The sequence below is a fragment of the Rhinopithecus roxellana genome, chromosome 3 (assembly GCF_007565055.1).
Source record: "Rhinopithecus roxellana isolate Shanxi Qingling chromosome 3, ASM756505v1, whole genome shotgun sequence".
Lineage (NCBI taxonomy): Eukaryota > Metazoa > Chordata > Mammalia > Primates > Cercopithecidae > Rhinopithecus > Rhinopithecus roxellana.
In genome coordinates, this window is record NC_044551.1 from 16,889,276 (window position 1) to 17,006,583 (window position 117,308).

Consider the following 117,308-nt stretch of genomic DNA (forward strand, 5'->3'; position numbering starts at 1 on the left):
TCTCCCAGAATTCCCATGTGTTGTGGGATTGACCCAGGGTTGATAATTGAATCATAGGGGTTAGTCTTTCCTGTGCTATTCTTGTGATAGTGAATAAGTCTCACAAGATCTGATGGTTTTATCAGGGGTTTCTGCTTTTGCTTTTTCCTCATTTTCTCTTGTTGCAGCTATGGAAGAAGTGCCTTTTATCTCCTGCCATGTGGAACTGTAAGTCCAGTTGAACCTCATTTTCTTCCCAGTCTTTGGTATGTCTTTATCAGCAGCATGAAAACAGACTAATACAACAAGTGACTTAAAAAATGGTATAAGCATGCTGGTAATAATAATTTATATTATAAGAGCATTGTGATGTGTTTTAAATATTGGTCTGAAACTGTGAAATATTATACAAAATAAGTACCATTTTTATATTTCTTACTAGCGATATTTATGCAGTAAAAACTGCATTTTGGTTTCTGCTGCTAGAAGAGAGATGCACTCAGATTTTTAAAAATGGAACATGAAGGCAGTAAAATATAATCTTAGCTTTATAATCTATGATACAATAAATAAGATAAAAATAACTTGAGTATAAGTTGTACTGTGTAGTTTCCACTTAATAAAAATGTGAACTAACAAAAAGAAAAATTTAGTGCTCTGTGAAATGCATGCCACGAGTCTGAATCTACTGTACAATATCTTTTTACTTATATTAATTACTTTATGAATAAAATTTTAAATAGTTATGATGATGACTGATCTAATTTATTGAGTATTTTCTACATGCCAAGTGTTGTCATAAGTGCTTAACAGGTAATGTCACTTGATCCTCTCTATGATTCATGGAAAGACTTGTAAAGGTAATATTCCTATGTGATAAAATTGAAAGTAAGGGAGGTTAAGTGAGTTGCTAAAGATCACACAGCCTGAGTGGTCAACTCAGGACTTAAGCCCAAATATTCTGAATTTATATGAAATGGTTTTTCGATTATACCAGAATTGGTCAAAAGGGAAAAAAATAGTGCAAATGCCTATATTAGAATGTCTGGTAATGTATATGAAGTACTTAACTCACTGTCTGGCACACAGTAAGTACTGAGTAAATGTTGATTCTTCTTCCTTCTTCCTTTCTCCCATTATCCTTCTCCTTCTCCTTTTTCTCCTTCTCCTTCTCCTTCTCCTTCTCCTTCTCCTTCTCCTTCTCCTTCTTCTTCTCCTTCTCCTTCTTCTTTTTGAGACAGAGTCTTGCTCTGTTGCTCAGGCTGGAATGCTGTGGCATGATCTCGGCTCACTGGAACCTCTGCCTCCTGGATTCAAGCAATTATCTTGCCTCAGCCTCCCTAGTAGCTCAGACGACAGGTGCCCACCACCGCACCTGGCTAATTTTTGTATTTTTAGTAGAGACAGAGTTTGACCATGTTAGCCAGGCTTGTCTCAAACTCATGACCTCAGGAGATCCACCCACCTTGGCCTCCTGAAGTTCTGGGATTACAGACGTGAGCCACTATGCCTGGCCCTCTTCTTCTTATTATGTTGAAAGAGAATAAGAGTAGGTCTTTTTCTTTCTTTCTTTCTTTTTTTTTTTTATTATACTTTAAGTTCTAGGGTACATGTGCATAACGTGCAGGTTTGTTACATATGTATACTTGTGCCATGTTGGTGTGCTGCACCCATCAACTCGTCAGCACCCATCAACTCATCATTTACATCAGGTATAACTCCCAATGCAATCCCTCCCCCCTCCCCCCTCCCCATGATAGGCCCCGGTGTGTGATGTTCCCCTTCCTGAGTCCAAGTGATCTCATTGTTCAGTTCCCACCTATGAGTGAGAACATGCGGTGTTTGGTTTTCTGTTCTTGTGATAGTTTGCTGAGAATGATGGTTTCCAGCTGCATCCATGTCCCTACAAAGGACTCAAACTCATCCTTTTTTATGGCTGCATAGTATTCCATGGTGTATATGTGCCACATTTTCTTAATCCAGTCTGTCACTGATGGACATTTGGGTTGATTCCAAGTCTTTGCTATTGTGAATAGTGCCGCAATAAACATACGTGTGCATGTGTCTTTTTCTAGTGATGTTGACAAGAATCTTTTCCACTCAGCCCTTTCACTGAAAATCCTGAAGGGCATTTTCGTGTTTTCACACGAATATGCAGTGTAAGTCCCAGTGTCTGTTCTGTTCACTGCTATATTCCTGAGGACTGGACAAGAGCCTTGCCCACATTAGGTGCTCAGTAAACATTTAACAACTAGATTGAGAAACCATAACATTTTCCTGTTTCTTTTTTCATCTTTTTGACTGTGACATTATTGACCTATTCTGGGTCTGCTATTCTGCAAACTTTGTGTGCTTTAGAGTAGTACTTTTCAAGTTGTAGTGGTGGATGAAACCTCCTCGGCACTTGGATGGAGTACACAATGCATTATGCCTCTGTTTTAGTTATTTCTTTATTACTAAAAAAAATTTTTGGCCTGGTGTGGTGGCTCACTCCTGTAATTCCAGCACTCTGGGATGCTGAGGTGGGTGGATCACTTGAGGTCAGGAGTTCAAGACCAGCCTGGTCAACATGGTGAAACCCCATTTTTACTAACAATACAAAGATTAGCTCAGTGTGGTGGTGGGTGCCTGTAATCCCAACTACTTGGGAGGCTGAGGTGGGAGGATCACTTGGACCCAGGAGATGGAGGCTGCAGTGACCCGACATTGTACCATTGCACTCCAACCTGGGTGACAGAGCAAGGCTCCATCAAAAAATTTTTTGGGGGGGTTGTTGTTCTATCAAGTTCTTTTTTACTTTTATTTTTTGAGATGGAGTTTCACTATTGTTGGCCAGGCTGGAGTGCAGTGGCATGATCTTGGCTCACTGCAACCTCTGCCTCCTGGGTTCAAGTGCTTCTCCTGCCTCAGCCTCCTGAGTAGCTGGGATTGCAGACGTGTGCCACCATGCCCAGCTAATTCTGTATTTTTAGCAGATGGGGTTTTACCTTGTTGCTGATCTCGAACTCCTGACCTCAGGTCATCCACCCACCTTGGCCTCTCAAAGTGCTGGGATTACAGGTGTGAGCTACCATGCCCAGCCAAGTTTTTAAGGTTTTTTTTTTTTTTTTTTTTTTTTTTTTTGAGACAAAGTCTCGCTCTTGTTGCCCAGGATGGGGTGCAATGGCATGATCTTGACTCACTGCAGCCTCCACCTCCCTGGTTCAAGCAATTCTCCTGCCTCAGCCTACCGAGTAGCTGGGATTACAGGCACCTGCCACCATACCTGGCTAATTTTTGTATTTTAAGTAGAGACAGGGTTTTACCATGTTGGCCAGGCTGTTCTTGAACTCCTGACTTCAGTTGATCTGCCCGCCTCGGCCTCCCAAAGTGCTGAGATTACAGGCGTGAGCCACCGCGCCTGGCCTTCTGGCTTGTTTTTTTTTTTTTTTTGTTTGTTTGTTTTTTTTTTTTTAGACAAGATCTCACTCTGTTGCTCAGGCTGGAGTGCAGTGGCACGATGATCAGGGATCACTGCAGCCTCAAACTTCCAGGCTCAAGTCATCCTCTTGCCTAAGCCTTCTAAGACTTGGGACCACAGGCACATACCACCATGCCTGGCTAATTTTTAAAATTCTTTTGCAGAGGTGGGTTCTCCCTATGTTGCCCAGGCTGGTCTCTAACTCCTGGGCTCAACCAATCCTCCTGCTTCTGCCTCTTAAAGTTTTGGGATTACAAGCGTGAGCCACCATACCTGGCCTTGCCTTGTGCCTTTGGACAGGAGTCAGCAGCAATCTGTTTGCTTGTTGCAATCGATTGCATCTGACAGAGCAGCTTAACCCAGTTAATTGAACCACTGGAGTCTTGGAGACAGCAGTGGTGGTGATGTTGCAGCCTAGAAACCCTTTGCAAAGTAGATGACCAGTTCAGTCATGGCAGCAGAGCGGACTGTAGGAGAAGGTGAGGTCAGAGTGGAAATTTTGAGAGCCAGAGGTGTTGGCATTACTTGCTTGGCCTTGCCACAGCTGAGACTGAAAGACGAATACACTGCTTAATTGCTTTCCTGTCTTTCCCTTATTCCCTGATATAATTTGGATGTTTGTCCCTTTCAAATCTCAGGTTGAAATGTGATCACCAATGTTGGAGGTGGGGGGCCTAGTAGTGGGTATTTTGGTCATGGGGGCTGATCCCTCATGAATGGCTTGGTGCCCTTCCTGTAGTAATAAGTGAGTTTTCACACTGTCAGTTCACACGAGAGCTGGCTGTTAAACAAAAGAGCATGGCACCTCACCTCTCTCTCTTGCTCCCTCTCTTGCCATGTGACATACTGGCTCCCCTTGACTTCCCCCATGAGTAAAAGTTTTCTAAGCCTTCACCAGAAGAAGAGCAGATGCTGGCACCATGCTTCTTGTACAGCTTGCAAAAGCATGAGCCAAATAAACCTCTTTTCTTAAATAAATTACTCAGCCTCAGGTATTCCCTTATAGCAATGCAAAACAGATGAACACACCCCTCTTTTCTCTTTTCTTCCACATGATTAGTACTCTTTTCTAGTATAATACTTTTACGTTGCCCAGACTGGAGATGAATTGTTTGAAGCAAAGAATAAATTGTTGAGGCTATAATGCCAGACCTCATGAGAGAGAATAGTTAGGTCAGGGGTATCTGGAAAATACGCCTGAAAGTGCATGAAAATTTACATGGAAGAATTTTTTGGTTGAAAGAGAAGTAAAAAAAGGGAGGGCAGAGGACAGAGCCTGGGTCACAGGTAAGTCTTTTCAATGAAATTGTGTTACCAATAACTCATGAGGAAACACTGCTTTAATGTATCCCAGAATAATCAGGCTCAATTGCACCTTTCATTGCTTAGGAGCTTAATTCATCAGTGGCATTCCTCTCATGATTATTTGAAGGTTGCTCTCAGATGAAATATAAAATGCTTAAGAAACCCAACTTTAGTTATAGGCAGTGTCATATTTTTTGTATTCTTGCTGAAGGGACTTAGGGTGAATAGAGGGTCAATTTTATCTTTTTGCACTGATAAGTACCCCAGGAATTCTGAAGATGGAAAAGATGCAGTTTGAGTCCAGACTCATCTTCCTTCCATTCAGGGCCTCTCAAGGAGACATATGAGACAGAATTTCTAGCTACTGAGTTAGGAACATAGAGAAGTAATTCACTGTAACAGGAAGAAAGGCAGGGTGCATTGATTCAGTGGGAGCAGGTGCAAGTTTTTTCAGTTTGTTTTGCTTAATGAAGTAGGCAAAAAGATTATTACCAGAAAGTGAGCTTATGGGAACAGGTTTAGAGAAGAAAGTGTGAAATAATCATAGTGAATGGCTCGGTGGACTAGGCAAAGTGGTGTGATTGCCACTTGAAGGTCCACTTAAAGTTCATAATCACGAATTTAGAGTAAGACCAATCACAGAGTCAGCAAACAGGTGGACTGTATTTAAATAGGGTTGTGATTTAGACATACTGCATTTTGACATGTTAGTTAGCATGGTAGAGATAAATGAGGGGGTGGAATGAGGATAATTAACAGGAGTAGGTTAGACTGAAAGAATCTAAGGATGCTTAGACTGAAAAACTTATGGCTGTTTCATGCTTTTCTTCTCTTCTCATAACTTCAAACTCTCTCTCTCTCTCACACACACACACACACACACACACAAACACAAAGACATACATACAGGGAGTTTGCATATACAAATTATGTGTAAGAGGAGAAATAAAAGCATATATTTGTATTTTTTTCTTTTCTTTTTTTTTTTAGACGGAGTTTTGCTCTTGTTGCACACGCTGGAGTGCAATGGTGCAATCTCGTCTCACTGCAACCTCTGTCTCCCAGGTTCAAGTGATTCTCCTGCCTCGGCCTCCTGAGTAACTGAGATTATAGGCATGCGCCACCATGCCCAACTAATTTTGTATTTTTAATAGAGACAGGGTTTCACCATGTTGGTTGAGTTGGTTGCGAACTCCTGACCTCATGATCTGCCCGCCTCGGCGTCCCGAAGTGCTGGTATTACAGGCATGAGCTACTGCGCCTGGCCTTGTATTTTCTTATATTTGTACGAAAGGAACACTGAAAGCGTGCTCCAAAATGAACACAAATGTTTACTAATGAGAAGATAGGGAGAAGGATAGAGATGGGCAGAAATGGAGTCCTCCTTTGCAAACCCTTCCAAAAAACAGAAGAGGAAAGAACATATTCCAACTCATTCTACGAAGCCCATATTACCTTGAAACCAAAAGCAGAAGAATATATCGGAAGAAAAGAGAACTACAGACCAATATTCCATATTAGTATAGACATAACATTCCTCAAAATACTAGCAAATGGAATGAAACAGTGTATAAAAAGGATTATACACCATGGCCAAATGAGGATTTATTTTAGGAATGTCATATTGTTTCAACATGAACACCAATCAATGTAATGCACCATATTGAGAATAAGGGACAAAAAGCACATGATATCTGAATAGATGCATACAAAATTTTGACAAAATCCAACAGCCTTTCATGACACAAACATTCAACAAAATAGAAATAGAAGGGAACTTTCTCAACATTATAAAGCATGTCTATGAATAACTCATATCTAAAATTATACTTAATGGTGAAGAACTTAAAGCTTTCCTTCTAAGATGATGAACAAGACAAAGATGTCCTTTTTCAATTTTTATCGATATAATATTGTACTGTAGTTTCTAAACAAGGTTATTAGGGCAGAGAGAAAGAGAGAGACAGAGAGAGAGAGAGAGAGAGAGACAGAGAGAGAGAGAGAGAGAGATCCAGATTGGAGAGGAAGAAGTAAAATTATTTCTACTTGCAGATAACATGGTTTTAAATATAAAATTATAAGGAATTCACACACAAAATACTACTACATCTAACAAACCAGTTCATCTAGGTTGTGGGATACAATGTCCACATACAAAAATCAGCTTTATTTCTGTACACTATTAATTAACAATCTGATGAAGTTTCCCTCTGTTGCCCAGGCTGGAATGCAGTGTTGCAATCTCGGCTTACTGCAACTTCCACCTCCTGGGCTCAAGCAATTCTCGTGCCTCAGTCTCCTGAGTAGCTGGGATTACAGGCATCTGCCACCACATCTGGCTAATTTTTGTTTTTTTAGTGGAGATGGGGTTTCACCATGTTGGCCAGGCTGGTCTCAAACTCCTGACCTCAAGTGATTTGCCTGTCTCGGCCTCTCAAAGTGCTGGGATTACAGGCATGAGCCACTGTGCCTGGCCAGAAAAAAATTTAAATTCCATCTATAATAGCATACAACAGAATAGAATAAAATGTTTGGGAATAAATTTAACCAAACATCTCAAAATTTATACATTACAAATTTTAAAACGTTGCTGAAAGAAATTAAAGAAGTCTTAAATAAATAAAAAGACATGTCATGTTAATGGATTGAAAGACTTAATATTGTTAGAATGGTAATACTACCCAATGCAACCTAAAGATTCAATGCAATTCCTATCAAAATCAAAATGGTGTTTGTTGCAGAAATGAAATTACTGATCCTAAAATTTACATGGAATTGTAAGCAACCCTAAATAGCCAGAACAAACTTTAAAAAGAAGCATGAGTTAGATGATTCATACTTCTTGATTTCAAACTTTATTACATAATTGAAGTAATTGAAATAGTGTGGTACTAGCATAAGGATAGACATTTAGATAAATGGAATAAAATTAAGGGTCTAGGAATAAACCCATATTCATTTATTTATTTATTTATTTATTTATTTATTTATTTATTTATTTATTATGCTTTAAGTTCTAGGGTACATGTGCATAACGTGTAGGTTTGTTACATATGTATACTTGTGCCATGTTGGTGTGCTGCACCCATCAACTTGTCAGCACCCATCAATTCGTCATTTATATCAGGTATAACTCCCAATGCAATCCCTCCCCCCTCCTCCCTCCCCATGATAGGCCCCGATGTGTGATGTTCCCCTTCCCGAGTCCAAGTGATTTCATTGTTCAGTTCCCACCTATGAGTGAGAACATGCAGTGTTTGTAAACCCATATTCTTATAGTCAATCGATTTTTGATAAAGGTGCCAAGAATATTGAATGGGTAAATAAAAGTCTTTTCAATAGATGGTGCTGGGATAACTGGAGATCCACATGCAAAAGAAAGAAGTTGGACCCCCTATCTCACAACTTATGCAAAATGAACTCAAAATGGATGAAAGACCGGAAAAGAGCTATAAAACTCTCTGGAAGAAAAAGGATTAAATCTTCATGAACTTTGATTTGTCAATACATTCTTAGATACGACAACAAAAGCATAAGCACCCACAGACAAATTAGATAAATTGAACTTTATCAAAATTAAAAACTTCAGTCCGTCAAAAGTGTATTAAAACTTTTCTCTTTAGAAAGTGAAAAAAGAGCCCCCAGAATGAGAGAAAATGCAAGCGTATTTCATTTTATTGTGCTTTGCTTTATTGTGCTTTGCAGATATTGCATTTAAAAAAAATAAATTGAAGGTTTGTGCTAAACTCTGTGTTAAGCAAATCTATCAGTACCGATTTTCCAATGGCACATATTCACTTCAGTAGCATTTTTTAGCAGTAAATTACTATTATTATTATTGAGATGGGATCTCACGCTGTCACCCAGTGCAGTGGTATGATCTTGACTCAGTGCAACATCCACCTCCTGGGTTCAATAAATTCTCATATCTCAGCCTCCCAAGTAGCTGGGATTACAGGCATATGCCAGCATGCCCAGCTAATTTTTGTATTTTTAGTAGAGATGGGGTTTCACCATGTTTCTCAGGGTGGTTTTGAACCCCTGGCCTCAAGTGATCTGCCCACCTTGGCCTCCCAAAGTGCTGGGATTATAGTCATGAGCCACTGTATGTGGCTGAGAGTTTGATTGTTACATGCCTTGGGATAGTCTTGTTTGAGCTGAATCTGTTTGATGTTCTCAGATCTTCTTGTGCCTGGATATTTCTATCTTCCTCACGTTTTGGAAAGTTTTCTGTTATTATTTCTTTGAATGAGATTTCTATCCCTCACTCTTGTTGAGCTCTGAATTTGTTCATTTAAGGTAATTACCTGTGTCTTGTAGGTGGTCTTTTTTCCTTTTTGTACTTTTTTCTTTTTCTTCTCTGACTGTGTATTTTCAAACATCTGGTCTTTGAGCTCATTAGTTTTTTTTTTTTCCTCTGCTTAATCCATTCAGCTCTTGAAAGTCTTTAATGAGTTCTTCAGTTCAACAAATGTATTTCTCAGTTCCAAGATTTCTGTTGGATTTTTTTCATTACTTCGGTATCTTGGTTAAATTTCTCTGATAAATTTCTGAATTGCTTTTCTGTATTATTTTGGAGATCACTGAGTTTCCTTAAAAGTGTTGTTGAATTCTTGGTCAGGGAGCTCACAAATCGCCATTTCATTAGGGTCAATCACTGAATTTTTGCTTTGTCCTTTCGGGGATGGTTGTCGTTCCCTGTTTACTGTTGTTTCTCATGGGTATACATTTATGTCTTTGCATTGAATAATTTATTTATTCCAGTGTGCTCTCTCTGGCTGGTTTTGGTTTTTATTGGATGTATTTCTTAGTAGCAAAGTTACTACTAGGTCATTGCCTTTTTTCAGCTTTAGGTGGCACCTTAAGGCCAGGTTCTCCTTGGCTCTAGAAAATGACTGAAGTGTTACCTATCCCAAAGGAACTGTCTTGGCCATGTGGGTAAGCTTACTAGGGGTGTGCCCAAGGGGACCTATGAAGCATACTTCCTACAGTGTGGTGCTGCTGAATACCCACTCTAATTTGGCATTTCCTTTGGCCAAGTCATAGAGCAGAGTTTCCAGGGCTGGGGATGCTAGTCTTGCCTCTACTTTTTGTTGCTGCCCATCCTTCGGTATATTTCTCCCTTTGGAGAGCTACAATGCTTCTCATGGGTTAAGGCAAGGACAAGTCTCCTCCCAGAAAATCCAAGATGTTGGAAAAGCTGGTTGCCCACTTCAATCTCAGATTTTCTAGTGTAGAAACCATGCTTTGGGGGAAGATGTTTTTATGCACTTGTTGTTGGGCAGAATGGGGTGGGCCTTGCAGATGAGAAAGAATCATCTCCTACGACCTGCTCAGATTTTCTTTTTTTTTCATTTCTCTGTAGCCCCAGGATCTGTCTCATTCTCATATTTAAGTTCTGGGTTGTTGCTGGTGAAAATCTTAGTGCTGTACATTTGTTTTAGGTTTTCTGTGGGGAGTAGTGAAGCCAGTTTACTTCTACACCACTATTTTAAAACCTTCTTCCTGACTTATTCACAAATGAGGTAGCCTCTTCTTCATCCTGTATTGGGCTACATGTTTTGAGAGACTTTTTTTTTTTTTTTTTTTTGATAATAAAGCATTTATTAACATAATTTGTTTCATCTTTTGCTTAATCAAAGTTATAGTATATGCAAGTGTTAACTGGACCTTCTGATTAATGTGAGCCATACTATCACTATCACAATGCTAGTTGATGTAACCTTCAATCCAAAGAAAAGAGTTTTGATACTTTAACAGGCTGCTGCACTCTCATTTTGGATCATGTAAATTTAAAAATAGCCCTAAGTACACAATGACTATCTTCACAAACTCATATGAATCTAATTTCATGTAGTTGGCAATTACCCTGGTAATAATTACAGTTGAGTTCTTTCTGGACTCCTGGACTAAGCGTTTGTTAGTTGATTTAAATGTGTATTATTGAAGGCATATCTTTGCATAAACCGTTTTTTTTTGTTTGTTTGTTTGTTTGTTTTTCAGAGACAAAAGTCTTGCTCTGTCACCCAGGCTAGAGTACAGTGGCATGATCATAGTTCACTGCAGCCTCAAACTCCTGGGCTCAAGCTATCCTCCCACCACAGCTCCCAAGTAAGTAGGACTATAGGCATGCACCACCACTATATCTGACTTTTTATTTTTTTTTACTTTTTGTAGAGATGAGGTCTCACTATGCTGTGCAGGCTGGTCTCAAACTCCTGGCCTTAACCTATCCTCCTGTCTGGGTTTCCCAAAATGCTGGCATTATAAGCATAAGCCACTATGTTTGACTAATAAACTGTTTTGAGACGGAAGGAGCGAAGATGGCTGAAGAGGAGCAGCTCTGGTCTGCAGCTCCCAGCATGATCAATGCAGAAGATGGGTGATTTCTGCATTTCCAACTGAGGTACCTGGTTCATATCATTGGGACTGTTTTGACAGTAAGTGCAGCATATGGAGGGTGAGCTGAAGTGGGGCGGGGCATTGTCTCACCTGGGAAGTGCAAGGGGTCGGGGGATTTCCCTTTCCTAGCCAAGGGAAACCATGACAGACTACCTGGAAAAATGGGACACTCCCGCCCAAATACTGTGCTTTTCCCAAGGTCTTAGCAACTGGCAGACAAGGAGATTCTCTCCCGTGCCTGGCTCAGCCAGTCCCATGCCCATGGAGCCTTGCTCACTGCTAGTGCAGCAGTCTGAGATCAAACTGTAAGGTGGCAGCCTGGCTGGGGGAGGGGCATCTGTCATTGCTGAGGCTTGGGTAGGTAAACAAAGGGGCCAGGAAGCTTGAACAGGGTGGAGCCCACCACAGTTCAACAAGGCTTACTGCTTCTAGACTCTACCTCTGTGGGCAGGGCATAACTGAACAAAAGGCAGCAGACAACTTCTGCAGACAAATGTCCCTGTCTGACAGTTCTGAAGAGAGCAGTGGATCTCCCAGCACAGCATTTGAGCTCTGAGAACGGACAGACTGCCTCCTCAAGTGAGTCCCTGACCCCCATGTAGCCTAACTGGGAGACACCTCCCAGTAGGAGCTGACAGACACCTCATATCGGCGGCTGCCCCTCTAGGACGAAGCTACCAGAGGAAGGACCTGGCAGCAGTATTTGCTGTTCTGCAATATTTGCTGTTTTGCAGCCTCCACTGGTGCTACCCAGGCAAACAGAATCTGGAGTGGACCTCCAGCAAACTCCAACAGACCTGCAGCTGAGGGACCTGAATGTTAGAAGGAAAACTAACAAACAGGAAGGAATAGCATCAAAATCAACAAAAAGGTCATCTACACCAAAATCCCATCTGTAGGTCACCAACATCAAAGACCAAAGGTAGATAAAACCACAAAGATGGGGAGAAAAGCTGAAAAATTCTAAAAATCAGAACACCTCTTCTCCTCCAGAGGATCACAGCTCCTCACCAGCAATGAAACAAAGCTGGATGGAGAATGACTTTGATGAGTTGACAGAAGTAGGCTTCAGAAGGTTGGTAATAACAAACTTCTCCGAGCTAAAGGATGATGTTCGAACCCATCGCAAGGAAAATAAAAACCTTGAAAAAAGGTTAGACAAATGGCTAACTAGATTAAATAGTGTAGAGAAGACCTTAAATAAAGTGATGGAGCTGAAAACCATGGCATGAGAACTTTGTGACACATGCATAAGCTTCAATAGCCAATTCGATCAAGTGGAAGAAAGGGTATCAGTGATTGAAGACCAAATTAATGAAATAAAGTGAGAAGACAAGGTTAGAGAAGAAAGAGTAAAAATAAGTGAACTAAGCCTCCAAGAAATATGGGACTATGTGAAAAGACCAAATCTACATTTAATTGGTGTACCTGAAAGTGATGGGGAGAATGGAACCAAGTTGGAAAACACTCTTCAGGATATCATCCAGGAGAACTTCCCCAACCTAGCAAGGCAGGCCAACATTCAAATTCAGGAAATATAGAGAACACCACAAATATACTCCTTGAGAACAGGAACCCCAAGACACATCATTGTCAGATTCACCAAGGTTGAAATGAAGTAAAAAGTATTAAGGGCAGCCAGAGAGAAAGGTCAAATTACCCACAAAGGGAAGCCTATCAGAATAACAGCGGATTTCTCAGCAGAAACCCAACAAACCAGAAGAGAGTGGGGGCCAATATTCAACATTCTTAAAGAAAAGAATTTTCAACCCAGAATTTCATGTCCAGCCAAACTAAGCTTCATAAGTGAAGGAGAAATAAAATCCTTTACAGATAAGCAAATGCTGAGACATTTTGTCACCACTAGGCCTACCTTACAAGAGGTCCTGAAGAAAGCACTAAACATGGAAAGGAACAGCCGGTATCAGCCACTGTGAAAACATGCCAAATTGTAAAGACCATTGATGCTAAGAAGAAACTGCATCAATTAACGGGCAAAATAACCAGCTAACATCATAATGACAGGATCAAATTCACATATAACAATATTAATCTTAAATGTAATGGGCTAAATGCCCCAATTAAAAGACACACACTGGCAAATTGGATAAAGAGTCAAGACCCATCAGTGTGCTGTATTCAGGAGACCCATCTCACATGTAAAGATGCACATAGGCTCAAAATAAAGGGATGGAGGAAGATCTACCAAGCAAATGGAAAGCAAAAAAAAGCAGGGGTTGCAATCCTAGTCTCTGATAAAACAGACTTTAAAGGAACAAAGATCAAAAGAGACAAAGAAGGCCATTACATAATGGTAAAGGGATCAATTCAACAAGAAGAGCTAACTATCCTAAATATATATGCACCCAATACAAGAGCACCCAGATTCATAAAGCAAGTCCTTAGAGACCTTCAAAGAGACTTAGACTCCCACACAATAATAATGGGAGACTTTAACGCCTCACTGTCAATGTTAGACAGATCAATGAGACACAATGTCAGCAAGATTATCTAGGACTTGAACTCAGCTCTGCACCAAGCAGACCTAATAGACATCTACAGAACTCTCCACCACAAATCAACAGAATATACATTCTTCTCAGCACCACATCGCACTTACTCTAAAATTGACCACATAATTGGAAGTAAAACACTCCTCAGTGAATGTAAAAGAACAGAAATCACAACAAACTGTCTTTCAGACCGCAGTGCAATCAAATTAGAACTCCGGATTAAGAAACTCACTCAAATGCAAAAACTGGAAGCATTCCCTTTGAAAACAGGCACAAGACAAGGATGCCCTCTCTCACCACTCCTATTCAACACAGTGTTGGAAGTTCTGGCCAGGGTAATCAGGCAAGGGAAAGAAATAAAGAGTATTCAATTAGGAAATGAGGAAGTCAAATTGTCCCTGTTTGCAGATGACACAATTGTATATTTAGAAAACCCCATCATCTCAGCCCAAAATCTCCTTAAGCTGATAAGCAACTTCAGCAAAGTCTCAGGATACAAAATCAATGTGCAAAAACCACAAGCATTCCTATACACCATTAATAGACAAACAGCCAAATAATGAATGAACTTCCATTCACAATTGCTTCAAAGAGAATAAAATACCTAGGAATCCAACTTACAAGGGATGTGGAGGATCTCTTCAAGGAGAACTACAAACCACTGCTCAACAAATTAAAAGAGGACACAAACAATTGGAAGAATATACCATGCTCATGAATAGGAAGAGTCAATATCGTGAAAATGGCCATACTGCCCAAACTAATTTATAGTTCCAATGCCATCCCCATTAAGCTACCAATGACTTCCTTCACAAAATTGGAAAAAAATACTTTAAAGTTCATATGGAACCAAAAAAGAGCCCACATTGCCAAGACAATCCCAAGCAAAAAGAACAAAGCTGGAGGCATCATGCTACCTGACTTCAAACTATACTACAAGGCTACAGCAACCAAAACAGCGTGTTACTGGTACCAAAACAGGTATATAGACCAATGACCAACGGAACAGAACAGAGGCCTCAGAAATAACACTACACATCTACAACCATCTGATCTTTGACAAACTTGACAAAAACAAGAAATGGGGAAAGGATTCTCTATTTAATAAATGGAACTGTGAAAACTGGCTAGCTGTATGTAGAAATCCAAAACTGGATCCCTTCCTTACACTTTATACAAAAATTAATTCAAGATGGATTAAAGACTTAAATATTAGACCTAAAACCATAAAAACCCTAGAAGAAAACCTAGGCAATACCATTCAGGACATAGGCATAGGCAAGGACCTCATGACTAAAACACCAAAAGCAATGGCAACAAATACAAAATAGACAAATGGGATCTAATTAAACTAAAGAACTTCTGCACAGCAAAAGAAAACTACCATCAGAGTGAACAGACAACCTACAGAATGGGAGAAAATTTTTGCAATCTACCCAGCTGATAAAGGGCTAATATCCAGAACCTAGAAAGAACTCAAACAAATTTAAGAGAAAAAAACAAACAACCCCATCAAAAAGTGGGCAAAGGATTTGAACAGACACTTCTCAAAAAAAGACATTTATGCAGCCAACAGACACATGAAAAAATGCTCATTATCACTGGCCATCAGAGAAATGCAAATCAAAACCACGATGAGATACCATCTCACCCCAGTTAGAATGGCAATCATTAAAGTCAGGAAACAACAGAAGTTGGAGAGGATGTGGAGAAATAGGAACACTTTTACACTATTGGTAGGGGTGTATATTAGTTCAACCATTGTGGAAGACAGTGTGGCAATTCCTCAAGGATCTAGAACTAGAATTATCATTTGGCCCAGCAATCCCATTACTAGGCATATACCCAAAGGATTATAAATCATGCTACCGTAAAGACACATGCACATGTATGTTTATTGCAGCACTATTCTTAACAGAAAAAACTTGGAAGCAACCCAAATGTTCATCAATGATAGACTGGATTAAGAAAATGTAGCACATATACACCATGGAATGCTATGCAGTCATAAAAATGGATGAGTTCTTGTCCTTTGCAGGGACATGGATGAAGCTAGAAACCATCATTCTCAGCAAACTATCACAAGGACAGAAAACCAAACACCATATGTTCTCACTAATAGGTGGGAATTGAACAAGGAGATCACTTGGACACAGGGCAGGGAACATCACACACCAGGGCCTGTTGGGGGGTAGGGGCTGGAGAAGGGATAGCATTAGGAGAAATACCTAATGTAAATGATGAGTTGATGGGTGCAGCAAACCAACATGGAACATGTATACCTATGTATCAAACTTGAACGTTGTGCACGTGTACCCTAGAACTTAATGTATAATAAAAAAAAACTGTTTTGATAAAATTTTGTCTTTGGCTCACATTTACTTGTGCATATTTAAAAGAAACTCATTTGTTGTTCATGAATGTGGAGCCTATATGTGCTCAGGATGATGTAGTATGTTTTTTATATATCTTGAATCTCATCAATCCTATAAAAAGTTTCATTATCCTTTTTTATGCAAGAAAATTGAGGCTTATAAGGATAATACAGATAGCAGATTGTGAACTCTAAATTTGAGACAAGATTTGTTTGATGCCTTTTTTGGCAAGCCATAGTTTCTTTCCAGAAACAGGCCCACATCAGTAGAAGATGAAAAGGAGCAAGAAGAGAATGGAACCAATTTCTTTGTGAGTCTGGGTAATTTATTAAATTTCATGTATATTTAATTACATAGGAGCAGTGATGTTTACTCATATGCTCACTTTGAGAGCTTGCATTTGGAAGCTTGGTCACATAAATATCAAAGAAATAGACTGGTGGTGCACTAAAGTAAAGATATATAAATCACTACATCTACCTTCCAGACCATCCTTTTGGTCCCAGTGACCATGAAGCATTTTAGTAAGATTGCTGTTTCTTTTAGTGCTATGTGTATCCCTACAGTATCCCATGATTCATTCAAATAAACAAATGAACAAACAAGTAAACAAACAATCAAAGGACAAAGAATATATTAGGATGCTTACTCTTTTTTTTTTTTTTGAGGTGGAGTCTCACTCTGTCGCTCAGGGTGGAGTGCAGTGATGTGATCTCGTCTCACTGCAACCTCCACCTCCTGGGTTTAAGCGATTCTCCTGCCTCAGCTTCCCAAGTAGCTGGGACTAAAGGTGTGCACCACCATGCCTGGCTAATTTTTTTTTTTTTTTGTACTTTTAGTGGAAATGGGGTTTCACCATGTTGGCCGGGCTAGTCTCAAACTCCTGACCTCAAATGATCCACTTGCCTTGGCCTCCCAAAGTGCTGGGATTACAGGCGTGAGCTACCACATCCAGCCATGATGCTTATTCTTTTATACTTTGAATTATAAAATAATAAAAGCTAACAAAATAAAATTAAATAATTCTATTTTTAAAAAATCAGAAATACATTCATTAATGTATTAGAACTATAAAATAGTGTAAAGTAGAAGTCTTAGTCCCATCTCTTTTTCTATTCATTCTGTTTTCATCTCTTCACCTAGTTTCCTTCCCACATTAATCCTCAGATAAGAATTTTTATTAGTTTCTTTGTGTATCCTATGAGAGTTTTTCCATGCAAATACAAATAGAATATATACGCTTATTCTCCTCCCTTCTTTTAACCCCAAAATACCATACTGTTCTGTACCTTTTTTTTCACCTCTATATTTTGTAGATCTTTTCATGTCAGTGCATAGAGTGTTTCTTCCATTTTTTTAGCTGAAAAATATTCCATTTAATACTTGTACATGCTGTGGTTGGGCGCACTGGCTCACGCTTGTAATCCTAGCAGTTTGGGAGGCCAAGGCAGGTGGATTGCCTGAGCTCAGGAGTACAAGACCAGCCTGGGCGACATGGTGAAACCTTGTCTCTACTAAAAATACAAAAAAAATTAGCCGGGCATGGTGGCACACGCCTATAGTCCCAACTACTCAGGAGGCTGAGGCATAAGAATAGCATGAACCTGGAGTGGAGGTTACAGTGAGCCAAGATGGTGCCACTGCACTCCGATCTCGGCAACAAAGCAAGTCTCACTAAAAAAAAAAAAAAAAAAAAAGACAGTGTGTACATGCTATACATTATTTAACCAATGCATCATTGATGACTATTTGGATTGTTTCACTTTTTAAAAATTTTTTATTTTTTTGAGGTGGAGTCTCACTCTGTCACCCAGGCTGAAGTGCAGTGGTGCAATCTCAGCTCACTGCAACCTCCACCTCCCAGGTTCAAGCGATTCTACTGCCTCAGCCTCTCAAGTAGCTGGGACTACGATGCACGCCACCATGCCCAACTTATATTTGTATTTTTAGTAGAGACAGGGTTTTACTATGTTGGTTAGGCTGGTCTCGAGCTCCTGACCTCAGGTGATCCACCCACCTTGGCCTCGCAAAGTGGTGAGAGTTTTACAGGTGTGGGCCACTGCGCCCAGCCCATTTTTTTTTTTTTTTTGAGACGGAGTATTGCTCTATCGCCCAGGCTGGAGTGCAGTGGTCAGATCCCAGCTCACTGCAAGCTCCGCCTCCTGGGTTCACGCCATTCTCCTGCCTCAGCCTCCCGAGTAGCTGGGACTACAGGCGCCCGCCACCTCGCCTGGCTAGTTTTTTTGTATTTTTTAGTAGAGATGGGGTTTCACCGGGTTAGCCAGGATGGTCTCGATCTCCTGACCTCGTGATCCACCCGTCTCGGCCTCCCAAAGTGCTGGGATTACAGGCTTGAGCCACCGCGCCCGGCCGCATTTTTTTTTTTTTTTTTTTTTTGGGCCATGTTCTCACTTTGTTGCCTAGGCTGGAATGCAGTGGTACGATCGTGGCTTACTGATGCCTCAACCTCTTGGGCTCATGTGACCCTCCCACCTCAGCCTCCTGAGTAGCTGGGACCAGAGGCATGCAACCACCATGCATGGATAATTTTTAAAATTTTCTTGTAGATGTGGGGTCTTGCCATGTTGCTCAGGGTGGTCTTGAATTCCTGGCCTCAAGCAATCCTGCTGCCTTGGCCTCCTAAAATGCTGGGATTATAGGAGCAAGCCACTGTGCCCAGCTGGATTGTTTATAATAATTTGCATACTAGTTCATATTTATTGGACTAAGCTTACTATATTCTGGGCATGATGCTAATTGTTGTATTTGGACTATCTCATTTAATATAATAACCCTAGGGGTTAGATAATATGATTTCCACCTTTCAGACAAGAAAACAGAACGTCAGAGAGATTAACAAACCTGCCCAAGATTTGAAACCGGATTATCTGTTTTCAAAGCACGTATTTGTATAAGTGAAACACAAATTAGAGGCCCACAGTACTTTGGAAGGCCAAGGCAAGAGGTTCACTTCAATTCAGCAGTGTGAGACCAACCTGGGCAACATGATGAAACCCTAGCTCTACAAAACATACAAAAATTAGCTGAACATGGTAGCATGTGCCTGTGGTCCCTGCTACTCAAGAGGCGGCTAAGGTGGGAGGATCACCTGAACTCAGCAGGTTGAGGCTGCAGTGAGCTGTGGTCACACCACTGCACTCCAGCCTGGGTGACAGAGTGAGACCCTGTCTCAAAAAAATAAAAATAATAATAATAAAAAACAAACAAAGGAAATATAAATTAGTACTCTTTGCTTTTAGAAAAATTTTCCTCCTAAGAAGTTTCTAGTTAGATATTCATGACTATTCTTCTCTGGTTACTAAGATTTTTTCACAAACATTTTAAGAGGTTGCACAATTCAGGATTTTACTTTTTTTTTTGAGACGGAGTCCCTCTCTGTCACCCAGGCTGGAGTGCAGTGGTACGATTTTGACTCACTGCAACCTCCATCTCCAGGGTTCAAGTGGTTCTCCTGCCTCAGCCTCCTGAGTATCTGGGATTACAGGCATGTGCCACCACACTTGGCTAATTTTTGTATTTTTAGTAGAGATGGGGTTTCGCCATGTTGGCCAGGATGGTCTCGAACTCCTGACCTTGTGATCCACCCGCCTAGGATTTTACTTTTTTAAACCACATTATTTATTCTTTCTTGGCCTGTGGAATATTTAGTGATGAATCTGATATTAAAACATATCTGTTTAAAGATCATTTAAAGAGTTAAAGCTTAAAACTATGGGGTGGCCTGACATTTTCTGAGTAATTGATTTTTATTTTACGTCTATTGTATGCTGAGCTCTTGGTCTGAAAACAAAAACAACTTTCTATTTAGGCACCACAAGTTTGAAGTGTAGATCAAATAAATGACCTTGTCTTTTTTCACCCTTCCTCCACAGGACTTTACTTAAGCCAGTTACAGAACCACTGAAATCTTTGTATTTTATGTCTTCCTTCTCAGAGCTCTTTGACTTAATTCAAATTTAAGCCAAATGAAATGTATCTTGTACTTGCAGGCTACTGCTACAATGTGCATTGCAATAACTGAAAAACCCAGATGCCATTCAGAAACTCAAACAAATCCGGGCTTTCTTCTAAATTTAGCAAATGCCTGTCGCTATTAAAAACCATAATGACAAAACTTCTTATCTCCTCGTGATTGTAATTTGATTCTTGCCATCTGCAGCCATCAGGGTCACCAGGGCAAAGGCTTGCCCAGTGTGGAAAAGCACAATGGCACCTGTCCGGAAGTCTGTCCAGAAGGGAAGTGTGAAACCTTGTATTTCCTAATCTATTTAAACGTTAAACAACTTTCTTAGGAAGAACTGGATACCAACAGAGTACTAACCTAGTAGCCTCACTTTAAATTAATGCACAAATCACAGCATTTAATGCAGTGCTTCCAGCAGAGACAGACAGCAACTTATTATGTGTAATGATAAAGCATTTAATAATCATCATTTTACTGAAATCTTCCTTTGAATAAGGCATTGCTTGGCAGCCATTTTTCATTCTCAAACTGTTCACAGTGTGACACTTTAAATGGAGAAAGCAATACCACCTGGAGTACTTATTAGCTTAACAAGCACTTGCCTGGGAGCCTCGGAAGATTCACTGTGCTTCACTCCCTCCTGAGTGGTTTAACTCCAGAGCTTAATTGTGCTCCCTGACTCTAGGGCCTGGAGCAGTCTGCCACTAGGGGATGCTCTTGCTTCTTCACTCCAGCTCCCCGCAGGTTCAATTCTGACCTTATCAGCCTCATCACAAGAGAGGAGGAAAAAGGAGGCTTTTACTTTTCCCCAGTGAGTTTGTTCCTCTGAAACCCCTAGAGTCAGCTAAATCTATTGGAACAATTCAGAGCAAAATGAAATGACCAGTAAACGAAATAGCTTTGTTAAAATGTTTTCAAATATCTCCCTGTGGTGGACCAGAATCGCTTCCTGATATAATCGGTGGCCTAATAGTTTCATTAGGGTTTGGGGATGTTAACAGTGTTTGAGGAGCTGCCAAGGGAGGTGAGGGCAAATGGGGAAGAGCTGCTATCACAGGAGGTGAGGAGAGAGCTGTGCCCTTACTGACCCTTACCCAGTCTGGCAGAAATCTGCTTTACCCCTCTACTGACTTAGCTTTGGCTTAGACACCATTTATTTGCCGAAGCATGCCCATATACCAGTTTTGGGGTTTGTTAGAAATAAAAGTCCAGGGGTTCACATGAACTTGAGAAATTCTGGGTTGAAAAAGTTAAAAAAGTTTTACTTGTTACAGAACTTTCAGGACATTTAATATACAATGCACTGTGCTTTGCAAATCCAAGGCTGGGCATTTACTGGGAGTAACTGTTGACTGGGCTCTTCATCTTGAAATTCTCCTGACTTGGCTTGATGTTGCATTGTTTTGGTTTTTCTTCTTTCTCTGTAACCTCTCCTTTTTGGCATTTTTTTTTCTTTCTACTCCCTGAACAGAGGCATTTCTTGTGATTTTATGGTTCATTATGTTCAATCTCTAGAAGATTCGCCAAAGTCCATGATTTTAGTTATGTACCTCCATGCTAGCGGCTCCACCCATGTACCCCTCCAAGAGACATATGTGAAGCCTATCTCTTCCCAAAGAGACCTACATTTTCAGTTATATGTTGGATGCTTTCCCCAAAGTAAAAATGTCCCCTCTCCAAACCATCTCTTCCTTTTTGACTTCCAATTTTCTTCCTCCTTTACATTTTTCTTAAATTCTTTCAATTCTCTGAATCAATCAGACTTGAAACCATATTTAATCACTAAACCCTGTGAATTCTTCTGGCTCTTTTGTCTATCCTCCTTTTTTTTTTTTTCTGAGACAGAGTGTTGCTGTGTTGCCCAGGCTGGAGTGCAGTGCAATCTTTGCCTCCCAGGTCCAAGTGATTCTCCTGCCTCAGCCTCCTAAGTAGCTGGAATTGTAGTTGCCCGCCACCACGTTTGGCTAATTTTTGTATTTTTAGTAGAGACGGGGTTTCACCATATTGACCAGACTGGTCTTGAACTCCTGACGTCCAGTGATTCACCTTCTTCAGCCACCCAAAGTGCTGAGATTACAGGTGTGAGCCACCGTGCCCAGCCCCTTCTTTTTTTGTTGTTTCTGTTTTTGTTTTTGAGACAAGGCCTTGCTCTGTCACCAAGGCTGGAGTGCAGTGACCTGAACACAGCTCGCTGCAGCCTCAACCTTCTGGGCTACAGTGATCCTTCCACCTCAACTTTCTGAGTAGTTGAGAGTACAGGCATGTGCCATCATGCCCAGCTAATTTTTGTATTGTTTGTAGACACAGCTGTGTCTATCCCTTCTTAAATGAGGCCTTGATCCCCTTGTCTAAACTACTGAAATAAATTCCAAGTCACGCTTCCTGCTTCCTTTCCTTACCTATTCTATGTAGGCTGCACACAGCTACTGTTTCAATCAATCTAAAGCACTGCTTTGATTCTTTCTTAAAAACTTCCAGTGGGTGAGTTCTCAGTGACTCATTGTGTGAATAAAGTCCATACAACTTATGCCAGCAGTGAAACTTCCCACAGTATTGCTCCCACGTGCATTTAAAGCCTTTGTGCTAATGGTTCCTCCATTAAAATTGCAGACAGAAGAAATGCTCTTGTGACATTACAGATGTGAAGGTAGGAGTGTGCAAGGCATTTGGGGAAAGGAAGTTTCTGTAACCCTTTCAGAATTGAATAATCTATGGAATACCTGAGCCGAACAATTCAAGTTCTAAATTACTATAAATAAAGCCACATCATCCTCTAGATTAAGGATATTCTGTAAATGGGCTAATATGGTCCTTTATAGCATGTAAAGAATAAAAATAAGGAAGGATATAGCTTAAGGCTTCTACCTGTCAAAGCTGATAGCCTATCATATTACACATTTTAGAAAATATTGATCAAATTCAGAATGAAAAAATTCATACATGCATGTGTACATAAATAAAAAGCTACTGTAGAAGATGCTGTTGGTACCCTACCCATATTCTCTCATTGCTCGCCTCTAAATGACAAAGGTAAACACCTGCAGATATTGCAAATGCTGCAATTCCCTGCTTCAAAACCTTTATTTATGGCTGTAGGTGTGTGCTTAGCTTGCCCCCAGGGCAAGCTGGTAGTGCCAGAGAGCCAATGGGTTCAGAAGCTACCTTCATCAACGATGGGTTTCCTTATCCCTTAATTGGACTAACTCTTTTTTTTTTGACAGGCTCGTACTCTGTCGCCCAGGCTGAAGTGCATTGGTGTAATCTCACTTCACTGCAGCCTCTGCCTGCTGGGTTCTGGTGATTCCCGAGTAGTTGGGATTACAGGCATGAACCACGATGACTGGCTTTTTTTTTTTTTTTTTTTTTTTTTTTTTTTTTTTTTTGAGATGGAGTCTCGCTCTGTCGCCCAGGCTGGAGTGCAGTGGCCGGATCTCAGCTCACTGCAAGCTCCGCTTCCCGGGCTCACGCCATTCTCCTGCCTCAGCCTCCCGAGTAGCTGGGACTACAGGCGCCTGCCACCTCGCCCGGCTAGTTTTTTGTAGTTTTCAGTAGAGATGGGGTTTCACCGTGTTAGCCAGGATGGTCTTGATCTCCTGACCTTGTGATCCGCCCGTCTCGGCCTCCCAAAGTGCTGGGATTACAGGCTTGAGCCACGGCACCCGACCTTTTTTTTTTTTTTTTTTTTGGTATTTTTAGTAGAGATGGGGTTTCACCATCATGGCTAGGCTGGTCTTGAACTCCTGACCTCAAGTGATCCACCCACCTCAGCCTCTCAAAGTGCTGAGATCACAGGTATGAACCACCACACCCGGCTGGACTAACTCTTAATTGCAGAGTTGGTCTGCAATGTCTTTCAGAGTTCCTCATCAGAACTGAACTCAAATTGCCCACTGGAGTCTCTTGCTTGATAAAACACCCTTTATTGACTTTCTTTTCTCCCTGTCTCACTTTCCCACCTCTAGCAGTACTGTCTAGGATTGTCTCTTAAAACAAAAACAAAAACAAAAACAAATTACTTGCAATTGAATTTTTGTCTCTATATCTACTTCTGGGGGAACCCAAACTAAGACAACCAATGAACATGAAATTGCATATTGAGAATTTAAGATGAGTCTATGGCATCTGGAGTTTATGCAGTTGGAGCTGAATAAAAAATATTTTTTCCAGGAGTCAGGATCTTTGTCTCTGTGACGAAATTTCTTCCACACAAATCACTAAAGGTTTGAACAAAAGATGAGGAAGCTTTGTCTCTGGAAACCACCATTAATTTATGAGGGGAAGATAGGGGTTGTCTCTATTATTCCAGCGCTTTGGATATAGGAAGAAAAAAATCATTAAAACTAGAAAATCTTCACTAATGGAATGTTTATTTATAAAAATTATTCTTAACTCAAATTTTCTTTCCCACTTAACACTTATTCTACCTCACTCATAATGCACTAGCAGCTAGTGTTAGAATATTTGGTCCAACAATACAAATACAACTGTAGCTCATTTTTCTTTTTTTCTTTTTTTTGAGATGGAATCTCACTCTGTCACCCAGGCTGGAGTGCAATGGCATGATCTCGACTCACTGCAACCTCCACCTCCTGGGTTCAAGCAATTCTTCTGTCTCAGCCTCCTGAATAGCTGGGACTACAGGTGCGTGCTACCAAGCCTGGCTAATTTTTTTGTGTTTTTAGTAGAGATGGAGTTTCACCATATTGACCAGGCTGGTCTTGAACTCCTGACCTTACGATCTGCCTACCTTGGCCTCCTAAAGTGCTGGGATTACAGGCATGAGCCACTGCACTCAGTACCTCAATTTCAATAGGAAATCTGAAATCTTGCAAAATATGCAGCATTGTATCAAACGTGTGAAGGTGATGTTGGGGACCTTCTAGAATCAATGCAAAGCTATGGACAAATGAAGACTTGGTAGACTAAGACAACATAAAAAGCGAAGGAGAGAAAATGGATGTGGATGATGACCCTGAGAAGAACTTTCCAACACAGTGATCTGATTAGCAAAGGATTAAGTGAAGTTCTTGAGAAAATTAGTGATGTACTCGAATATGTTTGCAAAAATTGATGTTCTTTGTGGTTATTCTGTGAAAGTTAAGCATGAAGGGATGACTATTAGGTTGTGTTAGGCTGTACTTTGGGGAAAAATTCTACTCCAGAATATTCCATTTACATTTTGAGTGACAGAACTGCATTTAGATATTTTCGCTCACAAAATACTTAATCTCGAAGTCTGGCATATAATACCCTTTAAGAGAATCATGAAAACATCCACATAGTTTGGTAGATTGAAACAAGAAGGAGGCTCATCCCTTGCCTTACACAGAGTCTCCTTTGGTTGAAAATCACTTAAACATTGAACTGAGAACATTTGCTGTGTTTCCTGATTTATAGATATGTTTCTAAGAAACATATCTATCACTTCCAAACAGTCCCAGCTGGCGTAGCTAAGGCTGTGTAATTGATAAGATGCATCTGGCTTCAAGGCACAGATTAAGTACAAGAGCAGGCTCTTGCTGTCGCTGGAGAATCCGGTTGGGGTAGGAGCTACATCTCAGGACCACTTGCTCTATATATGAGTGCCAAGATAAATCTAGAGCAGGGAGAGGCAGAGAGGCAGGCAGCCTGCTGGGTTCTTCCTGCTGTTGAAAACTTACCCGGCCCTTACAGAGGAAATTTTCCTCCTCTCTTCTGCCCTGAATGTTTTCCCAAACATGAAGGTAAGAGAATAATTTCATTACTTTTGTAAGTGAAGCTATCTTTTCAAATGAACAGGGGTAATAGAAATGTAATTTAAGTGAAGAGGGGTAATACTTAACTGAAAGACATCAAGTAAGTAGAAGGCCAGAGAAAAATACAGAAGAAAAAGATCTGGGGGTGGTTTTTAGAAATCCTTATTTAAACATATTTAACAGTTCAGCCAAAGTAAATTCCTTTTTCTTATCTTGTGGTTAAATTACAGGCCCAGAGGTCTGGGAATCAGGAATTGGAGGCAACGTTTCTGAAAGTCCCGATAAAATCATAAAGAAATACAATAGTACTATTGTTATTTCTTGGGAAAAACTTTCCTCTGGTGTATTTTTTATTTTTATTTTTGCTTGTTCGGATTTGGAGCCATGCAATAGGGTCCTGCAATTTATCTAAGAGCTAATAGAAAAGTAAATTTGCAGACTTGGAACTTGAGAATTTGAAATATTGGATGAAAGAGTCAGCATTGTGAGAATAGAAGATACGAGTAGATGGAATAAAACTAAAGGTCTACCAACTATACCTGTTGGCCCAATGCAAAAAGGCCAAATATTAAAAAACAAAACAAAACAAAACACAACCAAAAAAACTATTCAACTAAAGACAAGACCAAAGACAGAAATCACTATCATAGGCTAAATCTCTGGAATGCAAAAATAAGTTGAGATTGCTATTAAAATTTTATTATTGTAAATTTTGGTATTTAAACTTTAAAAATGTTGCATTGTAAGGAATAATTTCACAGCTTTGTCAGTGGCTAGATTGCTTCCATAGTCACTGTATTGTCCATTGTGGCACCGAATCCAAGCTCGCTCATTATTGGGGTTAGAGGAGGAGCAAGATATGGGTCTTGATTAACCCATGCCTTCTGTGAAATTAAATAATTAAAAATTAAACACAAATCACAAAGTTAGTATGTTTAAAGTTATGATGGGCAGTCATAAAAAAGAATGAAATCATGTCCTTTGCAGCAATACGGATGCAGTTGGAGGTCATTATCCCAAGAAAATTAACACAGGAACAGACAACCAAATACCACATGTTCTTAATTTTAAGTGGGAGCTAAATATTGGGTACTCATGGACATAAAGATGGCAACACTAGACACTGCACTCCAGCCTGGGCAATAGGGTGAGACTCTGTCTTGAAAAACAAACAAACAAACAAACAAAAAAAGAATATGACGTTCTTCTGAAAGTCATCTAGCCAAAATGTTTTTTCCCAATATTTGTGTTAACTGTTAATCTTTTACTTTATTTTACAATGAGAAATCTTAATAATTGATTTGTGCTTAAAAACATGTTCACAGTTATTGATTATTATAATATTTTACTGCTGTAATAATAAATATACTTTATCCTTTAATTGGTTGACAAAATATCAACAAATAAAGCAATCAATTTTTTAAAAATTTTACATATAGGGGCTTTCCAGCAAAAATTGGGAAGCCTGCTAGACAAATTCTAAAAGAGCTGTAACACTAAAGCGATTATTTCACTCCAAGTTGCATGCAGAATTCTTACCTGTACTTGAAAGTGGACATTCATATTCTACAGTAAACCTGAAGGACATGCTTTGGGGATATGTGACAAAGAAGGACACTTGTGAAAGCCTTGGGCTATCAAGAAGCTAGAAATGGTTTTTATGTCAGACCTTTTAAAAGGAGGCAATATTTTGGCTCCACAGTCCCTATGTGAACTAAATTCAGAGAGACAGTGACAGGATTCCCTTTGGTTCTCTCTGTGTTCTTGGATAGGAAATAACTTGTGTCTGAGGCATTTGAGAAGGACGTCAGGGCCAAGGGACTTCCCTCGGAGCTGATTGTGGGCCAGCCATTTGTTCTGTCCGTCCAGGACTGAGCTGAGCGTGGGACCTGTGAACCTAGGGAAGGGTCATCACAGTGCCTAAGCACAGTGATGTGGTCAAGCCCAGTAATGTCTCAAATCAGGATTGTAGCTGGGACATATTCGAAGAAGGAGATAGAGCTAATGCTCATTCAGTGATGAAAAAGAGGAGAATATAGTTCAGGGGAATATAGTTCCAGCTTAGCTACATTGACACAGAACAAAAATACCATACACCTTTTCTTTTTCTTTTTCTTTTTTTCTTTTTTTTGAGACAAAGTCTCACTCTCTTACCCAGGCTGGAGTGCAGTGGCATAATCTCAGCTCACTGCAACCTCTGCCTCCTGGGTTCAGGTGATTCTCCTGCCTCAGCCTCCCGAGTAGCTGGGACTACAGGTGTGCATCACCATGCCTGGCTAATTTTTGTATCTTTTTTTTTTAGTAAAGATGGGGTTTCACCATATTGGCCAGACTGGTCTCGAACTCCTGACCTTGTGATCCACCCGCCTCAGTCTTCCAAAGTGCTGGGATTACAGGCGTGAGCCACCCACCACACTTGGCCCCATAAACCTTTTCAACCAAGCAATTCTTTTATGGAGTCAGTTCAGATGTATGTCTATTACTGTCATTCATGTGATTTATTTGTGTCTGTTCTATCTCTCTTGTTCATTTATAAGGTATTCTTTCCAAAGGTAAGGAAGCATAACTGCTTCCTTTCAGAGTCCAGGCTAGCAAAATTTCAAGAAATGCTTTTGGCTAATAGATTCACTTTGTATAACTCATGAACAGAACTGGTCTTGTAATAAGCAGACCTTGACGGGTTATAATGAGTATGTATATGAAGAATGTGATGGCAAAGGCATCCATGATGATAAAAAGCATATTTCCTAAAATTTCATTGAAATTCTTTATTTTAAAAAGTACTTTTAAATTTGAGACAAGATCTTGCTCTATTGCCCTGGCTGGAGTGTAGTGGTGCAATTATGGCTCACTGCAGCCACTACATCCTGGGCTCAAGTGATCCTTCCACCTTAGTCTTCCGAGTAGCTGGGACTACAGGTGCCTGCCACCACGCCTGGCTAATTTTTGTAATTTTTGTATTTTTTGTAGAGATGAGGTCTCACTATGTTGCACAGGCTGGCCTCAAACTCCTGGGCTCAAGTGATCCTCCCACCTTGTCCTCTCCAAATGCCAGGATTATGGGCATGAGCCACCACACCTGGCTGAAATTATTTTAAAACACCTGTGACAGAATGTTAGAAATAATTATTTTTGATATCCACATTTTGGCTGAGAGTCAAAGGCCAAGAACAAGTACTCAGTATTTTTTGAAATTTTATTTTATTTTTTGAAATTTTATTCATTTAGTTATTTTATTTGTATACATTTAAGGGGTACAAGTGCAATTTCATTGCATGGATATATTGGGTAGCATTGAAGTCTGGGCTTTCACTGTATCTATCTCCCAAATAATGTACATTGTACCCATTAAGTAATTTCTCATCACTCTTCCCTTTCTATCCCCAACTCTTCTGGGTCTCCAATTCTATTATTCCATGCTTTTTGTCCATGTATACACATTATTTAGCTCCTACTTGTAAGTGAGAATATGAGGTACTTGATTTTATGTTTCTGAGTTGTTCCACTTAATATAATGGCTCCAGTTCCATCCATGCTGCTGCAAAAGACATGGTTTCATTCTTTTTTAAAAAACTGAACAGTATTTCATTGTGTATATACTGCATGTTCTTTATCCAATCATCTGTTGATGGACACTTAGGTTGCTTCCATATCTTTGCTATTGTCAATAGTAGTGAGATAAACATGTGAGTACAGGTATCTTTCTGATATAATGATTTCTTTTCCTTTGGGTAGATACCCAGTAGTGGGATTGATGGATGCGATGGTAGTTCAATGTTTAGTTTTTTGAGAAATCTCCATAATGTTTTTTATGGAAGTTGTACTAATTTACATTACCACCAATAGTATATATTGGTGGGAATATATACTATTTCCTATTCCCACTTATCTCTGCATTCCTACCAACATCTGTTATTTTTTGACATTTTTAAAGAGAGATAGGGTCTTGCTCTGTTATCCAGGCTGAAGAGTAATGGTGCAATCATAGCTCACTGCACCCTGGAATTCCTGGGCTCAAGTGATCCTCCTGACTCAGCCTCCTGAGTGGCTGGCTGGCACTATTTGGTCATGTGCCACCATGCCCAAATAATTTTTTTTTTGAGATGGAGTCTTGCTCTGTCTCCCAGGCTGGAGTGCAGTGGCATAATCTCAACTCACTGTAACCTCCGCCTCCTGGGTTCAAGCGATTCTCCTGCCTCAGCCTCCCACATACCTGAGACTACAGGTGCGTGCCACCATGCCTGGTTAATTTTTTGTATTTTTAATGGAGACGGGGTTTTACTGTGTTAGTCAGGATGGTCTCGATCTCCTGACCTCATGATCTGCCCACCTCGGCCTACCAAAGTGCTGGGATTACCAGTGTGAGCCACCACACCCAACTGCCCAAATAATTTTTTAAGAATTATTTTATGTAGAGACAGAGTCTTACTATGTTGCCTAGGTTGGTCTCAAACTTCTGGCTTCAAGCAATCCTCCTGCCTTGGCCTCCCAAAGTGTTGGGATTACAGGTGTGAGCCATCACATTCAGCCAATTTTTTTCACTTTTTAATAGGAGCCATTCTGACTGTGTAAGATGATATCTCCTTGTGGTTTTAATTTAAGTCTCTGATGATTAGTGATGTTGAGCACATTTTCATATGCTTGTGAGCCATTTGTATGTCTTTCTTTGAAAAATGTCTGTTCATGTCTTTTGCCCACTTTTTAATGTTTTCGTTGTTGTTGTTGCTATCATTGTTTGAGTTTCTTGTAGATTCTGGATATTAGTCCTCTGTCAGATGCATAATTTACAGATATTTTCTCCCATTCTGTAGGTTGTCTGTTCACTCTGTTGATTATTTCTTTTGTTGTAGACAAGCTTTTAATTTTAATTAAGTTCCATTTGTCTAATCTTGTTTTTGTTGCTTGTGCTTTTGAGGTCTTAGTTATGAATTCCTGGCCTATACTAATGTCCAGAAGAGTTTTCCCTAGGTTTTCTTCTAGTGTTTTTATAGTTTCAGGTCTTACATTTAAGTTTTCAATCCATGTTGAGTCGATTTTTGTATAAGGTGAGAGAAAGGAGGATCTTCCCTTTTTTTTTTTTTTGAGACGGAGTCTCACTCTGTCGCCCAGGCTGGAGTGCAGTGGCCGGATCTCAGCTCACTGCAAGCTCCGCCTCCCGGGTTCACGCCATTCTCCTGCCTCAGCCTCCCGAGTAGCTGGGACTACAGGCGCCCGCCACCTCACCCGGCTAGTTTTTTGGATATTTTAGTAGAGACGGGGTTTCACAGTGTTAGCCAGGATGGTCTCGATCTCCTGACCTCGTGATCCGCCTGTCTCGGCCTCCCAAAGTGCTGGGATTACAGGCTTGAGCCACCGAGCCCGGCGGATCTTCACATTTTAAAGTGAGATGCTAGACATTCTATGCAATATTACAAAGAGAGTATTCCCAAATCTGTTTGGTGACCCTTAGGCCATCCCTATTCTCAAGAGAATACAACATAGTGTATAGGAGATACAGGAAATGCTACCCTGTGCAAATTTGAGAAAATGTAAAGGCACAGACCTCCTTTAGCCGAGTAAATAAACCCAACAGTATCAGCTACAGCGTGGACATTCAGAGTTTGGCAGGACACGGATGTGTGCAGTGATCCCATGGCCCGCATATGGATGGTTAAAAGAGAGCCAGATTTGGGTTGTCAGAGACACTGCCTGTGAGAGTGCTTGTCTGCAGGATGAAGCAACCCCAAGAAACAGCATTAGTTTGGAAAGGACCCCCAGGAAGCAGGCATGGGTGAGAATCGAAAGTGATTAACAAAGGGATGAATCATTTGTGCCAGAGTACAGTGGCTACAGAGTAGTAGGAAGACATCCAAAGAATCACAAAAACACTGCGAGAGATAAAGAATCAGCAGTCAAATGTCTAACATTGATTTACCATCACCAGACTCCAGCTGGGTCAGTCAAGCAAGACTCTGTTTTGCTCTTGTCTCTCTCATTCCTGTTGGTCTGATTTTGGAGAGGACAGAGGCAGCCTGGGGAGGTGGGGAAGAGGAGTAAGGTGGTGCAATTTTGAAGTGGACTCCACTACTCCCTCATCACAAGCATCCAGAAACTGAAAGTAAGAGAGAGATTTGAAAGTGGAGGATAAATTGAAGTTTGAATATTATAATAGATTGTTTTCTGAAAACGTGATTAGTGGTTAATACCTAATAATGACTAGTAAAGCTGTGAGATAGGCTTTCCCAGGGACAAGAAAAAAAATGAGCTGACACAGCACAGAGGAAAGACGCACTGTAGAAAAAGAAAAAAAAAAAAAAAAACCACATAGCTTATAATTTAAAACAAAAAAATCTTAAAAGTTATATGCTCTACATGTTTGTTGAAGTCAGAAAAGTATTCATAATCTCACCCAAATAACCTCCCCCAGCATTGTTCACAGTTTCCCAACTCCTTGGCAGCTTTTCACCCTTTCAGATATGCTAATCAGCACAATAAGCTTAAACATTTTTAGAACTATAACAGCCAGAAACAGGCAGGTAGAATTTTACAAGTGAAAAGAAGATACCTAATAAGAGAATGGGTTATCTAAGAAGATAGTGGAAATATCCAGAAAATAATGTTAAAAAGACTTTTCATAGGTACATTGAGAAAAAGAGTTTTGGGGAGTTCAAGAAGAAGAGAGAAAATATTGGACTATTAAAATGTGAGATGATTTTAAAGTCCTTTATCCAGAGTTATAAATTGGATGCATTTGATATTCTTAGAGAATCAGTAAAGATTTGAACTGCATTTTCTCCATCACCTTCAGCTGTCAGTTAAAGTAGGAAAATACATACAGATAAAGTAGGAAAATATATAAAAGAAACTACTTATAATTTGACAACCAGAAATAAACTGTTATGCTTTATTATTTTTCTTTGTAGATTTTGTTTTTCAATGCACATTTGATTTTTCAAACAAAACGTGATCACATTTTACGTACAATTTTGTAACCTATCAGATCCTCAGTATTTAGGCTTGTGCTATCACATAAAGATGATTATAAAAGGCCTCAGGAGTGTTTTATTTTAAACACCAAAGGGACCACCTACAGTACTAAGGAATAATTTGAGAGTCACCACCCCCTGCCTACTGCTGTGCTTCAACCTTGGTTACCGACTTAGGAAGCTTGATTTCTTTTTAAAATCAGCCATTCACACTGCTGCTTCTTTCAGGTTTTCTCTCCTCTTGGTATCCTCCGGAGTGCTGTAGTCAGAGAGAACGGGAGTGGAATAAGAGATTAAAAGATGATGGGACCTTGAGGAAATGCTTGAAACCATTTAAGTCTACTGAATATTTTCAATTTGTGTGTCCATGGCATCACCAAACCCTTGTCTTTGCAGAATTCAATAGTAGGAGATAGAGTTTGATAGGATTATACCAAATTTTAATTTTTTTAAAAAAACATTTATTTATCTTTGTAATTTATTTATTTCTTTTAACTGACAAATAAAAATTGTATGACTTTTCGTGCACAACATGATGTTATAATATATGTATATATTGTAGAATGGCTCAATTGAGCTAATGAACCATTTGCATTACCTCCCATACTTATCATTTGTAGGGAGAATACTTAAAATCTACTCTCTCAGGAGTTTTTAAGAATATAACACATTGGTTCTAGAGCAGCCTGGCCAACATAGTGAAACCCCATCTCTACTAAAAATACAAAAATTACCCAGGCATGGTGGCGCTCACCTGTAATCCCAGCTACTTAGGAAGCTGAGGCAAGAGAATCACTTGAATCCGGGAGGCAGAGTTTGCAGTGAGCTGAGACTGCGCCAGTGCACTCCAGCCTGGGTGACAGAGCAAGACTCCATCTCAAAAAAAGAAAAATAAAAAGAAAATAATACATTGGTATTAATTAAGTCACCATTTTGTATGCTAGATCTCTTGAACTTATTCCTTCTGTGTAACTAAAGTTTTGTATCCTTTGACCAACATCTGTTCAACAATCCCCACCCTGACCCCACAGCCTTTAGTAACCATTTTACTCTTTACTTATTAGAGGTCAACATTTTTAGATTCCAAATATAAGAGATCATTCAGTATTTTTCTTTCTGTGCTTGTTTTATTTCACTTAACATAATGTTATCTGGGTTAATCCATGTTGTCACAAATGACAGAATTTTCTTCTTTTTTAAAGGCCAAGTACTATTTCATTGTGTCTCTTTACCACATTTTCTTTATCCCCTTATCCTTGGATGGACATTTAGGTTGGTTCTGTATCTTGGCTATTGTGACTAATGCATCAATGAACATGGGAGTGCACATTGCTCTTTGATATACTGATTTCATTTACTTTGGATACATACTCTGTAGGGGACTGCTGAATCATATGCTAGCTCTATTTTTATTTTTTTGAAGATCCTTCAAACTTCTATTTGAAATAGAAACTGAAAAGATAAGCAGAGTCACTTAGCCTTCTCCCTAGTTCTTTCACTTTTTATACACCCAAGTCACAAATCTTGACTTGTACAAATGTATTAGTTTTTAAATCATTTTAGAAATGTAAGCTAAAGAAAAAAACTATTAATGACAACTATAGTAGCACTAAAATAACTTATCAAAGGATACACATGATGTAAATTCTGACATCAAAAAATATAAACTATTTGATGAGAGAGTAACAATGTAGAGTTGTATGCAAAGTTAAGTTGTAATCACTTTGAAATAGACTGTTGTGATTAAAAGACGTTCTCTGGAAGCCTCATGACAAGCACAAAGCAAAAATCTTCAGTAGAAGCACAAAACAGAAATAGTATTCAAAGAATACCACGACTGAAAACCGCGAAACCACAAAGACAGCGAGAGAGAAAGAAAGAAAAATGTATCTTCCAGCCTGGGCAACATAGGGTGGCCCTATCTCTACAATAATTTTTAAAAAATTAGCTGGATGTGGTGGCACATGCCTGTGGTCCCAGCTACTCACAAAGGCTGAGGTGGGAGCATCGTTGGAGCCTGGGAGGTCGAGGGTGTAGTGAGCTGTGATCACACTACTGCACTCCAGCCTGGGCAACAGAGGCCCTATCTCCAAAAAAGTATGTACAAAACAACAACAGCAACAACAACAACAACAAAATAACAAAATGGCAGTAGTAAGTCCTTATCTATCAATAATTACCTTGAACGTAAATGAATTAAGTCCTCTAATGAAAAGACATAGAGTAAGTGAATGAATAAGAAAACAAGACACAACTATATGTTACCCATAGGAAACTCACCTCACTTTTAAGGGCACACAGACTGAAAGTTAGGCGATGGAAAAAAAGATATTCCACATCAATAGAAACCAAAAGAGAGCAGGGGTAACTATACTTACATAAGACAAAATAGACTTAAAGTCAAAAACTGTAAAAAAGAAATAAGAAGGACATTATATGATGATAAAGGAGTCAACTCATCAAAAGGGTATAACAATTGTAAATATATATGTACCCAACCTCAGAGAACCTAAATATATGAAATAAATATTAAGGATATGATGGAAGAGACAGATTGCAATACAATGATAGTAGGGTATTTCAATACCCCACTTTCAACAATGAAAGATAATCCAGAAAATTAGTGAGAAAACATTGGATTTGAACAACACGTTAGACCTAATGAATCTAACACACACAAACACACACAGAGAGAGAGAGAAACATTCCATCCAACGGCAACAGAATACACATTCTTCTCAAGTGCATGCGGAACTTTCTCCAGGACAGATAACATGCTAGGGCAAAATACAAGCATCAGCAAATTTAAGAAGATTGAAATTATATCAAATATCTCTTTTTTCTTTTTTTGAATTGGAGTCTTGCTCTGTCACCCAGGCTGGAGTGCAGTGGTGCAATATCAACTCACTACAACCTCCGCCTCCCAGGCTCAAGTGATTCTCCCACCTCATCCTCCCGAGTAGCTGGGACTACAGGCGTGAGCCACCACATCCAGCTAATTTTTGTATTTTTAGTAGAGACAGGGTTTCACCACGTTGGCCAGGCTGGTCTCAAACTCCTGACCTCAAGGGATCTGCCTACCTTGGCCTCCCAAAGTGCTGGGATTACAGGTGTCAGCCACCATGTCCAGCCTCAAGTATCTTTTCTGACCACAGTGGTATGACACTAGAAATCAATTATAGGAGGAAGCTAGGGGTAATGTTATGTGCCTGTTGTCCCAGCTAATTGGAAAGCTGAGGTGGGAGGATTGCTTAAGCCCAGGAGTTCAAGGTTGCGGTAGCTATGACGGTGCCAGTGCACTCCAGCCTGGGAAACAAAAAAAGACCCTGTCTCTAAAAATAAATAAATAAAAATAAATGAATGAATATAGGGGGAATTTTGAAAAATCCACAAATATATGGAAATTAACGTGCTTCTCAACAATAAATAGGTCAGTGAAATTAAAAGGGAAATTACAAATCTTTAGATAACAAGATAAAAATCTTTTATTTTATTTTATTTTATTTTATTATTATTATTTTTTTGAGACAGAGTCTCGCTCTGTCACCCAGGCTGGAGTGCAGTGGCGCGATCTCGACTCACTGCAAGCTCTGCCTCCTGGGTTCACACCATTCTCCTGCCTCGGTCTCCTGAGTAGCTGGTACTACAGGAGCCTGCCACCATGCCTGGCTAATTTTTTTTTTTGTATTTTTAGTAGAGACGGGGTTTCACCATGTTAGCCAGGATGGTCTCAATCTCCTGACCTCATGATCCACCTGCCTGGCCTCCCAAAGTGCTGGGATTACAGGCGTGAGCCACTGTGCCTGGCCAAAATCTTTTATCTTAATATAAACAAAAATGGAAACACAACATACCAAACATATGGATACAGTAAGAACAGTTCAAAGAGGAAGGTTTAGAACAATAAATGCGTACATGAAAGAGAATAAAGATTTAAAATAAATAAGCTAATGTCATACCTCAAGGAAACAGAAAAAGAAGAATAAACTAAACCAAAGTTAGTATAAGAAAGGAAATAATAAAAATTAGAGCAGAAATAAATGAAATAGAGACTAGAAAAACAATACAAAAAGATAAAATAAGTTCTTTTTTGAAAAGATGAACAAATTTGACAAACTAGATTAATTTAAAAAAAGAGAGGATTCATAATACCACAAAAATACAAAAGATCATCAGAGACTATCATGAACAATTATACACCAACAAATTGGATAACTAAGAAGAAGTGGTTAAATTCTTCTATCCATTTAGGTCCTTTAAGTGTTTCTGTAAACTGTTGTTCAAGTTTAATGTTTTCTTATTAATTTTCTGTCTGGATGATCTTCCAGCATTGAAAGTGAGGTACTGAAGTTTTCTACTGTTATTGTATTGCAATCCATCAGATCCTGTGGATCTGAAGAAAGAGATGGGTTACAATATAATATTTATATTTTGTATAAATATAAATATTTGTTTTATGTGTTTAGGTGCTCCAAAGCATACCACATATAAAGACTGAATCATAAAAAAATAGAAAATCTGAACAGAACAATAATGAGTAAAAAGATGGAATCTGTAATCAAAGATCTTCCATTAAAAAAAAAAAAAAAAAAAAAAAAAAGCCCAGGACCTGATGGCTTCATGGCTGAATTCTACCAACCATTTATTTTTTATTTTTCCTCACTGTCACCATTTTTATTCAGCATAATACTGAAAGTCCTAACCACAGCAATTAGGCAAGAGAACAAAATAAATGGTATTCAAATTTAAAGAGAAGAGGTCAAGTTGTTTTTGCTTTTAAACAACATGACCTTATATTTAGGGAAAACTGTAGGCTGGGCGTGGTGGCTCCTGCCTGTAATCCCAGCACTTTGGGAGGCCAAGGTGGGTGGATCACCTGAGGTCAGGAGTTTGAGACCAGCCTGTCCAACATGGGAAAACCCCATCTCTACTAAAAATATAAAAATTCACTGGGTCTGGTGGAGCACACCTATAATCTCAGCTACTTGGGAGACTGAGGCAGGAGAATTGCTTAAACTTGGGAGGCCGAGTTTGCAGTGAGCCCAGATCGTGCCACTGCACTCCAGCCTGGGTGACAGAGCAAGACTCTGTCTCCAAAAAAAAAAAAAAGTAAAGACTACACTAAATAAATCTTAGCAGTGATAAATGAATTCAGTAAATTTGCAGGCTACAAAATCAACATGCAAAAATTAGTAGCATTCCTACAGGTTAACAGAGATGATTCTGAAAAGAAAATCAAGAAAGAAATCCCATTTATAAAAGCTACAAAATAAAATACCAAGGAATAAATTTAATCAAAGAAGTTAAAGATTCTACAAAGAATACTATAAAACACTGACGAAAGTAATTTAAGAGAACACAAAAAAGGAAAGATATCCCATGTTCTTGGATTGGAAAAATTAATACCATTAAAATATCTATGCTCCCCAAAGTGATCTACAGATTCAATGCAATCTCTATCAAGATATCAGTGAAATTATTCACATATATAGAAAAAATTCTAAACATTTATAAAACAGCAAAAGACCCCAAGTAGCTAAACAAATCCTGAATAATAACAATGCTAGAGGCACCACACTACCTGCTTTTAAATTATACTACAAAGCTACAACAAAAGTAGTCTGTAAAAAGATAATAGTTTATACAAAAACAAGTAGTATGCTAACAAAAATAGCGTACTAGTGTCCTAAAAACAGACACATAGATGACTGGATCAGGATAGAGAACCAAGAAATAGATTTGTGTACTTACAGCCAAGTCATTTCTGAGAAAAGTGGTAAGAACATACACTGGGGCCAGGTGTGGTGGCTTATGCTTGTAATCCCATCACTTTGGAAGGCCAAGGTGGGTGAATCACAAGGTTGCGAGTTCGAGACCAGCCTGACCAATGTGGTGAAACCCCGTCTCTATTTAAAAAATACAAAACTTAGCTGGGTGTGGTAGCGCATGCCTGCAATCCCAGCTCCTCAGGATACTGAGGCAGGAGAATGGGTTGAACCTGGGAGGCAGAAGTTGCAGTGAGCTGAGAACATGCCATTGCACTCCAGCCTGGGCAACAGAGCAACACTTTGTCTCAAAACATACAAACAAACAAAAAAACAAAACAACAACAACAACAAAAAACCAAAAATACATTGGGGACCACGCATGGTGGCTTGTGCCTATAATTCCAGCATTTTGGGAGGCCAAGGTGGGTAGATCATGAGGTCAGGAGTTCAAGACCAGTCTGGCCAACATAGTGAAACCCCATCTCTACTAAAAATACAAAAATTAGCCAGGTATGGTGGCACATGCCTGTAGTCCAGCTACTTGGGAGGCTGAGGCAGGAGAATTGCTTGAACCCAGGAGGCGGAGGTTGCAGTGAGCTGCGACCATGCCACTGCACTCTAGCCTGGGTGACGGAGTGAGACTCCGTCTCAAAAAAAAAAAAATGCGGGCCAGACATGGTGGCTCAGAGTTGTAATCCCAGCACTTTGGGAGGCTGAGGTGGGCAGATCACGAGGTTAGCAGTTTGAGACCAGCCTGATTAACATGGTGAAACCCCATCTCTACTAAAAATACAAAAATTTAGCTTGGCGTGGTGGCATGTGCCTGTAATAATTTCAGCTACTCAGGAGTCTGAGGCAGGAGAATCGCTTGAACCCAGGAGGCAGAGGTTGCAGTGAGCCGAGATTGCACTACTGCACTCCAGCCTGGGCAACAGAGTGAGACTCTGTCAAAAAAAAAAAAAGAAAAAAGCAAAGAAACATTGGAGAGAGGATAATCTCTTTAAGAAATGTTGTTGGGAAAACTGGGTATTTATAAGAATAAAACTAGATTCCTATCTTCTGCCATATACAAAAATAACTCAAATGAATTAGATTTAAATGTAAAATGTGAAATTATGAAGCTACTAGAAGAAAACATAGGGAAACATCATAGATCAATGGTTTAGGCAACGTTTTTTGGGGTAAGATCTCAAAAACACAGAAAACAAAAGCAAAAATGGACAAATGGGATTATATCAAGCTAAAAAGCTTCTACAAAGCAGAACAATCAAAACAGTAAAGAGAGACAACCTATGGAAATAGAGAAAATATTTGTAAGCTATTCATCTGACAAGGGATTAAGAACCAAAATATATAGGGAAGTAACTCAGTAGTATATATTAATATTAATCTGATTAACAATGGGCAAATGCCCTGAATAGACATTTTTTCAAAAGAAGACATACAAGTGGCTAGCAGGTATATGAAAAAATGCTCAATATCACTAATTGTATTAGGCCATTATTTGTGTTGCTATAAAGAGATACCTGATACTGGGTAATTTATAAATAAAAGAGGTTTATTTGCCTTATGGTTCTGCAGGCTGCATAAACATGGCATCAACATCAGCTCAGCTTCTGGTGAGGCACTCAGGGAGATTTTACTCATGGCGGAAGGTGAAGCAAGAGCAGGTATGTCACATGGCAATAGTGAGAGCAAGAATGAGTGAGGGGACCAGGTGCAGTGGCTCATGCCTGTAATCCCAACACTTTGGGAGACTGAGGCGGGTAGATCACATGAGGTCAGGAGTTCAAGACCAACCTGTCCAACATGGCGAAACCCCATCTCTACTAAAAATACAAAAATTAGCCAGGCATGGTAGCAGGTGCCTGTAATTGCAGCTACTCAGGAGGCTGAGGCAGGAGAATCACTTGAACCCAGGAGGTGGAGGTTGCAGTGAGCCGAGATTGTGCCACTGCACTCCAGGGTGGGCAACAGAGCAAGACTCTGTCTAAAAAAAAAAAAAGAATGAGTGAGGGGGAAAATGTCATACATTTTTAAACAATCAGATCTTAACGAGACTCACTATTGCAAGGATGACACCAAAGGGATGGTGCTAAACCATTTATGAGAAATCCACCCCTCCCAACAGGCCCCACCTCCAACATGGGGATTACATTTCAACATGAGATTTGAAAGGGATATCTAAAGTATATCTTTCTGCCCCTGGCCCCCTGAATCTCATGTCCTTCTCACACTAAAATAGATACCTGCCCAATAGTCCCCCAAAGCCTTAACTCATCTCAGCATTAACTGAAAAGTCACAAGTCTCAAGAACAAAGTGCAATCTAGAGGTAAGTTTCTTCTACCTATAAGTTTGTAAAATCAAAAAAAGTTACTTACTTCCAAGATATAATTGGGGTACAGGCATTGGGTAAATTCTCCTTTCCCAAAGAAGAGAAATCAGCCAATAGAAAGAAGCTACGTGCCCCATGCAAGTCTGAAACACAATAGGGCAGTCATTAAGTCTTAAAGCTCCAAATAATCTCCTTTGACTCCAGGTTCCACATCCAGGACACACTTCTGTGAGGGGTGGGCTCCACTCCACCTCTTGGGCAGCTTTACTTCTGTGACTTTGCAGGGTTCAGCCACTATAGTTGCTCTCATGGGTTGGAGTTGAGTGCCTGAAGCTTTTCCAAGCTCAATATGTAAGTTACTGGCGGATCTGCCATTCTGGGGTCTGGAGGACAGTGGCCCCCTTTCCACTAATTCACTAGGCAGTACTCCAGTGGGGACTGTGTGTGGGGGTTCCAACCCCACATTTCCCCTCTTTACTGCCCTTGTAGAGGTTCTCTGTGAGGGTTCCACCCCTAAGCAGACTTCTGCCTGGGCAACCAGTCTTTCTCATACATCCTCTGAAATGTAGGTGGAGGCTGCGAAGCCTCCTTCACTCTTGCACTATGTGTGCCTATGAACTTAACACCACATGGAAGCTGCCAAGGCTTACAGTTTGTACTTGTTGAAGCAGCAACCCAAGCTGTATCTGGGGTTCACTGGGCTAAGGCTGGAGCTGGAGAGTGGCCTGCATGCAGGGAGCAGTGTCTTAAGGGCTGTGCAGGGAAGCAAGACCCTGAGCCTGGTCCATGAAGTCATTCTTTCCTCCCAAACCTCCTGACCTGTGATGGGAGGGGCAGCCTCAAAGATTTCTAAAGTGCCTTTGAGGTCTCTTTTCCATTGTCTTGGCTATTAATACTTGGCTCCCTTTTAGTCGTGCAAATCTTTCTAGCAAGTGGTTGCTCCAAAGACCCCCTTGAATTCCTCTCCTGATGATGCTTTTTCTTTCTCTGCCGCATGGCCAAGCTGCAGATTTTTCAAACTTTTATACTGTGCTTACCTTTCCTATATCAATTCCAACTTTAAGTCATTTCTTTGCTCCTAAATCTGGGCATAAGCTGTTAGAAGCAGCCAGACCACATCTTGAAACTTGCTGCTTAGAAACTTGTTCTACTAGATACCCTAAGTTATCACTCTTAAGTTCAAACTTCTACAGATCCTTAGGGCGTAAACAGAATACAGCCAAGTTCTTTGCTAAGACATAACCAGGTGACTTTTGCTCTAATTCCCAATAAGTTTCTCATTTCCATCTGAAACTTCATCAGCCTAGACTTCACTGTCCCTATCACTATCAGCATTTTGGTTACAATCATTTAACCAGTCTGTAAGAAGTTTCAAGCTTTCTTTCATTTTTCTGTCTTCTTTGGAGCCCTTCAAACTCTTCAAACCTCTGCTCATTACCCAGTTCCAAAGCTGCTTTCACACTGTTAGGTGTCTTTATAGCAATGCCCCAATTCTCAGTACCAATTTTCTGGATTAGCCTGTTCTTTGTGTTGCTATAGAGAAATATCTGAGGCTGGGTAATTTATAAAGAAAAGAGGTTTAATTGGATCATGGTTCTGTAGGCTGTACAAGCATGACATCAACATTTACTCAGTTTCTGGTGAAGCCTGCAGGGAGCTTTTACTCATGGCAGAAGGCAAAGTGGGAACACGCATGTCACATGGCAAGGGTGAGTGCAAGAGATAACCCAGACATTTAAAGTAGAGCTAATACTAATCCTTCTCAAACCCTTCCAAAAAATTGAAAAGGGCCGGGCGCGGTGGCTCAAGCCTGTAATCCCAGCGCTTTGGGAGGCCGAGACGGGCGGATCACGAGGTCAGAAGATCGAGACCATCCTGGCTAACATGGTGAAACCCCGTCTCTACTAAAAAATACAAAAAACTAGCCGGGTGAGGTGGCGGGCGCCTGTAGTCCCAGCTACTCGGGAGGCTGAGGCAGGAGAATGGCGTAAACCCGGGAGGCGGAGCTTGCAGTGAGCTGAGATCCGGCCACTGCACTCCAGCCCGGGCGACAGAGCGAGACTCCGTCTCAAAAAAAAAAAAAAAAAAAAAAAAAAAAAAAAAAAAAAAAAAAAAAAAAAAAATTGAAAAGGAGGGAATACTTTCACATTCTTTTTATGAGGCCAGTGTTATCCTGATACCAAAGCCAAAGAAGTACTTACAAAAAAAGAAAACTACATGCCAATATTCTTGATGAACATAGTTAACATAGATACAAAAATCTCAACAAAATAGTCACAAACTGAACAACACATTAAAAGGATCATCTACCATGACCAAATGGGATTTATTCTTGAAATGCAAGGATGGTTCAACATACACAAATCAATAAATATGTTATATGAGATTAACAGAATGGATGACAAAAACTATATGATCATCTCATTAGATGCAGAAAAACGTTTGACAGAATTCAACAACATTTCACGATAAAGACTCTTACCAAGTTAGGTACAGAAGAAAAGTACCTTGAAACAGTAAAGGCCATATATGAGAAGCCCACAGCTAACATTATACTCAACAGTGAAAAATTGAAAGCCTTTCAGTTAAGCTTTGGATCAAGACAAAAATGCCCACTTTTGCCACTTTTATTCAACATAGTATTAGAAATTCTTGCCAGAGCAATTAGGCAAGAAAAAAGAAATAAAAGGCATCAAAATAGAAAGGAAGAAGTGAAAATGTCTATGTTTGCTGGTGTCACAATCTTATATGTAGAAAACCCTACATACTCCACCAGAAAACTGTTAGAACTAATACATGAATACAGTAAAATTGTAGAATATAAAATAAACACTAAAAAGTACATTTCTATAAACTAGCAACAAACTATATGAGAAAGAAATTAAGAAAACAATACCATTTTCAATAACTACAAAAAATATTTAGGAATAAATTTAACGAAGGAAGTTAAAGACCTGTACATTGCAAATTACAAAACACTGATGAGAAATTGAAGAAGACATAAACAAATGGAAAGATATCCCTTGTTCATGGATTGGAAGAAAATATTGCTAAAATGTCCACACTACCCACAGTGATCTAGAGTTTTAGTGCAATCTTTATCAAAATTCTAACATCATTTTTCAAAGAAATAGAAAAAATATCTTAAAGTTTCTATGGAACCGCAAAAACCCCCAAATAGCTAAGGCAATCATGGGCAAAAAGAACAAAGCTGGAGGTATTACTTTCCCTGATTTTAAGCTAAACTACAAAGCTATAGTAATTAAAACATCATGATCCTGGCAAAACCATAGACCCATCAACCAGTGGAACAGAATAGAGAACCCAGAAATGCATCCCACATATATGGTCAATTGATTGGTTTTGCAAAGGTACCAAGAATACACAATGGGGAAAGGATAGTCTCTTTAGTAAATGGTACTGGGAAAACTGGATATCCACATGCAGAAGAATTAAATTGGACCCTTATCTAGCATCATATATAAAAATCTACTCAAAATGGGATGAAGCCTTAAGCATAAGACCAGAAACTGAAAAATTGCTTGAAAAAAATCTAAGGGAAAAACTGTATTGTTCTAGGTAGGGTTTTTTTTGGATCTGAATCCAAAAGTTCAGGCAACAAATGCAAAAACAGACAAATGGGATTATAACAAACTAAAAGCTTCTGCGTAGCAAAGAAGACAATCACCAGTTTTCAGAGACAACCTGCAAATTGGGAGAAAATATTTGTAAGTCATGCAGTCAATAAGAGGCTAATATCAAAAATATATATGGAGCTCAAACAACTCAATAACATGAGGCTAATATCAAAAATATATATGGAGCTCAAACAGCTCAATAATAAGAAGACAAAAAACCCAATAAATTATCGGCAAAGTACCAGGAAAGAGAGATGGAAGTAAAGCAAAAATAAAAAATGGACAAGAGACCTGAGTAAACATTTTTGAAGGGAAGACATGCAAATGACCAACAGATATGTTTAAAAAGTGCTCAACATTGCTAATCATTAGAGAAATGCAAATTAAAATCACATTGAGTTATCATCTCACACCCGTCAGAATGGCTATTATCAAAAAGACAAAAGGCAACAAGCGTTGGTATGGATGTGGAAAAAAGAGAATCCCTGTACACTTGTACACTTGGTAGGAATGTAAATTATTACACCTATTATGGAAAACTGCATGGAGGTTTCTCATAAAACTTAAAAAAATTGTCATATGATCTAGCAATTCTACTTTTGGGTATTTACAAAAGTAAATGTTCATTGCAGCACTACTCACAATAGCTGAGTTATAGAATCAACCTGAGTGTCCCTCAACAGATGAATGGATAAAGAAAATGTGGTGTGTGTACACAATGGAATAGTATTTAGCCTTAAAAAGGATGAAATTCTGTCATTTATGACAACATAGATGGAATTGGAAAACATTATGTTAAGTTAAATAAACCAGGCACAGAAAGACAAATAGCATATATTCTTACTTATATGATGTAAAACAATCGAACTTGTAGAAGCAAAGTAGAATGGTGGTTACAGAGACTGGGATAATAGAGCAATAAAGGTCAAAGGGTACACAATCTCAGTTAGCAGAAATATATTTTGAATTCTATTGTACAGTGTGGTGAATGTAGTTAATATTGGTGTATCATACATTTCAAAATTGTGAAGAGTAAATTTCAAATATCTTTACTACAAAAAAATGTTAAATATTTTAGGTGATAGAGATGTTAACTGGCTTGATTAAATTATTTCACATTGTATTTAGAAATCATAATATCACTTTGTACCTCATAAATTTACACAATTATAAATTGTCAATTTGTAGTTATAAAAAGAAATGCAAACTAAAGTAATACTTTATTGTTTTTCTTCTCCAGGTGATAAGCTTATTCATTTTGGTGGGATTTATAGGAGAATTCCAAATTTTTTCAAGGTGAGGACTTTTTGGGTTGTGTGTAAAAATCATTAAATTAAAAAAAAGTTTTAGAAATTCTTTAGTCTAATTTTGACATTGCAGTTTGAATCTGTGTATCCCTCTAACATATTTTCTCTTTCCATATTTTTATAAAAGACAATGATAACAAAAGTGTGTTTTAAAAATTATTCTTCTTTTACTTAATTTTTCTCCCTGTAAAATGGAAGACTAAAAGTATAAGTTTTTTGTACCAGTGCCATGGTTTTATCTGGAATGCAGATAATCACAGTGGACTTATATATCTTAGAGCAATATTTGGTCTTTAAATATAATCCTTGCAAAACGTCCTCTGGATTTTAAAGGTTGAGAGTTTTTTAAGAAAATAGTCTTGTCAGTTCTTGAGGCCTGGAGAAAAGCCAGCATCGTTTATCCAAGGCTTTGTTATTCTCTCACTGTGTCAGATTGACAAGACAGAGCCAGGTCAGTTCACTTTATGGAACGATCAGAAAATGTGTCAGGGACTGTGCTAGGTACTGGGGATACCGCAAGGAGCAAGAAGGCACAGGGAACATGCTGGGTGATTCGTATCTTGAGCCAGTTCATGGCAATATGAATGTGCTCAGGGCTCTGACAGAGGCCTGCTCAGGGTGATGCGGGAGCACAGCAGGAAGGTCAAGCAAACTTCCTCTCCTAAGCCTCCATGTTTGGGGAAGCCCTCTGCGTTTCCCCAGGACAGAGACTAGAAAAATAACAGTAAGTTCAGATTGTTCAAGGTTGTCAAAAGTATTCAGGTATTTTGATCATTGGTACCCTATGAAAACCACTGGTTGGCAAGATTGGCCCTGTGAAAGCAGCCGAGGCACACACTACAGAATGAGAGTCATTACTTTCAGAGTAACCTGACCCTCTTAAGACATGCAAGAATCATCTTGACTCAAGATATTGCCCAGCCAAGGAATGTGCTGGGAATCCAGAATTCAGGAATACTAGCTTTTATCCTTCGTAGAGTATCATTTTAGGCAAGGCTTCCTTAGTCTCTTAAAGCTGACTCGGGTAGTCTTTTCCATATGACACAGCCAGAATGTGAGCATTGTATGAGAGTCAACTCTCCATTTTTACGTGTACTTTATTTTGGTGGAGCTGTTTAAGCTCAGATTGCCCGCCTTGGTTGTATGCTTGAGAAATGGCCTAAATGAACAGGGGATGCATATAAATAAATTCCTGTCCATTCAGCCTCTGCCAATTTTTAGTTTTCCACTTCTCATGGGGACTTTTTATAGTTTCTTGTCTCTCAGTTAAGTGTTTCTGGATAACTCTTCAACTCATCATTCAGAATCTCTTCAAACGCCATAAAACCTTCCTCCCTTCAAAGGTCATAAAACATATTTACATATGTTTTCACCTACCTTCCCAACTCAAACTCTCCCTTATCTGTATTCCCGTAACACATTATATTGAATGCATTTCTGTTCTGAAATCCATCAAATGAGATATATTGTACTATGATTATTTGTTTATACATCTGTGTCTCTGTCCTTCCTTCTATCAATAGTCAATGACCTACCTTTTTTAAAAAAATTAAATTAAATTTTATTTTTTATTTTTTATTTTTTTCTGAGATGGAGTCATGCTCTGTCACCCAGGCTGGAGTGCGGTGGTGCAGTCTCAGCTCACTGCAACCTCTGCCTCCCAGGTTCAAGCAATTCTTCTGTCTCATCTCCTAAGTAGCTGGGATTACAGGCATGCACCACAAAGCCCGGCTAATTTTTGTATTTTTAGTAGAGACAGGGTTTCACCATCACGGCCCAACTGGTCTCGAATTCCTGACCTCAAGTGATCTGCACGCCTTGGCCTCCCAAAGTGCTAGGATTACAGGCATGAGCAACCATGCCCGGCCAATGACCTACCTCTTTTATTATTTCTACAACTCTAGTGTCTTTAGAATCTGTCATATAATAGATTTTTTTTTTTGAGACGGAGCCTCCCTCTGTCACCCAGGCTGGAGTGCAGTGGTGCAATCTCTGCACACTGCAGCATCTGCCTCCTGGGTTTCAGTGATTTCTCCTGCCTCATCCCCCTGGGTAGCTGGTATTACAGGCACGTGCCACCCTACCTGGCTAATTTTTTTTTTATTTTTAGTAGAGATGGGGTTTCACCATGTAGGCCAGCCTGGTCTTAAACTCCTGACCACAGGTGATCTGCCTGCCTCAGCCTCCCAAAGTGCTCAGATTACAGGTTTGAGCCACTGTGCCAGCATAATAGATGTTTAGTAAAAGTGTTAATCTCTAAGTCAGTGGGGCTCCCTCCATTTTTATGTATTTTAGGATACTTTTAGTGTCACTTAGGAAAAAATATTTGAGGCAACATTTAACTATTTTTGGCTGTTTTCACTATTCTTTGTGTTCCCTTGTATATCTTTCTACTTGCTTTATGATGGACAATTTGACACTGTGGCAGTGCCTCCTCTCCAGTCAACTGCCAGTGGGACTCCTATGCCCCTTGGTCAGAATGCAATGGCTGTACCAAGACTCAGGTAGGAACACGCAAAACTTTGTATTTGATTATTTATGTGCAGAAATATTTAGGCATGGCCAAAATGGTGTTAACTTTTGAATGTTCATTAAATAGTGTCAATGTTTTTTGAAAACCATGTTAGTAATTTTGAGGGGAGAAAAGTATGATTTGTTTAATAATTAATATTGTAATAAAGTAACTTGTATATTCATTTTCCTTGAAGGACTTTTCTAGATCTTATCTTGGAGCTAGAAATGTAGATAGGCTAAAAGTTCAAGGCAATTTACTAACTCTTTAACTATGAGAGAAATAGGAACAACGTAGAAAGAAATTTTTAGATAATTTAAAATGTTTTATATTCACTGAGTTCAACTTTTCTTCTCATCTCAAACACACACTAGCAAATAGCAAAATGGCTGCTTGATTTTACTTCACAAATAGCGAACAACCATGAAAAAAAATTTTGCGAAATGTCTTAAAGTTTAATTGCTAAGTAATACAAGCACAATGGAGAACTTAATCTGAGTATTATAAAAAGCTTCTAAAAATGTTTGTATTCCTTATAAAATGTTCATTGGAGAAAATACAGAAAGTTATAAAGAAATAAAGCATTATTCATAATTCTGCCTCTTTCTTTCTTTCCTTCCCTCCTTCCTTCCTTCCTTCCTTCCTTCCTTCCTTCCTTCCTTCCTTCCTTCCTTCCTTCCTTCCTTCCTTCCTTCCTTCCTTCCTTCCTTCCTTCCTTCCTTCCTTTCTTTCTTTCTTTCTTTTTCTTTCTTCTTTTTTTTTTTTTTTATCGGCGTCTCGCTCTGTCTCCAGGCTGGAGTGCAGTGGCGCAATGTCGGCTCTCTGCAACCCCCGCCTCCCGGGTTCAAGTGATTATCCTGCCTCAGCCTCCCAAGTAGCTGGGTAGTCCCAGCCGCGTGCCGCTACACCCAGCTAATTTTTTGTATTTTTAGTAGAGACAGGGTTTCACCATCTTGGCCAGGATGGTCTCCATATCCTGACCTTGTGATCAGCCCCGCCTCGGCCTCCCAAAATGCTGGGATTATAGGCGTGAGCCACTGCACCCGGCCAATTCTACCATTTAGAAGAAACAAATTATATAACATCATTTGGTATTTATTCCCTCAGCTCTGTCTACTTTTTCTCTGTGTATGCTTATAATTTAAAAAAATGAGATTATTTTATCATAGCTTTGTATTCTACTATTTTAATCTAACATTATACTATCAGCAAAATAATTTATAACAGCAGTATTATGTTCCATGATATGAATATAGCCTTCTTATTTTTCCACTTCTTTATTGTTTGATTTATTAATTTTTTATTTTTTTATTGTTTGATATTTACATTGTTTCCATTTTTGTTGTAAAGAAAACTTTAATAAACAGTTTGAATGTAGATATCTGTCCTCTTTTCCCACATTTTTCTGAAGATAGTCCTAGAAATAAAATGTTCATCTTAAAGTTTCTGAACATTTCAAGAGTTACATATTCTAGAAATAGTCCAGTTTGGGTAAAAATATTTATTTAAAAATCACTTTTAATTAATAAAATAACAGAATCATACCATAGAAGATAATTATTATTTTGAAGCATCATCATTATCATCAGGTATTTATTTAGTACCTACACGGTGGTATTTTCAAAACAAATTGCCTGAATAAAGCATTTGGCTTCTAGCAACTATAATAAATAACAGCTCTGATTACAGGCAAACAGGTACATGAATAACAAGCAAAGGTCAAAGAAACATCAAACACGTTAAATATTTTTATCATTTAAAAAGAAGAAAGAACACTAAACAGAAGCAGAGAGATAGAGGGTGTTTTTTATACAAGCAATTTTTTTCTTTGATTGAAGGTGCAATGGATACATCCTAGATTATACAAACAAAATTTTCATTCAGAGAGAGACAAGTGAAAATGAGAAAGGGCTTGTAGGGTCAGACTTTGACAGGTGAGAATGAGACTGTGGAGAGTGGCTGCCATCAAGGGCTCCCTGATAATACGGAGAAGAAAAACACTTTCTTATGCAAACAATGCCATCTGTGCTCTGGAACTTCACAAAGGACACTGTTAAGTCACACAGGAGCGGCATCTTCATCACTTACAAAGAGACTAAAAACGGTATCAAGAAACCTTACCGAGTTCTGTTCCCCACTCATATTCCTCTGTGGCTCCTTTGCTTAAACAAGTGAAAGGCACTAGAGCCATGCTAGGGCTGGTGTGTACCTGCTCAGAGTTCAAATTACGCCACTGTGACCCCTCATGACAAGGAATTCCCATTTCTAACCCAATTCAGGATGGATGAATAAGTTCGACATTGATATGTACAGCAGCTCTTCCCGGTTGATTTCACTCAAGGTTTAAATCCTCAGGACGCTCAGTTTTGGTTCCGGTTTTGTTTTGTTTTGTTTTGTTTAATGGAGAAGAGGTGAGTACAGGAAGAGGCCTGGAAGATGCTCACTGATTGCCAGGGGTAGCTTTTTCTTTTCGTTTAAACGTTAGATACATGTCTTCATAGTGAATGAGGATTTAAAAAACCTTAGTATGTATTAGTTGTAAGTTTCTCATTTAGTTTGATAATTTCTTCAGTTTTCCTATATTCTTTTCCCTCAAGAGGTTTGTATTTTACATGTTCCTTTGTAGATGGAGCTTCATCTTTGGATTACGTAGGTTTCTGTTTTGTAAGTTTGACTTCCGTATTCATGTACTTCTCTCTGAATTGTTTTGCTTGCCTTTCTTCCTAAAGAAGGCTTACAGTTTAGCTGAAAGGAATTGCCACTACTCTTCTGAAGGTTTCCCTAACTCTGCTTCATTTTAACCCTTTCCTAGTACCCTTATCCTCTCTCCAGAAAAAGTCATTTCACTTTCTCTAATGAACTCTTGGAACACAGATTTGGTAAATATATTAATCATTCTATGCTCTAATCTATTTGCTTATGTATCTACCCCCTAAGCTTTACTCAGGTTACTTTCTTTTATTTTTCTTTTTTTTTTTGAGACAGCATCTCACTTTGTCGCCCAGGCTGGAGTGCAGTGGTGTGATCTCGGCTCACTGCAATCAGGTTACTTTCTTAAAGATTCACTAACATGTTTTTTTTTTTTTTTTTTTTCATTTAATTCTGAAAGTCAATATATGCCTGGGAGCTCTCTATAAATAATAGCCAAAATGTTGCTGAACTCAAGGACAAGTACATCTGTGGATTCATTGATTTTGAGGTTTTATTTCTGTAGAACACCAGAACAATTTTCCAGACATTGTTTGTCTAATTGTATTACTTTCCCTCAGATTTTATTACTCAGATAAAGGAAACTAGAGATATCTTTGAAAACAAACAAACCAACCAACCAACCACTGCCTGCTTTGTGTTTAGACTCGCAGGCGGTCAGTTGCTGTGTATGGGCAGTATGGGGGCCAACCTTGTGTTGGAAATGCTTTTGAAACACTGTCCTGTGAACCTACAAGAGGATGTCCAACAGAAGAGGGATGTGGAGAGCGTTTCAGGTGTTTTTCAGGTAATTTGTTTTCCATAGGCTCAGCATGCAGATTGTAAATTCAAATGTTATTTGGTGAACTTGCTCATTATATATTTGTTAAATTTTACTGAATTTATATTGACCTAAAATTAATTCCCCCAAATATCATCAGGATTTTTGTTGGTATGTTAATCACACACTCAGCTATCATTTCTTCAAATGCAAAGGGAAGCATCTGGTAATAAACACAGGAATGCTCTTTTTCTCTTTGAATGGAACTCTGGCTACTGACAGACCCAAATAGTTCTTGACAGTGTATTTTGAGTAAAGATGCAGAGTGAGTCTTGTACATATATTGAGATTAGACAAAAACAATGTTACTGCCTAAATTATTATATCTACAAGAAAAGCTACCCTAATGAACTGATTAAGGAGCAATACAGTTCTCTCTTATGCTTGGGGTAATTGAAACATAGTTTTGGCATTGAATATTATTTGACCAATACTCTATGTTGTATTTATGCAGTCAGATTAATGTAACAACATTTAGTAAACATTTATGATTCTTGTTTCAAGTAGTGGTGAGGGTTGTATATACAAGTGAAACACATGCCTCTTCCCTCACAAATGTTAAAGTTTTATGGACAGAATAGTACATAAATAATCCCTGTGTTAGAAGTGCTCCTCAATGATACCTGTTGAATGCTTATTTTACTTTCAAAATCCAAATTAGATAACAAATCCTTCAGTAAGCCTGCCCTACATCCCCAACTGATAGAAGTAATTTACCAATCACTTCCATATGTTCCTTATGCGTATTGTACCATCTGTCCTTTGGATTATTTGTTGGCCTGAATGTCTCTCATGGTGAACTGTGAACTCCTTGAAGACGTGAATTATATTTCTTTCATGTTGGCTTCTGGAGTCCCTGGTACATAATACATTCTCAACAAATGTTTTCTGCATTGGATTGAGTGGCAGTATAGCAGGGTACATGTCGTATAAGGACAGCTGTGCACCAAACATCCTATGGGGACATGGAGAACATGCATCAGAGCCTGTGAGGCAGGGATGGCTTTCAAGAAGAGATAATGTTTAATTTGATTCTTGAAGGACAAGTAAGAGATAGGTAGAGAAAACCCTTCTAGGCAGAGAGAACTAACTAAGTGCAAGATCATTGGAGATAACAGAAAGCTTGGCCTTTTATTCATGCAGGTAGTCTGGTATGACTAGGGTATAAGAAGCTAGTAGGAAAATGGCTGGAGATGATGCTGGGGAGATAGACCGGAACTGGATCATCTGGTACTCTCCAGTGCTTCCTTGGTACTCTAGATTTATTGCTATCATAACAATTATGATCTATGTCTTTGTAGTATTTCCTATTAGATTGTAAAGTATATGAAAAGTCTGGCAAAGGCCATTTTTATTCATATTTGTATCCCAGCCCCTATTGTGCTATAGAAATATTGAATTTTAACCTTTTGATAAAATTGTCCTGCTCTTAAAGCTTATAAATTTAAATTACCAAGAAAAGCTCAACTTCATCATCTTAGAATGACAGAAACAAACTGAAAGTTGAAGGTCAGGAAGTCAGTCTATCTTCCCAGTAGTTGGAATTATATACTTTAGACAAGCAGCTTGATGATTATGTGTGAGATCCTGAAATTCTGAATTCAGATCCTATTTTCAAATTTGTGTCTAATTGAGTTAAGAACCATTTCTGTGTGCCACAAAATGGAGACAAAATAATCACTAGTCCTTTCCCGGACAGTCTGAGGATTTATCTCCCATTTATATTGGCGTATCAGTGCAGTGTTGCAGGTGGCAGGAAAAACCTTTTTGATCCTGGGTAGTGTTTCTCTTCTTCCCTGTTTTACATTTGCACATGGATTTTTCTTGTGTTCAGGTCAGTGCATCAGCAAATCGTTGGTCTGCAATGGGGATTCTGACTGTGATGAAGACAGTGCTGATGAAGACAGATGTGAGGACTCAGAAAGGAGACCTTCCTGTGATATTGATAAACCTCCTCCTAACATAGAACTTACTGGAAACGGGTAAGGTGCTGGGCAGTCTCCTGAGTACATCAACGAATTACAGTTTTAAATTTTGTTTTATTTTATGGTTTGGTAAGTCTAAGAACAAGTCTTCTAATAGGCAAGATTCTTCATTGGCTCGGAGCTCTTTGCCACATCCTGAGACAGTATTTTTGTTCACATATACATACCTATAGATACATGTGGTGAGATGTAGAGTGACCCCTTGTCCTGGGATGGTCCTGGTTTTAGCACTGAAATTCTAATTCTGAGACACCCCTCAGGCCCAGGGAAACCTGGACAGTTGGTCACTTCATGGGGGTTGGAAGGGAGGGAGGGAGAGAGAGAGAGAGAGAGAGAGAGAGAGAGAGAGAGAGAGAGAAAAGACTGATTCAGTAATGTGGGACTATTCAAGAGAATGAAGAGATAATAGAATGAGAACAGGATGAGAAGAGAGACAGAAGCAAGTTTGTTGTAATACCCAGGCTGAACAGCAATTGTCTAAACTAGTCAAGAAACTTCGTTTCCAACTGAAGATCGGAAAATACTGTGTTTACCTTATCAAAGAGAATTCTGAAGAAGTTTTAAGGGTCATATGACTTGTTAAGGTTTCGAGACCTAAAAATAGCTTCTTTTAGAGTGAAAGAAGTAATTTTTCTGAAATATTTTAAAATTTATTAACAGAGAAATAGGGTAAAATTATTTGAAAGAGTACACCATTCAGCATGCTAAGAGGCAATTACTTAAAATTTATTACGGAGAGCTCTCCCTCCTTAAGAGTAACCTTAATTGTATTGGTTTTATCTGCAGATTCAATTTAAAACCAGCTGTTGCCATAGATACAAAAGAGCCATGTGTTTTGCCAATATGTTCTTAGATGGAAAGAATGTTGGACTTTCCGGGCTATTAGTTTTAGTGATTATACCAAGCTGGGGAAGCTGGATAATGCATAGTATGCATTAGGATGCTGTGCTCTTCATTTGAGCTCTCTCAAAGAAGTATTTAACTGTAATGTATTTTAAGAATCTCTAGAGTTCTCTAATAAATTTTTTCCCACCAAGTGGTATTTCTGGTTTTTAATGGCTTTTTATCTCCTCCTTCTCCTCCTCCTCCTTTTAACAGTTACAATGAACTCACTGGCCAGTTTAGGAACAGAGTCATCAATACCAAAAGTTTTGGTGGTCAATGTAGAAAGGTGTTTAGTGGGGATGGAAAAGATTTCTACAGGCTGAGTGGAAATATCCTCTCCTATACATTCCAGGTACTTATGACATTATTGATTTCTAGTCTGGAATTGTCAGAGAGCATTATTTATATGATATTGACTTTTAGGTATTTGTTGAGAATTTATAGTCTAATGTGTGGTCAATTTTTATAAATGTTTTATGTTGACTTAAAAAGTATACACAGTGTTTTTGCTTTGGGGTACAGGGCAGTGATACTTTTAACATGTGTCATTCAAACTGACATATCCTTATACCTCATTTTCAACTTCATGTTCTATATGGGCCCAAGACCTTATTGTCTGTGCCAGCACAGGCATTAAAACTTAAGGCCCCATCCATGACTGGTAATGATAGTCTCTTGACACTGCTACAGTGTCAGCTCACTTAAAATGCTTTTAGTTTAAAATTATGAACTATTTCATATATACAAACGAGTGTGGATAACATATATGTGTAATTTGAAGAAAACTGCCCTTATATGCCCACCATCTGCCTTAAGTGACTTAAAGGCACCTTTACGCCCCTCTCTGATCACATCCCTCTCACTCCTCAGGCAACCACTGTCTTATATTTTGTATTAATTATCCTTGTTTTTTCTATAAATGCTTATTCTTTATATGTCTTAGTCCCTGAATACAAATTTGTGATTTAGTTTTGCCTATATTTTCTATCCATTCTTCTGTTACTTTTTTCACTAAAAGTTATGGTTTTGAGATTTACTCGTGCTATTGCAGGTGGCATTTTTATTGCCATTTCCAATTTTTTCCTATGAAAATGTCTTGAACATTCTTGTGCCTGAGTCCCATACAAATGAACTAGAGCTTCTCCAGGGCATACACCTGCAACTCAAATTGCTACCTCATAGGATATGTATGTATTAAATTTTACTAGGTAAAATATGCAAAATGGCTGGATCATTTCATTCTCCAGCAGTGGGGATGAGTGGCCTCCACTTCACATTCTTGCCAACAGTGGTATTGCCTAACATTTTAATTTTGCTTATGATCGCAGATCTCCTCTGGCTCCAGGGTTCTGTTTCTCAAAAGCTATTTCTGTCATACACACCTAAATTCACCCATGAGTAGGTTTTGATCAATGCAAAACGTACTCATGCAAAACAGTTATGGCTTTAGGAAACTTTACAGAAGATTTAGAAGGAAGATAGAGCAGAGATTTTCTGTTGCAGTAATGCAAACATGTTGAAGCAATAGCAGTTGGCATCCTCTATCTTAAAACAATCTTCCACAGCCTTAGCACAATGAAATTTCTGGTCTCATTGGGTGTTAGCTTCTTTCTTGCTCTTGTCTTTCAAGATCTCCTCTCTCATTCCTTTTTCTTCCTTTGTCCCCAAACTCCAAAAATGTCTAATTCAGCTTTTAATATTGATTACTTCTAAATTTGTAAACCCAAACTACTGAAATGTTCAGACAAAAGGGCTTTTTGCTTACCCAAATTAACCTTCTCCAGAAAGAAGCTTTGATTATAAATAGCAAACATACCATCTTCCAATTTACCATAGAATAAGTTAGTTGCATTTAAGAGTTGTTGAGTAATATAAATGAAAAGTAAAACAGATCTGAAAAATAATTGTAGCTACCAGTTTTTGAATAGTGGCATCTGCATTATTGTAGGTGATTAGCATAGGTTTAATTCTCACAGAAGCTTTGGAAAGTAAGCAATATCTTACTATTTTATATATGTAGAAACTGAGGCTCAGGAGGACTTCAGCTGACATAGTCAAAGTCACCAAATTAAAAAATTGTAGAGCTTAGATCTGGTGTGTCAGATTTCACAGCCTTTTTTTTTTCCATTACATTTTACTCACCCCATGTATTTCGTTTAATTTCTTTTTCAACTCTATTCAACATGGAAAATAACATGTATTACAATTTAACCTTTGGCCGGAAAGGAGAATGTAAGATAGGTATAGACAGATCATTTTTTTCTCACTCTATTCCTTAGAGAATGTGTTCCTAATTCTTTCATAATTATACTGTGGAGACTTGCATGTATATTTTTAAAAGGGTCAAATTTAGAAAGCTACAGAGCAGAGAAAATAATAAGAAAGAGCGTTTCTGACTTCGTTGGAAGGTAGACAGGCAGGAAGTCTGCATTTCTGAAGAAGAGGGATAATTTAATAACAATGTGATCCTGACATTCATTTTCCTTAGCAGGGCTTGGTCTTTAGATTGACATCTGAAATGCCTTCCCCATCACTGAATGTGAAGATGTTTGTCAGAGTAGAGGGAAACTATAGCCTGTTAATAGAGTGAGGAACAGAGATGTTTTGAGGAGCCAGTCTGAGGGAAGTGAAGTGGAAGCAACAAGCAGTGAGTCAGTCATGCAAATGCTAAACCCAGGTGTGGACACAGAGGTGGTGAATGTCCTCCATGGTTCAAACAAATTCATCTCGGGTCCACTGGGTATTCAGCCCTCTTTGAGGTGGAAAGTGACTTTTGACTTATTGGAACATAAATATTAGTAAATAAACATAGAATAAACAAACATAATTAAACATAGAATAAATACACATAAAACAATTGGCCATTCTCTCTTATAACCCGTGTTTTGGTTTCTAGCATTACGGTTTATCCAGGGCAAACCCAATTTCTTGTTGAGTAAGCTACTTAACTTTGATCCTGTGCACATTTTCTGTCTACTTATATGTTTTATACAAGGAAGTCATTTGTGGCTTGGGAAGGTTTCCCTCTGCCTAGTTCAGCCTGAGAGATGGCAGAAAGACTGTTGTGTTTATTCTCAGTGTGGGATGAGTTGCAGAAGGGAATGAATTATGATCAAGGTGGAGAAACTTCATGGCTTCTTCTGTGTTTGGTCTTGAATATACTTCATTTTATATTTTGAAGAGAAATCCTAAGTGCATATCAAATGAAAAACAAAAACAAATTCTAAAGCCAATTTTAATGAATGCTACATTATCTAAGCCTTTGCTTCCTCTCTTGGTATGAGGACTAGATACCTGAGATTTCTAAGTCTACCTTGTTAGCTAGGAATAATTTAAATGATAGTTAAAAATATCTCCCATGTAAGAACCCTTTATATACTAAGCACTGTTCCAAGAGCTTTACATGGATCTGTTTTCCTTATAATAATCTAAGGAGGAAGGTACTGGTATCTCATTTTTCAAATGAGAAAACAGAGGCAAAAAAGCTAAATAGCTTATCCACAGTATAGAAGATGACAAAGGTGGGTTTTGAACTTTAGAAGTCTGGCTCCAAATCCCCTCTTAGCAGACACTATAGTTACAAGCATTTTATAGAGTATGTGTATGTATGTATGTACGGTGAATATCTCTATCTATATGTATATCGTGTCTCATTCTATATGTGGGTGGGAGAGAGAGAAAATGAAAAAACAGGAGGGCAAGAGGAACACTTCTTTTTTTTTTTTTTTTTAGGAGGCAGTCTCAGACACCCATTTGCCCAGGCTGGAGTGCAGTCCTGTGATCTTGGCTCACTGCAACCTCTGCCTCTTGTGTTCAAGTGATTCTCATGCCTCAGCCTCGCAAGTAGCTGGGATTACAGGCGTGTATCACCATGACTGGCTAATTTTTGTATTTTTAGTAGATACAGGGTTTCACCATGTCAGTCAGTCTGGTTTCGAACTCCTGTCCTCAAGTGATCCACCCGTCTTGGCCTCCCAAAGTGCTGGGATTACAAGCGTGAGCCACTGACCCTGGCCCGAGGAGCACTTTTGAATAACTGAATGAAGTTCAAACTGGCTGGATTACAGAGTGAAGTGTGAAGAGTTGTAAGAAATGAGGTTATAAGTGATCAGGAAAGTAAATAAAAAAGACTTTTTTTCTGGTTAGTTAAGGAGTTTGGATTAAAAAAGTCATTAGAGAGTTTAAGAAGGGTTGCTACTCATATGAACAGTGGAGAATAGATTGGAAGGTGGCTGAATGGGGGAAAGAAACCTGATTAGAAAACTGTTGTAATAATCCCTGAGGGACGTAATAGCGGCCTGGGAAAACTTGATGAGTTGCTGAATGCGGGGTCTGATGGAGAATGAGCAGTCTGGGATATGAATGGGTTTCTGGGTTTCTGACTTGGACCAATGGCCAGACGAAAATACAACCCTCTGAGATGGGTAAAGATCCATTTGCAGGGAGAAGACAAATTCAGTTTAGGTATCTAAAGTATGTCCAAGTGCTCAGGAGAAAGTGTTTGAGCTGGAAATATACATTTGTTGATTATTAGTATAAGAATGGTAGTTGAAGGCACAGAGCGGAGAACACTGTTGCTCTTGGAATCAGCATAGAGGATTAATAGAAGGAGATGCGTAGAGGAGTCTCAGAAGGATCAGCCACAGAGAAAAAAAGAAAACTAGAAAGCCAACAGAAGAGAGTATTTCCGATAGGAGAGAGTGGTCAGCAGTGCCAAATATTGTTGGGAGAAGTGTTCACTGTCTGGTGAAATAAGGAAGGTGCCAGCAGCATTGTTGGAAGTCAGACCACTGTAGGCGGAAGAGTGAATGGGAGGTGAAGAATTTAAGGTAATTAATTATAGTCAACTCATTTAAAGTATTGAGATGGGAAAGTAGGAAAGTAGGAAAGAAGGAATATATAGTAACAGGTAAAGCCTTTCTTATTTTAGTTGGTTGTGTTAGAATATATATAAGTTTTGACAGAAAGGAGCAAGTAGAGCAAGAAAAATGGAAGCTGTCGGAGAGGGAACGATCAATCCATGTAATCCACCCTTTGAAGAGGTCAGAGAGAATGCAATACAGAGAAGAGACAGAAAATTTAGCCCCAGACAAGGGGAGGGACACCTATGGAGAAAAAGAAGGAAAGAAAAGTTAATAAGTTTGTGGATTTGTTAGCCAGCAGTTTAAGGGGTCTCTGAAGATGGGAGTTTTTGTAAAGAAAGAGTTAAAATCATCTGAGAGTGAAGGAAGTGGCTGTAGAATTGGGGAACTGAATTTTGAAAAATTTTCAAAATTTTGCAGAATATAAAAATAGGTAATATAAAAATAGAGAATGGGAGAAGGAGAGAACTAACTAGAGAAATAAAGTATTGTTGGATGGTATTGAGGATTCTACTGAAGTTGAAAAGCACAAATGGATTTGTAGTGGCACCAATCTGTACAGTTGTGCGATTTTTTTTTTTAGACGGAGTCTTGCTATGTCACCAGGCTGGAGTGCAGTGGCTCAATCTCAGCTCCCTGCAACCTCCCCTTCCTGGGTTCAAGCGATTCTCCTGCCTCAGCTTCCCGAGTAGCTGGGGTTACAGGCATGTGCCACCATGACCAGCTAATTTTCGTATTTTTAGTAGAGATGGGGTTTCACCATGTTGGCCAGGATGGTCTCCATCTCCTGACCTTGTGATCTGCCCGCCTTGCCCTCCCAAAGTGCCAGGATTACAGGCATGAGCCACCGCGCCCAGACAGTTGTGCGATTTTCTGGAGTAGTGCTAAAATGCTTGACTTAGCAAGCCTGGGCTGGGTTTTTGCCAGGAAAACATGATAGCAGGTCATCTAGGTAAGGAAGTTAAATCCATTGGCAAGAGAATGGTTGAAGTCATGAGCCAAGAAGCCTAAGCTGAAACAGGAAGGAAGTGAAAAAACTTAAAGTACTGAGAGCAAGAAAGGGGGAGAATAAGTGGAAGAACGTGTTTCTATAATGTTAAATAATAGATGTGGCAATAATAAAACGAGAGTTAAAAGAATAAGAGATGTTGGAATATAGGATGGTTGAATTTGGGATTTCAGAGGAAGAATCAGTCTTGGAGAATTCAGGATCTAAGCTGGAAGAAGGAGGGTATTAATTAAGGAAAATTAAATAAGACCACATCACTTTGAGAAAGATGATTCCTGCAGCTGTGTGTAAGTAGATAGGAGTGAGAAGATGCTGAACTGAAGGGAGGCTTATTTGTATTTGAATTGTGGCTATAAAGATAAGGGGAAATAGGCTGGTTGTTGGTTTTTTTTTTTTTTTTTTTTTTTTTTTTTTTTTTTTTTTTTTTGCATTGAAAGGGATATATTTAACTTTTCTTTCTCCAAAGAGATAATAAACTAATTTTTTAAGAATGTATATGTGTGTATGTGTATATGTGTATATACGTATATATATGTGTATATATACACACACACATACATATATATATATTCTCCCAGCCCAAGCTGAATTTTTGCATCTAACTTTTAAACAAATCAGTTTCATAATGTAATGGAAATAATGCTCTAATAAAAGATTTGCTTAAATCCATCTTCTTATCTTTTCAGCATGCATATCTAATACTCAATAGGGGGTAGTGGTAACAGTCATATTACATTTTCTGGCATTTTGGTGTATTTCTTTCTTGTATTTTTTGACTAGGCATATACTTGCATGATTGTAGTTAATAGCATTTTCACACTTATGCCTGTTTTCTTATTTAATGTGACAACATGAATATTTTGCCTTCACAAGCATTATTTAGTATGACTGTGTAATATTGTCATTTTCTTTCCTTTCAGTTTTCAAAAAAGTATATCATTTCCATCAGTTCAATTTTCTCCGTCCTTATGCTTTGATCTCAAACACAGAAGTATATATATGTATAAATAATAAAAACACAAATGCTTGTGGAAGGAGAGTTCCTAATTTGAATATTTATATGGAACAAGCACAGTGAGAAGGAGTCTTTTTGCTTGTTTTGTTTTATTCCCACAGGGACTGACATTTTTAGCAAATTAGTTGTCTATAATTTTACCAAATCAGGAGATTTTTACATAAAGAGTCAAATTTATCCCTTGGAAAAAAACAGACAGTTTGTCAATACTAGAACCTGTAGTTACATCTAGTGACTGTCTAGTGGATTTGAGTGTTGTGTGTCTCTTTTAGACAGGGTGTGTGTTCACTTTTTCATCACCATGCTGTCCACTGGAGGTTTCCAACATTGATATTACTTGCCAGGGATGTGGGCATTTAATTTTGACACTTGATCTAAAGTAAAATAAAGGATAAATGAATGATGTCTCTTCAATAAAAGGTGAAGCTGTCACTTCTCATTTAGCTACATATGACTAACCTATTGTCCACTTTAAAATTCTTTTGGGGTGGCCCTTTCTTCTATCTAGCAAAGAAAAAAAATGTAATTTTAGCATTTATCCAAGTGAAACAGAATTAGAAAATTAAATCCACTACTGATCACATACAACATTCCAAAACAAAGTCCAAAAGAGCTAATTGTTTCGTATCACCTATTTGCATCTCTGTTCCCCTTTATTAGATGAAAAAATCAAGAACCAAATTCTTTCTAGTTCTCTGTCAGTGTAACTTTTGTTAATTTGCTCACTTCTGGGCCAAATGTTGACATTCCAAAAGGAACACAGAAGTTGTTTGTACCTAAACGTGTTTTGTGAATCACTTGGGATTGCCATTGTTGGTACCATGTGTCCTGCTTAACAAAAAATAATCATAGAATGAACTCTTTCCTTATAATCATACAGGTCTAGTCTTAATGAGAGTCACAGTTGCTTTGTGCCAATGAAGAGCTTTTCTCTTTGGTAAGATTGCATGAAGAAAGTATCCATGATAAAGCATACAAAAGTATCTTGGGTATCTCCAAGCCTTAATTTAGTCATAGCAAAATTTTTCATTTTCTTTGTAGGTGAAAATAAATAATGACTTTAATTATGAATTTTACAATAGTACTTGGTCTTATGTAAAACATACGTCGGCAGAACATACATCATCTAGTCGGAAGCGCTCCTTTTTTAGATCTTCATCATCTTCTTCACGCAGTTATTCTTCACAGACCAATGACATCCATAAAGGAAAGGTTAGTATAAAATGTCAGCTAACTTTTCTGTGTTTTTCTGTTTTTAAGTATTGCTTACATTAATAAACTTGTATTTATCAAAAGGATCAGCTTTCATATTAAAATTAGTAATAGTAATAGCATTTCCTTTAAGAGACAATGTAATATCTGTCTCTAAAAGGTACAATATTGTCTCATTAAATCTCTTTGATAATATTATTTATATTGGCCAGGCACAGTGGCTCACGCCTATAATCCCAGCACTTTGGGAGCCCAAGGTGAGTAGACTGCTTGAGCTTGAGCTCAGGAATTTGGGACCAACCTGGGCAACATGCAAGACCCTGTCTCTATAAAAATACAAAAATTAGCTGAGCATGGTGGTGCACTACTGTAGTCCCAGCTACTCAGGAGGCTGAGGTGGAAGGATCACTTGAGCCTTGGAGGGAGAGGATGCAGTGAGCCAATATCACGTCACTGCACTTCAGCCTGGGCAACGAAGTGAGACCCTGTCTCAAAAAAAAAAAATACACACACACATATATATGTATATTTATTTATAGTTTTAAACTTCTCATTAAAAGTATTTGTTTTTATTTGAAGATGTTTACAAAGCCCTTATTACCTTGAAATCTTCTATTTTAAATGATCTTAAATTTCTTAAATTTGTGATTACTGGTAATACTATTTTAAGTGTCATATACAATTTTAAAAAATATAATTAATGCTTATATATGCTTCTTAAATGCAAATGCTAGAGTCCTTTTAGAAGGTGCATGAAGATAAAAGAGTTTAAAAACACTTTACTAAAGATAAAAGACTTTAAAAATACTTTATTACTTTTGAGATACCAACATTTTTATCTAAGAAGGTTAAAAGACTTATTTTTAAATACTTCATTGTTTTGAAATACCAAAACTTTCCTCTGGAGAAACCTGAATAGTAGAGATGGACTGTACTAATTGATATACAGTTATGGCTGAATAACTTTTTAGGCTGATCATTATTCACAATCTGAACATTTCATCTCATTCTTAAAGTTAGTAACTTGAATAATAAATCACTTAGTAAAATATAAGGAATATTGATTTTATTTGTTTTATGACTAAGAAGCTGACTATGGAACTATGAGTTGTAAAAATATTTACTGTCTCCACATTATATTGTTCACACAGTGGGGATTTGGCAAAAGTAGATCTGTGATCTGTCTTGGATGTAATGAAAAGATGCTTAGAAAGTGTTTAAAAGACCTCATTATAAAGTAGCTTAACCTGCAAATATGCTAGCATGGGAGATAAATGATACCTACAAGTCATTGTCAAAATGTGGACCATAGGGACACATTATTTTATATACTTATATTTATCAGTTGATGGATTCATTCTCTTTTTCTAGTTGAAGATGGCATAGCAACTTGGTCTTGGGATTTTGGAAGTTATATGAGAAATTACCATATAATTTCTTCACCTGTAATATCAGCATTTTGGGAGACTGAGGCAAGCAGATCACTTGAGGTCAGGGGTTCAAGACCAGCCTGGCCAACATGATGAAACCCTACCTCTACTAAAAATACAAAAATTATTTGGGCATGGTGATGCACACCTGTAATCCAAGTTACTCGAGTGGCTGAGGCAGGACAAAGCTGAATTCTTCTGAATTAATTCCGAACCCTGAATTAATGCTTTGTTGATTTCATATTGAGAGAAGGGTCGTCACTATCTGTCCAGATGTAGGAGGGGATGGTGGTGGCTTAATATGGCGTTACTCTGATTTTTCTTTCTTTTTTCTTTTTTTTTTTTGATATGGAGTCTCACTCTGTTACCCAGGCTGGAGTGCAGTGGTGTGATCATGGCTCACTGCAATCACTGCCTCCTGGGTTCAAGTGATTTTTCTACCTTAGCCACTTGAGTAGCTGGGATTACAAGCGTACACCACCATGGCATGATAGTTTTTGTATTATTAGTAGAGACAGAGTTTCATCACGTTGACCAGACTGGTCTCAAGTGCTCTGCCTGCCTCAGCCCAACAAAGTGCTGAGATTATAAGAGTGAGCCACCTTGCCTGGCCATTACTCAGATATTATTAGTATTTGAGACTCCAAGTATTTCTGATTGCATCCAGTAAGTGGGTCCATAGGAGTGCTCATCATGTGTCAAAAATAAAAAATTCATGTAGTCTGGGTTGATTGGAGGTGAAAGTTGATGAAGATATAGAACAGAGAACTATTTCCATTGCCTTTTTATCTTCCACCTAAAACTCCTTGTACTCTTTCTTCTTTCCATAGAGTTATCAATTGTTGGTTGTTGAGAACACGGTTGAAGTGGCTCAGTTCATTAATAACAATCCAGAATTTTTACAACTAGCTGAGCCATTCTGGAAGGAGCTTTCCCACCTCCCCGCTCTGTATGACTACAGTGCCTACCGAAGATTAATCGACCAGTATGGGACACATTTTCTGCAATCTGGGTCGTTAGGAGGAGAATACAGAGTTCTATTTTATGTGGACTCAGAAAAATTAAAACAAAATGGTATAGTATTAAAACATTTGTTGTCTAAAAGCATTTCTGGGATTTTAATGGGGAAATAACATGTAACTTTTAATGTAACTTTTGAGCTTTAAAATTTGACAAATAGAGATTTAAATTGCAAAGGAATTCAAAATTGCAAGAAAGTATTATTCTCTCCTTAAAATCTTACATGGTTTAAGAAAAGCCTGTCTACTCTTTTGTATAGTACCTTGAGCTAAATCATTATCATTATTGGCTATCTCTAGAGGGTACTGGCTGGGTTTTTAGAATGCTTTTTAAACGTTCCGCTTTCTCAGACTAAACAGTATTTCTCAAGAAAAATTAAATGAGGAATTTAGTAATGTTTCAGAAATCAAAATGTTTAAATAAGTATTTCATTTACCTTTGTTTTTTGCCACTCACATTCTTTTAAAAAAAGTCTGCTTTGAGTATCATAAGTTTATTTACTACTTAATACTTGTAACAATAGCTTAAATTGATGGATACCTTCCTCATGACAAGTGAGTTACATATGTTAGTAATAATCCTTACTACTACCCAATGAGATGGGCATTATAATCTCTGTCCCACAGATTGAGAAATAGAGACTCAATGCTATTATGAGACTTATCCAAGGTCACGAAGATTGCAAGGAGGGTATTTAAGGCTGGGTCTAACTGGCCTCAAAGTCAGTTTAGCTTATTCCTTATGCTATGTCATTGCTAAAATTGCCTGATTTTGGTTAGAATCAGGACATGCCCCTGAATTAATGCTTTGTTGATTTCATATTGAGAGAAGTTTCCTCACTCTCTGTCTAGATGTGGGAAGGGATGGTGGTGGCTTAACATCCACTCCTCCAAGTCAAACCTTTTTTCCCTAACTTTGTCTTTTAGCTGATGCCCACGTTTCCGTCTCTATTCCAAATCCCCTCTTCAAGGTCTTTCTCTTCAGAAAAGATTCTGTTACAACCTTGGAGAAGAATCAGATCTCTTACATAAGATTCAGAGGAAGTCTTAATAGCTTTTTAAATGGGTAAACTATAATATTTTTTCGTTTCCATTGAGCTGTTTTTTTGTAGGTCTCTACCACATAAAATTTAACTAGAATTTGATCTTTTCAAATCTTATAGGTTGGAAATAAGTGCACAAGTACAGGTTTTTGTAGCAAAGAGGAAGGACACTATTTCTTGAAGAATCAATCCAGCAAGTAGCTCAATCTAAATTCAGTTTTACTTCTTTTAATTGCACTTAAAAGAAATGGAGAGGATTTAAAAAAAAATTCCAAGCTGCTAAAATTTTATTTTTCAGTAAAAATTTTACTCTTGAGCAGTTTATGTTTTTCCTAAAATTTTTATTTAAATATAATCATAACTTCTGGGATACAATGATGCCCCAAATACTTGTTCTTTAAGAAACATTAAGATTATTGTAATATAGTTAGTAAAATGAGAAAATACATTTGCACATTTTATAATTTTCTATCCTGGTTTTAAAAAATGCTTTGGCAAAACTCTACTTGATAATGAGTAGAAATGATCACATTCTAAGGTTATAAGTAATGGGAAGGAGTTGTTGGAAGTCACAGATGTTAAAGATGGACAGACTGAACTTGAGTTTTAGGAGTTAATTCCTGTGGAAACAGAAGCCAACTTTGGGAACTTTAAGCAGATTTGCTGGAAGAAGCTGTCATGCTCCTACATTTATCGATTTATTTTATGCCTAAGAAGCTGACTGTAAATGGGTGAAAGATGTCACTCTTTGGGGTCTTCAATTTCTACTCCCTGCACCTTTTTATGTAGAAATCCCTCCTGCCTCCCCTCTGAAGCTTATAGAAGGAAAAATAACAAAAGTCGAATACCATTTTTTCTGATCTTTGACTCTTCTAGAGTGCTTGAAAATGTCCATATCATGCGACTCTTGATTAGATGGCCATAGTAGCAGGGAACAACCTCTTATTCCTACTCTCATATCTGAAGATCTTCAAGGAATGCAGAAATTAAACATGTCTCTTTTACATTTTTTCCCCCAGATTTTGGTTCAGTAGAAGAAAAGAAATGTAAATCCTCAGGTTGGAGCTTTGTCATTAAGTTTTCAAGTCATGGATGCAAGGAACTGGAAAAGGCTTTAAAAGCTTCTTCAGGTAAATGGAAAAAGAGCAATTTGCATTGCAAGCTTCACTTCTTTTTTTAACTTTTAAGTTCAGGGGTACATGTGAAGTTATATAGGTAAACTTGTGTCATGGGGCTTTGTTGTACAGATTATTTTGTTACCCAGGTATTAAGCCTAGTACCCACTATTTTTTCCTGCTCTTCTCCCTCCTCCCACTCTGCACTCTCCAAAAGGCCCCAGTGTGTGTTGTTCATCTGTCTATTTCCATATATTCTCATCATTTAGCTCCTGCATATATGTGAAAACATGCAATGTTTAGTTTTCTTTTCTTGCTTTAGTTCACTACGAATAATGGCTTCCAGCTCCATCCATGTCCCTGCAAAGGACATGATCTTATTCTTTTTCTATGGCTCCATAGTATTCTATGATGTATATGCACCACATTTTCTATATCCAGTCTATTATTGATGGGCATTTAGATTGATTCCATGTCTTTGCTATTGTGAATAATTACAAGCTTAACCTCTACTCCGGTCTTCTATTGTTAATTCTTAATCTCCAAAGGCTTTTGAGGCTTTATCAGGTGTTCTACTTTGTGTTTTAAAAAAAATCTATTTGGTAATTTTTGCCTCTGCTCTCTCTTTCATATATCATAGTAGTGAGACATCACACAGGTTAAGGAGTTTACCAGGTTCTCTCCTCTGTATTATAAATATGTTATCAGTGTGCAGCACTTTTCTCCCTTATGATGATTGGCAAACAAGCCTAGACAAGTGACATTATCAAGAGATGATTCAGTTTCACTTGCTGACATGGCTACTCCGTGGAGGTCAGGTTTTTGGTGTATGCTGGTTGGCAGTGGAGACAGAGGAAAGGTGATATGCTAGTCTTTGGGTGATTGAAGAGGGACTGAAAGGGTAAACTGATCTATACTGTGAAGGTACCATGTTAAGGAGTTTGGATTTCCTTCTGATGGCTATCGGGTTCCATTAAAAGATTTAATACATGGAGTGATGAAATAAGACATTACCTAAGTAAAGTTGTAGAGAATAAAGAAGAGTGGAGAAAGAAACATTTGGCAGGATTGAAAAACAAGAGATGGAAAGTAAAGGAGGAGTGAGGTCAACAGAGTGAAGATAAGGACCAAAAAATGTTCACTGGATTTGGTGATTAACACTTAGTTGCTGCTTTTGAGAAGTGTCTGTTCATGTCTTTTGTCCATTTTTAATGGGGTTATTTATTTTTTACTTGCTAAGTTGTTTAAGTTCCTTATAGATTCTGAATATTAGACTTTTATCAGAAGCATAGTTTGCAAATATTTTTTCCAATTTTGTAGGTTGTCTGTTACACATTGATAGTTTCTTTTGCTTGCAGAAGCAGAAACAGGAAACCGAATACTGCATGTTCTTACTTTTAAGTGGGAGTTAAACATTGGGTGCTTATGGACATAAAAATGGCAACAATTGTCACTGGGGAGTGCTAGACAGGAGAGGGAGGGAGGAATCAATGGTTGAAAAACTAACTGTTGGGTACTTACGCTCACTACCTGGGTGTTGGGATCAATCATACTCCAAAGCTCAGTATCACATAATCCACCCAGGTAACAAACCTGAACATGTACTCCATGAATCTAGAATAAAGGTTGAAAAGAAAGTTACTTTTAAAGGAAGAGATTCCCTAGTATAGTAGGGATGGAGGTGAGACTGCATTTCATTGTGTGAGGCCATAGACTGAGCAGTATCAGAGCTTAAATCCTCTTGGGGTAATGGCAAAGGTGGACACTGACCCATGTGTCATAGCTCTCGGTGAAGAAGCAGGGATTCTTGGGATATTGGTAGATGAGTGCAAGAAGGAGGAAGATGAGTAGTAAAACCTGGTTTATGTACTCATTCACTTGCTTCATTCATCAATTATTTATGGAGTCTGTGGTATGTGTCAGGAATTGTTTTAGACACTCAAGATATAGCTGTGAATATGCCAGAGAAAGTGCTTGTCTTCATGGAGTTGACATGTCAGAGGAGGAAAAGGTTTTGAATGAAGTGGAAAAAGAAGGATCTGAACATAGAAATGGAAGTGAGAGCTTTGAGAAGATGTTGACATCAGTCCTCAGCTGGGCTGGCAGTTGGAAGCCACTTACCAATTTTATTTTATTTCACATTTAACAAACACGGGGCATCTACTATGTGCCAGCACAATTTTAAGTGATTTTCAAAAATTAACCAGTGTACTTCTCCTACCTACGTGTTAAGTGTTATTCATATTCACATTTTACAGACAGGGACACTGAGGCCCAGAAATGTTGTCCAAGATTATAGTTCACAAGAAATATTTATGAAATGCAAATGCATAAAATCTGGCTTAACAGTCTGGGGTCTTGACTGTTGCACTGGGCTGCCTTTTCTAGGGGAAAAGAGTTAGCTGGAACAGAGAGCTCACTGGGGTATGGAAAGGGAGGCTAAAGCCTTAAAAAAGCAACGTAATGGTAGAATCTGTAATTCTTAAATAGGTGTGCTGGCTAAGGCAGTGATTCTCAAACTTTAGTATGCAAGACAATTACCTGGGGGATTCTCTTAAAATGCTGATTCCCAAGGTTGTTCATTCTCTCAGATATTCTCCTGTAGGTCTTGGTGTGGGCTAAGAAATCTGCAGTTCCCTCAGATGATTGTGATTCAGTAATACAGGGATGGGACTTTGTGATTCACTGCATTGGAAAGGGTAACTATGTATATATTTAAAACACAGCTAAGAATGAAGATGAGGAAGCATCAGGTAATTTGTTAAAACTATGAAGATTTACAGGCACAGAAAGTCAAATATTGCATGTTCTCATATGTGAAAGCTAAAAAAATTGATCTTATGGAGATAGAGTAGAACGATAGTTGGGGAGGAGGAGGGGTCAATGAAGAGAGGTTGCTTAATGGGTATAAACCTGTAGTTAGGTACAAGGAATAAATTCGGCCAGGTGCCACCTGCAATCCCAGCACTTTGGCAGGCTGAGGCGGGTGGATCATGAGGTCAAGAGATCGAGACCATCCTGGCCAACAAGGTGAAACCCCGTCTCTACTATAAATACAAAAAATTAGCTGGGTGTGGTAGCGCATGCCTATAGTCCCAGCTACTCGGGAGGCTGAGGCAGGAGGATTGCTTGAACCTGAGAGGCGGAGGTTGCAGTGAGCTGAGATAGTGCCACTGCACTCCAGCCTGGTGACAGAGCAAGACTCTGTCTCAAAAAAAAAAAAAAAAAAAAAAAAAAAAAAAAAAAAAAAGGAACAAATTCTAGTGTTTGACAGCACAGTCAGGTGGCTATAGTTAATGATAATTTACTGTATATTTTAAAATAGCTAGAAGACAAGATTTGAAATGTTCTCAACACAAACAAATGATAAGGTGATGGATATCCTAAATATCCTGATTTGATCATTACACATTCTATGCATGTATCAAAATATCACATGCACCCCATAAATATGTACATTATGTAAAAATAAAAAATAAAACAGCAAAAAAAAAAAAAACCACTGTCAGGCTTTAATGATTTCTGAATATGAGTACAATATGATCATTTTATGAAACTGCAAAATTTGGACAGTTACAAGGAAATGAAAATCACTCAAAATCTGATCTGCCAGATTGGAAATTTCTTGTCAGGAACATTACAAATGGAGATAAAGTATTTCTAAATTTATGAGGCACATAAATGGGAAAAAAGCTTCCATTAGCATTTCACACTTTTCAGAACACTTTTCATGTGTTAAGTAATAGATTTCTGTTAGTTAACAGCTTATTTTACTCATTGTTAGTATACCAGATGCAATAAACTGTTTTCCTTCCGATATTTTAGTATGAAAAATTTAAAACATATAGACAAGAATGTTGTAATAAATACCCATATACCCATTTCCTATATATAATTAGCATTTTGTAATTTTACTACATATATTATTTATAATATTGACTGATTATTTGAAATATATATTATGTATTTAAAGTGTTTATAATATTTGCTGAACTATTTGGAAGTTTCAGATATCATAACACTTCATCACTAAATATATGCATGTATCATCTAAGAAGAACATTCTCTTGCATAATGTGATACTCACACTAAAAATATAAAGAGTATGAACAATAATTCCCTAATATCATCTACTCTCAGGCAAGAGTTGTTTTTCTTTTTAAAAAAATATACCTTAGTTTTGGCTGGGCGCAGTGGCTCACGCCTGTAATCCCAACACTCTGGGAGGCTGAGGGAGTTAGATGACTTGAGGCTAGGAGTTTGAGACCAGCCTGCCAACCTGGTGAAACCCCATCTCCACTAAAAATACAAAAATTAGCCAGGTGTGGTGGCACACACCTATAGTCCTAGCTACTCAGGAGGCTGAGGCAGGAGAATTGCTTGAACCCCGGGGGCAGAGGTTGCAATGAGCATGCCACTGCACTCCAGCCTGGGCTACAGAGTGAGACTCTGTCTCTCTCTCTCTCTCTCTCTCTCTCTCTATATATATATATGAGAAAACCACCAAAAATAAAATAAATATACCTTAGTTTTTAGAGCAGTTTTAGGTTCACAGCACAGTTGAGTGCAAAGTACATTGAGTTCCTGTATATCCTCTGCTCCCACACAGGCAAAGCCTTCCCCACTGAAAACATCTCCCATCAGAGTGGAACATTTGTTACAGTGGATGAACTTACATTGACACATTGTCATCCAAAGTCCATAATTTACATTAGGGCTCATTCTTGGTGTTGAGCATTTAATGACTTTTGACAAATGTATAATGACATGTGCCCACCATTGTAGTATTATACAGAACAGTGTCACTGCCCTGAATATCCTTTGTGCTCTGCCTATTCATCCCTCCCTTCTTCCTGGCCACAATTTGTCTTTTGACTGTTTCCATAGTTTGACTTTTTCCAGGATGTCACATAGTTTGATAGATTTTTTCTTAATACTCAATAGACTTTTCACTTTTCATTTGCTTTCTTCTGTATAGGAACCCAAAACAATGTGTTGCGAGGAGACCCGTTCATCAGAGGGGGAGGTTCAGGCTTCATATCTGGCCTTAGTTACCTAGAGCTGGACAATCCTGCTGGAAACAAAAGGCGATATTCTGCCTGGGCAGAATCTGTGACCAATCTTCCTGAAGTCATAAAACAAAAGGTATATCATGCTTTGTTTAAAGCAATAGGAAGCTGTCATGTTTATTTGCATGAGGAAAATGAAGGTGGTTAAATCAAGATGGTTAAACAGACATGGCTGTAATTAGCATTTTCTGTATCCCAATTATATTTTGTAGAGTAAAATGAATGAACACATAATAATAAGAAACAGAAGGTGTGTTATTCAATTTCTGTTGCAAATGTTAAATGTCTTGAAACTTCCAAGAGAAATTAATGACAAAATTTGCATTTTTAACTTTTGATCTAAGTTTGGTTATGTTTTCCTTGGTCCCTAATTCAGAGGAGTTATAGATTCTTGCAAGGGGAAGGCATGTAGGTTTGCCTTCTGTTATGTTCCTATCACCTTTCTTTGTGTGGCCATGGCTCGTGGGCTCCTGAAGTCATACAAATTACGATAGTAACAAGTTGGCTGGCAGAATTTTAAGATGTTTTATTGTTATCATCAGTTCTTTTATACTGCAACATACGTGTTTCTAAAAATCATTGAGCTATGCAAAATTGCACAATAAAGGGCTTATAGAAAAAAAAATCAGGTTAGAGACACAGCACTGAAATTTATCATCTGTGACACTCATATGAAAAAGATAGGTGCCAATAAAAATAGTTGCCTGGTTTTATACATGTTAAAATATTAAAAATGTGTCTATACTACAATAAGTGTGGTGCATTACTTAGAAAAAGACCTGAAGCTTTCTGGGTGCTAGAAGGGTTACGGCTTGTGAGTAACCGTGAAGTGGTAGAAGAACAGCAGTCAGAAACCCGACAGACATTTGTAACAGCAGATGTGAACAGGTATAGTTTATAATGCAGGAAGTGAACTAACATAGATGTTGAGGGGTGTGTGAGTGTCTGTGTTTGTCCACGCACATGAGTACGCATGAGTTTTGTGTATTCCTGTGTGGCTTGTTTCAGCTGTATGAAGCATTTTGTGTTCACCCTGTGTTTCATGTGGACATAGTCGTACATAAGAAAACCCCAAATCTGTGCTATGCTCAGAATTTTCACAGTATATCCATCTCAATGGAAAAAATTCACCTTATCAAAACAAACATTATAGCAGAACCGATTCTATGATCTATTCCCTGTGTGAAAGTCAATGTCCCAGGCAAAGCCTGATTTTCAGAGATACATTTTATAAACTCAAAAATTGCAATAGGTCCTCAAGTACCCTCCTAACCCCCATACAGTACCCATTGGTTTCCAAATACGGGTGAGGGAGGGAGGATGAATTTTTCCCAGAAAGTCTTATCTTAAAGGACCATCTGTTAATATTTAAAATGGCCTATATTCATTGTCAGCATCCCATACAAATCGTTAGAAACTCTTGATTAGATTAAATTATTGATTAGAGAAAGACACATGTTCTTTAACAGTGTCTATGTACTTTTCCACATAGGACTATAATTTTTCAGATTTATGCTAACTTTTTAGCAGGGCAAAAAAGGAACAGAGAAAGAAAAGGCACTATGTAGGTACAGGTATATGACTATGCAAAGCCATTGTGTTCGGAAGAGCTTGGGCTCTCAGGAACCAATGGTGCGTATCTCTTCCGGGTTCAGGCACCATGGTGGTAGCCTGAAATTGACTATGGTGAGAGTAGCTACACTGCAGAAACTGGTACATCCTACAAAGCAGAGATGTTTTTGTTCCTGGGAGAGCAGACTGTTAAAGTTGAGTTAGTACATCTGTGATTTCAAAGTTGCTTTGCTTCTGAAATAGCCAACGCAGAGTAATAATGTTTACCTGTTTTAAATTTCTCGTTGAGGAAAGAATCCATGATTTCCACTAAGAGATACGTTAAATCTCTCAGTCAGGAAATTTAATTCTAAATTTAATTTCACTTGCTTCTTTGCTGTAATTTAAGTACATTTCCTTTTCTTCTGTCTTCAATAGGGGTGGTAATGTATTATCTTCAAAATAATCTTCCATTAACTAGAAAATGAATGACCTGTTTTATTTTATTTTATTTTATTTTATTTTATTTTATTTTATTTTATTTTATTTGAGACAGAGTTTCACTCCCGTTGCTCAGGCTGGAGTGCAATGGCACAATCCTGGCTCACCGCAAACTCTGCCTCCCAGGTTCAAGTGATTCTCCTGCCTCAGCCTCCTGAGTAGCTGGGATTACAGGCATGAGCCACCAAACCTGGCTAATTTTGTATTTTTAGTAGAGACGGGGTTTCTCCATGTTGGTCAGGCTGGTCTCGAACTCCCGACCTCAGGTGATCCTCCCTGCCACAGCCTCCCAAAGTGCAGGGATTACAGGTGTGAGTCATAGCGCCTGGCCTGTTTTTTTTTTTTTTTCCTTTTTTCTTTTTAATCTTATGTATGCACAAAAGATACATAAAAAATTCTTCCCCCGTCTGACCCTAATTTTCCCTAAGTTTGTCTTGATTTTGTTGCAAAGAGAGTGCACTGTTTTCTTTTGTATTTGAATAAAAAACAATTGTAACAAACTTAGCAGTGGCTTTTGATTTTGTTTTAATGAGAGTCGTACCTAAACATGAAAAGCAAAATATTCTTGCCTAAATTGCTGATTACTGACTATGATGTCTTTATTTCTATAGCTGACACCTTTATATGAGCTGGTAAAGGAAGTACCTTGTGCCTCTGTGAAAAAACTATACCTGAAACGGGCTCTTGAAGAGTATCTGGATGAATTTGACCCCTGTCATTGCCGGCCTTGTCAAAATGGTGGTTTGGCCACTGTTGAGGGGACCCATTGTCTGTGCCATTGCAAACCATACACATTTGGTGCAGCGTGTGAGCAAGGAGTCCTCGTAGGGAATCAAGCAGGTCAGTGGGGTGAATTTTCTCTAGTCACCCTGTACACACTGAAAGGGAATTACCTTGTTTCTCTGCTCCTTGAGATGCTTCATCTTTGAAGAGATGAAGTCTCAAATGAATTTGGAATCCTCCTTCCCTTTCCTACTTTCAGATTATAGCTACTGTGATTAAGGCTCTTTGCTGTTATCTCTATTTATCCATCTGAACTAACAGCCCCACTGTGCCCTCCACTTCCCATTCTCTATTGGAGGAGTTACGATTAAAACACCTTCATCCTCTGTAATTATCTCAATAAAATTTTGCTGTAACAAAGGTCTGTGGAATTTGTATATTTGCATTGCCTAAACTTTCTGATGGCATGATCTTTGAAACATTTCTATTTCTATTCTGTATGATGTACTATCAATCACTCACAAATATTTGTTGAACATCTGCTTTGTGCTCTACAATGTACATGGTGCTTCAAGCACTTGGTACAGGGCTATGTGAAATTGACTTTATGAGTAGTCAAAGTGTGACTACAATCTATATACTTTTGTTTCTATATTTATTTACATGTCTCTCTCTTCTAGAACACTCATTACTTAAGGTCAGGGTTGTTTGATTCCTTTCTTTTTTCCCAGAGCTTGACAAAAGGCTTGATTCGTAGAAGTCACTAAATGAATGATAAATGAATAAATATAAGACTAGACTAAAGAAGCTTATAGACAAGCATTACAAAGGCATCTTTATCCCCAAATGTCTCTCCAAGTGGCCTGTTCTGGTAAATTAAAATTGTACAACTGAGATTCATTCCTTTGTGGCTTGGATTTCCTCTTATCTGTTAAAATGGAAGCACCCCGTTCTGCTATCTAATTAAATAGAATGGTAACAGATTTCCTGCCCACCTCCATTCACTGTTGTGAGAAGTAAATAAATGATACAATGTACATAAAAGTTCTTTGAAACAGTTGTAAAATAATCAACAAATAAAGGATATTATTGCAAGAGGTTCACTAAGGCAACCTTAATATGGACATTCGTAGTCTATGTGTAGAGCCATTCTGAACATTGTAGAAAACCTCAATGAAGGTGAAGGTAATCAATATCCAGAATGATCTCTTCCTCCAGTTAACTTGTTAGCAGGAAGCATAGCACTAAGTTCCCAAGTCCTCTTTAAGAACTTATTGATCAACCTCTTTCTCATCTTGTAGGAGGGGTTGATGGAGGTTGGAGTTGCTGGTCCTCTTGGAGCCCCTGTGTTCAAGGGAAGAAAACAAGGAGCCGAGAATGCAATAACCCACCTCCCAGTGGGGGTGGGAGATCCTGCATTGGAGAAACAACAGAAAGCACACAATGTGAAGACGAGGAGCTGGAGCACTTGAGGTAATGGAGACCCGACCCCCTGGCAGTTGCATAGAACACAGTGCCCTCTTCAGTTAGCGTGGAACACACGATTGCTGCTGTGGAGAGATAGAGAGATAAAGAAGTTAAATGGCTATTTTTACCACGGACTGCTTTGTCCCTTAGCACTAGGGTGAGTTGAAGGAGCTTGCTCTATGTGCTTCAGGTTTTCCTGAAACAAGTGTTACAAAAGGCTGGGTAATTGGGAAGTAGTCCAGCTGAGTGGATACGATCATTCAATCATTTGTTTTGGCCACCTACTTGCTGTGTGACCTTGGGCAAGTTACTGGCCACATCTCTAAAATTAGCGTGATAATAGCAGATAAACTGATACTAAGATTATCTGTTTATTGTTATTGTCAGAATTAAATGAGATTAGCACCCAAAGTGATTACTAAGCATTCATTAAAGTTTGTATTACTTTTCAGATATACCATTCTTACTCATTTATTTTTTGGATTAAGCATAGAGCCAGTTGCTTGAGATGGAGAATATCTTGGTGGGTGAACCCAGTAGCCTGGCACTAACTTCCCATTTGTCAGGACCTTGCAAAACCCATCTCAGAAATGCTCAGTTGATGAATCATAGCCCTGGGCCAGAATTCTTTATGCCGCACTCTACATTCTCCTTAGTAATTTTTGCAGACTGGAGTTGGCAATATGTTCTAGTAAGATAATTCGAAGGTCATGTGAATTGAAGAAAGAGATGAGGTGTTTGGGTATCTGGTAGAAGCATAGGGAGGTGGGAAGCCTTATTCCTAAATCTTCGGTGCCTTGTAATCCAGCATTCATCAGTATATCTTGACTGAGGAAGCTGACAAGCATGTGAATTATGGTGGGAAGAGGATGCTGGCTGCTGTGCTCATGTTTCTGGGAGGATGAGGGTCTGGGAGGAGATCTCTGAGAGGATGCATTTTTCCTGCTTTTCAACATAAAGCTAGGAGGAGAGGCACATCCTAAGAAAGGCATTGAAGAGATTTTTCACTCTTGGTGCTCAGGGGAGGGGAAGTGTCTTCCTTCTCAGTACGAATAGGAAAATTAAACTTGCCACAGTTTCCTCAGAGTGTGGCAAGATTATAAGGAACTCAGCTGAGAAGGAGGCCACACTCCCAGTCTATTTGTACTGCTTTCTCTCAGATTTTGTGTTTCTGGAGTGGAGATAATATTAGTGTTATTTTGACCTTAGAGGCAGTCTTGAAAACCATTGTTTAATGACAGATGTCATCGTTATCAGTATCTTTATTACAAGCTCCCTCAAGAGATGGTCATAGTGATGGTAAAGTGTCAGGATTGGCATTTGTGGGATGATAGTAGGACTTCTGTTCTCCCATCTTGCTTTTACATTTAAGATTTACTCCAAGCCTTACTAAAACTTGCCTTCACCAAATAATGTGCTTTCAGTTATATACGTTCAGAAAAAAATGTACACACTAAGACTTCCTATTTCTCTGTTGCCTTGTGAGAGGTAGAAGGTGCACAATTGTAGGAGCCTAATTGACTAGACGTAAATCCAGCTTTGATATTTATTAGTTCATAATCTTGGACAAGTTATTCAAACTTTCTGTGCCATTGTTTTTTCCATGTATCTCATGGTGTTGCTGTATGAAGTGAGATAATGCACATGTGCAGAGCAGCTGCCATGGTGCCTGACATATAGTAAATGCTTAGTAAAAGGTAGTTATAATTTTGTGTTACCTCTCTTTTGGGGTCACCAACTCTAATTAATTACCTTCTTTTTTTTTTTTTTTGAGATGGAGTCTCACTCTGTCACCCAGGCTGGAGTACAGTGGTGGGATCTCAGCTCACTGCAATCTCTGCCTCCCAAGCTCAGGAGGTTCTCCTGTCTCAGCCTCCTAAGTAGCTGGTATTACAGATGTGCATCACTGTACCTGGCTAATTTTTGTAGTTTTAGTAGAGATGGGGTTTCACCTTGTTGCCAGGCTAGTCTCGGAACTCCTGACCTCAGGCTATCTGCCTGTCCTGACCTCCCAAAGTGCTGGGATTACAGGCAGGAGCTGTCGCGCCTCATCCAATACCTTATTTTCAATACAGAATTAATTCTGTATTAAATGAATTTCAGACCCAAACAGCAAGAGGAAAAGTAGGTTTTGAAGCAGATGACCTCTAGGAAGCAGAAAGTACTATGTTGGCCAAGAGACTTTCTTTTTCTTTTCATTCTTTCTGTTTGTTTTTCATACTACTGACCCAGCAGCTGTGGAAATCACTGTCTTTTGTTAGCTTGAGTTTATGTTTGAGTTTTCTACCACAGGATGTAAGCACATATTTGGTTCTAAGAATGACAGAAATATTACACCAATGTACTTACATGAATGGAGTTCCTTCAGATACAAAGGAGAAATCCAGTGTAATGCAAAATAATTATTATACTGTGCAAATCAATCACATTAATTCCTTTTTTGTTTCTTCCAGGTTGCTTGAACCACATTGCTTTCCTTTGTCTTTGGTTCCGACAAAATTCTGTCCATCACCTCCTGCCTTGAAAGATGGATTTGTTCAAGTTGGTTATGAAAGATATTGTTTTCCTTTATAATGCTCCAACTTCTATCTCTCTACTGAGCCAATAACCTATTCTCTTCTTTCATGGTGAAGCTGTGCAAAAAATATTTTATATGTGCATATTAGTTTTAGTGGTGAGGGTTTTAGTGTGTGACTTTTTTCTTTGGCCCAAGGTGATCTGAACTCTGCAGAAGGCAGTGTATCTTCTGTGGTGTGGGAAATCAATACTGCCACTCAGTGAATCAAAAATGTAATCATGCCAGAGGGCTGCTAAACATTGCCACTGGAAACACCAAACTGCGAATCTACAAGCTTACTCTTTAACTTACAGAACTTCTCTTATTTTTGCCACTGAGAGAAGGCTTCCCCCCCACATAACTGTAGGCCCTGGGATGAAGTATTAGGTTTATTCCAGGAGTCAATAAGACAGTTAGCTAGTGTCTAGTGAGATATGCATCATTCTACTTTGAGCAATTGAACTTTCCTGTTCAGGAAAGAAGAGTAGTCATCTGCCATTTGTCATTCTAGGGACTTTTGTTGTTCTTGGCTTTTGGGACATTTTAGTTAATGCTACTCTCAGTCTTTATGATGAGGCTTTGGCCTGAAGCCCCAGTGGTGCCTTTTCATGGCTCACACAGGATATTGTTCTTGAGGACTCTCTCTATGTTACCAGCACTGCTTTGCTCACGAGGGATTTTGCTTTTCAAATCTCAGGCCCTTTACCATGCCTGAGAGAGAGAGAGAGAAAATGAACCTAGCATCTCTACCACCCATTCTGTCCTACCACAGTCACCATAATTCATGGAGTTCTTGAATGTAACATATGCTCAGAGAATAGGCCAAGCAAACTCATGCACGTTAGCAAGCCATGAGGCTGCTGTCCCCAACTGCAGTGCATATGGTGTCGTTTTAGGAGCCAAGAGTCTCAAATATTGCTCTATGGACTGGCTGCATCCGAATTACTCAGGGAACTTAAAACTAGAGATGATTGTTTCTCCCTTGTCCTCCACATTTTCTGATTTGATAGGTTGGGAGTAGAGCCTGAGAGTCTATTTTTTAATTTCTACAAGTGATTATGATATACAGCCATGTTTGTGCACTGTTGAATCAGACTTCCTCATATAAAAGTTTTTGTTTTGTTTTGTTTTTGCAAGGTAGAGGAAGGAATAGGATCATGAGTCAAAAGAGAAGATGTGCTCCTCCCCATTTCCCTCAAACCTCAGCATCAACCTGGCCCATTCTGTTTCCTACTAACTTCCATGATTGAGCCAGACTGGGCCAGGAAGTGCATACTGACAATGGGAAGGAGATACCAGGAAATCTTGTTTAATCCCTAAAGCAGAGCTGGTCAAGGCCTGAGCTCTAAGCCCTCTCCTAGGCTTGAGTTTTTTCACCATCCCCTTGGATGGAAGAGAATGAGAAGGGTAAGGAGAGACCCCGAGTGAGTATGATTACCCTTCATTCCACCCCGAGGCTCAGACTTCAAATTCCTCCTTGCTTCAACATGAAAGCTCACTTCCTGGCATTATAGGCTAGTGAAATGTTCTTGAATCTAACCCAGCCCCAGCAGCATTCCATACATATGGTGCGGAGTAGGAGGTTAGGATGGGAGAAGATCAACATTATGCTTCCCCTGAAAGTTATCAGCGAGAAAGTTAAACTTTCATGAACATACTGATTGCACTGGAAAATTTCTGGGTGTTCATGCTGGCATTTTGTAGGCAGTATTGTCAATGAACAGCTCATAATACCTTTTTTTTTTTTTTCAGAGAGTGACGGAGTCTTGCTCTGTCACCCAGGCTGGCATGCAGTGGCACTATCTAGCCTCACTGCAACCTCTGTCCCCCGGGTTCAAGTGATTCTCATGTCTCAGCTTCCTGAGTAGCTGGGACTACAGGCATGCACCACCATGCCCTGCTAATTTTTGTATTTTTTATTAGAGAAAGGGTTTTGCCATGTTGGCTGGGCTGGTCTCGAACTCCTGACCTCAGGTGATCCACCTGCCTGGGCCTCCCGGAGTGCTAGAATTACAGGCATGGGCCACCATGCTCGGCCTGGTAATACCTTAATATGAAGAGCTGACTGACAAAGATGTTCTCCAAATCTGATAAAGAGCTGATTTTTCCTAAAAGTAAAAGGAAAAGAAATTAATTGGACAGTGTCCAAATAATTTTAATAGAATGTAATTTTAGTAGAATGCTTAGTATAGTCCTTAGCATTTTGGGAGCAATCAATACATTATAGACAGTGGTATTAATAGTTTTATTTCAATGAATGGTTGTGCTGGTGTTATTGACTATATAGAGGAAAATGTTTTTATGGACACTTTTCCGAATCAGTTATTTAAATGCGGCTTGCCTGATGATTATGATTTATAGACCAAATGTACGTAAAGAAAACTTTTGTTAATGCAAAATAGACAAACACTTTCCTTTTCCGTCTTTTACTTTTGTTTAGGATGAAGGTACAACGTTTCCTGTGGGGAAAAATGTAGTGTACACTTGCAATGAAGGATACTCTCTTATTGGAAACCCAGTGGCCAGATGTGGAGAAGATTTACGGTGGCTTGTTGGGGAAATGCATTGTCAGAGTGAGTGGTGTCATTTGTATATAATTTAAGATGAGAAAATTACGTGGAAGAGAATGAATCAAGATAAATAACACTCACCATATGGCCCATCTGTTGGCCTTCCTCTCCTGTAAGTCTGATATGATCCTGTTCAAGTTTTAGAAGCCACTTGAATAAGCCCTCCGCCTTCTCTAGTTGGTAATGTTTCCATTCAGTGAGGTCAATTTTATTGCAATATAAAACTTTCTGGTGCAAATTAGGATAGGCTAGGAAACTCTCTTTAGATGAAGACCACAAGGATATTCTTTAGAGTTCAGTTACTCAGGATGTACCACAATCAATCAACTTTCTTAAATGCTTTGTATCCTATTCTGTTTGGAGACAGGCATCTGAATAATAGCTTCTGCATGCTGCACCACCCTAAAACTACTCTGGCTTCCATCTCACTTGCAATATAAGTTTGTCAGCAAATGAATAGGCCAAGCTGTAGGGATACATTTTTCCTAAATCAGTTGCTCTGTGCTATATGAGGAAAGCCCTAGTGTACACACACACACATATATATTTCTCCCTTTGGGAATATACCTATTGTGAAATTTCCGAGTAATTGGGTATTGATACATTGGGTATATATACATTTAGATTTAGTGGAGGCTGCCAGCCTTCCAAGTGGTTGTACTGATTTACATCTCTAGCATAATCTGGTAAGTCAAGATTGCTTTATGTCCTTACACTTGATAGCATCAGCCATAGTGGTCAGTGTATAGTGAGATATATATATATATATGTGTGTGTGTGTGTGTGTGTGTGTGTGTATATTTGTTTTTTTTTTTTGGAGACAGAGTCTCACTCTGTTGCCCAGGCTGGAGTGCAGTGGTGCCATCTCAGCTCACTACAACCTCCACATCCCAGGTTCATGTGATTCTTGTGCCTCAGCCTCCCGAGTGGCTGGGACTACAGGTGTGTGCCAAAACACCCTGCTAATTTTTTTGTATTTTTAGTAGAGACAGGGTTTCACCACGTTGACCAGGCTAGTCTTGAAGTCCTGAACTGAGGCAATCCACCCATCTTGGCCTCCCAGAGTGCTGGGATTATAGGTGTGAGCCACTGTGCCCGGCCTATTTTTATATTTTTTTCTAATGACTAATAATGTTAAGCTTGTTTTCATATGTTTGTTGGCCATTGGTTATATTCTTTGGAGAAATGGCTGCCCATGTCTTTTATCCATTAAAAATAATTGGTTTGCCTGTCTTTTTCTTATTTTTTAATTTAATTTTTTATTAAAAATTTTTTTTTTATTTCCATAGGTTTTTGGGGAACAGATGGTGTTTGGTTACATGAGTAAGTTCTTTAGTGGTAATTGTGAGATTTTGGTGCACCCATCACTCAAGCAGTATGCACTGTACCCAATTTGTAGCCTTTTATGCCTTATCCCCTTCCCACTGTTTCTCCCTAAGTGCCCAAAGTCCATTGCATCACTCTTATGCCTTTGCATCCTCAGAGCTTAGCTCCCACTTGTGAGTGAGAACATACAATGTTTGGTTTTCTTCCTTCCTTCCCTTCGTTCCTTCCTCCCCTTCCTTCCTCCCTCCCTCCCTCCCTCCCTCCCTCCCTCCCTCCCTCCCTCCCTCCTTCCTTCCTTCCTTCCTTCCTTCCTTCCTTCCTTCCTTCCTTCCTTCCTTCCTTCCTTCCTTCCTTCCTTCATTTTTTTTGAGACAGAGTCTCTCTCTGTCACCCAAGCTGGAGTGCAGTGGCATGATCTCAGCTCACTGCAACCCCTGCGTCCTGGGTTCAAACGTTCAAACAATTCTCCTGCCTCAGCCTCCTGAGTAGCTGGGACTACAGGCACATAATGCCACAACCAGCTAATTTTTGTACTTTTAGTAGAGACAGGATTTCACTATGTTGGCCAGGATGGTCTTGAACTCTTGATCTCGTGATCTGCCTGCCTCGGCCTCCCAAAGTGCTGGGATTACAGGTGTGAGCTATCGCGCCTGGCCCAGTGTTTGGTTTTCAATTCCTGAGTTACTTCACTTAGAATAATAGTCTCCAGTCTCATCCAGGTTGCTGCGAATGCCATTAATTAATTCCTTTTTATGACTGAGTAGTATTCTGTCATATATATACACCACAGTCTTTTTATCCACTTGTTCATTGACTGATGGGAATTGTCTTTTACTTACTAATCTCTCTCTCTTTCTCTTTCTGTTGGAATCCTTAAGCAGAAACAAATGAAATGCAATATGAATATAAATATTTGCTAGTTGGAAGTAATCAAGCCAAAAGTTTATTCTTAGAAAAGATTAATAAGAAACTTCTACTTGAAGGGCTTCTTTTCCTTTTTTATGAATCTGCTGATGAAACATTGTCCCAGTTTTTGTTTATCTAAAGTGTCTGTCTTTCACCTTGACTTTTCAAAGGATTTTTTTTTTTTTTTTTTTTTGAGACAGAGTCTCGCTTATCACCAGGCTGGAGTGCAGTGGCATGATCTCGCCTCACACTGACTTCCGCCTCCTGGGTTCAAGCGATTCTCCTGCCTCAGCCTCCGAGTAGCTTGGACTACAGGCGTGCACCACCACGCTCAGCTAATTTTTGTATTTTTAGTAGAGATAGGGTTTTACCAGCCAGGATGGTCTCTCCCTCTCTTGACCTTGTGATCTACCCACCTTGGCCTCCCAAAGTGTTGAGATTACAGGCATGAGCCACCACGCCTGGCCAGGATATTTTTATTAGGTAGGACATTCTAAGCTAGCAGTTATTTTTTATTTTAATTAATTAATTAATTTATTTATTTTTGAGACGGAGTTTCATTCTTGTCTCCCAGGCTGGATTGCAATGGTGCATTCTTGGCTCACTGCAACCTCTGCCTCCCAGGTTCAAGTGATTCTCCTGCCTCAGCCTCCTGAGTAGCTGGGATTACAGATGCCCACCACCACACCCAGCTAATGTTTGTATTTTTAGTAGAGACAGGGTTTCTTCATGTTGGCTAGGCTGGTCTCAAACTCCTGACCTCAGGTGATCCCCACCCCTCGGCCTCCCAAAGGGCTGGGATCCCAGGCATGAGCCACCATGCCTGGCTGCTAGCAGTTATTTTTTTAAAGTCATTTGAAGACATTACTAATATTACATTGCCCTCCGACAATTGTTTTCTAGGGAGAAGTCAACTTTTAGTCTTGCAATTTTTTCTTTGGAAATGATGCCTTTTCTCTCTGACCACTTTCAAGAAGATTATTATTAATTATTATTATTTTTTGCTTTTTCAATAAGTTTATTGTCCTCATCTGAAAAATCTTCATGAAAAATTGTTTGGTTTAGCTCTCAGGAGCCTGCTCCTGAGCTCTGAGGAAGCTTGCCTTATTTTGAGCTAACCTATCTTTCTTCTGGGCAAGTGACATTTTGGGAAGGTTCCACTTCTTTTTAACTTCTTTCTTGGTCTTCTTTTCATAGACTAGAATCTCTTGTACAGCAGCATGAACTTTCTTATACATCTCCTCCATCATGTCTGGAGTTACGCTGTTCTTTATGTATTGAGATAACTTTTTCTTGTATGCATCTTCATCTTCTTTCCTTAAGTAGTGCATGCAATCTGCAACATTCTGGCCCATGATGTGATTCCGGTGTAGTTCTGCATTTAATTTCTTGCTTTCAGAATCATAACCAGGGACTTGTTTGGTATTGTGAGAGATAGATAAGCCTCTATCCACAGCTCCCTTTAGGGTGCTAAAAACTTTATTGCCACTGGTAGTTCTGGCCAGACCTGCATCCAGATAGCAGGTAAAGGCTCCCGGCTGACCATCGATACTTTTCACATTGTATTTATCTCCAGTCACGTCCACTTGGCCTTCATAGATCCTGCCCATGCCAAACCTATTGAGAAGCCTGTGGGCCAGCAGCGGGCCAGTACAATATGCTTTAGCATCATTTGTCAGGCCAATCTTCACACCGTATTTTGGCAGTTTACGTGCATACACCGCACAGACTATCATGATACAGGACTAAGCATTCTGAGAAATGATACCTCTGTTTGTTACACAAAGTATCATCCTGTATTTGGGTGTGCTGTATTTATTTTTATCCAGTATCACCAAGCATTTCCGAATATAGTAATCAGTTTTACCCTCTTGTCATCTTCTAAATTTCACTTAGTATCTTTTAAAGTAGGCCTTATTATTAACAACTTTAACAAATCCCATCCTGTGGAACAGAGACCTGCATTTGTGGTTTTACAGAGACCTGCAGGCCCAGTAGTGCTAGGGTGGGAAAAAGGTATTATTAATTATTTTTTACTTTTGGTTTTCACCAGCAACTTTACTCTGGTGTTCCTAGGTATAATTTTCTTTACATTTTTCCTGGCTGATATTCAAGGCACTTATTGAACCTGTGCTTTAAGTCCTTTGTCAGTTTTAGACGATTACTTAACCATTACATCCTAAAACATTGCTTCTGTCCCATTCTTGCTCACTTGTCCTTATGGCACACAAATTATACATTTTTTGGACCATTATATATATATATATCTATAGATATATATATAGATATATATATTTTATTATATTTTAAGTTCTAGGGTACATGTGCACAAAGTGCAGGTTTATTACATATGCATACATGTGCCATGTTGGTGTGCTGCACCCACCAACTCGTCATTTACATTAGGTATATCTCCTAATGCTATCCCTCCCTGCCCCCCTCCCCACAATAGGACCGGTGTGTGATGTTCCCCTTCCTGTGTCCAAGTGATCTCATTGATCAATTCCCACCTATGAGTGAGAACATGCGGTATTTGATTTTCTGTTCTTGCTATAGTTTGCTGAGAATGATGGTTTCCAGCTGCATCCATGTCCCTACAAAGGACACGAACTCATTCTTTTTTATGGCTGCATAGTATTTCATGGGGTATATGTGCCACATTTTCTTAATCCAGTCTGTCACTGATGGACATTTGGGCTGATTCCAAGTCTTTGCTATTGTGAATAGTGTTGCAATAAACATACGTGTGCATGTGTCTTTATAGGAGCATGACTTATAATCCTTTGGATATATCCCCAGTAATGGGATGGCTGGGTCAAATGGTATTTCTAGTTCTAGATCCTTGAGGAATTGCCACACTGTTTTCCACAATGGTTGAGCTAGTTTACAGTTCCGCCAACAGTGTAAAAATGTTCCTACTTCTCCACATCCTCTCCAGCACCTGTTGTTTCCTGATTTTTTAATGATTGCCATTCTAACTGGTGTGAGATGGTATCTCATTGTGGTTTTGATTTGCATGTCTCTGATGGCGAGTGATGATGAGCATTTTTTCATGTGTCTGTTGGCTGCATAAATGTCTTCTTTTGCTAAGAGTCTGTTCATATCCTTTGCCCACTTTTTGATGGGGTTTGTTTATTTCTTGTAAATTTGTTTGATTTCTTTGTAGATTCTGGATATTAGCCCTTTGTCAGATGAGTAGATTGCAAAAATTTTCTCCCATTCTGTAGGTTGCCTGTTCACTCTGATGGTAGTTTCTTTTGCTGTGCAGAAGTTCTTTAGTTGAATTAGATCCCATTTGTCAATTTTGGCTTTTGTTGCCATTGCTTTTGGTGTTTCAGACATGAAGTCCTTGCCCATGCCTATGTCCTGAATGGTATTCCCAAGGTTTTCTTCTAGGGTTTTTATGGTTTTGGGTCTAACATTTAAGTCTCTAATCCATCTTGAATTAATTTTCATATAAGGAGTAAGGAAAGGATCCAGTTTCAGCTTTCTACTTATGGCTAGCCAATTTTCCCAGCATCATTTATTAAATAGGGAATTCTTTCCCCATTTCTTATTTTTGCCAGGTTTGTCAAAGATCAGATGGCTATAGATGTGTGGTATTATTTCTGAGGGCTCTGTTCTGTTCCATTGGTCTATATGTCTGTTTTGGTACCAGTACCATGCTGTTTTGGTTACTGTAGCCTTGTAGTATAGTTTGAAGTCAAGTAGCATGATGCCTCCAGCTTTGTTCTTTTAGCATAGGATTTTCTTGGCAATGTGGGGTCTTTTTTGGTTCCATATGAACTTTAAAGCAGTTTTTTCCAATTCTGTGAAGTCATTGGTAGCTTAATGGGGATGGCATTGAATCTTTAAATTACCTTGGCAGTATGGCCATTTTCATGATATTGATTCTTCCTATTCATGAGCATGGTATGTTCTTCCATTTGTTTGTGTCCTCTTTTATTTCACTGAGCAGTGGTTTGTAGTTCTCCTTGAAGAGGTCCTTTACATCCCTTGTCAGTTGGATTCCTAGGTGTTTTATTCTCTTTGAAGCTATTGTGAGTGGGAGTTCATTCATGATTTGGCTCTCTGTTTGTCTGTTATTGGTGTATAAGAATGCTTGTGAGTTTTGCACATTAATTTTGTATCCTGAGACTTTGCTGAAGTTGCTTATCAACTTAAGGAGATTGTGGGCTGAGACAATGGGTTTTTCTAAATATACAATCATGTCATCTGCAAACAGGGACAATCTGACTTCTTCTCTTCCTAACTGAATACTCTTTATTTCTTTCTCTTGCCTAATTGCCCTAGCCAGAACTTCCAACACTATGTTGAATAGGAGTGGTGAGAGAGGTCATCCCTGTCTTGTGCCAGTTTTCAAAGGGAATGCTTCCAGTTTTTCCCCATTCAGTATGATATTAGCTGTGGGTTTGTCATAAATAGCTCTTATTATTTTGAGACACGTTCCATCAATACCGAATTTATTGGGAGTTTTTAGCATGAAGGGCTGTTGAATTTTGTCAAAGGCCTTTTCTGCATCTATAGAGATAATCATGTGGTTTTTGTCTTTGGTTCTGTTTATATGCTGGATTACGTTTATTGATTTGCGTATGTTGAACCAGCCTTTCATTCCAGGGATGAAGCCCACTTGATCATGGTGGATAAGCTTTTTGATGTACTGCTGGATTTGGTTTCCCAGTATTTTATTAAAGATTTTTGCATCAATGTTCAGGAGGGATATTGGTCTAAAATTCTCTTTTTTTGTTGTATCTCTGTCAGGCTTTGGTATCAGAATGATGTTGGCCTCATAAAATGGGTTAGGGAGGATTCCCTCTTTTTCTATTGATTGGAATAGTTTCAGAAGGAATGGTACCAACTCCTCCTTGTACTTCTGGTAGAATTCAGCTGTGAATCCTTCTGGTCCTGGACTTTTTTTGGTTGGTAGGCTATTATTTATTGCCTCAATTTCACAGCCTGCTATTGGTCTATTCAGCGATTCAACTCCTTGCTGGTTTAGTCTTGGGAGAGTGTAAGTGTCCAGGAAATTATCTATTTCTTCTAGGTTTTCTAGTTTATTTGCGTAGAGGTGTTTATAGTATTCTCTGATGGTAGTTTGTATTTCTGTGGGGTTGGTGGTGATATCCCCTTTATCATTTTTTATTGTGTCGATTTGATTCTTTTCTCTTGTCTTCTTTATTCATCTTGCTAGCGGTCTATCAATTTTGTTGATCTTTTCAAAAAGCCAGCTCCTGGATTCATTGATTTTTTGGAGGGTTTTTTGTGTCTCTATCTCCTTCAGTTGTGCTCTGATCTTAGTTATTTCTTGCCTTCTGCTAGCTTTTGAATGTGTTTGCTCTTGCCTCACTAGTTCTTTTAATTGTGATGTTAGGGTGTCAATTTTACATCTTTCCTGCTTTCTCTTGTGGGCATTTAGTGCTATAAATTTCCCTCTACACACTGCTTTAAATGTGTCCCAGAGACTCTGGTATGTTGTATCTTTGTTCTCATTGGTTTCAAAGAACATCTTTATTTTTGTCTTCATTTCGTTATGTACCTAGTAGTCATTCAGGAGCAGGTTGTTCAGTTTCCATGTTGTTGAGGGGTTTTGATTGAGTTTCTTACTACTGAATTCTAGTTTGATTGCACTGCTGTCTGAGAGATGGTTTGACATAATTTCTGTTCTTTTACATTTGCTGAAGAGTGCTTTACTTCCAACTATGTGGTTAATTTTGGAATATGTGTGATGTGGTGCTGAGAAGAATGTATATTCTGTTGATTTATGGTGGAGAGTTCTGTAGATGTCTATTAGGTCCTCTTGGTGCACAGTTGAGTTCAATTCCTGGGTATCCTTGTTAACTTTTTGTCTTGTTGATCTGTCTAATGTTGACAGTGGGGTGTTGAAGTCTCCCATTATTATTGTATGGGAGTCTAAGTCTCTTTGTAAGTCTCTAAGGACTTGCTTTATGAATCTGGGTGCTCCTGTATTGGGTGCATATATATTTAGGATGAATTCCTGATGAATTGATCGCTTTACCATTATGTAATGGACTTCTATGTCTCTTTTGATCTTTGATGGTTTGAAGTCTGTTTTATCAGAGACTAGTATTGCAACCCCTGCTTTTTTTGTTTTCCATTTGCTTGGTAGATCTTCCTCCATCCCTTTATTTTGAGCATATGTGTGTCTCTGCATGTGAGATGGGTCTCCTGAATACAGTAAACTGATAGGTCTTGACTCTTTATCCAATTTGCCTGTCTGTGTCTTTTAATTGGACTATTTAGTCCATTTACATTTAAGGTTAATATTGTTATGTGTGAACCTGATTCTGTCATTATGATATTAGCTGGTTATTTTGCTCGCTAGTTGATGCAGTTTCTTCCTAGCATCGATGGATTTTACATTTTAACATGTTTTTGCAATGGCTGGTATCTGTTATTCCTTTCCATGTTTAGTGCTTCCTTCAGGATCTCTTGTAGGGCAGGCCTGGTGGTGACAAAATGTCTCAGCATTTGCTTGTCTGTAAAGGATTTTATTTCTCCTTCACTTATAAAACTTAGTTTGGCTGGATATGAAATTCTGGGTTGAAAATTCTTTTCTTTAAGAATGTTGAATATTGACCCCCACTCTCTTCTGGCTTGGAGAGTTTCTTCCGAGAGATCTGCTGTTAGTCTGATGGACTTACTCTTCTTGAGGAGTATCTTTGTGGCGTTCTCTGGATTTCCTGAAATTGAATGTTGGCCTGCCTTCCTAGGTTGGGGAAGTTCTCCTGGATGATATCCTGCTGAGTGTTTTACAACTTGGTTCCGTTTTCCCCATCACTTTCAGGCACACCAATCAGATGTAGATTTGGTCTTTTCACATAATCCCGTATTTCTTAGAGGCTTTGTTCATTTCTTTTTACTGTTTTTTCTCTATACTTCTCTTCTCGCTTCATTTCATTCATTTGATCTTCAATCGCTGATACTCTTTCTTCCAGTTGATCAAGTCAGTTACTGAAGCTTGTGCATTTGTCACGTAGTTCTCATGTTATGATTTTCATCTCTATCAGTTCTTTTAAGGTCTTCTCTGCATTGATTATTCTAGTTATCCATTCATCCATTCTTTTTTCAAGGTTTTTAGTTTCTTTGCACTGGTTACATAGTTCCTCCTTTAGCTCTGAGAAGTTTGATCGACTGAAGCCTTCTTCTCTCAACTCGTTAAAGTCATTCTCCATCCAGCTTTGTTCCGTTGCTGGCGATGAGCTGCATTCCTTTGAGGGGGAGATGTGCTCTGAATTTTTGAATTTCCAGCTTTTCTGTCCTGCTTTTTCCCCATCTTTGTGGTTTTATCTGCCTTTGGTCTTTGATGATGGTGACGTACTGATGGGGTTTTGGTGTGGGTGTCCTTTCTGTTTGTTAGTTTTCCTTCTAACAGTCAGGACCCTCAGCTGTAGGTCTGTTGGAGTTTGCTTGAGGTCCACTCCAGACCCTGTTTGCCTGGGTATCAGCAGCAGAGGCTGCAGAAGATAGAATATTGCTGAACAGTGAGTGTTGCTGTCTGATTCTTGCTCTGGAAGCTTCATCTCAGTAGTGTACCCCGCCATGTGAGGTGTGAGGTGTCAGTCTGCAACTGAGTTGAAAATGCAGAAATCACCCATCTTCTGTGTCACTCACACTGGGAGGTGGAGGCTGGAGCTGTTCCTATTCGGCCAACTTGGGCATGCCAACCATTATATTTTTTAACGTCCTTTTTTGTTTATTTGTTTTCCATCCTTTCCCCCTCTGTTTCATTCTAAATATTTTCTTTTCCTTTTTATTATTTTTTATTTGATACGTTTTTTGTCTAGGCTGCAGTGCAGTGGTGTGATCTCAGCTCACTGCAACCTCTGCTTCCCAGGTTCAAGCGATTCTCCTGGCTCAGCCTCCTGCATAGCTGGGACTACAGGTATGCAGCACAGCGTCTGGCTAATTTTTGTATTTTTAGTAAAGATGGGGTTTTGCCATCTTGGCCAGGCTGGTCTTGAACTTCTGACCTCAAGTGATCTGCCTGTCTTGGCCTCCCAAAGTGCTGGGACTACAGGCATGAGCCACCGCACCTGGCCTCATTCTAAATATTTTCAATTGACCTATCTTCCAATTTATTAATTCTCTGTATATTTCTCTATAATCTCCTTTTAAGAACTCTATTATAGAGTTTGAAATTTTATCAATTTTATTTTTCAACTTAAAAAACAATTTTATATGTATGTATGTTTTCAAGACACGTTTTACACCTGTCACCCATGCTGAAGTGCAGTGGTGCCATCTTGGCTCACTGTAATCTTTGCCTCCTGGGCTCAAGCAATTCTCCTGTCTCAGCCTCCTGAGTAGCTGGGATTATAGATGCTTGCCACAGTGCCTAGCTAATTTTTGTACTTTTTAGTAGAGACAGGGTTTCACCATGTTGTCCCAGCTGTTCTCAAACTCCTTAGCTCAAGTGATCTGCCTGCCTCAGTCTCCCAAAGTGCTGGGTTTATAGGTGTGAGCCATCGTGCCTGGCTATTTTTCAACTTTAGAGGTTTCATTTGTCTACTTTGTTATTGCATAGTGAATTTTTAAATTCATAACTTCATTTTTAGAGCAGTTTTAGCTTACAAAAAATTGAGTAGAAAGTACAGAGAGCTCCCATCTACTTCCTTACTTCCCAGTCAGTTTCCCTATTAGGTATTAATATCTTCCATTAATGTGATATATTTATTATAATGAATGAGCATATATTCTTACATTATTATATTTAAAAATATTAAAATTTTTTTCTTAAAATGTTTTTAAGCGATATTTTGACATGTGCAAATCAGAGTAAATAACACATCAATTACTTCAAACATTTATGTTTACTGTTTTATATTTTCTAATTCTCTGTTGTAATTTTCCATCTTGTCATTTAAAAAAATATATTAATTTCAGTTGTTTCAGGGCCTGTGTCTGTTAATTTCATTATTTAGTTAAGTCTGTTACTCTAAGTCTGTTTCTATTTTTTTTTTTTTTTTGGTTAGAATTTGGTCAATTATTGTCTTTTTGAATGTTAAATTAGTTTTAGTTGAATGTCGTACTTTACGTATGAAAATTTAAAAATTGGATAATGCTGTCTTCCTCTGGAGAAGACTAACTTTTGTTTATGGCAACCAGCGAGGATGGCTTATGTCTGGGTTATCTCTATTCCAAGGATGTGGCCATTAAGGGATTCCAACTGAAGGTATGGGCTTTCTACCTGGCCCCTTCTTTTTGACAGGACTGAACACTTAAGTTTTAAAACCCTGGGCCTGTCAGACTGCTAAAAGCTGTTTATCTTTTTAGCCTCTGAGCTAAAGTTTTCTCCTCAGTTTAGCAGCTTTTCAGTATATTTTCTTTTTCTTTTTTTAATTTACAAATACCTCAAGGAAAAATGTGTTACCAAATGTAAATGTAATCACCACATTAGACTTCCCTTCTCTCTGAAATCTTGGACTTTCAAACTTACACTGCCTTGTTAGTGCTCCAATTCTTTCAGAAATATTTTTCCTTTTCATTTTGTACAGTCTTTCTATTGTTTGTCTTGGTAGGAGATTTATTGTTAAAACAGCAAACGCATTGGAAACAAGCAAATTCAATACTAGATTATGAAGTTTTGGAGGGCATAAGATGTGACTTGTACCTTGCTGTGTCCCAAACAGTACACAACATATTTGGCAAAATATAGGCACTCAAAAAATGCTGTGGATTTTTGTATGTATTCATGGGGTACCAGCTCAGTTTTGCTACACTGATATATCTCTTTGTGGTGAAGTCAAAGCCTTCAGTGCATCCATCAAATGCTGTTTTTGAATGAATGAATGAATGAATGGGTTTTCTGATGACAATGCTGTAAAGATACAGCAATACTTTGTAGAATATTGTCCAAAGTCCGTTAGAGATATTAGTGAGATTTTTTTCTTTTTAAATCATGAATTCTGACTTGCTGTCTATACTATGTGTGTTTTTTCTTTTTCTTTGTTCTTTTTTGAAGTAAGCAATTTGAGCTAATGAATGTAATTGAGTGAGAAAGAATATGGATGAAAAATTAGGGAACACTGAACACTTTTATGTCTGCAAGGTTAAAGGTGGTGCTTTAGCTGGGTGTGGTGGCATGTGCCTGTGATCCCAACTACTCAGGAGGTTGAGTCAGGAGGATTGCTTGAGCCTAGGAGTTTTTAATTTTTAAAAAATTTTACTTTAAGTTCTGGGATACATGTGCTGAACGTGCAGGTTTATTACATAGGTATATATGTGCTGTGGTAGTTTGCTGCACCTATCAACTCATCATCTAGGTTTTAAGCCCTGCATGCATTAGGTATTTTTCCTAATGCTTTCCCTTCCCTTTCTCCCTATCCCTTGAAAGACCTCAGTGTGTGATGTTCCCCTCCCTGTGTCCATTTGTTCTCATTGTTCAACTTCCACTTATGAGTGAGAACATGCATTTTCTGTTCCTCTGTTAGTTTACTGAGAATGATGGTTTTCAGCTTCATCCATGTCTCTGCAAAGGATGTTAACTCATTATAGTATTCCATGGTGTATATGTGCCACATTTTCTTTATCCAGTCTATCATAGATGGGCATTTGGGTTGGTTCCAAGTCTTTGCTATTATAAATAGTGCTGCAATAAACATACATGTGCATGTGTCTTTACAGTGGAATGTTTTATAATCCTTTGGGTATATACCCAGTAATGGAATTGCTGGGTCAAATGGTATTTCTGGTTCTAGATCCTTGAGGAATCGCCATACTGTCTTCCACAATGGTTGAAGTAGTTTAAACTCCCGCCAACAGTGTAAAAGCATTCCTATTTCTCCATATCTTCGCCAGTATCTGTTGTTTCTAGACTTTTTAATGATCACCATTCTAACTGGTGTGAGATGGTATCTCATTGTGGTTTTGATTTGCATTTCTCTGGTGATCAGTGATGATGAGCATTTTTTCATATGTGTATTGGCCACATAAATGTCTTCTTTTGAGAAATGTCTGTTCATATCCTTTGCCCACTTTTTGATGGGGTTGCTTGTTTTATTCTTGTAACTTTGTTTAAGTTCCCTGTAGAGTCTGGATATTAGCCCTTTGTCAGATGGATAGATTGCAAACATTTTCTCCCATTCTGTAGGTTACCGGTTTACTCTGATGATAGTTTCTTTTGCTGAGCAGAAGCTCTTTAGTTTAATTAGATCCCATTTGTCAATTTTGGCTTTTGTTGCAATTGCTTTTGGTATTTTAGTCATGAAGTCTTTACCCATGCCTATATCTTGAATGGTATTGCATAGGTTTTCTTCTAGGGTTTTTATGGTTTTAGGTTTTATATGTAAGTCTTTAACCCATTTTGAGTTAATTTTTGTATAAGGTAAAAGGAAGGGGTTCAGTTTCTGTTTTCTGCATATGGCTAGCCAGTTTTCCCAGCACCATTTATTAAATAGGGAATCCTTTCCCCATTGCTTGTTTGAGCCCAGGAGTTTGAGACTGTAGTATACACTGATTAAACCTATGAATAGTCACTGCTCTCCAGCCTGGGCAACATAGAGAGACCCTGTCCCTAAAAAATAAATAAATAAATAAAAGTGGTGTTTTAATAATTTCAGATGGCAAAATATCTAACTGGATGAAAGTTAATGAAACTCAAATGAATACAGCCCAGGAAAATTCTGATGGAACATCACTAGAGCACAGAAATAAGTGACAGCTGTGAAAAGTTTGGTTTCGACAGTAGACTGGGCATGAGGACTCTACTGGGGCTGTTCTTTTTAAGTTGTCACATCGTTTTGAGGGGAGGGATGGGAGAGGGGGAGCTGTTTTGGTTTTAGTTATTCATTGGTCAATTACATGCCAGGCTCTGTGTGACGTGTCTTTCAGTCCACCCTAACAGTGAACTCACGTCTTCTTACTTGTCCTCTAATATGAAAAAGCAGAACAATCGTATCAGCATCACATAAGCCTTTTTAAAAAGATGGTTTAGGAGAGCAATGACCCTTATATTTTGCTCTCTTTTATCTTTAGAAATTGCCTGTGTTCTACCTGTACTGATGGATGGCATACAGAGTCACCCCCAAAAACTTTTCTACACAGTTGGTGAGAAGGTGACTGTTTCCTGTTCAGGTGGCATGTCCTTAGAAGGTCCTTCAACATTTCTCTGTGGCTCCAGCCTTAAGTGGAGTCCTGAGATGAAGAATGCCCACTGTGTACAAAAAGGTGAGTGGCTTCTGTGTCTATTCAAGGACACTTGTACCCAGGCAAGTAAGAGTCCTTGTGGCGACCTTCATGGTACTGTATCTCCATAGCTGTGAGTCATCCCCTCCATTCTTGCTCTCTAAGATGGGGGTCAGCTTGTAAACTGAGTAACAGATTTTCTTCACATGGCACAGAAAGACTCATGAATGCAAAGAAAGGCAAGGATAGCCTGGTGATTCTGAAACTTTTAACTTAAACCCTCCTTGTGAAAGATTAGCTTTATATCTGTTATGGTGCCAAGAAAACAAAAAGATTTTTAAAACCTGTTTTTTGTTGTTGTTTCCTCTTGATTTTTTTCCCTTGTATTTTTCTTAAGTACAGAGTTGAGATCATAATTTATTTAAAGTTCTGTATGTTTCATTTTTGGGCTTTCAAAGAGTTTATCAGTATTTCTGAAATTGAAAATTTAGAAAGCATTTTTATTTAACACTTTAAAGCAGACATTATTGAAGGAAAAGTGGTGTGATTCATGAAATTGTTCTTAATGTGGAAACCCAAAAATCCAGTATTTTAACACCAAGAAAATTTTAAAAAATGGTCTTTTAAGAACCTAAGGTAGAAAGGGTTTAAAAATCCAAATTATTTCTTTTTAGAGGTAATTTTAGATGAGATGGATTTGTTTGAAAATAACCCATATATTCTCTGTTTACATTTTTTAAATAAATGGAAAATATTATATTTGTAACAAAAATGAGAATGAAGAAAAACTCACTTGCATACTATTTTATTGATGTTATCTCTCTAGTATGTGATTTTTAATTAAGCGCTGAAATTTATTTTTAATAGTGAGGATGAAGTACTAGATTTCATACGTGATGGTGTGAGGTGAATTAGATGTTTCTAACTAAGTTCTCCATGCAACAGGGTATGGAGCACTCAGATACTGATGGTAGATATGGGTTGTGATGTTAAGTGGATGAGAGACAGAACAATGGGCAAGGCGCAAGTCCTTGGAGTGCACTTCCTGCCTGTCCTGATGTGCTCTTAAGTTGTCAAAGCCCCATCTCAGGGGACAGTTGTTTTGTGTTCTGTAAACACTGAAGTATAAACATGAGTTTACTTGGGATATTTAAAGTAATGAACCAGTACTTATAATTCTAAAATGAAAGAGAACAATATACAGTTGATGAGGTTGCACTTTTGTTCCGAATGAGATTGTAGACTAGTCTGTCTAAAATGCTACTTCAGCTGTTTTATGGCACAGCTTGGTATGAAGTTTCTTTTACCCGGTAGAAAATTCTGTTAAAGTGGGTTTTAATTAAGGAGGTTTTTCAGATCTGTGTGTTTTTCTGAAGATGTGAATAATAGTAACTACTCCCAAGCCTATAACAAACCAAAAAATCCAAGACTTACCAGCCTCCAAAGTTTATGTTTTAAAATGTTGGCTGTTCTAGTATTTAGGCTTTTTTTTTTTATTGTAGTGAAACATACATAACATAACATTTACCATTTTATCCATTTTTAAATGTATAGTTCAGTGGCATTAAGTAATTCCCATTGTTGTGCAACCATCACCACATTTTTTTTCATCTTCCAAAACTGAAGCTGTATATCCATTAAACATTAATTCCTCACTTTCTCCTACTGTCCCTGTAGTTAGTCTTGATGGGAAGAAATTTGCTTTGAAAATAGCAAAAGCACATACTTTGGTGGACCTTAAAAGTGTGTTTATTTGGTTAACCAAGTTGTAAAGTAACAAAGCTATGTTCTTCTTAAATGCAAAATTCTTTGGGCTAGGTAATTCTATCATTTTTTTTTCACAAAGACATTAAAGACATTATATATATATACACATATATATACATATATATATATTTTTTGAGATGGAGTCTCGCTCTGTCACCCAGGCTGGAGTGCAGTGGTGCAATCTCAACTCACTGCAAGCTCTGCCTCCCGAGTTCACACCATTCTCCTGCCTCAGTCTCCTGAGTAGCCGGGACTACAGGTGCCCACCACTATGCCCAGCTAATTTTTTTGTATTTTTAGTAGAGACGGGGTTTCACCGTGTTAGCCAGGATGGTCTCGATCTCCTGACCTCGTGATCCACCTGCCTCGGCCTCCCAAAGTGCTGGGACTATAGGAGTGAGCCACCGTGCCCGGCTCAACATTATAATAATTTAAGCAAACTTTTAAAATCTAAAATTTCAGGATTTGTCCTAAATTTTTAACCACAGTGCAGAACTAATTTACATGGCTTGATCATTGATCTTAAGTTTTGGTACATCTAGATTAAGGCTTCTCAACCTCAACGCTATTGGAATTTTAGTCTGATAATTCTTTGCTATGGGAGCCTCTTCTGTGCATTGCAGGGTATTTAGCAGCATCTCTGGTCTCTACCTACCAGTAGCATCCTCCTATGCCAATAACATTCTGCAGTTGTAAAAACCAAAGATGCCTCTAGTGATTTCCAGATGTCCCCTGGGGCACAACATTGCCTCTGGGTAAGAAGCACTGATGTAGATAATACCATTTTTAAAACACTTAATTTTGGAATAATTTTAGATTTCAGCAAAGTCACAGATATAATTTCTACACACCCTTCACCCATCTTCCTTAATATTAACATCTTATATAACACAACTTGGTTAAAACTAAAATATTAATATTAGTGCAATGCTATTGACTAAACTACACACTTTATTCAAATATCTCCTTTTTTACCACTAATGTCTCTTTCATGTTCTAGGGTCCAGTTCAGGGTACTATGTTGCATTTAGGATAATACCATTTTAAAGAGAAGTGTTTTTTGTTTGTTTGTTTTTTGTTTTTTGCTTTTATTTTGAGACAAGTTCTCGCTTTGTTGCTCAGGCTGGCTGGAGTGCAATGGTGCAATTTCGGTTCACTGCAACCTCCACCTCCTGGGTTCAAGTGATTCTCCTGCCTCAGCCTCCTGAGTAGCTGGGATTACAGACACTTGCCACTGTGCCCGGCTAATTTTTGTATTTTTAGTAGAGACAGGGCTTCACCATTTGGCTTGGCTGGTCGCAAACTCCTCACCTCAAGTGATCCGCCTGCCTCGGCCTCTCAAAGTGCTGAGATTACAGGCGTGAGCCACCGCGCCCAGCCAAGAGAAGTGTTTTAATAATGAGTCCTGTTATTGAGACTGCTAGCCATGGCAGGCATACTTCACATTGCCACCATTTTTACAGGTTTATGAATGTTCACAAGATTGTAATGTCATGTCCAAAGCTCTTGAATTTTCCAAAGTAAGGCAGTATTCCATAGTTTGTGTATTCATAAAAACATGCTCTTCAGATAAACTACCTTTATAGATATAGTAAATGACTATCTGGTTTTATGATGCAAAAGTGTATGGCAACGAATTTCATTGTAATAAAGCTGTTAGGAGGTGAAAAAAATCAGGATGTTTTTAGATCATTCCCATTGCAATCAGGGATAGGTGAGGGGATGGCAGTCACATTATGCTCTTCTAAGCTGGACCAGGGTGTTTACCTGTCAAAATTGAAATGATGACTGAATTGTCATTTTCTATAAAACACAAAGTTATAGAAAGAATTTTATTAATGTAAGGACCTCCAGACATTTATTCACTGATGAGGGAGACCACTTAGACATTCATATGTAAGAGGCTATTGTAGATCTTCTCGGCATTCCGGGGAGTTCTCCATGTATAAATCAAGTGATGTTGCTGCTTTCTGCCTCACTACGGGCAAAGCAGGCGGAATGCAGTCCATACAACAAACAGTTTATAAGCACCAGCTTCTTGAAAGGGAGCCACTTTATTGTCCTTGGATTCAGACCAATGTAGAATTAAATCCTGCCTGGGCCAATTTGTTAAATGTGTGAAGTAGCACCAACTTCCTAACTTTTTTTACTCTTAATTTTCTGATTTCTTAGGTGGGCATTTGTTAGGGAGGCATAAATATCCCCGTGTATAAAAAGTGCATGACAATTATAAATGCTCATGAGACGGTAGCTATTACTACCAATGCAGTTATTTGTAATGTGGCTCTTGAAACTCTCTATAGCTTGCAAAATGTATTACAGCTTGATTATTATTACTAATGTTACGTGCAAATGCATTGCAGTTTGAGAATACTACAGACTCTGGTCCAGCAATTCAAATAACACCTTGTTTACTATGAAGAAGCTTTTCTCCTAATGACCACATCTCCCTTATCCTTTTTCAGACAATCCTTTAACACAGGCAGTGCCTGAATGTCAGCGCTGGGAGAAACTGCAGAATTCAAGATGTGTTTGTAAAATGCCCTATGAATGTGGGTAAGTGCCGCCTTATCTCACTTCCCTGTTTTATTTTATTCATGATAAGGGACAATTTGTTAGATGCTAGTCTCTGTTGGATGGAAGGTGTAGCTTACCAAGAGTTAAGGGTCTTTGTTTGCATTTTGACGTAGTCCAATCTTCTGCCTGTTATTTGCCTGGATCACTAGGGTTGACAGCCATGACATTAGGCGTGTTCTAATCTGGCTAGTGGAGAAGGCTGCAGGACTACTCGAGCACTGCTTGTTTCATATATAAAATGGGTCAAAATGACAAAAATGTCAGCTGAGGATTTAGAATTTTAGAGGATTAGAGGATTAGAACTGAAATTCCTTTGGGACATAAGCTCTTAAAGCGATACTGATAGGGAAACAGCAGCTTCTTTTGTTGATTCTTGAACCATCTTCTCTAGATTTGCACTGTTAAGAATGCCACCAGGCCGGGCGCGGTGGCTCACGCCTGTAATCCCAGCACTTTGGGAGGCCGAGGCGGGCGGATCACAAGGTCAGGAGATCAAGACCATGGTGAAACCCCGTCTCTACTAAAAAAAAATACAAAAAATTAGCCGGGCGCAGTGGCGGGCGCCTGTAGTCCCAGCTACTCAGGAGGCTGAGGCAGGAGAATGGCGTGAACCCGGGAGGCGGAGCTTGCAGTGAGCCGAGATCGCGCCACTGCACTCCAGCCTGGGCGACAGAGCGAGACTCCGCCTCAAAACAAAACAAAAAAACAAAACAAAACAAAAAAAAAAAAAAAAAAAAAAAAAAAGAATGCCACCAACTTGAAATCATTCCATTGTAGGAGGATATCTGAAGTAGTTAGTACATGTCTGTGTCATGGTCCTGGTAGAATAGAGATGACACAATTAAATTAGGACAAGAAAAGTTTTATTAGTGGGAATATTTACAAAAATGTGAACAGAGGAAAGGAAATTACAAGTCCCATGGCAATATTCCTGGACTGCTAACAGCTTGACCGTGTAGTCATATCCAGGTCCAAGGTGTAAGGAGAGGGACATTCAGGAAAAACTGGAGACAGAGAGGGCTGTGTGGAGATGGCCCTGAGGAGGAGCTGACACTCTCTTTTTAGGGACCTCAGAGATCCCACAAGCATGAGCCAGGGGAATAAACACCTCAACTGCATTCTCTTTCCTGCCTCGAGTCTCCTGCTAGTCAACGCTCACCACTGATCAAACCAACTGAAGCTAGAGGCCGAGGAAGCCCACAGTGTGGCCCACACATGTCAGCCTCCCAGGCAGGTGGAGAAGAGTGGAAAGTGGATCTGGGGAGGAAATAAGAAATATCCAGTCCCTAGACTTACTGGTTGTTTTTAAAATTAAGAACCGACACATGACGCGGTGCAGTGGCTCACGCCTGCACTCCCAGCACTTTTGGAGGCCAAGGTAGTCCAACTGCTTGAGCTCAGGAGTTCGAGACCAGCCTGGGCAACATGGTGAAACCCCTTCTCTACAAAAAATACAAAAGTTAGCTGCGTGTGGTGGCACACTCCTGTAGTCCCAGCTACTCAGGAGACTGAGGTGGGAGGATTGCTTGAGGCCAGGAAGGTTGAGGCTTCAGTGAGCCGTATTCATACCACTGTACTACAGCCTGGGTGACAGAGCCAGACCCTATCTCAAAAAGAAAAAAAAAAGAACCAAAACACTAATTACTTGGTTTTGAATGGTTTTAGTTATCAAAACCTATACCCAACTTCTTGAAGCTACAGTGGTTAAGAGTTATCGTATATAGTAATTTCTGGTGTGAAGAAGAATATAACTAAATGGCGTGATGGAAATAGTGGTCAGCCTAGATACATTCTGATTCTAATATTCTGACTTTGCTGATAATCTCTAATAATTATTGTTTATTTTGAGCCACTTTCATCCTCTTTCCAACTTCCCCATTTCATTTAGTTTATCTGCAACTCGTTGTTAATAGTTATGGTATAAATTTCCATGTTATTCCATGGTCTCAGATACTGACAACAAGGTGGTATTGTAAGTTATTTGCCCTTTCAGCTGTTGTAAGTAGTTCTATTTAAAGTTTAAATAAACAGATGAAAAGATAGACTCAAAACAACAGGATTTGTTTCTGTTTTATAAATAACTCCAAGTAAATTTAGCTTTTGGTAGAAGAGGAAAATATTTGAACTAAATAAAGTGTGTGAATATAGACTCTTTCTGACTCTATCTGGTATACAAAAATGCTCTGTTGTCTAAGGTTTCAGTGACAGTAATGCCTTCCTTGTCTATCAGCATTCAGAAATGTGGAGTTTTCTGATAGTGACATTTCTAAATGGCTATTTTTTCCCCCACTATTTTAGCACCAATGCTTATGAAAAAGGTAACACATTTTATGGCAATATTCCTTTCTTTCTTTCTTTTTTTTTTTTTTTGAGACACAGTTTCATTTGGTCATCCAAGCTGGAGTGCAGTAGTGCAATCTCAGCTCACTGCAACCTCTGCCTCCTGGGTTCAAGTGATTCTCATGCTTTAGCCTGCCGAGTAGCTGGGATTACAGGTGTGGGCCACCCACGCCCAGCTAATTTTTATATGCTTAGTAAAGATAGGGTTTCGCCATGTTGGCCATCCTGGTCTTCAACTCCCGACCTAAATGATCTGCCTGCATCGGCATCCCAAAGCACTGGGATTACAGGAGCCCAACCTTACGGAAATATTTCTAAACTATTTTGTAAACATAGATACTTTTAAAAGTAACATTGAAAAATACAGTTTCATCTTCCCATGATGATTTAGGGCCATCCATTTTTGGATGATACTGTTTTATGGATATGAACTCTTGGCTGCTGGGCTGGGATGAGCTCATTTCTCCTGCAATTAATGGTCCCATTTGACTACGATCACATTGAATGCTTGGTCTCCACTGGCTTTCTGACTCCTTCTTTGTCAGCTGTTGTTAGCAGACCTTGCCTTCTCATCTAATTTGCTGTACCTGATCTGTTCTAGATGGAACTAGATCAACACTAGATATCTATACTTAGAAAAACTGTGAGCAAATAAACAGTAAATACAAATATGTTCATTTTGAAGACCTAACTGAGTTGGACCTAGGAATGAAGGGGATTTGAGTTTCCATCCTTTTTTTTTTTTTTTTTTTTCTTGCTGTGGGTGATAACATCTGGGGGCACCGAGCTCAGAGCATCACTTTTCATTTCTCCTCAGCTTTTAAGAACAAAAATCTTGTAAATAATGCCATTAAAAATTCTTTTCAGACCTTCCTTGGATGTATGTGCTCGAGATGAGAGAAGCAAAAGGATACTGCCTCTGACTGTTTGCAAGATGCATGTTCTCCACTGTCAGGGTAGAAATTACACACTTACTGGTAGGGACAGCTGCACTCTGCCTGCCTCAGCTGAGAAAGCTTGTGGTGCCTGCCCACTGTGGGGAAAATGTGATGGTAAGGGGCCTTTCATATTTGTAAGTATAAGAATGCTAAAGTCACAGTACTGAGGATTTTAGAAATGTGGTTTCTAGTTTAGCAGTGGGCCGAAGCAGATACTTGAGGATGTTAAAGACTCAGAGTGATTTGACAGTGCACTGACCTCGCCTATACCCCTCACTGGAGAGGGACAGAGATCACAGACCTCAGAGGATAAGAATCCATTCCTGATGTGAGAATGTTCTCCCAAACAGGGGTGATTCCATGCCACCATCATGATTTTTACGCTGTCCTTGTATTATCCATATTGTGTACTCATTTTTTAAAAGTCTGACATAAAAGTAACTTTAAAATGAAAACTTTATATCACGTCCTTAAAAGGAGGTATCACTTGCCATAAATACTAGGTAACCATAAAAGCTTTATGTAATGGAACAAAACAAAGTTGTGGATTCTAGCCAGATACTGGTCCAATATTGACTGTGCTGTTTCTCTGTGAGTTTAGCACGTGTTAGAGGGGTGTTAAAAACATACTAGCACCAAGCTGACACTTTCTTCTGGAAGTAATAAGACGGATTTGAAGAGAATAAAAGAAGTTACTTTCTCATGTTGTGATTCAATATTTGCTAATGCTATGTTTAAGTAGCACTTACAGTGATCTTGCCTTACCCCCAAGGGCACGGCAAACCTCCCATGGTTTGGGCAATACTATCAAAGGGGAACGGCTGGATCTCCAGAGCCAAGTTACTGCCTGGGCTTCCCTATCTATAAATTTGGGAGCTGGACTCTATGACTTGTAAGGTGTCTGTTGGCTCTTCACTCTCTGCCCTCTTGGCCTGTACCTGCTGGCACCTGTCCCCTCACTCCCTCACGGTTTGCAGCGCAGACTGATGACATATGTGACTCTAGCCGTGTTTGGGACACATTTGGTTAGGCGGTCACCACTGTCTGCTGGCTGACCTTGTTACTCATCTTTGAAAGACTCCTGGCTGGCATATTCCAACCATGGACTTTCCATGCACAGACTCCTTGCCTCCCTAACTCATTTCTGGTTTGTTTTTTTGGGATTTGTAGCCTTTTGCATGTCATACTCTCTCTCAAAGCAAGTTAAGTTCTCTTTTTTCCTCTTCCTCTTTGAGCCTTGATTTGGTTCTTTGTTGAGGGCTTCTCATTTGACCTCCATTGCTGGCTCATATGGACAGCAGCATGTATGTATGAGATAGTTAAAGAGCTCTTGACTTGGATAAAACCACCCCATGTGGATCTAACCAATAGAAAGCCTGGTACCAACTTCAAAACCTATTTCTTTGGAGTGGAGCAAAATGCCCCAATTTCCTGGTCCTCCTGCCTTTCCAGGGGATAATTTATTATATCATTCCAGGCAGGAGCTTCGACAGCTCTGATCACCACATTATTACTTTGGAGGTGATGTGCCTTGACTCCCCCACCTCCACAATATGCCATTAAGCCTCTTTCACTTACTTTTCCAGCTGAGAGCAGCAAATGTGTCTGCCGAGAAGCATCGGAGTGCGAGGAAGAAGGGTTTAGCATTTGTGTGGAAGTGAACGGCAAAGAGCAGACGATGTCTGAGTGTGAGGCGGGCGCTCTGAGATGCAGAGGGCAGAGCATCTCCATCACCAGCATAAGGCCTTGTGCTGCGGAAACCCAGTAGGCTCCTGGAGGCCCTGGTCGACTTGCTCAGAATCCAGCAGGCAGCTGGGGCTGAGTGAAAACATCTGGGCACTGGACAGATTTCCTTCTTCTCCAGTATCTACTTTCCCCCTCAGCTCCCAGCCATCTGTAAAAACACAGCCCTTTGTTCTCCCAAATCTGAATCAAATTACTCTTTTGCCTCCTTTTTAATGTCAGTCAGGATATCAGCCTTTGTACAGGCCGGCTGTGTGTTCTTGAAAAGCATGTTACCTTCTGTGAGCCTTGGTTTTTTCAAATCTGTAAAATTAGAGGATTGCGCTAAATAAACTTGAATGCTCCATTCAGGCCTATCATTTTATTAAGTATGATTGACACAGCCCATGGGCTAGAACACACTCTACAAAATGACTAGGAAAACAGAAAGAATATGATTTCCTGATTAGAGAGGTTGATTTTCCTCAATGAAACCAAATATAAGAAGGACCTTAAACAAAAATGACAGATACAAAGTATTTCTATCCTGAGTAGTAATCTCACGCTTCATCCTACCGAGTCAACCACCACAGATAGGAATTCCTTATTCTTTTTTTTTTTCTTTTTTTTTAAGACAGAGTCTCATTCTGTTGCTCAGGTTGGAGGGCAGTGGCATGATCTCATCTCACTGCAACCTCTGCCTCCTGGGTTCAAGAGATTCTTGTGCCTCAGTTTCCCAAGTAGCTGGGATTACACATGCCCGCCATCACGCCCAGCTAATATTTGCATTTTTAGTAGAGATATGGTTTCACCATGCTGGCCACGCTGGTCTCCAACTCCTGACCTCAGGTGATCTGCCCATCTTGGCCTCCCAAAGTGCTGGGATTATAGACGTGAACCACCACGCCTGGCTGGAATACTTATTCTTGTTGGGAGAATGAACCACTAAAATATCAGAGCAGAATTCATTATGTTATAGTCACAGGGGTATCTTGTCTGAGAACAAATACAATTCAGTCTTCTCTTTGGGGCTTTAGTATGTGTCAAACATAGGACTGGAAGTTCGCCCTTCTTTCTTCTTTTGAAAGAACATCAGTTTCTTTTGAAAGAACAATCAGAGATTGTGCATTTGAGAATAGTTTTCCCTCATGTGGATACAGTCCCAGAGTTCTCAGCGAGTACACAGGTAGATTAGTTTGAAGCATTGACCTTCTATTTATTCCTTATTTCTCTTTATCAAAACAAAACAGCATCTGTGGGAGGAGAAATGAGAGGGCTTAAACGAAATTTAAAATATGCTTTATTATACAAATACTATCTCTGTATTGTTCTGACCCTGGTAAATATATTTCAAAACTTCAGATGACAAGGATTAGAAAACTCATTAAAGATACTATTCTTCAGAATTGTTTCATTTGTATTATGTTTCATTTTAGAGAAGATTTTCATGATGAATGGTTAATGTATTCTCACCTGAAGTTTTATGTCTGATCCAGATCTAGCTTTTTGTATCAAAGTGTGCCTTAAGGTAAGATGCAGACACAATATGTTGAAGTTACAAGGAGGCAGGTTTCAACTGGTTAAAAACAATGACATTCAGACATTGCAACTGCATTTCTTAGAGGTTATTACAGAGTTAATTTCTACCCTGGATGGGAGGACGCATTTGAAAATGCAGACCCTGAAACAAAAGGTTGAACAAGTAATTCATTTGGAAGGAAATACCTCAGTATCCTTCCAATAATTTCTCCTCTTAGCTTAAGCTAGTATGGAGTTAGATTCCTACCGCTTATGTATTACCATGCCCCCCTCCTAAATAATACAGAGGATAGGGTCAGCATATCAAATATCATCAGAGATTGAGGTCTGAAAAAAAGGAAATGATTAAATGCAACTAAGAGGTTTGAGAAGGGAATTTCAGCAGAGTTATTGAAGGAGAAGTCAAGGATTAATGAATTGCTGGAGAAGGAGAGGAGCAGTGAATGTGGTCTTGAAGAGGTGTTGTCTTGAAATACTGTATTTTTTTCTCCTTTTCTTTTCTGAGCATTCTTGTGCTGACTTTTCCTCTAGTCCGACAGAGGCATTCACAACTGCCTACGGAGAATTAGGATTGTTGTAGCAGGTCAGCAAGGGGAAAGTCATTTTTAAGATTAAATTTTTAAAAATGTTTTGTAACTTCCAAAATAAGTTCTTGAACACCTATGGAGAGGCTTTGAGGAAAGCTAAGAGAATGGCTTTATACCACAAAAATCAATGGAAAAAGAATAAAGAGTGTGAGAATTCCATCTGCCTGCCCTTCCCTGTGCCTCGGATCAGGTGAGGGTCATCTGGGTTAGAAGGGGATAGAGCCTTGGAGGAGGTAGAGGCCAGAAAGCATTGCTGAGGTTAAAGTCATTTGGCCCTCAGAAGGAACAGATAGAGAGAAGGAAATTGGCTGGTGCATTAACCATCACTAGCTGCAGGGAGCTATGTGGAAGCCAAGGCACATCCTACAGATCATCGCTTACCACTCATGAGGATGCTACAAGTTACCTGAGCAGAGAAGGTGCCTGGGAACGTTACATTATTAAGAAACTGAAGACACCTTGGAAGGTTCATTATCATCATACCAAAGCTGCTTAATCCTATAGGGTCACAAGGGGGTCCAGTCAGTGGGCTTGAATGCAGCTTTATATAATGCTTGACTTCAGGAGTTGCTTTTGGTGCTATCTGTGCACAGAAGAGTTTCTGGACTTAGAGTTCAGTTGTGGCTCCTTATTAAATACTGTCACAATGCACACGTGGGTTGTTTATAGCCTAATGATACACTAGTCGTGAGCCTGTCATGTTAATCCCTTTTCTCTTAGGGATGCCAGGCAAAACTTTTTCTTTAAAAAGAAAATTCTATTTTACTATTGCTGAAAATTCCTTGACCTCTCTGTATTCCCAGTTGACTTGGGTAGCTGATTACCCAAGTTGACCCTCAAGCCAACATCACATGTACTTTGTTTTTCAGTGAATGTTTCTCTGTCTTGGACATTATTGATCTGCCATGTACCTAAGTCCCCTTCCCTGGAATTCAGTGCAAGTCTCCCGTCATAGAGATGCATGGAAATAACAATGATAACAGAGCATTTCCTAGGTTTGTCTTTTCACAGGAAATTGTCCTCAGCCTATGAATCAAAAAGAACATTTTCACCTTTCTTCTCTTGCACACCTTCTCACCTCCAGCCCACCCCTTCTGAAACAACGGCACACTGGTCTTGTTAACCCTTGGTTGAGAAAGCAAATTTCTATGTGATTGATATCTTGAATGTAAATCTAGAGCTTTGCCTTCACAGCCTGACAGGAATAAATAAAAAGACAAATCGTAGGTGCTTTGGTTGTCACAGCAAGGGCTCCTATCATGGCATCAGCTTTGCGTCTACAAATGTGTGAATGGCCTGAAAGGCCAAGGAAATTGAAAGTCAGGCATAAACCTTTCTGTTTTCTCAGATATTAACAGAAATTGCCTCCTACTGAGGTTGCTTTTCTGGCTTAACGTTCTGAGAAAGAAACAGTCCATTCTGTTTCTAACACAAGTATTGAGTACACTTTAACTAGTCCATCAAGAAAGAAAAATCTCAGTAATGATTGGCTGTTTAGCATGGACATGGGCACAGATTCATTACATGTGGCAGAGAAAGGTACTTTTGAGGAAATCTGGTTTCCAAATCCCCTATAGCTTGGTGAAAATAGTGACTTATCCTTATGGTTCTAAGCTCCTCATTGCTCAGTACACTGGCTGTATATGCTTAATAAAATGTCCATTTTACGGTCACTTTCCATAGTCTCACAGCTAGTTAGCAGAAAGTCTAGTCTTAAAGAACCTGTTTATCTCCCAGAGTAGAGCTCATCCTGTTTCACTCCAGCACTGGCCCCTTTACTATCTTGTAGACCTTGCAAATATTTTATGCTAGTTGTGTCTTGCCAGGCAGCAGCATAGTTAATGAGTCGTGTAGGGGTAATTTCTTGCTATAGTATAGTGCTAGTATTATGAAATGCCAGCATAGACTTAAATAGGCAAGACTTTTCTTTTGTTCCATGGGTAGTATGATCCTCCTAATTATCTTCCTTCCTTGTTTTGAATATAGATGGAGGTTTCCTATGAATTTCCCTGTGGAGCATTGATTGAGGGTGAGAAAGTTGAAAATTGTGGTAGACAAGGAGCCAGAAGGCTTAAGGAGGAAGCTTAGCAATTACTGAGAGCTAAACAATGTTGACAAATAAGCCTAAGTTTTGGAAAAGTTGATCTTGGGACTTTGGCTTATGAAGAGACTGCTAGTCCTGCTTCTAACAGTGGAGGTGACTGGAGCCAACAGTTCTTTTGGATGTATACTGGGAATTATGGTCCTGCAATAAACATTCTTTCCCTTTAGATGGGAGAAGGGAGGGAACTGTCTTAGCTGGTTCAGGTCTCTATAACAGAATACCATAGACTGGGTGGCTTAAACAACATTTATTTTTCACAGTTCTGGAGTCCAGAAAGTCCAAGATGACAAATTTAGTGTCTATTGAGGGACTGCTTCCTAGTTTGCAGATGGCCACCTTCTTCCTGTGTCCTCACATGGTGGACAGAGAGGGAGCTCTGGTCTCTTACTTTCCTTATCAGGGCACTAACATCATCAAAAGGGCCCCACCCTCATGACCTCATCTATACCTAATATCCCCCAAAGAATCTACCTCCAAATACCATTGCATTGGGGATTACAGCTTTAACATATGAATGGGTGGGGGGACAAAAACATTCAGTCTGTAGTAGAGACTGTGAACTGGTGTGATTTATTGGGTGAAACTGTTGCTTCATTCAGTGGGTTTGTGAGGAATTTTGCTTCAAAAGGTTGCCCTTTGGCAATCCTGGCAAGTAATGCAAAGAGATCAAACTAAATTTGTAAATCTGATATATTGTGTCTACAGATGCTGGGGAGACAGTTTTCTCTCATATTGAAATAGCAGTGCTTCAGAGAACTAATCCAGGTCCTCAGCAACATAGGCTGGAATTACCATCTCTTCTGAGACAGAACACAGGTCCTCAATCTTCAGATGTGTAATGCAAAGACCTGAATACCAGAAAAGAGCGATGTTAGCGTTTAAAGCTAAAACTTCGGTAGTGCTTATTATGTGCCAGTAAATGCTGCTAGTTGCCTAGTTCCTTGCTTCTTATAAGTGGTTGATCGGAAATATCCAGTGCAGTTATTTCATGTATCTCTATTACCAGTTCATGCCATGGTGTATAAGTGCTCTCTTTACTACTGGAAATAGAGTCATTAGCATCTTTAAGCTTAGATCCAAATCAGAAAACTTGTCCTTGAAATTCTGTTTCTCTAGAACCACTCTCAGTAAATAAATCTTTATTAGGGTTCTTCAGAGAAACAGAACCAGTCAGATAGATATAGATATATGATATCATATATATCCTAAAGGATATATATATAATATATATTTATATAATTTATTAATTTTTAATATCTTCTATATTTGTCCTCATTGTCTTGGGCATATGGAGCACATTTTTAATAGCGTTAAAAGTTTTAATATATTAATTCAATCAATTTTGGCATTTATGGGTCCATTTCAATTATTTTTAAAACGTTTCTTCTGGTTAATATTTCTTTTTTGAATGACATAATTTTTTGACAAATTTTACATTCTTTCATGTTGGATTTGATCCTAATGCACAGCTAACTTACTTAGAATACGTTAGATCTTTTAGTGCAATCAAGAGCTACCATTATTATAGAGTTTATATTACATCCTTCCCTTCTGGTTGGTACAAAATGATCCCTCCTTGTGTGAGTTTTAGGAATTGTTAGACTTAGCGGTTTCTGGTGCTTCTCTCCCTCACTTGTACACAGCTCAGCTTCCAGTCAGCACTCAGCATAGATCAGCAAGAGTTCCACTCTGCTGATTCCTCCTTGTGCAGCTCCTTTGTCTCAAGCAATTTACTCTCTAAATTCTAACGCCTTGACTCCCCAAACCGAGATTTTAGCTCTTCAATTCAGTGAAGCCAATGGACACTGTTTGAAATCCACCTACCTGTGCAGTGGCCTGGAAATCGCCACAAGGAAGTAAGCCGTGGCAAGTCTAAGTCTCGCCTCATTTTTTCCCCTTCTCTTGAGGATCACAATCCTTCAATGACTGTTGTCAAATGTTGTCAAACCAACTAGAAGTTGATTAAGGTGGAAGAGGAACTCTAATTCCTATCACTCCATATTGGTCAAAAGCAGAAATTTCTTTTCTTTTTGAGACGGAGTCTCGCTCTGTCGTCCAGGCTGGAGGGCGGTGGCCTGATCTCAGCTCACTGCAAGCTCCGCCTCCCGGGTTCCCGCCATTCTCCTGCCTCAGCCTCCCGAGTAGCTGGGACTACAGGCGCCCACCACCTCGCCTGGCTAGTTTTTTGTATTTTTTAGTAGAGACGGGGTTTCACTGGGTTAGCCAGGATGGTCTCGATCTCCTGACCTCGTGATCCGCCCGTCTCGGCCTCCCAAAGTGCTGGGATTACAGGCTTGAGCCACGCGCCCGGCAAAAGCAGAAATTTCTTAAATGTAATAGCATTTAAAATAAGCCTCTCATTCAAGTCCAAACATGAACTATGTGGTGGTCTGCTTCCCAAAAGAAATGCAGCATCAATGAGGGTACTTTTTTATTTGTTTGTTTTTGAGACAGAGTTTTGCTCTGTCACCCAGGTTGGCGTGCCATCATGGCTCCCTGCAGCCTCAACCTCCTGGGCTCCAGTGATTTTCCCACCTCAGCCTCCCGAGTAGCTGGACTACAGGTGCATGCCACCATGGTCACCTAACTTTTTGAATTTTTGGTGGAGATGGGGTCTCATTATGTTGTCCAGGTTGGTCTTGAACTCCTAGGTTCCAGCAGTCCTCCCTTCTTGGCCTCCCAAAAGGCTGGAATTATAGGCGTGGACCACTGCCCTGGCCTCTGAGGGTATTTTCTGATTTCCACGCTGTTCAGTTTTGGGAACAAGCACTTCTCTTGGGAAGGAAGCAGCTTCATTTTATGTTCCTAGTCATTTAAGCTTAAATTCTCAGAGTCTTCTTTGATTCACCGCTTTAAATCTTCCAAGCAAAATTATCTCTGTCATTTATCTTTTTTCATTTTTTTAAAAATTATACTTTAAGTTCTATGGTACATGTGCACAACATGCAGGTTTGTTACATATGTATACATGGACCATGTTGGTGTGCTGCACCCATTAACTCGTCATTTACATTAGGTATATCTCCTAATGATATCCCTCACCCCCTTCCCCCACCACACGACAGGCCCTGGTGTGGGATGTTTCCATTCCTGTGTCCAAGTGTTCTCATTGTTCAATTCCCACCTATGAGTGAGAACATGTGGTGTTTGCTTTTCTGTTCTTGCGATAGTTTGATGAGAATGGTGGTTTCCAGTTTCATCCATGTCCCTACAAAGGACATGAACTCATCTATTTTATGGCTGCATAGCATTCCATGGTGTATATGTGCCACATTTTCTTAATCCAGTCTATCATTGATGGACATTTGGGTTGGTTCCACATCTTTGCTATTGTGAATAGTGCCGCAATAAACATATGTGTGCATGTGTCTTTATAGGAGCATGATTTCTAATCCTTTGGGTATATACCCAGTAATGGGATGGCTGGGTCAAATGGTATTTCTAGCTCTAGATGCTTGAAGAATCGCCACACTGTCTTCTACAATAGTTGAACTAGTTTACAGTCCCACCAACAGTGTAAAAGTGTTCCTATTTCTCCACATCCTCTCTAGCACCTGTTGTTTCCTGACTTTTTAATGATCGCCATTCTAACTGGTGTGAGATGGTATCTCATTGTGGTTTTGATTTGCATTTCTCTGATGGCCAATGATGATGAGCATTTTTTCATGTGTCTGTTGGATGCATAAATGTCTTCTTTTGATAAGTGTCGGTTCATATCCTTCGCCCACTTTTTGATGGGGTTTGCTTTTTTCTTGTAAATTTGTTTGAGCTCTTTGTAGATTCTGGATATTAGCCCTTTGTCAGATGAGTAGATTGCAAAAATTTTCTCCCATTCTGTAGGTTGCCTGTTCACTCTGATGGTAGTTTCTTTTGCTGTGCAGATGTTCTTTAGTTGAATTAGATCCCATTTGTCAATTTTGGCTTTTGTTGCCTTTGCTTTTGGTGTTTTAGACATGAATTCCTTGCCCATGCCTATGTCCTGAATGGTATACCCTAGGTTTTCTTCTAGGGTTTTTATGGTTTTAGGTCTAACATTTAAGTCTCTAATCCATCTTGAATTAATTTTTGTATAAGGAGTAAGGAAAGGATCCAGTTTCAGCTTTCTACTTATGGCTAGCCAGTTTTCCCAGCACCATTTATTAAATAGGGAATCCTTTCCCCATTTCTTGTTTTTGTCAGTTTTGTCAAAGATCAGATGGCTATAGATGTGTTGTATTATTTCTGAGGGCTCTGTTCTGTTCCATTGGTCTATATCTCTGTTTTGGTACCAGAACCATGCTGTTTTGGTTACTGTAGCCTTTTGTATAGTTTGAAGTCAGGTAGCTTGATGCCTCCAGCTTTGTTCTTTTGGTTTAAGATTGTCTTGGCAATGCGGGCTCTTTTTTGGTTCCATATGAACTTTAAAGCAGTTTTTTCTAATATTGTGAAGAAAGTCATTGGTAGCTTAATGGGGATGGCATTGAATCTATAAATTACCTTGGGCAGTATGACCATTTTCATGGTATTGATTCCTCTTATCCATGAGAATGGAATGTTCTTCCATTTGTATGTGTCTTCTTTTATTTCATTGAGCAGTGTTTACTTTTTTTTTGTTGTCATACTTTAAGTTCTAGGGTACATGTGCACAACATGCAGGTTTATTACACATACACACACACACACACACACACACACACATATATATATATATATATACATGTGTCATGTTGGTGTGCTGTATCCATTAACTCATCATTTACATTAGGTATATCTCCTAATGCTATCCCTTCCCCCTACCCCCTCCCCACAATAGCACCCGGTGTGTGATGCTCCCCTTTCTGTGTCCAAGTGATCTCACTGTTGAATTCCCACCTATGAGTGAGAACGTGCGGTATTTGGTTTTCTGTTCTTGTGATAGTTTGCTGAGAATGATGGTTTCCAGCTGCATCCATGTCCCTACAAAGGACATGAACTCATCCTTTTTTTATGGCTGCATAGTATTACATGGTGTATATGTGCCACATTTTCTTAATCCAGTCTGTCACTGATGGACATTTGGGCTGATTCCAAGTCTTTGCTATTGTGAATAGTGCTGCAATAAACATACGTGTGCATGTGTCTTTATAGGAGCATGACTTATAATCCTTTGGGTATGTCCCCAGTAATGGTATGGCTGGGTCAAATGGTATTTCTAGTTCTAGACCCTTGAGGAATCACCACACTGTTTTCCACAATATTTGAACTAGTTTACAATCCCACCAACAGTGTAAAAGCATTCCTATTTCTCCACATCCTCTCCAGCATCTGTTGTTTCCTGATTTTTTTAATGATTGCCATTCTAACTGGTGTGAGATGGTATCTCATTGTGGTTTTGATTTGCATTTCTCTGATGGCCAGTTATGATGAGCATTTTTTCATGTGTCTGTTGGCTGTATGAATGTCTTCTTTTGAGAAGTGTCTATTCGTATGCTTTGCCTATTTTTTGATGAGTTTGTTTGTTTTTTTTCTTGTAAATTTGATTGAGTTCTCTATAGGTTCTGGATATTAGCCCTTTGTCAGATGAGTAGATTGCAAAAATTTTCTCCCATTCTGTAGGTTGCCTGTTCACTCTGATGGTAGTTTCTTTTGCTGTGCAGAAGCTCTTTAGTTGAATTAGATCCCATTTGTCAATTTTGGCTTTTGTTGCCGTTGCTTTTGGTGTTTTAGACATGAAGTCCTTGCCCATGCCTATGTCCTGAATGGTATTGCCTAGGTTTTTTTCTAGGGTTTTTATGGTTTTAGGTCTAACATTTAAGTCTCTAATCCATCTTGAATTAATTTTTGTATAAGGAGTAAGGAAAGGATCCAGTTTCAGCTTTCTACTTATGGCTAGCCAGTTTTCCCAGCACCATTTATTAAATAGGGAATCCTTTCCCCATTTCTTGTTTTTGTCAGTTTTGTCAAAGATCAGATGGCTGTAGATGTGTGGTATTATTTCTGAGGGTTCTGTTCTGTTCCATTGGTCTATATCTCTGTTTTGGTACCAGAACCATGCTGTTTTGGTTACTGTAGCCTTTTGTATAGTTTGAAGTCAGGTAGCTTGATGCCTCCAGCTTTGTTCTTTTGACTTAGGATTGTCTTGGCAATGCGGGGTCTTTTCTGGTTCCATATGAACTTTAAAGCAGTTTTTTCCAATACTGTGAAGAAAGTCATTGGTAGCTTAATGGGGATGGCATTGAATCTATAAGTTACCTTGGGCAGTATGGCCATTTTCACAATATTGATTCTTCCTATCCATGAGCATAGTATGTTCTTCCATTTGTTTGTGTCCTCTTTTATTTCATTGAGCAGTGGTTTATAGTTCTCCTTGAAGAGGTCCTTTACATCCCTTGTCAGTTGGATTCCTAGGTATTTTATTCTCTTTGAAGCTGTTGTGAATGGGAGTTCATTCATGATTTGCCTCTCTGTTACTGGTGTATAAGAATGCTTGTGATTTTTGCACATTGATTTTGTATCCTGAGACTTTGCTGAAGTTGCTTATCAGCTTAAAGAGATTTTGGGCTGAGACAATGGGTTTTCTAAATATACAGTCATGTCATCTGCAAACAGGGACAATTTGACTTCTTCTCTTCCTAACTGAATACCCTTGATTTCTTTCTCTTGCCTGATTGCCCTAGCCAGAACTTCCAACACTATGTTGAATAGGAGTGGTGAGAGAGGTCATTCCTGTCTTGTGCCAGTTTTCAAAGGGAATGTTTCCAGTTTTTGCCCATTCAGTATGATATTAGCTGTGGGTTTGTCATAAATAGCTCTTATTATTTTGAGATACGTTCCATCAATACCGAATTTATTGAGAGTTTTTAGCATAAAGGGCTGTTGAATTTTGTCAAAGGCCTTTTCTGCATCTATTGAGATAAACATGCGGTTTTTGTCTTTGGTTCTGTTTATATGCTGGATTACGTTTATTGATTTGCATATATTGAACCAGCCTTGCATCCCAGGGATGAAGCCCACTTGATCATGGTGTATAAGTTTTTGATGTGCTGCTGGATTCTGTTTGCCAGTATTTTATTGAGGATTTTTGCATTGATTTTCATCAGGGATATTGGTCTAAAATTCTCTTTTTTGTTGTATCTCTGTCAGGCTTTGGTATCAGGATGATGTTGGCCTCATAAAATGAGTTAGGGAGCATTCCCTCTTTTTCTATTGTTTAGAATAGTTTCAGAAGGAATGGTACCAACTCCTCCTTGTACCTCTGGTAGAATTTGGGTGTGAATCCATCTGATCCTGGACTTTGTTTGGTTGGTAGGCTATTAATTATTGCCTCAATTTCAGAGCCTGTTATTGGTCTATTCAGGGATTCAACTCCTTGCTGGTTTAGTCTTGGGAGAGTGTAAGTGTCCAGGAAATTATCCATTTCTTCTAGGTTTTCTAGTTTATTTGCATAGAGGTGTTTATAGTATTCTCTGATGGTAGTTTGTATTTCTGTGGGGTTAGTGGTGATATCCTCTTTATCATTTCTTATTGCATCTATTTGATTCTTCTCTCTTTTCTTCTTTGTCTTGCTAGTGGTCTATC

At 39.0% G+C, this 117,308-nt stretch overlaps 1 protein-coding gene, 1 non-coding gene and 1 pseudogene across 3 annotated transcripts; 1 reads left to right on the forward strand and 2 right to left on the reverse strand.

The window, feature by feature from the left end:
* Window positions 1-25,465: 25,465 nt before the first annotated feature.
* On the forward strand, window positions 25,466-106,948 carry C7 (complement C7). 2 transcript variants are annotated; one of them, XM_030927370.1, is made up of 19 exons: window positions 25,520-25,742; window positions 40,069-40,157; window positions 45,702-45,757; window positions 48,197-48,272; window positions 51,635-51,776; window positions 53,644-53,791; window positions 54,893-55,031; window positions 62,607-62,777; window positions 65,038-65,281; window positions 67,289-67,399; window positions 72,363-72,529; window positions 75,117-75,345; window positions 76,530-76,701; window positions 79,149-79,236; window positions 81,693-81,825; window positions 96,049-96,240; window positions 100,431-100,521; window positions 103,750-103,934; window positions 105,407-106,948. In XM_030927370.1, the coding sequence occupies exons 1-19, from the start codon at window positions 25,598-25,600 to the stop codon at window positions 105,586-105,588; spliced, it is 2,760 nt and encodes a 919-aa protein (XP_030783230.1). In that variant the 5' UTR covers window positions 25,520-25,597; the 3' UTR covers window positions 105,589-106,948. The 2 variants fall into 2 exon arrangements, with proteins under 2 accessions (XP_010380072.1, XP_030783230.1); XM_010381770.2 differs by lacking the exon at window positions 40,069-40,157 and having other exon boundaries at window positions 25,466-25,742.
* LOC115896660 lies at window positions 27,192-27,253 on the reverse strand. The gene has a single exon (XR_004056568.1). It is a non-coding gene; the product is annotated as a U7 small nuclear RNA (small nuclear RNA).
* LOC104676880 lies at window positions 85,116-86,009 on the reverse strand (annotated as a pseudogene).
* Window positions 106,949-117,308: the final 10,360 nt, after the last annotated feature.

Coding starts and splice junctions, on each gene's coding strand:
- C7 (XM_030927370.1), top strand. CDS start 25,598: ATGAGTGCCAAGATAAATCTAGAGCAGGGAGAGGCAGAGAGGCAGGCA. Junction 55,032..62,606: donor TCCTCTCCTATACATTCCAG/GTACTTATGACA, acceptor TTTTCTTTGTAG/GTGAAAATAAATAATGACTT. Junction 96,241..100,430: donor TGCCCACTGTGTACAAAAAG/GTGAGTGGCTTC, acceptor ATCCTTTTTCAG/ACAATCCTTTAACACAGGCA.